The sequence below is a fragment of the Muscardinus avellanarius genome (genome assembly GCF_963383645.1).
Source record: "Muscardinus avellanarius genome assembly, chromosome: 3".
In the NCBI taxonomy this organism is placed as follows: Eukaryota; Metazoa; Chordata; class Mammalia; order Rodentia; family Gliridae; genus Muscardinus; species Muscardinus avellanarius.
In genome coordinates, this window is record NC_137788.1 from 48,491,623 (window position 1) to 48,635,801 (window position 144,179).

General features: G+C 38.0%; 2 protein-coding genes across 2 annotated transcripts in view; one reads left to right on the forward strand and one right to left on the reverse strand.

The window, feature by feature from the left end:
* Window positions 1–24,381: 24,381 nt before the first annotated feature.
* PRKAA2 (protein kinase AMP-activated catalytic subunit alpha 2) lies at window positions 24,382–74,629 on the forward strand (the record flags this gene model as incomplete). Its single annotated transcript, XM_080692603.1, has 9 exons — window positions 24,382–24,475; window positions 44,000–44,141; window positions 60,277–60,370; window positions 61,088–61,232; window positions 62,675–62,762; window positions 64,678–64,902; window positions 70,524–71,028; window positions 73,788–73,914; window positions 74,391–74,629. The coding sequence occupies 9 exons, from the start codon at window positions 24,382–24,384 to the stop codon at window positions 74,627–74,629; spliced, it is 1,659 nt and encodes a 552-aa protein (XP_080548729.1).
* A 17,083-nt stretch (window positions 74,630–91,712) lies between these two features.
* FYB2 (FYN binding protein 2) overlaps window positions 91,713–144,179 on the reverse strand; it is a gene marked incomplete at both ends in the record, with an annotated part of 98,148 nt that continues 45,681 nt past the window's right edge. The window contains 16 exons of the mRNA XM_080691427.1: window positions 91,713–91,750; window positions 91,856–92,012; window positions 96,101–96,194; window positions 103,291–103,377; window positions 109,470–109,530; window positions 111,315–111,343; window positions 113,022–113,120; window positions 114,966–115,029; window positions 116,596–116,639; window positions 116,730–116,844; window positions 117,779–117,877; window positions 118,915–119,074; window positions 120,407–120,503; window positions 122,658–122,689; window positions 124,841–124,875; window positions 133,083–133,183. Of these exons, the coding sequence (XP_080547553.1) occupies window positions 91,713–91,750; window positions 91,856–92,012; window positions 96,101–96,194; window positions 103,291–103,377; window positions 109,470–109,530; window positions 111,315–111,343; window positions 113,022–113,120; window positions 114,966–115,029; window positions 116,596–116,639; window positions 116,730–116,844; window positions 117,779–117,877; window positions 118,915–119,074; window positions 120,407–120,503; window positions 122,658–122,689; window positions 124,841–124,875; window positions 133,083–133,183 (1,312 nt within the window). The remainder of the gene's footprint in view (window positions 91,751–91,855; window positions 92,013–96,100; window positions 96,195–103,290; window positions 103,378–109,469; window positions 109,531–111,314; window positions 111,344–113,021; window positions 113,121–114,965; window positions 115,030–116,595; window positions 116,640–116,729; window positions 116,845–117,778; window positions 117,878–118,914; window positions 119,075–120,406; window positions 120,504–122,657; window positions 122,690–124,840; window positions 124,876–133,082; window positions 133,184–144,179) is intronic.

The window sequence follows — 144,179 nt, forward strand, 5'->3', positions numbered from 1 at the left end:
AAATAAATAAATAAATAAAATAGGGCTGAGGGTATAGCTCGAAGGTACAGTGTCCCTGGGTTCAATCCCCAGTACCACAAAAAATAAAAAATAAAATTATAGCTAAACTTACTTTGCTCAATTGTGTATTTTTTTTAATAATTTAAACTTCACACTGAATTAATGAAGCATTTTAAAATAAAATTCATTAAAATTGCATTTTTGTAAGTCATCCGGAAATAACACAGAGATATCGTCTCTATGATTTCTTTTGCTTCCCCAAACCACAGCTGTCCAATTCTGTAGCTGGCTTTAAATAAACTAAATAGAAAATATTATTTTCATATAGCTACACAAAAAGAAAACAGAATTTTTTCATAAAATTTTATTTAATTTATTTATATATTTTGGTGGTGGTACTGGGGATTCAGCCCAGCAGTGCTCTGAGCCCTTTTTAAATTTTATTCATTTTCCAGGATTACAGGTGTGCACCACCACATCTAGCTAAGGAAATTCTTTTTAAGGTAGAATTCAGGAAAAGAATGACTTGTTTGTTGACACTATTAGTTCTGTGTTCTGGGACCAGAAAGTCCCATGAAATACTGTACAGTGCTGGAAAGACTTTGGAACAGGATTCATTCTGCAAACATTGCTAGGTACCTTCTATGTATCACAAAATGTATGTTAATTCTCCAGGCTAGCTGATCCTGCTCTGTGCTCAGTCCTCTTTGCTAACACGCCTACACCTTGCAAGGTTCTGTCTCTCCTGGCTGACTAGTGGTGATCTAGGGCATTGCAGCCAGCTCATGCTAGACAGAATTTCTACATGCCAGCTACTTCTCAGGCCAGATTTTTAGGTTCAGTCTCTGTCCTGTGCATTGGCTTCATGTATTCTCCTCATACTCTTCCTTTCGTCCTTCTCTCCTTACTTTTATTTCTTCTTCTTTCTTTCTTTCTTTCTTTCTTTCTTTCTTTCTTTCTTTCTTTGTTTTTCTTTCTTTCTTTTGTATTAATGGGGGATGAGACCCAGGGGTGGTCTGTTTCAAGCTATACCCCCGGCCCTATTTTATTCTTTTGTTTTGAAATGGGGTCTCACTAAAATTAAAAATAATTTAATTTAAAAAATTTAAAAAATTTAAATTTTATTCATTTTGAAACAGGGTTTCACATAGTTGCCCAAGCTGAACTTGAACTTCTGATCTTCCTGCGTCTGCCTCCTGAGTCTCTGGGAGCAAAGGGATATGCCACCATGCCTGACTTGTTCATAAGTTTTGTATGTGTATATCATTATGCTACAGGAAACTTAACTGTTTATAATAAAATATTTGAGGACCCAGATAGATATGATTTTTTTAGTCAAATATTTTTGTTCATGTGGTCTTGGCTTTTCTTCTTACAGGTTAAAATGTGATAGAAGTATAGAGACTAAATGAATTATTCAAAAACAGTGGAGTAAAGCCAGTATATCTCATGAAACATCAGATTTGTGATGAATATCTAAGATATTTTAATGTAGGATCTTAGTAATCATGGCAGAAATAGTAAAGTTATTGAAAATAATTAATATTTGGAAATTTGAAGTTCTTTGCCTAATGCTGAGAAATATTTGCAGTACAAGAAGATTAAGTTGTTTTTGTCTGAAAATTGACTTTATTAAAAGGATCCCACCAGATACACATTCAGCTAAGACTCCTGACAAAAAGTTATAAAATTGAGCTTCCAACAGCAGAGTGAGAACATATAACTTTTTGTAGGATTTATTTTTAGTTTATTATTTGAAAAAACGTTCCTAACAGATGGGAAAAAGGTAAGGCGCTATTCATAAAACTTTTGGCTTACTTCCACAAAAATGTTCTACTTATTGAGCAGGAAATAAGGTGTAAAATATGCTCTTTTTTTTGGTACTGGGGATTGAACTCAGAGACATTCTACCTCCGAGCTACACCCCCCCAGCCCTATTTTCATTTCTATTTTGAAATAGTGTCTTAATAGGCTGATGATAGTCTCACTACTTGGTGAGACTGTCCTCAAACTCATTCCTGTCTCAGTCTCCTAAGAACTAGGATTACAGGCATGCACCACCATGCCTGCTTTCTGCTTTTAACCAAGTAGGAATTCATTTCTCCAATTCATAAAGGCCATTCATTCCTTCTACTACCAGTCCAAACAGCTTCTCATGTAATACCTCTCCACAGACTGCACTCTTTAATGCAAACCCAAGAATAAATGCCATGGCATTGGTGTTAGCTTTTCATTGCCGTGACCAAAGTACCTGACACAAACAACTTGAAGGAGTAAAGACTTATTTTGTGCCATGGTTTGGGATGTTTGGGTTCATGGTCATAGGTCCATTGACTTGGGGCTGAAGTGAGGGACAGAACACCAGAGTGGAGGGGAGGAAAGCTGCCCAGCTCATGCAACCTAGGAGGAGAGAGGGAGGGATAGAGGAAGAGCAAGGGCCAGAACTAGAAAGGGGGGCAGGGACAAGGAATCCTTCCAGGGCATGCCCCAGTGACCTACTTCCTTCAACTCAGCCCCACTGCCTAGTGTCCACTGCCTCTTGATAGCACATTCGAATTAGTAATTCATCGCATGGATTAATGTACCGATGAGGTCAGAGCCCTCATGATCCAGTTCCCACCTCTGATCATTGCTGCATTGGGGACCCAGCCTTCAACACAGAAATCTCTGGGAGACATTCCCGATCCAAACCATTACAGTACCCTCTTTCATGAAGAAGAAAAGGCGCAATCGATTTTCAGTGTTGATAAATATTAAGCAGGTTGAGAGTTACCTTGGTGTGAAAAGAAACTTGCCAGAGTGGCCTGTTCCCACTCTTTTTTTTTTTTTTTTTTTCGGTACTGGGGATGGAACCCAGGGACATTCTACTTCTGAGCTACACCCCCAGAGCCTATATTTTAGCTTTTGTTTGTTTGTTTGTTTGTTTGAACAGGGTCTCACTGAGTTGCGAAGGGCCTCACTAGTAGCTGAGGCTGTCCACACACAAACTGTGATCCTCCAGTTTCTGCCTCCCAAATCCTAGGATTACAAGCATGCTCCACCATACTTGGCCCCTCACTCTATTTGGCACGTTTGACAACCTGTCCCAGGGGAAAGCCTAGTGTTTGCGAAGGTGAATTCAAATTTTGCAGAATGAATTTAGACTGATGGAGACAAGCAAGAGGTTGTTGAATTCTTTAAACTTTGGAGAGAGCAGGAGCAGAAAGTGAGTGAGTAACAAGGAAGCAGAACAGACAACTGGTAAATTAACAAATGAAGGGAAGGACAAATAGCCCAAGTTAGCAACAGGGTCCATGCCACCAGTGCAGACCACACTGCCGGCAGTAGGTCAGAGTGGAGCCCAGCTAGTCCTGAAGGAACATAGTCCAGGGCTGGGGCTTAGAAACAAGTCCTTTATTAAAGAAAAGTTTGATTAATTCTATCTCAAACATCTTTCCTGTCTTTCAGGTTGTTGTCATGAAGCAATTACCACATGATTTAGCTTTTGCCTGCTGGCTTCATGAAGAGGACTAAAGCCGGGCATGATGGCGCAGGCTTGTAATCCCCACGCTTGGGAGGGGAGACAGGAGGATCACGCTGGTTTGAATCCAGCCGCGCTGGCTTAAAAGACCCTGTTTCTAAATAAAAATATAAAATAGATCTGGCAGTGTAGCCCGGAGGTAGAAGTGTTTCCAGGAACCCCAGTACCACCAAAATAAATAAATAAATTAATTAATTAATAGCAGAAATACTACATGGTCACACTCTTTTTGTGTCTGCATTTGCAAAGGAATTTATGTCATATTTTTAAATAAAAGTTGAAAGCAAAAAATCAAATTACTTCTTTCCTCTCTAATTAAAGAGGATCTGGTAAAAAGAATATATAGTGAGGTGCCATTTTAATCTACAAATTAGAAAATAAGAAACATGTTTTTAAATTGTTTCGTGAGTACACATCTCCTTTAAAAGTTAAAAGTGTTGGGGCCACATCAAGAATTGATTCTTTAATATCTAGCAATGCTAGGCATTATAAAATCTCAAGGTTTGAATTCCATTCTGAAAAAAATAGCACTTAACTTACTAAAAACTATTTTCTATAATAATTCAAATATAGTAAACCAAGTATTAGTTAACAGAACAAAGCTGTACTAAAAATATGTTTCGTAAAAGTGAATTAGAACTAATGGAAAAGAGCCCATCAAAATCTATTTTTCATTGTTCCCCCCCAAAATTTGACAAAGCTTTAAAAGGCATTAAGCATGAATTTATATGAGAGGAAGATACTTATTGATAATTTTTTGTATTCACTATAGAAAAACAATTAAAGCCCCATTTTTAGAGTATAATTGAAAGTTTCATGTGTGTATGTGTGTGTGTGTGTGTGTGTGTGTGTGTGTGTATGTGTATGTGTGGTACTGGGAATGGAATCTAGGGGAATTCTATCTCTGAGCTACACCCCCAGCCCTATTTTTTATTCTTTTTTTTTTTTTTTTTTTTTTTTTTTTTTTTCAATTTATTTTTATTGGTGCAATGTATTCATACATCATAGTGGTAGAAAGAAAATACTTTTGTATACATACATGCACATCTCGCCCAGTTAGCCCCTACCACGATCCCCACCCCATTCCCTCCCCATCCCTCCTTCCCGCGCTTGGCTTACTGGTTGACATCTAGTATTATAGCAATTTATACAATATTAACATTGATAATCTCACATAACAGTTTCATTTGTCTGGTACCAAACTTTTGATGACTTAAAGATAACATTTCAATATTTCTTTTTGCTTTCTTTCTTACCAGAGAGTATTTTTTTCTTTTTTTTTTTTTAGGTGAAACTATCATACATTAATTTATTTATTTTTCAGAAAAAATCTATCCTGATATGGAATATGGACTCTAGATACCCAAAACAGTCTCAAAGGAGAACAAAGCTAGAAGATGTATATTTTCTGATTTCAAACCATATAAAGCTACAATAATTGAAACAGTGTAGTACTGTTCTAAAGGCAGATATATAAACCATTGGAGCTAAATAAAAGCCTAGAGATAAATTCTTCCATACATTGTCAAGTTATTTTTGACAAGGTTTCCATGAACTTTTGGTGGAGGAAATACTAGTCTTTTAACTAAATATTGTTGAAAAATAATAATAAATGAAAAAGAATAAAATTGGACCCTTACCTAACACATATACAAATATTAACTCAAAATAGATAAAAGACCTAAATATAAATCTTAATACTATAAGCTTTTAGAAGAAAATCTGGGTCATAAAACCTTACAACATTGAAATTGGAAGGCTATTTTTTATTCTTTATTTTGAAACAGAGTCTCACTGAGTTACAAAGGGCATTACTAGGTAGTAGCTGAGGCTGGCCTTGAACTGTGATCCTCCTGTCTCAGCCTCCCAAATGCTGAGATTACAGGCGTCCACCATCATCCCCATCCACAATCATCCCCGGCTTGAAGAAAGTTTTGACCTCTGTTTTTCCTGGATAAATTTATGGTGCGATAAGTTTCTCATGATATATAATACTGTTCTAACATTTTCCTAATCTATGTCTGTAGCCAAGCATACCTGAAATTCTACACAACTTTTTAAGTAATCTGTGTAAATTATCAAGTGGATTAAATAATTTAAAAAGTATAATAGAGAAGGAATGTAGTGAGGATGCCATCTTACTTTTAGATTTCTGGCAAGGGCATCAAAGTGTCAAATTCTCATGAGGCCCTCCTCCCAATGTGCTGTATTTTCCTTTCTTTTCCCCTCATAGTAGAAGAACCTTTCTGAGGCACTAGGATAATGACAGAAAAAGAAAAAAATAGAGTGGGGGAAATAAAATCTACCTCCAATCTTAGGGAAAGTAGAAGACATTCCTTGAGAAGGCAAGACTTATTCTAGCTGGCAAAGAAGTCAAGCATGGTGGCACAGAACTGTAATCTCAGCTACTCAGTAGGCTGAGGCAGGAGGATCACAGTTTTGGGGCCAGCTTCAGTAACTTAGTGAGACCCTGTCTCAAGAAAAAATTTTGATGAAAGGGGCTGGGGTGTAGCTCAGTGGTAGAGTGCTTGCCTAACATTTAAAAAAAAAAAAAAAAAAAAAAAGGAGAGAAAGAGACTGGAGCTACTCAAACATGGGCGGCAAGGCCACCACTGCTTCTGACTGCTCATGGATGACGTCTCTTCTATGTTGCTCGACTCATTGCCTTAGAATTCCTTTCCAGTTGCACATTAGAAAGGGCTGGAAATAAGGCCGGGCGTGGTGGCGCACGCTTGTAATCCCCGCGCTTGGGAGGCGGAGACAGGAGGATCACGCAGGTTCAAAGCCAGCCGCGCGCGCTGGTTTAAGAGACCCTGTTTCCAAATTAAAAAAAAAAAAAAAATGTAAAAATAGGTCTGGGAGTGTAGCCCGGAGGTAGAAGGGCTTCCAGGAACCCCTGTACCACCAAAAAAAAAAAAAAGGGGGGGCTGGAAAATAAAGGAACAAAATCACCTTTTTGATCATTGGAGTTGTCACGAAGAGGAGAAAAACACAACAAAAATCCCTTCTCCTAGATTTTGAGGCTTATGATGACAGCAGAGGGCACCAGATGGACAAGTGGTCCTGAGAAACAGTAGGTAACAGAAATGAGTGTGGGTCACTTGGGTCTGTAGAACGTAGAGAGGACGGAGCTTCAAAGCCTGGGGAAAGCTGGGCGTGGTGATGCACGCTTACAAGCCCCTGTTTCCAAATAAAAATATAAAATAGGTCTGGGAGTGTAGCCTGGAGGTAGAAGGGTTCCATCCCCAGTACCACCAAAAATAAATAAATAAATAAAAAAAGCCTGGGGGGAAATTTTGTTCCTGTAATATCTCTTATGTTTTCAGAGCTAACAGAAACTGAGGAAAGAAGTATTAATTGTTTTAAAGTGAAGATATTATTTTATTTAGAATTTAGTTTACAAAAGAATACTGTGTTCCTCTAGCCCATATAAATAACTTATTTCTTAATGTAAGCAGCGACAGATTAAATGAGTGGACTAATTTTGTATAAAAGGCATAGTCTGACTTTCCTCTGAACTTGACAGGGAAGATAACATTTCTTTATTTATTCACTGAATATTTATTTATTTATTTATTTATTTATTTATTTATTTATTGTGGCACTGGGTATTGAACCCAGAGGCATTCTAACTTTGAGCTACATCCCCAGCCCGATTTTATTTCCTATTTGGAAACTCACTATGTTTTTGTTTTTGTTTTTTGGTAGTACTGGGAGTGGAACCCAGAGGCTTTCTACCTCCGGGCTATACTCCCAGACCTTTTTTTAAATATATTTTATTTGGAAACAGGGTCTCACTTAAGTTGCTGAAAGCCTCACTAAGTAGCTGAGGCTGGCTTTGAACCCGGGTGATCCTCCTTTCTCAGCCTCCCAAACGTGGGGATTACAAGCGTGCGCCACCACGCCCAGCTTCACTAGGTTAAGAGTCTCATTACTTGCTGAGGCTATCCTCAAATCTGTGATCATTCTGTCTTATCTGCTCAAGTACTGGGATTATAGGCATGTGCCACAATGCTCAGCATCAAATATTCAAAGGATAACTAGAAGATAGTCATTTTCAGTAGGGCCAGAGGTTCTTATAAATAGTTATAAATTGTGTAAATGCAACAGCTTCATTAAAATACAATAGCTTATGCCGGGCGTGGTGGCGCACGATTGTAATCCCAGAGCTTGGGAGGCAGAGACAGGAGGATCACGCAGGTTCAAAGCCAGCCCCGCTGGCTTAAGCGACCCTGTTTCCAAATAAAATATCAAATAGGCCTGGGAGTGTAGCCTGGAGGTAGAACCCCAGTACCACCAAAAAAATAAATAAATAAAAAATACAATAGCTTGTTAGTTATTTATTTTTTGTTGTAGTGGGGATTAAACCCAGAGGCATTCTACATTAAAGCTATACTCCCAACCCTTTTTATTATATTTTAATTAATTAATTTATTTATTTATTCTGCAGTACTGGGTATTGAACCAAGGGGCCTTTTACCTCTGCACTATACCCCCAGCCCTCTTTTTTATTCTTTATTTTGAAACAGTGTCTCACAAGGGCCAGGCGTGGTGGCTCACGCTTATAATCCCCACGCTTGGGAGGCTGAGACGGGAGGATCGCACAGGTTTGAAGCCAGCCTCAGCTACTTAGTGAGGCTCTCAGCAACTTGGTGAGACCCTGTTTCCAAATAAAATATAAAATAGGTCTGGGAGTATAGCCCGGAGGTAGAAAGCCTCTGGGTTCCACCCCCAGTACCACCAAAAAAAAAAAAAAAAAAAAAAAGAAAGAAAGAAAGAAAGAAACAGTGTCTCACTAAGTTGCAGAGGGCCCCAGTAAGTAGCTGAAGTTATCCATGAACCCCTTTTTATTTTTTATTTTGAAACAGGGTCTTACTAGTTTGCTTAGAGTTTTGTAATTTTTCCAGTCTGTTCTTAAACCCGTGATTCTCCTGTCTTAGCTTCCCAAGTACTGGAATACAGATATATGCTACCGTGCCCAGTTCCTAATTATTTATTTTAATGAAATAAAGTGGGAAAGGGTGGAATTATGCTAAGTATAAGGAAACATAATGAAGTATAAATGTTTTCTTATTCTTAGGCTTTTAAAATCACTCTAAATCAAGAACTGTCCTCTACAAAGAAATAATGACACAAAAGAGATACATCTACAGGTTGACAGAATGCCAGTGTGCAAGATTAATTCAGGCGAGGAATGACGAGGCAGCTCTCTGTGAAGGTGGAAAAAGATGAACATGATAACATGGTGCATGACTTTAAAAGGTAAGGTCACTCTTTAATTATTAAACAATACATTCTTAAAACATTTATCGAGTACCTAGGTGCTGGAGACACAAAGATTGAACAGGATAAAATCCATGACCTTGAATATTTCAGACAGAAGAAGCAGACCAAAAATAGAAGAAAAAGCAATGCTGTAGTCAAGTACACATTTGCAGCCCCAATACAGCACTAGAACAGAGGTGATATAGAACCCCAGAAGAGTATAAGGAAGATAAGGAAGTCTCTAGTGCTGCCTGGAGAGGACGCGCCAGTTAAGATAAAGCTATGCCTAACCTGAGATTTCATTCCTTTGCTCCTCGTTCTTTTGACTTGCATGTATTAAGTGCCCACTCTGTTCACAGTGATCAAGAGTCAAACGGTGGCCCAGACATGTAATGGGTAAATATAGTGATGGATTTAATTAAATATAAGATAGAAAGCATTTCTAAAGACGAGGTGGTCAAATGCATGTGGGAGGTTGAGGAAAGGCGTCATGGAGGAGGGGAGGTTTGAAAGACTCGGAGGTTATTTCTTAGGTAGAGTATGATCTGGAGTAGCAGGGACTAAGAATTTAAGACAATGTCAGCAGTGTGTAGGCATCAGGGACACATTACAGCTTGATGTGTATACAGAACTGAAAGATGCTTGACATGGCTAGAGACTTGAGTACGAAAGATGGGCAATAAATGGTATTGGCAAGGACCAAATTATAAACCTTGAACCTATATTATAGATCTTGAACCCAGACTTAAAGACTTGATTTTTTTTTATTTATTTATTTTTTTGGTACTGGGGATGGAACCCAGGGGCATTTTACCTCCGAGATACACATCCAACCCAGCCCTATTTTTTATTCATTATTTTGAAACAAGGTCTCACTGGGCCTTGTTGCAAAGGGCCTCACTAAGTACCTGAGGCTGTTCTCGAACTGTGATCCTCCTGTCTCAGGCTCCCAAATGCTGGGTTTATAAGCATGCGCCACCATGCCCAGTTTATTCTTTATTTTTGAAACAGGGTCTCACTAAGCTGCGAAGGGCCTCACTAAGTAGCTGAGGCTGGCTGGGAAACTGATCTTCCTGTCTCAGCCTCGCAAATTCAGGAATTACAAGTATGTGCCACCAAACATGGCAAGACTTGAATTTTCCTCTGTAGATGAGTAGTTTTCAAGCTGGATTCCATTATGTTTTGGAATTCTAAGGAAGTATTTCAGGAAGTACTCAGTATATGGGAATATAATGAAAAGGGTAGAGTTTAGGAATCCATGAATACTAGGCTATCAAACTTTATTTTATTTATTTATTTATTTATTTTTGCGGGTCTGGGGATGGAACCCAGGGGCATTTGACCTCCAAGTTATACCCTCTGCCCTATTTTTTATTCTTTATTTTGAAACCAGGTCTCACTGAGTTGCAGAGGGCCTCACTAAGTAGCTGAGGCTGTTGGAGAACTGTGATCCTCCGGTCTCAGCCTCCCTAATGCTGGGATTACAAGCATGCGCCACCACGCCCGGCTTAGGCTATCATCACACTTTAAGTGTAAATCTTTGGGCAATGTAAAGACTTTGAACACTTTAAGAGAAGGAAGTGATAAGCTAATATTTGTGTTTTGGTATGATCAGTCCATCCACAACACCATATCAGAAATCTGGGAGTTATCCCAAACTACTCCACCTCTCTCTTAATTCATAAGTCACTAAATCCTATTTATTCTTTCTTCTAAACAACTCTCAAATTCATCTTTCCCCCTCCTTCCCTTCTGGGACTTCTAGTGGTTTGGGTCCTCATCATTTGACCTCTGAGCAAACACAAGAGCCTTTTTCTGCATGCTGAAACCAGTTACACCTATATCTTTGCCATATCACTTACAGCACCATATTGAAATTTGTTAGTCAAGTGTATCTTTTCCTTTTTAGTGCAAATCCCTGGAAACCAGATAGGCAAGGTCCTGAAGACCTGTTGAATTGGGATTCACTGCTAAAAGTTTTTCACTTATTCATTCTCTCTCACACCATAAGTTTTTTCTTCTCTGATGGGCCATTCCCATCCACATAAAAACTGGCTATATATTACTCCTTTCTAAAAATTCTACCCTTGACTTCATTTGCCCATTTGCTACTGGTTACTTCATAGTAAAACTAGAAAAAAAAGTTTTTGTTCCTTTTTACAGCAAAACTTGAAAGAATTAGGTAGATACTCTTACTGCTCCCTCATTTCAATTTTTTTTATAAGTTCATTCCATCCTGACACTTCATTGCTCCATTACAAAATCACTTGTTAAAGTCATCAGATCTACTAGCTAACTCTTCATCTTCATCTTGACCTCTTAGCATCATTAGATATATCTGATAATAGTGATCTGAAGTAATTAACAATAATTTCTTAAGTTCTCTTCTTTCTTAGTGGATATTCCTTTTCAGGATTCTTTTCTTTTCTTTTTTTTTTTTAACAGATTTCTAAATCTGGATATCTAAGCTCTGGGAACTGTATTGTCTATATTCATTTTCTAAATGAATTTAGGCATTGGGGATATATAGGACAGATCTCCAATCCTCACACCTCCCCCCAATGTGTGTATATGTGTGTATGATTTCAAAATTTACATTTTGAGTCTGGACCTTTACCCTGAAGTTCACAGTTTTGTGGCCATTTATGTACTTAGCACGTCCTTTTGGATTCTATTAAGCATCCTGAATTGACCATGTTTAGGACAGAATTGTGTCTCTCATTCAACTCCCACTCTCCCAACACATTTCTCAAAAAGCCTTTTAAATTTCAATCTATGGCACCCTAGTAAAAATCACCCAGTTGTATGGGCCAAAAATCAAAGTCTTCGATTCCTTTCAAACCTTTCATCCAACCATCAGCAATTCCTCTTGGTACTAACTTCAAAATCTTTGTTAGATTTTAATGTCTCTCACAATTTTCACTGCTATCCCCTACTATAAGCCTCTATCAACACTCATTTGGTCTCCTACAGTAGTTTCTAAATTGGTTCTTTTGCGGCCAGGGTTGGTGCTGCACACTTGTAATTCCAGTTCTTGGAAGGCTGAAACAGGAGGATCACAACTTTGTGCTTAACCTCAGCAATTTAGTGAGGCCCTTGCTTCAAAATAAAAAATAAGCGGGGTGTGGTGGCGCATGCTTGTAATCCCAGCTCTTGGGAGGCTGAGACAGGAGGATCACACAGGTTCAAAGCCAGCCTCAGCTACTTAGTGAGGCTCTCAGCAATTTATTGAGACCCTGTTTCCAAATAAAGTAGAAAATAGGTCTGGGAGTATAGCCTGGAGGTATAAAGCCTCTGGGTTTCACCCCCAGTACCACAATAAATAAATAAATAAATAAATAAATAAATAAATAAATACACAAACAAAATAAAAAATAAAATAGAACTGGGAGGGGAGTTTAGCTCAGAGGCAGAAAGCCCTTGGGTTTCTAGTACCAAGGTAAATAAAGAAAGAAACAAATAAATAAATGCATGTATGTTTCTTTTGTCTCACTCTTTCCCTCTTAGAATCTTTTCTATATAGCTAACCAGAGATACTGTTTAAGTTTGATCCATAACATGTCACTCTTATTTAAAAATGCTCCAAAAATTTTAATTATACATTTCTGTGTGTTTGTGGTGTTAGGGATTGAACTCTGTTCATTGTCTTGGCTTTATGTTTCCTCATAGTACTTATCACTAACATTGCATTACTTTATACATTTGTCTACTGTATATGATCTTGCTCTCCCATTCGAATGTTTCTTTCTTTAACTCTACTGAGGCATCTCGAGCCAAAGAGGCTGTCTTTGGGCATGTCTTTAAGAGCCCAGTTTTAGCAGGAATTCTGTAAGTCAGTTTGGGCAGAATTTTCCACCCTTGCTGTCTCAGCAAATTCCTTACAACTCACCCCATGTTCCAGGTAGTGTCTGATCACCATGGCCTACCTTCATCAAGTATCCTGTTAGCAAAGAACTTCCCTACCCCTTTAGTAACTTTCTAGCCATCAATGGGCCCCACCTACTTTCTTGGTTATGAATTCCTACTTCTCTTTTTTGCATTACAAGTTGAGTCCAGAGTCCTACTGCAAAATCTCTTTGCTGTAGTCTCCATACCTGTTACAATAGTACTGAATAGCCAGGTGTGATGGTGCATACCTGTAATCCCAGTACATGGGAGGATGAGACTGAAGGATCACAAGTTCAAAGTCAGCCTCAGCAACTTAGTGAGACTCCAGAAACTTAGTGAGACCCTATTTCCAAATAAAAAGTAAAATAAGGTTGGGGGAATATAGGTAGGAGGCTCCTGGGTTCCACCCCCAATACTACACACACGTACACACACATGCACACATGCGTGCACACACCAAATAGTGCTAGATAAAATCTGCCTTATTATCTTTAATATGTGTTATGAATATATACTGGAAATCTAACTAACAGCCTTGCACATGCTTGGCAAATAATTTTTGCTTAAACAAATGTTAACGTTATGAGTGATAAACAAGATGGATGGTAGTATATGCCTTGTTCTATATTATACCCCCCGGAGCCTAGCATCGTACCGTGCACAGATATCTTTGTACAAATAATCAATATTTTTAGAACAAAGGAACAATATACTCAAAGATTCTGGGAACCTTAACTGGTGGAACAGTTCTATAACACTTTATTTATTTATTTATTTATTTATTGTGGGTCTGGGGATGGAACCCAGGGGCATTCGACCTCTGGGCTACACCCCCTGCCGTATTTTTTATTCTTTATTTTGAAACCGGGTCTCACTGAGTTGCAGAGGGCCTCACCAAGTAGCTGAGACTGTCCACAAATCGCGATCCTCCGATCTCAGCCTCCCAAATGCTGTGATTACAAGTGTGCGCCACCACGCCCGGCTCTCTATAACACTTTAAAAACCATGACAATATTTTTAAAATTTAGTGTGGAAAGCATATTAATAAATAGTTTTTTTTAATCCTTTTTCTTTTTTGGAGTACTGGAAATAGAAACCCAGGGGCATTCTACCTCCGAGCTGCACCCCCAGCCCTATTTTTTAATTCTTTATTTTGAAACAGGGTCTCACTAGTTGCAAAGGGCCTCACTAAGTAGTTGAGGCTGTCCAAGAACCACATTTTCCTGTCTCAGCCTCCCAAATGCTGAGATTACAAGTGTGTACCCATGCCCAGCTTTAATGAATAGTTTTTAAAAACTATTAATACAACTGGGCATGGTGGTACATGCCTGTAATCCCAGTACTTAAGAAGCTGATACAAGTGGTGGTGCACGCTTGTAATCCCCACTCTTGGGAGGCGGAGACAGGAGGATCGTGCAGGTTTGAAGCCAGCCGCAGTGGCATAAGAGACCCTGTTTCCAAATAAAAGTATAAAATGGTCCTGGGAGTGTAGCCCAGAGGTAGGAGGGCTTCCAGGAACCCCAGTACCATCAAAAAAAAAAAAAAAAAAAAAAAAAAAAAAAAAAAAAAAAAAAAAGAAGAAGAAGAAGAAGAAGAAGAAGCTGATACAGGAGGAGTGCAACTTCAAGACCAGCCTCAGCAACTTAGTGAAATTCTCAGAAACCTGGTAAAACCCTGTTTGGAAATAAGATATAAAATAGGGCTGGGAGTGTAGCTGGGAGGTAGACTGTTTCTGGTTTCAATCTCTAGTACCAAACAACAACAACAAAACAAAAATATAAACTAGTAACTCAATTTAATTTCACAAATTAGAATTTTAGAGTTGCAGCTGGGCATGGTGGCACGTGCTTGTAACTCCAGTACTTGGGAGGCTGAAATAAAAGGATTGCAGGTTCAAGAACACACTCAACAAGTAGTAAGACTCTTATAAACCTAGCAAGACCCTGTTTCCAAATAAAAATAAAATAGGGCGGGGGGTGTAGCTTAGAGGTAGAATATCCCTGAGTTCAATCCTTCAGAGTTGCAAGTTCTCAAAGGGCAGTTAGTCTAAGCCTACATACCAATTGAAAAAAAAAATCAAATTTTCTGGCTCTTTTTTAAGGTTGTTATTCTTGGAGAGAGAATTATTTTCTTATTTATAGAGCATTCCAAACTCTTGAAATTACCTAATTTATCTTGTTTGCATCAATTAATCATGTCAAAGCTTTGTAGTTAATGTTAACAGGTTTGAACCAACAGTGGAAGCATTAACAGCCACTTGAGGTCATTAAAAGTATGTTAGAAAAGGCTTCAAGTAATATTTACACTGTTAGTTTTGTCAAGGGTTGTTTAAATTCCGAAGGACAGCCATAACAAAGATAATAATCAATTCAAGGTGACATTGGTATCTCCTTATTCAAACCTCACCAGTTTAAGAGTATTCAACATAGGCACTAAATCCCTGCCAGGGGGAAATAATTGATTTAACTGATCTAAAAATGTGTTTGAGCTTTTTTTCAGACAAGCTGTCAACACACACATGAAAGCAAGATCCTAAAAATGCCTTCAGATCCATTATGTTTATACTGCAAAGCAAACAACCTTTGTTATTCCATCTAATGCATCTGCTCATAAAGGGAGCCTGATCCAAAATGTTCTATTTTTTCTTAGTTATACTGAAAATGATAATGTTGACTCATATTGAAGCGATTTAGAAGGGTACTCAGCCACAAAATGAAAATGGATTATGTTAAGTATGACATTTGTTACTAGGGTAGTTGCTAAAAATAACATCTAATAACATATCAAATTTAGACATTAGATTTCCATCAGAGGGTTTTAGGTACTGTCATGTGTATCTACTTATCTTTGAGAGGGAATGGGAGAGGCAATATTATTCTCTTCACCTTAAAAATCAATGATAGAAGTGGGGTGTGTGTGTGTGTGTGTGTGTGTGTGTGTGTGTGTGTGCGTGGTGGCGCACACTTGTAATCTCAGCATTCCGGAGCCTGAGACCAGAGGATTGCGGTTCATGGACAGCCATGGACAGCGTCAGCTACTTAGTGAGGTCCTCCGCAACATAATGAGACCCTGTTTCAAAATAAAGAATAAAATATAGGGCAGGTGGTGTGGCTTGGAGGTTGAATGCCTCTGGGTTCCATCCCCAGACCCACCCACCCCCACATACAAAAATCAATGATAAGTTGGGTGTGGTGGTATAAGTCTGTAATTCCAGTACTTGGGAGGCTGAGACAGGGCCCTCAGCAATTTAGTGAGAGCCTGCTTCAAAATAAAATAGGACTGGGGGTGTAGTTCAGAGGTAGAATGACCCATGGATTCAATCCCCAGTATCCCACCCAAAAAAGCAATGATAATAATTATCAAAAGGTAGATAGGTGTTGTGATATTTATCTATAATCCTACAGGCTAGGAAGGCTGAGGCATGAAGATCCTAAATTCAAGGCCAGCCTCAGCAACTTAGTGAGACTCTGTCCAAAATAAAAAACAAAAAAAGGGCTGGAGTGCTCTGGGTTCAATCTCTAGTACCACAAAATGAATGAATGACACATTCAAGAGGTAAAATGTGTATAAAGAAATATAATGTTCCAAGATCAGTTTGTTAAGATACCTTGGACTGTGCTCTACAATACTTCATAGTAATTATCCTATTTTTTTTCCTTAAATAGCTACATTTTAAAATGAGAAGTATGTTTTAGGAGTGGAATGGCCTAACAACTGAAAAGTACTTTAAAATATAATCTAGTTCAACACCAGCAAGAAGTAAAACGATCAGTTTAAAGAAATGCTGCTTGCTTTTATTTTCCTTTTCTTCCAGAACTGGGAATTGAAACCCAAAACATTCCATCTCTGAGTGACACTGCCAGCCCTATTTTTTGTTATTTATTTTGAAACAGGATCTCACTAAGTTGCAGAGAGCCTCATAACTTGCTGAGGCTGGCGGCGAACCTCCCATCCTCCTGTCTCAGCCTCCCCAGTACTGGGATTACAAGCATGGCCATGCTGTAAGTGGCTACGTTGGGATGGGAACTCAGGGATTTTCACTGTAAATATCATGTCTTCTCTACTACTTCTTATGACCACAAATAATTATTAAGCTAAGTTTAATGGTTTGGTATACTCAACAGGCAAAAGAACCCAATGTTTCAACAGATAAATGGCATTTTCCAAACAAAGAGGGGGAAGGAGAAACTATTATAAATTAAAGGAATGAGAGTGATATATAAGCAAAATGTTAAGTGTTTCTTGTTTAATAGAGTAAACCAAATATAAAATTATAATCTTAAGGCAATCAAGGAAAATTGAGCATTAAGTGGATATTTTATAATGGTAAGGAATTATTGTTAATTTTATTAGATATTATAGTAGTGGTATGGTTATACTAAAAAGAAGTTCTTATTATCTTTAGAACTGTATATTGAAATGTTTTCCAGTGAAATAAACAATCTGGCTATATGAGCTAAATACTCATGGGAATAAATTAAAAAGTGCAAAGAGAGGTTGGTAAACATTGACACTCATGGAGGCTTGGGTCGCCTATATTACTCTACTTGTGTGCATGTTTAAAATTTTTCATAACATTTTTTAAAAAGTAATTTTTAAGTCGGGAGTGTTGGTTCAGGCTTGTAATCCCAGCATTTGGGAGGCTGAGACAGGGGGATCACAGTCTGTGGACAGCCTCAGCTACTTAGTGATGTCCTTTGCAACTCAGTGAGACCCTGTTTCAAAATAAAGAATAAAAAATAGGGCTGGGGGTGTAGCTCAGAGGTAGAATGCCCCTGGGTTCCATCCTCAGTACCACACACAAAAACGTAATTTTTAAAATTTTATGCCAGAGAAGACACCATTAGCATAAATGATTAATATCACTGAGTGTCTAACTTTTTATATTTTAGATTGGAGAACAGTAACAAAAACACTTTGTCATGAAACTAAATACTTCTATAGGTTCTGGCTCATGTCTATCTCCAACCTTAGTAGTTATTGCCACACTGAGATATAAAATTATACTTTGTATGCAATATGTATATATACAAAATGGGACTACACTCTTCCTTGTAATTGTGTGTGTGTGTGTGTGTGTGTGTGTGTGTGTGTCCCATTGGGAATTGAACTCAGGGGCATTCTACCTCTGAGCTACACCCCCAGAGCTATTTTATTTTATTTTACTTTGAAACAGAGTCTTGTTATGTTGATGAGTGTCTCACTGCTTGCTGAAGCTGAAACCTGCCATCCTCCTGTTTCAACCTCCCAAACACTGAGATTACAGGCCTGTACCACCATGCCTGGCGTTCTTGTATTTTTATTCATTGAGTCTCTAGATTAGTAACTCTTTTAAAATTTCAATTAAGCAAATATGTTTATTTTTATTTTTTATTTTTTGCGGTACTGGGGATGGAACACAGGGACATTCTATCTCCGAGCTACACCCCCAGCCCTATTTTCTATTCTTTATTTTGAAACAGGGTCTCACTGAGTTGCAAAGGGCCTCACTAAGTAGCTGAGGCTGTCCACAGACTGTGATCCTCCTGTCTCAGCCTCCCAAATGCTGGGATTACAAATGTGCGCCACCATACTCGGCTGCAAAATTATTTAGAATTATAAAGCAGGTTCCATCAGGCAATAGAAAAAGCAGATGGAATATGAGCATATCGCCCGGCGTGGTGGTGCAAGCTTGGAATATGAGCATATCATTTTTATATATAGGTATAAAAATGCAGATAACTACATATATGTACCTAAATATATGAGCATCAATAAATGCTACATTAGTGATAAGAATGAGATTCTTACACAGAAACATGTAATCAAAAAAGTAACCAACCACGTTAAATGAAGGAAAAATTATCTTTCCATTCTCTTTATTAAAATATTACAAAATAGCAGAGCGTGGTAGTGCACGCTTGTAATCCCTGCACTTGGGAGGCTGAGACAGAAGGATTGGCAGAGGTTAGAAGCCAGCCTCAGCTACTTAGTGAGGCTCTCAGTAACTTAGTGAGACCCTGTTTCCAAATAAAGTATAAAATAGGTCTGGGAGTATAGCCCAGAGGTAGAAAGCCCCTGGGTTCCACCCCCAGTACCACCAAAATAAATAAATAAATAAATAAATAAATAAATAAATAAAACATTACAAAATATACAGAGACAATAAATACACAACCAAAATATGTAAAAAGCAAGTATAAAGATACATAGGGTAGTTAACTTATACAAATATTGCTGTTTTCCTGGATTGGGGATATTTGTCAGTGTTTTAAAAATTTACTTAGTTTTGCTTTTTATTTCAAATAAATATTTACTTTTTAAATAATATATATATGTGTGTATATATACATATATACATATATATACACATATATACATATATATACATATATACATATACACATATACACACACATATATATATAATATATATATATAACATATATATATATTATATATATATTTCTTTCTGCAGTATTGGGGATTAAACCCAGGGGCATTCTACCTCTGAGCTCTGCCCCAAGGGCTATTTTTTATTCTTTATTTTGAAACAGAGTCTCATTAAGTTTCAGAGGGCCCCACTAAGTAGCTGTGGCTGGCCTGTGAACCTGAGATCTCAGCCTCCAAAGTAGGGATTACAAGTGTGAGCCACCATGCCCGGCTTGTATTTTATAATTTACAGAGATTTAAGACACACACTATATAATCTGTGTGTGTCACACAAACTGAATCCACTTGAATACCTACAATTTTCTATACCCAGAGAACAAAATGGAGAAAAGTACTCCCTCTTTGGTGAGACTTACCTTCTACTTGGAAGAGAAAGTATAACAAAACAAAACAGTAACGGAAAATTACTATGCTATGGAGAATTGGTTGAAGAGGGTTGGAGCAGAGATTATGGGTGAGACTGCAATTTTTTGTTTTGTTTTTTGGTGCTGGGGCTTGAAACCAGGGGTGGTCTATCTCTGACCCACATCCTGAGATCTATTTTTTTTTTTTTAAATTTTGAAATAGGGTCTCACTAAGTTGCTGAGACTGGCCATGAACCTATGATCCTCCTGTTCTAGCCTTCCCAGTACTGGAATTACAAGCATGCATCACCATGCTTGGTTTGAAACTGTAATTTTAAATAGGGTTGTTAGAGCCAGGCTTGTGCCTGTAATATTAGCAGTGGGAAGGCTGAGACAGGAGAATTGCATATTTGAGACAAGCCTCAGCAACCTAGTGAGACCTGGTTGCAAAATTAAAAAAGAATGCCAGGCATGGTGGTACATGCTTGTAATCCCAGTACTTGGGAGGCTGAGACAGGAGGACCGCAGGTTCTCAGGCCAGCCTCAGCTACTTAGTGAGACCCTCTGTAACTTAGTGAGACCCTGTTTCAAAATAAGAAAAAATAGCAGCCGGGCATGGTGGCGCACGCTTGTAATCCCAGCATTTGGGAGGCTGAGACAGGAGGATTGGGTTCGCACCAGGCTCAGCTACTTAGTGTGGTCTTTGCAACTCAATGAGACCCTGTTTAAAAATAGGGCTGGGGGTGTATCTCGGAGATAGAATGCCCCTGGGTTCCATCCCTAATACTGAAAAAAAAAAAAAAAAAAAAAAGGGCTGAAGGTGTGGCTGGGAGGTAGAAGGCCCTTGAGTTCTATCCCCAGTACCGCTAAATAAATAAACAAACAAATATAAAAAAATAAAAAAATAAAAAGATACCGGTATGTAGCTCAGAGGCAAAATGCTCCCTTTAATCCGCAGTAAATAGGGTAGTCAAGGCAGATCCCAAAGAGAAGGTGATTCTGAGCAAAGACTTGAGGGAACTGGTTGGTGCTAACACCAATGGAATCTAGTAAAGCATCTTAGTTTAGAGGTATTGCATTAATTTCCTCTTTAGGCCTCAATTTATAATATGTGAAGTGAAGCAAAATCACAAGTTCAATGGTAGGAGGTAAAGCAGTAAGTTGGACATGGTTCAGACTGAATAGTTGCCTGGAGCTCCAATCTTAGAGTCATTTGCTAAACAATATAGGGATACCCAACCATCCTTGGAAATCAATAAAATGGGGAGTATTGCATTACCAATATTATTATTATTATTATTATTATTATTATTATTATTATTATTTTGGTGAAACTGAGGGTGGAACCCAGGGGCTTTTTACCTCCGGGCTATACTCCCAGGCCTATTTTATACTTTATTTGGAAACAGGGTCTCACTAAGTTGCTCAGAGCCTCACTAAATAGCTGAGGCTGGCTTCAAACCTGTAGGATCCTCCTGTCTCAGCCTCCCAAAGGCTGGGATTACAAACCAATATTATTGATGAGACCCCCCAGAGGCATGTTTCTTAAGGAGATCAGGTCTTTTTTTCTTTTTTTTTTTTTTTTCTTTTTCCTGTGGTACTGGGGTCAGGTCTTTTTAGTTGTTGAGCTCTCTGTTGAGTAGGAGGAGGTCAATATAGACTCTCACATGCAGTGTTCAGGGTAACAGAAGACTGAGGACCCAGAGTTGTCCTTTCCAGCCTTCTCACCAAAATAGTGTTTGATCTTTCTTCTAAGTAAAAGTTGAGAAACAACAATAAAATCAATTAGAAGGGTATACTATTGGCCTGCTCTAGAAATAAAAAAATGTGAGCATAGGATATAATTGTAAACATTTTCTACTTTCTTAGAGCATACGCTCTTTTGTACAGGCAGGAGGTTCAGTAGAAAAAAAAAAGGAAAAATTAAAACTGTAAACATGTCTGGCTCTGCCACTTAGCTTTTTAGCCTTGGGCATTCAGAAAGGCCGGTGGAAACTAAGTTTTATCATCTATAAAATGGGGCTAATAACATGTTTCTTTTATGACAATTAACTGAGGTAATTATGCTTAAATGAACTTCTTAATCAACAAAGTATCAGACATACGTTTAGCATAAAAATGAAGCTATAATGTAGTCCATAGCAATGTAGAAATCGTAGCTATAAAATATATAATAATTCATAATTACCAACAGTAAAGACATGCAATGTTTTAAAATCTCAATTTATAGTTTGTCTTCATGTGATTTTAATGCTTTTATTAGAAAGCATTCTAATTTTAAACAAAGACTTTTTTTTTTCTTTTTGCAGTACTGGACATGGAACCCAGAGGCATTCTACCTCTGAGCTATACACCCCCAGCCCTATTTTTATTCTTTATTGTGAAACAGGGTCTCACTGAGTTGCAAAGGGCCTCACAAAGTAGTAGCTGAGGTGTCTTTGAACTGCCATCCTCCTGTCTCAGGCTCCCAAATGCTGGATTACAAGCATGGGCAACCACGCCTGGCGAAACAAAGACTTTTCAACTACTGGTACGTTACAACAAGACAGATACCTGTTTGTATCTCGAAATCAGAGTATCTGTTTTCTTATTCACTTGAATACTAAAACAACGGCCCTCAACCAAGTAAACGCTCAGCATTAAAAATAACTGGCTATTTTCTTTAAATTGCCAACTAGGTAGAGTGATTCTCAAATGATACTTTGTTAGTGAGAAAAAAGATCTAAAGAATGAACAAAAAAATAGCCTCTGTTCAACAGCTGTGGTGCCTATAATTAATAAGGTGTGATCATGCCTCATTGAATTGTCTTGGGGTATACACAAGAATGAATGTATGCTTGTCATTTGTTTATCTAATACTCAGAAAATAGTTTTCTTTGCATTCCATTCTTTCTGATAAATACATTTTTTTTTTCCATATCAACAGTGTGATGAGAGACTTCAAGGTTGAGGAATGTGACCTTGAAACTCTACTGGCATGCATAGTGTTATAAATGTTTGACTAATCCTTAATAATTAATACACCAAGCAGCAAAAAATTAATCCCAAACATCACACCATCTTTTATTATTAAAAAAGCATTTACTTACTTTTACTTTTTCACTAACAAAAATGGTATGTATTTATCAAGTACAACGTGTTGTTTTGAAATGTATATACATTGGGAATGGATAGAACTAATTAACATGTACATTAGCTTACATTTCTTTTTTTTTTATTTTTGTAGTTCCAAGCAGATACTTTTTAGGCATTGAAAGATACAGCACTAAAGAATGAGGGAACATTAAAGAAAGAAGTTAGGAAGGGAGAGAGGCAAAAAGAGATTATTTCATGACCAAATTATTTGTCCTTAATACTCTCAATGCCTAGGTATAATGTTTCTAATTTCCTCTTATTTTTCACTTCTTTTTTATTACATTTATCCTCTCTTCAACTTCTGCCTTTACATTTGCACTTGCGGCCTTACGATTCCTGTGTCCCTTGTTCATTTTACTGAGTACTAGATAAACAAATGACAAGCATACATTCATTGTTGTGTATACATACCCCAAGACAATTCAATGAGGCATGGTCACATAGGCACCACAGCTGTTGAACAGAGGCTATTTTTTTGTTCATTCTTTAGATCTTCTTTCTCACTAACAAAGTATCATTTGAGAATCACTCTACCTAGTTGGCAATTTTAAGAAAATAGCCACCACATTAAACTTCCCTTTCCATTTCTCACATCGTTTTGCTATTGAGTCGCTCTATCATATACTATTTCTGTACTATAAACTGATATATACATGTGCCAAAATACACTCGGGTGCTGCAACTGTGATTTATCAAGCAACTTTGGTTAAATTTGAGAGCTTTGGTGGAGCGTGGTGGCGCATGCCTAATTCCTGTACTTGGGAGGCTGAGACAGGAGGAGGATACCAGGTATGAGGACAGCCTCAGCAAATAGTGAGCTCTCCTCACCCTAGGGAGATCCTGTTTCAAAATGGAAATAAAATAGGGTTGGGGGTATAGTTTGGAGGTAGAATGCCTCTGGGTTAAATTTCTGGTACCACTGCCACCAAAATGAATGAATGAATGAATGAATGAATGAATGAATAAAAAATTGAGACCTCTAGAGAAGAGGGTCTCTTCCATCTACAGGACAACATAACTGAGACCTCATTAATAAGCAGAGGACAATCGAAACTTAGAGAGCCCTGGGTTCCCTCTGTGTCATGACCTATATTAAAAACACCAGGCCAAGCCGGGAGAAACTTCCGCAGCTGTCGTTAGGTTACGGCTCTTCCCACACCGCCATCCTCCACTTTCCCCGTGCCACATTTAGTTTTACTTTATTTACTTATTTGCTTCTTTTTTAGTGAAATTGGGGATTATTCATTTATTTGCTTATTATTTTTTGTGGTACCGAGGATGGACGTTCTACCCCCTATCTACATTCCCAGCCTTTAAAAAAAATATATTTTTTGTTTTGAAGCAGGGTCTCACTGTGTTGCTCAGGATGTCCTCGAACCTGCCATCCTCCTGTCAGCCTCCCAGGTACTGGGTTGATAGGGATGCGCCTCTTCGCCCGCTTGCATCTAGGTCCCCACATCGAAGCTCATTTCTATTCTCCAGATTCCCAGGTGGGCCCAACTTCGGCCGAACGTCCCTTCCGAGGGCTTCTCCCCAAGGGGCCGGGGTCCAGCCTCCCTCTCCCGCGGCCGCCGTGCACCGGGCGGGACCGCGCCCTTCCTTCTCCTCTCTCGCAGCCGACGCACCCCACGTGGGGCGCCACTCGCCCCGCCCACCTCTGCCGACCGCCCCGCCCACTTGCATATATCCCCGCCCACTTCCACTGCGCCCGCCCCCGCCCCCGGCCCGCTGCACTGTGGGTAGGCGGCGCCGGCGTCCCCGCTGAGGGCCGGCGGCGAGCGGGGCCGCGCGCGGAAGATGGCTGAGAAGCAGAAGCACGACGGGCGGGTGAAGATCGGGCACTACGTGCTGGGGGACACGCTGGGCGTCGGCACCTTCGGCAAAGTGAAGAGTGAGTGCGCGCCCCGAGGCCGGAGGCGGGAGGAGGAGGGCGGCGGCGGGTGGGCGAGCCGCGGGGGGCGCCGGGGCCGGGGCCGGGGCGGCGCAGCGCGGGTCTGCCTCGGCGAGGGTCCGGCCGGCGCTCGCCCCTTCTCCCGACCTCTGCGTCCTCGGCAAAGCCAGGTCGGGCGAGGTGTGTCCCGTGCGCTCCAGCTCTGAGGTCGGAGGGAAGGAAGGGTTGCAGAGCACGGCTGGCTGCCGATGGGGAGTCGCCGGTCCGTGTCAGGTGCAGGGGCAGCGGCGTTGCGCGCGATCTCAGCCTCAGAGCGCGTGGGCAAGACGCGGTCCTCACCCCAAAGGGGAGAGTGCACGGGACCCCTAGAGGTCTGGTAACACGCTCAAGGTCACAGGGAGATTGGCAGATCGGAAGTCTAACGTGTCCTCCGAATCTGGCCTTGTAAGGAGGTCCCTTGGCATCTACAAATCATTTCATGTTCCCGGACTTGGGGTCTGTAGAGCTGGCTGTTTTGGGGTTGCCCCGGGGGCTTTCGCCCTGCTGGTTGTGTGAAATGCTGGACCGCTGCGAGATTGGGTCGGGTATTTGGAATCAGGATGTCTGAAAGTTGGCGTTTGTCAAATAATTCTAGGAAGGCTTCTGGGATGAGACAGAGACAGAGAAAGAGGGAGAGAAATGTTCCTTGGTGTTGGAGGATTGGGGTCCAAGGAACTAGGAATGATTAAGGTATGTTCTACCAAGGGCTGTTTTCTTGGAGCTGGGATCCCACTTTGGGTGTAGGAAAACACTGCCTTTGAGAATTTATACAGTGCTTCTTACTAGTTAAGTATTAAAAGTATTAAACTTCCCTGTGTTTTATTTGTTAATAAGAGTCACATGGGATTTAATTAACCTGTCTTCTCTCCAGAACTAGAGCTAACTTATTAAAAATACTTTGTTGCAAATCCAGAATTATTGAAGCATTGGCTTTCCTTTCCTTCCAGTATATGCTGGGTCAGCAGTCTAGAGATTTTCTGAGATCTCTATTTCCTTGTAAATTTCATATTTGAACCTTACCTGAATACTGTTGAATAGATGAGAGACTCATTTTTCATTTCTGTAGCAAGAATCGGCTCCTATTTTCTTCCACATACCTAAGACCCATTCATTTGACCAAAAAAACACTTCATTGAGCACTTATTACATCAGAGGCAAAGTTCTAGCCATCTGGGATACAACAGGAACAAAAGCAGATTGTGCATGAAACTTTCTAAAGGGAAGTCAAACAGTAATCAGAATACATATTAAAATTTATGTTTTGTAAGCTATTAAGGAAAGTGAATCAGGAAAGAGAGGGTGGGGCTTCTGACCTTGAAACATTTCAATAAGGTGGTCAGACAAGTGGAATTTGTTAAACAACTAAAAAGCTTGTCAATTTCTCTGAAGTCTCCGAAGGCCTGAGCCTAAATTATTTTTGAAAGATTTTAGAAATAAGACGGATAATTAGAATACATTTGGAATCAATGTAGGAAGACCCAGGGATTGGATTAGGGATTGGGTTAATGCTTGTGACAGTACTCACTTAGTGCCATTGCTGAGCACTGTTGGCTTACACAGGTACTCAGCAGGTTTTTCTTTGTCTTTTGTATATGTACACTCAAAAAGCTATATAATTTAACCCTAAGCCCTTTCAAATAGTTTTAAACGTTTTTGTTTGTCTTGCAGTTCTTCTACTATAAACTGAACTCGGCGCAGAATGCCCATCAGATCAGTTAGCTATTATAAAGGACCTCTTTGAGCTGCTTCCAGGCACTGGCTTCTTAAAATATAAACTAACAGAAGGAACTTGAATTTATGAGAAATCATTTTCCTGGAGAACCTTTGTCTAGTGGCTCACCAACTGGAGTTTTCCCAACACTGTTAGATCTGCACTGTTAGATACTGTGGTTTTCTTTCCAAGACTAGAATCAGTATAATTGTTTTTAAAATATAAGTAATAAAATTTGCTACAATCTAAGCAGCTCATCTAATTTGAGGGGCAGGTGAAACAAAAGCACATGTATTTTTAAAAACAGCATTATTGAGAAATACTTTTTATTTTATTTGTGTGTGTGTGTGTGGTACTGGGGATGGAACCTAGGGGCATTCTACCTCCAAGCAACACTTCCAGATCTATTTTACTCTTTATTTTGAAACAGGGTCTCACTAAGTTGCGGAGGGCCTCTCAAATTGCTGAGGTTGGCCATGAACCTGTGATCCTCCTGCCTTAGCCTCCCAAATACTAGCATTACAAGTGAACACCACCATGCTGGGTTATGAGCATATTTTATATCATAAAATTCACTCATTCCAAGTTTGTAATTCAATTTTTAGTAACTTTACTAAATGTTGCAGCTGTCATTATAGATAATTTTGGAATATTTTAGATGATCACATTTACAGCTAATCCCATTTAAACCTCAGGAACAGTTAATTTATTTTCTGTCTGTATAAAATTGCTTTTTCTGGGGACTTATAATTGGGGTCATTCAATGTGGATTCTTTCATTTCTAGCATTTATTTATTTATTTATTTATTTAATTTTTTTTTTGAGTGGTACTGGGTTTCCTGGAAACCCTTCTACTTCCGGGCTACACTCCCAGACCTATTTTTATACTTTTTTTTATTTGGAAACAGGGTCTCTTAAACCATTGCAGCTGGCTTTGAACCTGCGCGATCCTCCTGTCTCCGCCTCCCAAGCTTCTTTAAGAATGCTTTTGAGATTCTTATGTGACATGGCAAGTGTCATTAGTTTGTTCCTTTTAATCATTGAGTGGTAATCCACTGTTTTTTTCTATATATTTTTTTTCTAATATTCATCAGATGATAGACATTGTTTTAAGTTTGTGGCTATTATAATAATGCCATCATGAATATTCACGTGCAGGTTTTTGTGTGGACACGTGTTTTCTTATATCTTGGATAGATACCTGGGTGTAGAATTGCTGGGTCATATCGTAGTTTTATATTTAACTTTTTGAGAAACTGCCAAACTATTTCCTAAAATGGTTGTACTATTTTATAGTCCTACCACTAATGTATTGAAGTTCCATTTTCTCCACATCTTTATCAACATTTATTATTGTGTCTGATTTATTATAGCTACTCTATTGATATGATAGTTTCTCATTGAGGCTTTACTTTTGCATTCCCCAATGACTAATGTTGAATGTATTTTCACGTGCTCATTAGTAATTCATAATTAGTTTCTGGCATATCTTTGCCCACTTTTTTATGAGGTTGTGTTATGGTTTGAAGAAGGTTTATCTCCTATGAAACTCAAGCTGAAATTTGATTTCCAGTGTAACTGAACAGAGAGGTGATGGGGTCTTTAGGAGATAATTAGGTGATTATGAAGGCTTAATGCCTTCCTCAAGGGAATGGGTAAGAGTGTTTAGTTATAAAGAGAGCCCCTTTAGTTCTGTCTCTTTCTGTGCTAGTTTGTCCTTTTGTTTTTCTACCATAAGATGAAGCAGTATGAGGTCCTTACTAGAAGTCGAGCACGTGCTCGCATCATGCTTTTGGACTTCTGAGACCACTGAGCCAAACTTCTTTTCTTTATAAATATATTCAGCTGGGTGTGGTAATGCACTATATTTTTTATGGTACTAGGAATTGAATCCAGAGGCATTCTACCTCTGAGCTACACCCCCAGCCCTATTTATTATTCTTTATTTTGAAACAGGGGCCTACTGAGTTGCCAAGGGCCTCACTAAGTAGCTGAGGCTGTCTGCAAACCTCAATCCTCTTGTCTCAGCCTCCTAAATTCTGGGATTACAAGCCTGCACCATCATGCCATTTTTATTTTTTTATTTTGAAACAGGGCCTCACTAAGTAGCTGAGGTTGGCCACAAACCTGTGATCCTCCTGTCTCAGACTCCCAAGTACTGGGATTACAAGAGTGCATCACCACACCTGGCTTAAAAGGACATGCATTTTTAATTGCTAGAGATTTTGTAAAATTAGTTTTTATTAAGAAACTTATACTGAATGTGGTGACACAGGTTTGTAATCCCAGTACTTGGGAGACTGAGACAGGAGGATCACAGGTTGTGGCCAGTATCAGCAATTTAATGAGGCTAACAATTTAGCAAGACCCTGTTTCCAAATAAAAAAATAAAATAGGTCTGGGAGTATAGCCTGGAGGTAAAGGCTCCTGAGCTCCATTTCTAGTACCATTAAAAAAAAAAAAAAAGAAATTTAGCAGATTATTTAGCTTTATATAAGTATATAATTATAAACATGGAAAAGGAGGAGGACCGTTTTATGTGCTTTCTTTCAACTGTTAGGCTAACTGGAATTTAACTTCAGTCGTTAATGTATTGATATACAGACCATAGTTAGGCATGATAAGCAAAACCTGAAAAGGGCAGTTTTTACATAATAGTCCTAGTTTTTTTTTTTTTTAAGTTTTTTAGTTTAGTTTTGTTTTGCAGGTCTGGGGTTGGAACCCAGGAGCATTTGACCTCCAAGCTACACTTCTTGCCCTATTTTTTATTCTTTGTTTTGAAACAGGGTTTCACCGAGTTGGGAAGGGCCTCACTAAGTAGCTGAGGCTGTCTGCGAATCGCAGTCCTCCTGTCTCAGCCTCCCAAATGCTGGGATTATAAAGTGTGTGCCACCACGCTTGGCTAATAGTTCTAGTTTTAACTTATATTTAAAGAGTATATGGAAATCCTCTTATTTGTTGATAAGCAATTCAAGCCTTATTTTAAATGTTCTAAAATGAATTTTCTTCTTCATTGGTCTATTGCTTTGTTTTTCCAGGGGAGTGCTATGAAAACATATAGACTGACAAAGTTTGAAAGTAATGCTTTTTATCTACATATAATTTCCCCTAAATTGATCATTTAGATTTTTACTTTATGTGGATATAGTAGAATTGCTCTTTAGAACACTTATGTTGGATATGGTGATGCATGCTTGTAATCCCAATACTTGGGAGGCTGAGATGGGAGGATCACAGGTTCAAGCCTTAGCAAGTAGTGAGGTTTTCATTAATTTAGCAAGACACTATTTAAAAAAAAAATTAGGGCTGGGAGCATAACTTGGAGGTAACATACCTCTAGATCTAGTTCCCAGTGCCACACACACATAAAAATAATTTCTAAATTACTTACAATACTTAATACCATGTAAATACTATGCAAACAATTGTTATATATCATTTAGGGAACAGGATTAAGGAAAAAAGTACGTACATGTTCAGTAAAAATATGATTTTTTTTCTCCCCAAATATTTTTGGTCCAGGGTTGGTTGAATCCATGGCTACAAAGGGCAAAACTGTACCATATTAGTTATTGAATAGAAATGAGTTCAGTTATATCTCTTAATTAGGTAAATGAGTCCCATGCTATTTAATTTTTTTCTGATTTATATGTCACTTATAAGATTTTGTGCTAGACAATTTGTTTTTAATTTCTAAGTGGATTTTGTTTATTTTAGGGGCATTCTACCTCTGAGCTACACCCTCAGCCCTATTGTTTATTTTTATTTTGAAGCAGGGTCTCACTAAGTTGTGGAGGGCCTCACTAAGTAGCTGAGACTGGTGGGGAACTTGGAATCCTCCTTTCTCAGCCTCACTAATACTAGGATTACAACTCTGCTGGTTGGCTTTCAAAAGATATTTTTCAATAGAAACAGTGTTTTAAATGGTAAGTAGGTTCAGGGTGATTCCACAAAGGTAGCATGATAGTGTGTAGATATTCTTTAGAGTATAGAAAGCATCTGACTTGGAAGACCAGGTGTGGAACCTTTGCTGTGTCTTAAGCCTGCTGTATGTCCTTAACCAAACTCTTTTGATCTATGAAAAAGAATACATAGCATATATTCTCTTATATTGTACATGAGAAGAGGTATGTAGGTGAAAAGATGCTCAAAAGTACTTAGGTCCTCTTATGTGCTTAAATCCATGATTAACGGAACTGTGAGAATCTGCAGCCTAGTTCTTGAGGCCAGAAATGTAATTGATGAGGGGAAGAAGAACTTACCGTCTCCTTTCTTATTTTCCCAAGTCTTTCTGGTTTTGTGAAAAAACGTGCCAGAAATGTCTCACTTTTTACCCTCTTCTATACACCACTCCAAAGGCCACTGTGCAAGCATAATAAACACAAAGATGTAATGTACACAAACACTACATATTCCAGACCCAGTTGTAGTGATCATAGGGATCTTGAGGGAAGGAGGGTGAGAAGAGTAAGCAGCCCTGGCATGCTTTATGTCTAGGTCATATTAAGGCATAGTCTACGCACAGGAGAGCCAAAGTAAATAAGGTTAGCTTTGATTTCCCCCTGTGATAGTAGGGATTGAACCCAAGGGCGTCCTACCTCTGAGCCATACCCTAGCCCTTTTTTGTTCTTTCTTTTCTTTTTTTGTGGTGTTGGGGTTTGAACACAGGGACATTCTACTTCTGAGTTACACCCCGCCCTGTTTTATTTTTTATTTTGAAACAGGGTCTCACTAAGTTGCAGAGGGCCTCAGTAAGTTGCTGAGGCTGGTTTTGAACCTGCGATCCTCCCAAGTACTAGGATTGTAAGCATGTATCACCACACCTGGCTATTTTATTCTCTCTTTTTTGGAACAGGGTTTCACTAAGTTACTGAGAACCTCCCCAAGTTGCCTACAGTCCTTCTCTCTTGGCTTCTCAAGTAACTGGTATTAGAGACTGTACCATTATGCCTATGGTTGGCTTACTTTTTTTTTTTTTTTTTTTTTTAAGCACAGTGAATGTACTCTGAGCTAAAAATGCCTTTGTACCAAACTTTAACCTAGCTGTGGAAGTTAGAGAGGTTTTTGTAGTTTGTTCCTAATTACCTTAGTTCCATGGACTTTCTCCCTTTCTCATTCTGACAGCACTGCTTTATCTCTTCTTTTGTTTGTTCTGCTTTTCTTTTTTAAAAAAATACGGCAAAATGTTCTCTCATCTTGTAGTTCCTGCTAGTTTTTCTGAAAGCATTTGACACTCCTTTGTAATGATAGTACTACCCCATTTATTCTTCTAAGAGTCCTATGGTTTCCTTGGTGATAGAGAAAATATGTTGTAGAGAAATTAGATAATTTTTGAAGCCAACTAGATAATTTTAATTTGATTTAACAAAAAGATCTAATCTCATATCTTTTAAGTAATAAATAAATGGGTCACACAAAAGCTCCCAAATATTGAATGTTATAAAAGGAGAATAAATCTAACTAATATATTTATTAGATGCAAATATAAGAGAAAGTTTTAAAATCATTTTAATATTTTTATGTATTTGAAATGCATATGTAAAGAAATGTTTTTGTTTTGAAGTGTGGTGGACCATTTTATTTTTAGTATGGTGGTAAGCAAAGAATTTCAGTCAGTTTTTATCTCTGCTAATAATAGAATCCTTCTTCATCCTTTGAAGGGAATAGTATTCTTGCTTAAGTGGTGTTATATGTTTGACAGCATTTCCTCTGATAAATTTTCAGTTTTTTTTGGTGGTGCCTTTGTTTTTAAAGTATTAATAACTTTTTAAAAACATCTATTCTAAGATTTTTAAAACAGCCTTTTATATGATTATAGGCAACTTAGCAAGTCTTGCTATAAGAAGTCCTTTTTTGTTTGTTTTATTTGTGATACTGGGGATTGAACCCAGTGGCATTCTACCTCTGAACTAAACTCCCAGCCCCTTTTATTTTATTTATTTGGTTTTGCGGATCTGGGGATGGAACCCAGGGGCATTTGACCTCTCAGCTACACCCCCGCCCTATTTTTATTCTTTATTTTGAAACAGAGTCTCACCAAGTTGCAGAGGGCCTCACTAAGTAGCTGGGGCTGTCCGCGAACCAACCATGATTGTCTGGTCTCAGCCTCCTGAATGCTGGGATTACAAGTGTGTGCCACCACACCTAGCTTTATTTTATTTTTTTTGAAACAGTCTCTTTGGGTTACTGAGAGTCTTGTTATGCTGCTGAGGCTGTTCTTGAACCTGTGGTCCTCCTGTTATAGACATCCAAGTACTAGGATTAGAGGTGTGCATCACCATGCCTAGCTAATCTTTTACTCAATGTTAATGTACTAATTTATCAAAATATTTTGTGTTTTCAGAATTGTTTTCTTTATATTATCCCATACATTTTATATACTATTATAACTTGTTGAACAATATTCTTATTCAATATCTTTTTGTTTCTAAATTATTATTTTTATTATTTTGCAGTACTGGGGATTGAACCCAGAAGCATTCTACCTCTGAGCTACACCTCTAGTCCTATATTTTTTTTTATTTTGAAATAGGATCTCACTAATTTTCAGAGGACCTTATTAAGTTGCTGAGGCTGGCTGAGAACCTTCAGTCCTCCTGTCTCAGCCTCCTAAGTACTGAGATTGCAAGCATGCGCCACCATTCCTCACTGTGTTTTCAAAGGATAAGTGATTTATAAGGCAGTTGTATGACTGTCAGAACTAGAAATAATATTAAAATTTTGAACATACCAAACATTTTTCTTTTTTTTCCTAAGTTCTCAGGAAAACTAGAATTAGTCATTGCTTTTATTTCTTTTTTAATGTGTTTGAGTTGGTACTATATGGTATTACAGAATTTATTTCAGTTTTCTAAGGCTGAGTGTGGTGACACATGCTTGTAATCTCAGTACTTGAGGCAGAGATGGGAGGATTGCAGGTTTGTGGCTAGCCATAGCTAATTAGTGAGGCCTTCTACAACTTAGACCCTGTTTCAAAATAAAGAATAAAAGAAACCAGGAGTGGTGATGTAGCTCAGAGGGAGAATGCCCCTTGGTTTAATCTTCAATACTGAAAAAAAAAAAAAACCCAAACTTACAGCTAATAATATTGCTGTGCTTAATCATATTTGATTTTAAGCACTAATTTTTTTTTTTTTTACCAAAAGGAGCTGGGAGTATATAGCTCAGTGGTAGAGCACTTGTCTAGCATGTGTGAGGCGTTGGGTTAATTCCTCAGTATTGCCAAAAAAAAAAAAAAAAAAAGGAAACAGACTCTAGCTTCTCTTTAGTATGTCTGTTCAATTGCATACACTCTTGGAGGCTTAGAAGCTGCAGGAGGGGGCTGCTATAAGGTGTATAAGGTGTGATTTTTTTTTTTTTTCGGGTCTGGGGATGGAACCCAGGGGCATTTGACCTCCAAGCTACATCCCCTGTCCTATTTTTTATTCTTCATTTTGAAAGAGAGTCTCACTAAGTTGGGGAGGGCCTCACTAAGTAGCTGAGGCTGTCCACGAACCACGATCTTCTGGTCTCAGCCTCCCAAGTGCTGGGATTACAAGCGTGAGCCACCATGTCCGGCTAGATGTGATTCTTGTTTGAGATAAGTGTGCGCTAGACTGTTCACTCGTGTGGTCTCATGCTTTAGTGTGCCCCTGTAGCGATGGGGCTGAGAGACAACATTCTAAGTTTAAAGGACTCCTGATGAAGATGTTTGGTTGTGCTATACTAACATTCTATGATTCTAGTCCTAACCCCTTCTAAACAGCTAAGTAAAACAAGTGTTAGGTTAGACCTTTTGTGTCCTATATAAATATTATTTTGAGTCTAAGACCACTTTAGGGTTACAGAGGGGGCATTATTCAGTTCCAGAGGAGCGAGAGACAGCAAATGGGGGCAGAAACATTTGAAGATACAATATCAAAAGGTTTTTCAGACATTAAGCCACAGATTCAGAAGCCCCAAGTAGAATAAATACAAGAAAAAACATAACAGTAAAACTGCCAAACAAACATTCTTTTTGCGTGAGGCTTTCCTCGACTAGAGTAGACTTTATCTCTCCATGCAGGGTCAAAGAAGAATGTTAAGAGAAACTCTTAAAAGCAGGATCTGGGGAGACAAGGCTGGGTTGCAGTATTTACACAGGAACAAGTATTAGCCTACTTCTCTAAAACACAAAAGCAATGAAAGCACGGAGACAATTGTTTTCATAGGGCTGAAAAACAAACTGCCAGCCTTTGCCATTTATTCTTAGCAAAGTATTTCGAAATATAGCAAAATAACTGGGCGCAGTGGTGCACGCCTCCAGTCAATCCCAGTACTTAGGAAGCTGAGGCAGGAGGACCACAGGTTTGAGGCCATCCTCAGCAACTTAGCAAGATCCTTAGCGAGTTAGTGAGATGCTGTTTGAAAACAAAAAGGGCTGGAAGTATAGCTTGGAGGTCGCATGCCCCTAGCTTCAATCCCTGGTTCCTCTCCTGCAAAAACACATGTTTATGCACACACAAATTGAGAAAATGTATTGGTAGCATAACCACAGTAAAGGTCACGGTAAAGGGGATGCATCAGGGCAAAAGAAAGTGATCCCAGTTGGAAGCATGAAATGTGAAAAGAAAAGAAGAGCATTAGAAAGGATAACTATGAAGACAGCTGAGTAGATAACAACTATGAAAAGCGCCATCTTGTGAGACTTAAAGTCTATGTATGAATGAAGTGCAACAGCCACAAAACATCTCAGAAGGGAAGTAGAGTTAAAGTGTTCTAAAGTGAGCCGGGCCTAATGGTGCATGCCTGCAGTCCTAGTACTAGGGAGGCTGAGACAGGAGGATCACAGGTTCGAGGACGGCCTCAGCAAGTAATGAGACTCTCATCAACCTAGTAAGACCCTGTTACAAAAAAAAAAAAAAATAAAAAAGAATAAGGCTGGGGGTGTAGCTTGGAGGAAGAATGCCCCTGGGTTCAAAACCCAGTACCACACACCCACACACATTTTTTTTTTGTTAATATTTATTTATTTATTTATTTTGGTGGTACTGGGGGTGGAACCCAGAGGCTTTCTACCTCCTGGCTATACTCCCAGACCTTTTTTATGTTTTATTTGGAAAACAAGGTCTCACTAAGTTGCTGAGAGCCTCACTAAGTAGCTGAGGCTGGCTTCGAACCCATGTGATCCTCCTGTCTCAGCCTCCCAAGTGCAGGGATTACAAGCGTGCGCCACCATGCCCGGCTCACACATTTTTTTTTTTTTTAAAGCTCTAAAGTCCTTGCATTTCTGTGAAACATAAAAATACAAATTTATATTAGACAATAGAAAGTCAAGGATGCATGATGTAATTGGAGTAGCCAGTAAAATAAAACCTGAATGCCCTAGACATTAAAAAAAATGAGTGTTCATGTTGCTTATTTTTTTTTTTTTTGGAGAGAATTCTAAATCATTCAGCAGCTCTACTATTAAAAGAATTATTGTGGAACTTCATATTCATAAAATTTATTCAACAAAAATACCTATTATCCAGTTAGGGTGATTAATGGAAATGGGAGGGAGGATGTTTGAAGGCAAGAAAAGAAAGAAGAATGAACAAGAAGGAGATGAAGCATGTGGAATAAGACACAGAAAGAAAATAGACACTTAAGGACAGAAGTTAGCAAAGAGAGAACATGGTTTAGGAAGCACTGGAGCCAGGTGCAGTGGCACATGTAATCCCAGTACTTGGGAGACTGACACTGGAGGATGGCAAGTTCAAGGTCAGCCTGGGCAACTTAGACTCTGTCTCAAAAAAAAAGAAAAGACTAAAAATGTAAAAAAAAAAAAAAAAAGACAGAAAGGAAGAGAGGAGGAACACCCCTAAGCTCAGTCTCCAGTGGCACAATAAATAAACACAAATAAAAAGTAGCATTAAAATAAGTGTTTCTGGCAGCAGAGTTTTTGTTCATCTGGGGTGATGGCATCTATGAATTTTTATTTTCAGATCTTTTATCCCTCACCTGAATGCTAATTTCTTCTACAGCAGTTTAAAATAATCTCTTCTATATTGGTAAATTATTTTATTCCTTTGTTTTTTGTGTCTTAAATGATTATGTAAAAATGAAGTTAGTTTAGCCGGGCGTGGTGGTGCACACTTGTAATCCCAGTAATTTGGGAACTGAGACAGGCGACTCGCAGGTTTGTGGCCAGCTTCAGCTACTTACTGAGGACCTCTGCAACTTACCCTGTTTCAAAATAAAGAATAAAAAATAGGACTGGGGATGTAGCTTGGAGGTCGAATGCCCCTGGGTTTCATGCCCAGTACACCCCTTAAAATAAATAAATAAAGAAAGAAAGAAAGAAAGAAAGTTGGGTTTCCTGTGGAATCCTTGATTGACTTAGGCTGTGGCTAGTATAAATACTGGTTTAAAAATAAAGACAGCCAGGCGTGGTGGCGCACGCTTGTAATCCCTGCACTTGGGAGGCTGAGACAGGAGGATTGCACAGGTTCAAAGCCAGCCTCAGCTACTTAGTGAGGCTCTTATCAACTTAGTGAGACCCTGTTTCCAAATAAAATATAAAAAAGGTCTGGGAGTATAGCCCGGAGGTAGAAAGCCTCTGGGTTCCACCCCTAGTACCACCAAAAATAAAATAAAATAAAATAAAATAAAAATAAAGGCAAATATAACATGTTTTGTGATCTGAGAAGTTAAATGTAGAGCAAATTTTTACTAAAAAATTACATTATCGGGCCTTTCTGGATCTATTTAAAATTACCCATTTTCCTGCCTCTATCCTATCACTTTCTCTGCTTTATATTTTCATTTGCCAAATTGTATCACACGGTATATTTGTTTATTATTTATATTTGCTACCAGAATTTACATTCCACTTATTTTCACTATTTGAGGAAAAAATTTATAAAGAATGAACCAGTGAATAAGATGTATAAACTAGGAGAAAAAGGTCTTCAGGGATCTACGAGCTCTTTCAGTGAACCTCGAGTGAATGTTACACATGGAATATGGCAAATAGAGATGAACAAAACTGTCTTAGTTGCAGCTCTAGGTGAATGATTTTAGCGCATTGGGTCCATTCTAAAGCCCAGCCTTGCTTTTTAACTGACCACAGCAGTTCTCCTTACTTGGTGTTCTCATCTGTTCTCCCTCTCCTTAGCCTGGCGCTACTGGACTCCGTTCCTTCACCGTGGCCTCACTCCTCAGAACTAGTGCTGAGGATAAGAATGAGGGGCACTCGATATATGATCAGGAGAGACTGGGATTGAAAGGCAGGTAGTGTGAGTTTGGGTTTGGGCTTCAGAGGCAGAGCTGCCAGGCGCTCACTTTGCTGATTGTTCTTTAATTCCTGGTGTCCTTATGGGTGAGCTGGGCATGTGGTACTTACTTTACAGGGTTCTGGGAATTATATGAGCTATATACATAAAGAGCTTTATATGGTACTTATTTAATCAGTGGTAGGACAACCACTAAAAAACAGCTTTGCTTCCTTGTTAGAACTATCTTTTTAGAGATCTTTAAAGGACTTCAAGGGAAAGGGAATTTGAAGAAAAGCAATGAAACTCTTGCTTCACCATGGGCAAAGAAGAACAGGGCCTTGTGTTGTTTTGGCAGGCCGGTGATGGTAGGAGCCAGGACAGACCTGCTTCAGATCACTATTGACTCCCGGAGTTAAAGCTCTTAAAATGAATGAGTAAATGTTGCTGATTTCAACAAGGCCCAGCTTCGGATGGATACATACATTCCTTGTCTTGTCACAGTTTAGGAATTGATAGTGTCCTGTAAATGTCTGTAACTCTTATTGTACCCCGTACATAAATGGTTGTATGCATTCTAAGCCATCTTTATGTAAATCCTTAATGAATACTCACAAACTAAACACACCCACGAAACTTAGGAGTTCCTGGAATGCAGTACCACATTGGCTCTTGGGGGCACTTGGAATGTATAGATAGTGCTTTTCATTTGACATTTGTTGGGTTGCCTCAGATATGAGAGGGATTAGCTCATCCAATTTATGTATCCCTTAAAGTCCTAAAGTAGCAATACTACTAGAAAATGAAGCTTAAGTCATATGTTCATACATCCAAAATATTAGTATTAGTCATGTATTTTATCCAAATAGGAGATAAATACTTACTGGACATCCATTATACAACCCAGATGCCGAGGATAAAAGATGAATGATACACAGACCCTCCCCTGAAGGAGCGAATGCAGCAACAACAAAATATTTGTAGCACTTAGTGTTGGTCACCACCCGGGAGAGGAGTTGTGAAGGTACAGTGTGGGGGTCATTTAATCCAGACACTGAATTGTCAGAGTGAGTGGGGGAATAAGGGTGGAGGCTTAGGTAGTATTTACTTAGAAAAATGGTTTTTGAGAGCCGGGCGTGGTGGCGCACGCTTGTAAACCCTGCGCTTGGGAGGCGGAGGCAAGAGGATCGCGCAGGTTTGAAGCCAGCCTTGCTGGCTTAAGAGACCCTGTTTCCAAATAAAAATAAAAATAAGTAGGGGTCTGGGAGTGTAGCCTGGAGGTCAAAGGGTTTCCAGGAACCCCAGTACAACCAAAAAAAAAAAAAAAAAAAAAAGGTTCTGGAGTGAATTTTGAAGGCCAAATGAGACTGAGAAAGGGAAGCATTGGGGAGAATGAGGATATAAATGGTTCATAAATTTAACAGCATCTGTTTATTATACTGAATAAAATTTCACTAAAATTTACTAAATTTTTATAAAAAATTAGGTACATATTGGCCCCAGATATGAGGGAAAGGACACTTTTATAGGAAATTCTAAGTAGTTTTAAATATTTGAAGTATAGCATTTGAGGTGAGGAAATAGTGAAAAGCCCTATCGGAAGGTAGGCAGAAGTCTGTACGTATGTTGCGTAAATGTTACGTATTTGCCTGTATGAAGTCCTCCATCATTACATAAGTCGTTCTGATGACCTCTTCTTCATCTTCCACCTAAGCACATAGCGTAATGTGAGTATAGAATGGGCTCCGCTTCCCAGTGCCAGTGGACCCTCCATTCTGTGTGGCGTTGTGATTTGACCTGACTCCCAGAACATCTGTTCACACGGTCATAGAAAATGCTCCTCTTTATTTTGTGTTCGTTTCAGTCAGCTTGCTGTACCTGCAGCTGGAGAGTGTACAGAAAACTATCAAACTACAGGATGATCTTATAATGTAAGGCCACTTTGGCCAAAGGCAGTTAAGCAGTGGAAAGAGAACTATTTCCAAGCCTGTCATCCTCAGCAAAGGAGATTATAGACTGGCCAGGATTGATAAATGTTCCTTTTGTCAGAGCCCGGCACTTACCCATTTTCATTCCTCGCTTCATTTGTACTTGTCCCAACTTTTATTTCCTTTTTCTTAAACCTTGAGCCAGTTTCAAGGTCTGATAATAAAACTATTAGAATTTTATAACGAAGGCAGCCAGAAATTCCACACTATCTATTTTTTTGCTGCTGAACTTGGAATTCTGGGTGTCTTTCTTCCCAACCCCAAATTATTATATGTGGTATTTAAATTCTGTAATACGTTTAATATAGTAGTAGTATTTTAAACATTATGAATTAAGTCTTTTGTTGGGTAACTATGGTATAGATTGTAGTATAGGTATTAAAAACCTAGGTAGACTCATTTGGATTTAGATATTGATTTGTCTGCTACTAATCATTTTAATATCTCTAAACCCTATTTTCTTCATCTGTAAAATTTGTTTTTTTTTTAAGGTTAAAATGAAGCATCATTAAAATGCTAAGGCTATATGCACACACACAGGCATGACACCTACTCGTCCTTCCCAGATTTGTGGGAAAGTCCTTCCTTGTCATTCTCCCTCAGTGCACATGTTCCTGGAGCTTCTGCTGGAAGGCTCTGCATACTTCTGGTGAAGACCTGGGTTACAGAGTAATTCCTGTAGCTACTGGAAAGGATATGCCCAGCTTTTACAGTCTCTCTTGTGCCTTCATTTGGAGACACTCCTAAAGGATTAAGTGCACATTTTGGTAGCCTAAATTTAAGTCAGACCTTTCCGTTTATAACTTGACGATTTTTTTTTTCTTTTCAGTATTGGGGATGGAACCAAGGGACATTCGACTTCCAAGCTACACTCCCAGCCTTATTTTTTATTCTTTTTTTGAAACAGGGTTTCGAGTTGCAATGGGCCTCACTAAGTTGCTGAGACTGTCTGCAAACCACCATCCTCCTATCTCAGCCTCCCAAATGCTGGGATTACAAGCGTGTGCCATCATGCCTGGCTTATACCTTGAAGATTTTAAGAAATGTTTTACTGTATAGCAAAAATACAGTGATAGGCCAGGTGTGGTGACACATGCTTGTAATCCCTGCACTTGGGAGGCAGAGACAGGAGGATCGCGCAGATTCAAAGCCAGCTGTGCTGGCTTAAGAGACCCTCTTTCCAAATAAAAAAAGTATAAAAGTAGGTCTGGAAGTGCAGCCCGGAGGTAGGAGAGTTTCCAGAAACCCCAGTACCACCCCCCCAAAAGAAAATACAGTGATAGACTTGATTTTACTTATGTAGTCTAATAGTTTCCTGGGAGTGCAACATTATGAATTCTGTGATTGTAATGAGAAAAAAATTGAAGTGCAAAAAAAGCTAGCTTAAGATTTTTTTTTAAGTTTTTTTTCCTTTTAACAATTTTTTTATTGAACATAAATAGTATACATTTAAACTATATTTGGTGCCCTCTTCCCCCTGCCCCCGTTTTCCCTTCCCCCCTCCCACCAATGGTTGTCCAGGTTAACCATGTCTTATTCATAATTTTACACATGTTCAGGTGTAGACCCTCATTAATCAAGATCGGCCTTCCTCCTCTCCTATCTTACCATTCAGACTTAGCTAGTATTTTCCCTCCAATATCTGGAGTCCCACTGGTATCCTTTGTGTTTCCTAGTTTGGGCATATTAGAGGAAACATATGTATCTTTTTGATTCACAGGTCAGAGACTTTTTGTAGAGGTTTAAGAAATACTCCATGCAGTCCACTGGTCCAGTGGAGCATGTGAAATTAAGTAGATCCTTCTTGTGGACTGAAGCTTTCTCTTCCTCTGACATAGCTCAAAATATTATACATTCTTTTTGTAACCTTTACAGTAGGAGGACATTTTGGCAATTCTTTGCTTTGTTTGAGCCTAGCAGATAAATATGTTGTTATTGAGGCCTAAATTATAATCAGTACTTTATTTTTAATCATTTCTCTTTGTTTTGTTAAATCTAACAGTATTCTAAATTCTATGCTATATTAAAATTGAATGAGGAAATACTTAGTATGAATTAAATAGAATAATATACAGAGAAGTTCCAAACTGCTTCATAAATTATAGGTTATGTGCTGTGATAAAAATGCTAGGTTCCATCTGGGAATAATATTGGAAATTTAAAAAATTATAATCTTTGTGCAGAACAATTGTGTATTTACACCTGCATAATATAGCTAGCTGTGTAAAGTTCTGCCCCCTGTGCATTAAGAAAAATGTGTCAGGCTGGAAAACATCCAGAACATAGCAGCCAAAGTCATCAAGAGGCGGGGGTGGTTTAAAGATTTATACCCTTCAGCGTGGAATGATCCTTGGGGATATAATTAGAGAGATCTTAGACTTGGCAGGGGAATTAGGTTTGATCTAGTCCAGCCTATTACTTAGTGCAGGAATTTATCTTATGGTAATCCTGACAAATAGCTGGGCTTCCAGTTTGAATCCTGGACTGTGTAGTTAAGAGTATAGGTTCTGTAGACATCTGCCTGGGTTTAAATCCCAGCTCTACCACTTGCTGAATCACTGTGTTCTGCTTTCTTTGCTTACTGTTGCCAGCAGCTGTGTCCCTGACATGAGACAAAGTCCAAAAGACCCAACCTCTAACTCCCATCTAATATCAAGAGATCAACTGAGAATCAAATAGTGTTTTGTATCCTGGAAAAGATATATTTGGGGAATAGTAGCTACTTTAACAACAAAAAAAATGAATTTTAAATATAGGCTATAGTGGTGAAAGGGAGATGAGAGGCTTTGTAGAACAGATGACTCTAGTCAGTTGAAAGAATTTTTTTTGGTCATTCTAGAACAATAGAAATCGGTTCTATTCATTTTTCTCTGTGATAGCTCTTAACCTTATCAAACGTAAAATTATAAAAAGCATAGTTTTGGATGTGTGTTGATTTTTCTCCTAAGTTCCATGTATTAGAGAGTATTTTGTGTGTTTTGGCTGATATTTTGGAAAACCAAAATTAACCACTGATGGATGATAATGTTGTAGTGCTCTGTAATCCAAGGGATTTATGGGTTTTATATTATAGTTCCCTCAACTTGTTTGGTTGCCCAAAACTGGAAATTTGAAGTGAGTTTTAAAGTACTCTGAGTAATGTATTATTTAGTAGTGTATTATTATTATTGAGTGGATTATTTAGCTGTGAGTGACAGAAACCCTGTAGAATACGAGATGATTAACCAAGATAGGAGTATCTTGCTGTCCTGTAAAATCTGAGGAGCTGGGTCCAATGGTCAGGCCTGCTGGATCCAGAAGCATGGGCTTCTCTCTCCTGTTCCCTTCTTCCTAGCTGACTTCAGGGTTCAGATGGTGGCTTTGAAGGACCAGATTTTGTGATAGAGGAAGGGATCAAGAAGAAGCTGCCAGGGATATTTCTGCTTCCACGTCATTAGCGGGAGCATACGCCCATGACAACAGCTAGTTACAAAATGCCGAGTCGCAGTCTCTTCTCTGGGCAGTCATGTGTTCAGGTAAACTTGGGATCAACGTGAAGGATGCAGTAGATGCTGGGGACAGACAGCTGGCAGCGTGCCGGAACTCCATTGTTTACCACCTAGATCCCAAGAGCGATGTGCGTGTAATTAGGACAGCCTTAACATAGGAGGCACTCATTAAATAGTTGCTAGCCAGGTGAACGTTCCTTATTGTGCCTGATGGAATGGCTATTTATCTAGATGTTTACTTGCTCATAATAAATTACGATAAGTTTGTTCATTCTTGATGATTTTAAATATTTCTCATCTACCTTTTATATATAAGGTTTCACTAACACTCTTCAGATATGATAATTCTGAATTCCATAATATTTATCTTAGCTTTTTTCTCACTACTTTTTTTTCCCCATTGAAACTTGGAGGCCTATGAAAAAAATGTATTTTCGGGTCTGGGTGTTGTGGTGGTGCGCACTTGCAGTCCCAGTACTTGGGAGGGCTGAGACAGGAGGTTAGCAGGTTCAAAGCCAGCCTCAGCAACTCATTGAGGCTTTCAGCAACTTAGAGTGCTGTGTGCATGTGTGCCTCTGTTACCCTGAACGTCATCAAGATGTATGATTACACTGCACCAATTAAAAAAAGTAATCTTTTCCACAAATATTTAGTTGCCATCTCTTGGCAGTACTAAGAATACAAGGTTGACTAAGGTATAATTTCTGTTCTTAAGGAATACATACCAAAGTAGAAAAGAAGTTAAAAGAGAGAACTTGCAGTTAAATGATATAAATTAGTATATGTGGCCGGTCATGTTGACACACACCTGTAATTCTAGCACTTGGGAGGCCAAGACAGGAGGACAACAGGTTTGAGGCCAGCCCTAGCAATTTAGCAAGAGGCTGTTTAAAAAAAGGGGAGGGATGCTGGGGAAATGTAGCTTGGAGGTAGAATGCCTCTAGGTTCAATCCCTAGTACCAAATAAGGAAATAAAAGTGGTATATATGATGGCATATATGAGTAGAGACGTTTAGGGTATCATGGAAGAAGCTTGAGAAATTATTATGTTAATATAATGACAGCTTTTTTTTCTTTTTCTTTAGTTGGAGAACATCAGTTGACAGGCCATAAAGTGGCAGTTAAAATCTTAAATAGACAGAAGATTCGCAGTTTAGATGTTGTTGGAAAAATAAAACGAGAAATTCAAAATCTCAAACTCTTCCGTCATCCCCATATTATCAAACTGTAAGTATTTTTGTACTTGATAATATAAATGAACCGTCTTGAAATATTTAAAAAAGACTTTGTAATTACTTGAGTTAATCTTAGAGAACTATCCTTTTTTACATTTTTATTCGGTAAGTGTTGATCCTTTGCACTCTTAGTGTGGAATTAAGAATCAGTGTTTCAGAATCAGTACTGTTTTCACATGGTAAGTGCAGCCTTGGAAGGGAATCTGCCATTCACTTTACAGGGTATTCAGGCATTTGATATTTCTAGTTTGGTACATTTTGGTAATTTCTATTTCTAGTCACTTTACGCTAGCATTTTCTTTTTGGAAAAGTAAACTAGTTACTAAAGATTATCCACCATAGCCTGTTACTTATAGAACTGCAGATAACACTGTCCTTACTAATAAGTAAAGGTTTTAGGAAGGTGAAATAAATGACAAATTTAAAAAATTAGTAAATGTGAAAAGAGCTAATTAATTGAAAGATAAGTAAAACAAGTTAAGTTGATTAGACCCACGAAAATTAGATATTAAATATGCACTATTCTTTTAAATTGTTTAGAGTTATGTTTGATATTGATTGAGAAAACATAATATTCTAGAAATCAAAATTGCCTTTTCATATTTATACTAAATCTTGAATCAGTTTTGTAAAATCGGTCTTATTGAATACCTTATACTGATCTTTTTGCATAAATAGTTTTATATTATATCCAGATAAGCCTAAGGTAGGCTTATTTTATACACTAGGAGACTAATTAGTATCAGCAACTAGTCCAAGGCCATGTAGCTAGTCAGATGCAAGGTTGGTAGTTGAGTTTAGATCTGACACCGCTTGTCATGCTATCAGTTTCTGCTCCAGTACATGAGTCTCAAAACTCAAGTTGTGTAAGTCCCTCATAAAGTTTAAAATAAATCGTGGACCTCTGTTGTTGAGTTAGTTATTTTAACATACTGTTACTTAAGTATGTAGAAGTAACGATCTAGGCATATACCTCATATGGATATGGTTTTAAAATAATTATGAAACCAAAATATAGTCACAGTTTAAATACAAATAAAATAATGAAATTCAAAATGACATCACTAGTAAATTGTAACAAATAATGGTGTCTAGTAAATTGTAACAAATAATGGTGTCTTGTAAAAAAAAGCCAAGTCATTGGTTAGTAAGTTTAATAGTAGAAACATTAGGAAGAGTTCTAGTACTGTTTGTTTGTTTGTTTGTTTGTTTGTTTGTTTTGTGGTACTGGGGGTGGAACCCAGGGACTTTGTACCTCTGGGCTATACTCCCAGACCTATTTTATATTTTATTTGGAAACAGGGTCTCACTAAGTTACTGAGAGCCTCACTAAGTAACTGAGGCGGGCTTCGAACCTGCGTGATCCTCTTGTCTCAGCCTCCCAAGTGATGGGATTACAAGCGTGCGCCACCATGCCCAGATCCAATTCTGTATTTATATTTTGATTAAAAAGTATTGTTATGCCAGGCATGGTGGCGCACGCTTGTAATCCCCGCGCTTGGGAGGCGGAGACAGGAGGATTGCGCAGGTTCGAAACCAGCCGTGCTGGCATAAGAGACCCTGTTTCCAAATAAAAAAGTATAAAATAGGTCTGGGAGTGTAGCCTGGAAGTAGAAGGGTTTCCAGGAACCCCAGTACCACAAAAAAAAAAAAAAAAAAAAAGAAAAGAAAAATATTGTTTTAGAGGAAGCCTTTTTATACAAATATACTATTAAAAAGCAGTGTCAATATCCTGAGACTTTGTTGGTTCACTAAAATCAGACATTTAACTTAAATTGTACTAGTGAACATTCTTTGAATGTTAGTGTTAATGGGAAGCCACTTGATAGCCTTGTGGAGTTTTCTTTATCTGATATTGAGGCTACCAGGTAGCTGAGGTAGACAGAATAATGGCCTTTCAAAATGTCTGTGCCCTCATCCCTATAAACGGTGAATATGTTCAATGATACAGTGGAATTAAGGTTACTAATCATGTGACCTTAAAATAGGGAGATAATTCTAGGTTATTTGGGGGAGGGTATGTAAACACAAGGATTCTTAAAACGAGGGGTAGTCAGGGGAGGAGATTTGAGCACAGAAACAAGGTCAGGGTGACAAGGTGTAAGAAGGACTCTACTGACTGTTGCTATTTTTAAGATGGAGAAAGGGAGCCATGAGCCAAAGAATACAAGCAGTTTATAAAAGTTGGGAAATACAAATAAATGGATTTTGCTTCTGAAGCCTCCAGAAGATGACCCAGTCCTTAATTTTAGCCCACTAAGATGTGTTGGATTTTTAAAATACAAAATTGTAAGATTTGCTTATTTACTTAGTGGTACTGCGGCTGGAACCCATGGGCTTTCTACCTCCTGGCTATACTTTCAGACCTGTTTTATTTGGAAACAGGGTCTCACTGAGTTGCTGAGAGACTTACTAAGTAGCTGAGGCTGGCTTTGAACCTGCGTTGATCCTTCTTTCTCTGCCTCCCAAGTACTGGGATTTCAAGTGTGGGCCACTACGCCCGGCTCCTCACACTAAGATGTATGATGTAAACCATGAAGTTAAAGTATAGTAGCAGTGGAAACTAGTGCAGCATTATTCTTGAAAAAAAATTTTTTTTGAGGGTCTGGGGATGGGACCCAGGGGCATTCGATCTCTGAGCTACACCCCCAGCCCTATTTTTTATTCTTTATTTTGAAACCGTGTCTCACTGAGTTGCAGAGGGCCTCACAAAGTAGCTGAGGCTGTCTGCGAACTGTGATCCTCCGGTCTCAGCCTCCCGAATGCTTGGATTACAAGCGTGCGCCACCACGCCTGGCTTTTGAAATTCTTAAATGAGTGGCTGGTGCAGTTACTACTGGCATTTTGAACATTTCATTTAGTTTTCACTGCTGTACTTGTTAGTGAGTTATTGCAAATTGTTGCATTCAGGAATGGAGCCCATGCAGAGACATCTTTGAAACAGCATGAATATACCACTAGCTGTTGAGAGCTGGGGTTTTTGGTTTGGCATGCCATCGAGGGACCTGCAGTGATTCATTTCTTACACTACTGCTATGAAACCCTCATTGTTACAGTAAACTTGGGTGTCATGTGATCCTCTCTTAACTGTTTACTCACAAACAAAAAAATGAGACGACATGAAATTGCATACATTATTTAATTATAAAGTTGTCTTCTAGACTATATATACTAGAAGATCCCAGAATTTATATATAAAGGCTTTTAAAGATTATTATAAAGCCAGGCATGGTGGTACATATTTAAGTTCAGTTACTTAGGAGGCTGATGTAGGAGGATCTCAAGAGACCAGCCTGGGCAACCTAGTGAGACTCTGTTTCAAAACAAAAAATTAGCAGGGCTGGCAGCTCAGTGGTAAAGTGCTCCTGGGTTCAATCCCTAGTACCGGGGAGAAAATCATAAAATACCACTTACGTGCTTGGTGACTCACCACTCCTGCTCTTTGTTTCCTTCGCTTCAAAATGCATTTCCTCGTGGTGTCATTGAGGGATTCTGTGTGTTGGCACTGGTAGAATGCTTAGTATTTGGTGAGCATCAGCCTCAGAGCAAGAATTGGCAACCTATGAACTGATTCCAGTCCTTTGTCATGGTTCCAAGTGGCTTTCACTTAACTGAAACACTTCATATCTGACTTCACTCCCTGTTAGTAGTGACTTTATTTTAGTAGCTGAGTGACTTTTAAACTGAATCTCTTTTCTCTTTGCTATTGAGTGGCCACTTCCTATAAAAGCAGAAAGCTGAAACGGCCAGTTTAAAAGTTTCATATATTGGAATGAAAGCGGAGAGGGAAAGGTTCTCTCTGTATTTGCTTATGTCTTGTTCTCACCCTCTTACAATGCTGGTCCTACTAGAGCTCACTTGGGTATGTGTCCTACCTAGTTCCTGGTCTGTTCCTAAAAACACAGATCACATTTTGTCAATAAGCATTTGCCATCATCATCGTGGCTTAAAAACTTATTTTTGATGTTATATTTGTCGGTGTTTTTTTCCTCCATTTCTATTGTTATTTCAATTTTGATGTGACTGTCTCATTTTGGCTTAGAATTATTGAATCATTTGCTATCTTATTTTCCAAAGATATAGAACATATTATAGAACACTCTTAGAATTGCTCATAAAGTAACTGACAGAAGTGAATTTAGTATTTAAAGCTTTTGGCTTTCGGCCTTGAACTTAATTTATTCAGCCACATCTCCTCTTTAATTGTTGACCTGAATTTAAAATAAAAGAGTACTCATATTCTTGCTACTGAACAGGCTTATTGACATAGCCTCCGAGTAGTGATTTCAATAGGGAAAGAGACCTGATACTTAGTTTTGCTTGTTTTATGGGTCTTGACTAACTGCCAAAAACAGTTTCCTTGTTGCAAGATGAGCCTCTAGAATTAGCCAGAAAGTTTTAACACTAAATGTGAAGAATGACAAATATTTACTGAATGATTTCTATATTAACTCAAAATTTTAAAAAAGTGTGTATATATAATCAGCCAAACTTATATATATGCATATATGTGTGTGAATATGTGCATTTATATGTATATGTAATATGTATGTATATATGTATATATCATATATTATATATGTGTGTATATATAATATATATTATATATATGTGTGTATATATATTATACACACACACACACACACACACACACACACGAGTGAGTAGAATAGGGAGTTCATGCAATCAGAGAGTAGCCAGGGACCAAATCTCATAGGGCCGGAGGGCATCACTAACAGGTGTGGGCCTTGTTCTGTGTGGGGAACTTGCAGGGTTGGAGGAGTGACATACAGGCTCTAGAGTAGAATGGACAAGGAGACAGACCAGTTAGGACGCTGTTGCTGTATGTAGCCTAGCTGAGCAATTGTTGCAGCTTTAACCAAATGACACTCTAGATTTGTTCTAATAATACAATATATAGCAACTAGCCAGGTGTAGTTATTTAAATTAAAGTGAATAGTTTAGCTCTCTGGTCATATTAACCACATTTTGAGTAGTTGATTGCCACATGAACTTAGTGGCTACTGTGTTGGACAAAACAGATATGACATTTCTATCATTTTAGGAAATTCTGTTCATCAGTACTTGTCTAGATGGAGAGAAATTGATTAATTCATTACATATTTTAAAGGTAGAACTTATGATGGGTTGGAAAGGGAGAAATCCATATTTTTAGTTTGAGCATCTAGAATTTTAGGTTTTGGCTTAAACAACAAGATAGTGACAGTGGCACCATTTGGAAGGATAAGAGGAGTTAGAAGAGAAACATAATGGGGCAGTGAACATTAAGGACACTCTTTAGCCATTAGATATCCAAATAGAGATGTTATATGTTATCTTTATCTCTATAGTACCTAGCACATTAGTAAATATTCAATAACTACATTGCAACATACTTAGAGGTGACATTTGGACAAGGTCATGATAGTTTTGGAAGGATACACAAGAGCAAAGGAATGAGTAAAGAATATGGTATGCTGAGCAGGGTGCGGTGGTGCACATTGTAATCTCAGTACTTGGGAGGCTGAAAAGAGGATTGCAGGTTCTAGGCCAGTATGCAGTAATTCAGTGAGACCCTATTTCAAAATAGGAAATAAAATAGGGCTGAAGGTGTTGAATGCCCATGGGTTCAATCCCCCTAATACTACACACACTGAAAAGCATGTGGTGTACTGGGTATAGACAGTCTAGTGTGGCTGGTGCACAGGGTATGGTGCATTGAGTATATATAGGGAAATGGAGCAGAATAAAGCCAGAGAGGTGGGTTGTCAATCCATTCATTTAACAAAGACACCATTTAGGTACTGAAAATATATCAGCAGACAAAAAGACAATGGTGCTTATATTTGTGTGTGTTGGGGAGGAAGAGGGGCATGGATAGTAAATTCTGTATTAGTAAATATATGTTAAATCATGTAGAGGTGAGAGAATATGCTATGCAGATAGTTGGAGAAGGAATATTATACATAGAGGGAGCAGCTGATACAAAGCCTCTGAAGTGGAAATACCTGTAGGCCAGAAATCAAGGAAGTAGAGTGATCTAGGGGAGCTGGAGAAAGAGATGAGATGAGAAACATGCAGGACAGTCCCATGTGGGGTATCCTGGAACACTGTAAGAACTTTGACTTATTCTTGAATAAGATGGGACACCATCCAAAGAAGAGGTAAGATATGATCAGATTTGCATTGAGATTGTAGCTGAGCAAGTACTGAAGTCAGGAAGCCAGTTAGGAGTCAGTTGCAGTAATCTGGGTGGTTTGGAATACAGCATCGTGTGGAGGTGTTGAGAAGTAAGCCTATTCTATATGTACTTCATTCTCTGTGTGCACATAGCATCTTCAAGGTTGAGTCATCAGCATTTGCTGACAGATAAAATGTAGGTTGTGAGAGAAGTCAAGGATGACTCCCAAGTATCTGGCCTGACAAACTGATGGAGTGGCTAGTAACTGAAATGGGAACAATGATAGGAGAGACAGGTTTGAGGTGGGATGTTGGGGGTGGTATCAAGCGTTTGAATCAGGTTTTATAAAGTTGAGATGCTTATCAGGCCTCCATTAGAAATGTGAATAGGCTATTGGATATCTGAGACTAGAGTTCTGGGAAGAGGTAGGTAGGTAGGTTGGATGGATGATACTGAACAACTTAGACGAGATTACAAAACTCTGAGTGTAGGTCGGTAAGAAGTACTAAGCTTTAGGACACTGTGATATCAACATGTCTGGGACAGGAGGAGAAACCAGTAAAGGCAAATGAAAATGAAGTCAGTGAGGTTGGAAGAAAAACAGGAAAAGCCGGGCATGGTGGTGCACGCTTGTAACCCCAGCGTTTGGGAGGCTGAGACAGGAGGATGGCACAGGTTCAAAGCTAGCCTCAGCTACTTAGTGAGGCTCTCAGCAACTTAGTGAGACCCTGTTTCTAAATAAAATATAAATTAAGTCTGTGAGCATAACCTGGAGCTAGAAAGCCTCTGGGTTCCACCCCCAGTACCACACACACACACACACAAAAAAAAAAAAAAAAAAAAAAAAAAAAAAAAAAAGAGAAAAACAGGAGAATCTGGTATCTTGCAGGTAGAGAAAGAGATTATGAAGTGCTCCTTTTACTGCTGAAAATACCAAGTAAGATGAGAACTGAGAATTAACTATTAGATTTGGCAAGGTAGAGATTACTTTTTTTTTTTTTAAAGAACCAATTTATTGGAATGGGAAAGGCAAAACCTGATATGAAGGGGGTTTAAGAGAATGTGAGGTGAAGAAGGGAAAATAGCTGTAGACAGAACTGGAAAAAATAGGAACGGAAAAGAAAGGAATGTGGAGTCTGAAAAGGGTGGTGGAAGGAAAGGTAATGAGAAAGGAGGAGGTTCGCCTTCGAGGCCATGTGTGCAGTGGATCTTTATGGATATCATTTATGCCCCAAATGGTGACAACAGTAGTAATGGGGAAAAGATACTAGGTGGCAACAAGGGGAGTTCGTAAGGAGATTGGTTGGTGACCCTAACGCGGAGAGGGGGGCTTTTGAGGAAGGAAGCTTTGAGAAATTTTTTTAGATCGGAAGTTCATTACCAGACTGCAGGTTTAAAATTTCATTACATTAATGTGAATGAATGAATCTAGACTCCATTCAGCAATAGCTCAAGAAAGACATGTTTTTGACGGGAGATATGCAACACCATCTAGTTTTTCAATTGGAAGTAAATAAAACAAATCTGATCAAGACTTTAAATCCAAGAGTAGGTTAGAAATTGTGCCTTATACTTCTATAAAGTATGGGTCAGCAAAATTGAGGCCATGCCATCCCTGTAGGACAAAACAGCTGATTGTATCTGCAAGAGAAAAAGATGGTGGAGCAAAGTATAAATTAAGAGACATCAACTAATTGCAGTGTTTGAATTGTATTTATATCCTAATTTTAAAAAATCATGAAGACAAAAAAAATTGATGAAAAAAACCTTCTTATTGAATATTTAATGGCTTTTTGCATATGTGTGTGATATGGGGGATTCTACCTCTGAGCTACATTGTCACCCCTATTTATTTTTTATTTTTGAAACAAGATCTCATTAAGTTGTGGATGGCCTCACTAAGCTGCTGTGGCTGGCTGCAAACTTGTTATCTTCCTGTCTCAGCCTTCCAAGTCCTAGGATTACAAACGTGTGCCACCATGCCTGGCTGACATGCATATTTTCTAAATTTATGCCTGATAATGATACTGCATATATACATACATATATTTTAAAAAGGTGTTCTTTAGAGATACATAGAGATATGTTTACAGAGAAAACACAAGCCACATTCAGTGTGAATTTGTGATTAAAAATATACTTTTATAAAGTTAGTAACCAAGACATATTAATTATCCTGTATTTTAGACTATTATAGAAATGTTGATTTATTCTCTATGGCTGTACATAAGTAAGAAAAGCACTGTAAAAACCAAAAAAAAAAAAAAAACAATGGGCAAAAGACATAAACATTTCATAAGAAATGTGTATGGTGTTTCATAAGTGTTGGAGATTATATAAATCCACAAGCTTGCTAATGATTTTAGCATTGCTAAACTCTTTGGAAAAGAGTTGGCATTCTAAAATTGAACATTCACATGCAATGTGACTCAGCAATTCCACTCATCAGTATATATTACAGAGAAAATCTTGTCATGTCCAAGAATGTTCTCCACAGGAAATAATAGTGGAATTGTAGAAATAACATAAATGTTCTTTAGTGGCAGAGAATATGAATAAATAGGTTCTCAATTAACAGAAAAGTAGGTGAATGATACAATAGAATATTCTATAATGGTCAAATTGAATAACCATAGCAAACAATAATAGGATGAATTGCTAAGTTTTTTAATATATAGTGTGGTACCCTTTGTAAAGCTAAGAACGATGAAAATAAAAAACACATGAATAGGAATCATTCTTATACACATGAATGACATATATGAATAGATGGGATACACACGTACATATTTGAATCTATGTAAAACTGTATGAAAGAGAAAGCAAGGGAAGGATGAGAAGACTTAAGGATGATGGGTGGTTCCTTGGGGAGGGTACTTCTCTCTGTGGTTAGGTAGCAGGGACTGTCATGACTTTGTCTTTTTGTGTGGGTGTTAGATTTATTGGTGTTTATTAATATTAAAGTAGTAATTTAAAAACACGTTCATGGACCAATGAAGATGAGTGTCATAAGCCAAGGATAGTGATTTTTTTTAAAAACAGTGCTGGGGATTGCATGTAGGGTTCTATTACTGATCACTATGTTTTTATGTAACTGAAGTCTAGTCTATATATAGCTATGCAAATAATATTCCTAAATCTCAACAAATAAGACTACTGGAAAAAAAAATTCATGAATGAATTCTTTTGAATTTTTTAGGTTTATTTTTGGCTAACCTTAGAAGGATTTGTTTCCTGAGTTTTATATGCTGTTTTATATGAAAATAGCCTAAACATGCATATAACTTTCAGCCGAGGAATGCTTTGGTTTTGTCTGGATAAATAATTTTGTTTTGGCTGGGCATGGTGGTACGTGCCTGTATCCCAGTACTTGGAAGGCTGAGACAGGAGGACTGCAGTTGAGAGAGGCCTGTCTTAGCACCTTGTAGAAACTTAGACCCTATTTTATTTTATTTATTTTTATTTTATTTTATTTTATTTTTGGTAGTACTGGGGTTGGAACCCAGAGGCCTTCTACCTCTGGGCTATACTCCCAGACCTGTTTTATATTTTTATTTGCAAACAGGGTCTCACTAAGTTGCTGAGAGCCTCACTAAGTAGCTGAGGCTGGCTTTGAACCTGTGCGATCCTCCTGTCTCAGCCTCCCAAGCACTAGGATTACAAGCGTGCGCCACCATGCCCGGCCTTAGACCCTATTTTAAATAAAAGATTTTTAAAAAGAGCTGGCTGCCAGTCAATTGGGTGTGGAGGCATGCATTGCCTGTAATCCTCGTATTTGGGAGGTGAGACAGGAGGATCACAGGTTCAAGGATAGCTTTAGCAAGTTGGAGACTCAAATCAGCCTAGCTAGACCCTGTTTTCAAAATAAAATTGGGCTGGGGGGTGTAGCTTGAAGGTAGACTGCTTCTGTATTTAATCCCCAGCACACATAAAAAAGGGCTGCAGATATAGCTTAGATGTAGAATACCACTGAGTTCTATTCCCAATATTCCCCATGTTATTCGTAAAAATTTTCCTAAAATTCATTAGTTAATTTTTATTGTATTAAGAAAATAATGTTGATCTATACCAGAGTGATTCATGATTTAATTCCTTATAATATTTAATATTCTTATTTTAGAAATTAGGTTTAGTATACAATTCCAGAATTTGCCTTTTCCAAGTCCTTATATGAAGCTGTTTTCTTAGAACTCCACTCTTCTAAAAGTTGTTTTTCTTTGTTTCCACTGTGTTCTTGTTAATTGAAATTTTATTGGTTGAATTTTTGTTGTAATTTTGCAGTCTCAGATTATTCTGGTTTTAAATCCACCCTATTCATGCCGGGCGTGGGTGGTGGCACATGCTTGTAATCCCCGCGCGTGGGAGGCGGAGACAGGAGGATCGCACAGGTTCGAAGCCAGCCTTGCTGGCTTAAGAGACCCTTTTTCCAAAAATAAAAAAGTATAAATTAGGTCTGGGAGTGTAGCCCAGAGGTAGAAGGGCTTCCAGGAACCCCAGTACCACCAAAAAGAGGAAAAAAAAGTGCTAATTTATAATTTAAGAAATGGCTATTTTGTTATTTTACTAGGTGTATTAGAATAAGATATATAATAAACTGATATATGTGCTGTAAAGCTAATGTAAACTTAGCTTCACAGTTCTAGGTAAACTTAGCTTTACAGTTCTGTGAGTGCAGAAAGGAAGCTGACTTGAGCTAAGGAAGTAGCCTGTAGGCTGAGATCTGAAGAACCATCTATCCAGCCAAGCATGGTAGTGCACACTTGAAATTCCAGTGCTTGGGAGGCTGAGACAGGAGGGTCACAAGTTCACGCCCAGCCTCTGCTACTCATGAGGCACTCCACAACTTAGTAAGACTCTCTTTTAAAATAAAGAATACAAAGTAGGGCTTTGGGGCAAATTGGGGTTATGGCTCAGAGGTAGACTGTGCCTGGGTTCAATCCCTAGTACCCCCCCCCCCCACACACACACAATATCAATGAGCAGGTGACATAGGCTGGGGCACAGGTCAGTGGAAATAGCTTACAGAAAGGAGCTGTAGCAGAAGTTGAGCATGACTAATAAGTATAGTGACTGTAATGGTGGAATCAAAGCTGAGAAGTAACATTAGAGCCAGCAGAGACTTGATTATTCAAGGGCCTAGGAGCAGTGGGGGAACTGCTGAAGGTTTTAAATAAGAGGTTCCTGAAGATCGGGTTTGTCTGGAGAGAATTCTTGTGTAAATGTTTATTTCTGGCTAGATTATAAGTTCCTCTAGTAGAAAGACCCGTCAGTCTCAGCAAGGGCAGTACATGTAAGGTAGTAAGTAATTATGAAGCATCACCATTAAATAGCTTAGTGTCTGGCATGCTGTGGGTGCTTGGCCGTGTTCTGGTTTTCATTGCTGTAGATGGGCCTTAGGTGTAGTGTGGTGGCTACTCTAGAGTTAGAGGTTTTATCAGATAATTCAATTTAATAATGTCTATTGAAGCCCTGTGATAAATGTGCCAGTAGTGGGAATGACCTAGGAAGATTTGGGAAAGCTCTGATTATTAATATATTTCAAAAGAAAATAATTGATATATTTCAAAATAGTTGTGTCAGAATGGCGGCAGACATGGGTAAAGACTTGATTTCTGCCTAAAACAGGCAGCTATTCCAGTGTAAATTAACCTAGCTCAAAGCAATTAACCAGTCAATAGGAGAGGAGAACTAGGCCTGTCACTATCTAAAGACAGATCTTAGTTGAGGAGAACTAGACCTTTATCTAAAGACAGATCTACATGATTGGATAAGCTAGCTAAGATGGTAGGAGGGGTCGACCTTCATGGAAGGAGACAACTTGTCACACCTTATTGGGGGAGGTACCTTACAGGGTTAAGAGGAGAGACATTCACTAAGTCAGAATTACGTAAACAAGATGGAGGTAATGGATATAAAAGGCTGAGTCCACATGATTCATTTCGAATCACCCCCTCATGCCAGTTTGGCAGGGGGCTGTATTTCTATTTTCTGTATTTCCATCTTTCTAATAAACTTCTCTAAATCTTCAGCTACTGTCCAAGCTGTGCATATTTATTCTTAGCTTAGGACAAGAATCCACGGTAATTTTCTGTTTTTTGGTCATTTTTGGTTTTTGTTGTGGGTTGGGAGAAATTGTGTCCGGGACTCTAGCAGGGGTCCCCGGGAACAGTTTCCACAAACCGTATCCTCCCAATCCATAACCATAAACTCAGAAGAATCAGCAGCTAAATTTATTAGGGTTTCAATACTTGTGTTACATCTAGGATGTGTAGAACATAGAAGTGATTGGTAATTATAAATAGGTCAGATAATTGTGGTGGCAACAGGAGGTGTTCCTGTCTCATTCTCTCCAGTTTCTTTGATTGGTTTGGTGCATATTAAGATTGTGTGTGTGTGTGTGTGTGTGTGTGTGTGTGTGTGTGTGTGTGTGGTGTGTTTTATTGGGGATTGAACCCAGAGGCATTCTACTTTCAAGTCGTACGCCAGGTCCAATTATTTCTTATTTGGAAACAGGGTTTTGCTATGTTGATGAGTCTTACAACTTGCTTGAACCTGTGGTACTCAATATTTGTCCTTGAACCTGTGGTACTCCTGTCTCAGCCTTCTAAGTACAAGCATGCATCACAACACCTGGCTAAGATAGCCTTAGTCAGCTATTTCTTCTAGAGTTAAGTAGAATCGCCTTCTCAGAGTTCACTTGAAATAGTCTGACATTTATTCTACTATTATATTTATTTTACACAAAATGAGATACCCTGCCATTTGGGACATTTGGCTTTTTCCCAGAGACTAAAGATTACTTAAAAATATTTCTCTAGATAGTCTATAATAATTTTCAGTACCATAATGTTAATATTTTACTTTTTTCAAGTATGTAATTTGTACATTATGTGTCCTCTTTTAATACAGATAGTATGTAGTTATATGACCAACTTACTGGTTGAATTTTCCTTCCTGTTTAATGGAGAATAGTAACCAGGTTCACCAGCTAGTATAGTTGTAGTTTTTCTTTGTTTACATTAATAAAATGTGCCCCATCTGGGTAGACAGATTACTAAAAGGTTCCCCTACTTTTTTTTTTTTTTTTTTTTTTTTTTGGTGATACTAGGGGTGGAACCCAGGGGCTTTCTACCTCCGGGCTATACTCCCGGACCTATTTTCTACTTTATTTGGAAACAGGGTCTCACTAAGTAGCTGAGGCTGGCTTTGAACCTGTGTGATCCTCCTTTCTCAGCCTCCCAAGCGCTTGGATTACAAGCATGCACCACCACACCTGACTTGGTTCCCCTACTCCCCAACTTGTAACACACCCTCTGTCAAGTTGTACTGTCTGGAGAGTGGCATCAGCTCTTGCTTTGTGGAGAAGAGAACTGAGTGCTTTTGAGCTATGCAAAAACTACACAGCTATATTTAGAGGCTACAAGTTCTAACTCCATGCAAGTTAGCTATCACTCAATCAACTGCACTGTAGATGATCCTTTATAAACAAAACAACATTGTAAAAAATAAAACCGTATTCACATATAAATGTTAAATGCAGCCTTTGGTTAAAACATGAATATTATATTTAATTCTTGGTCAAAGTTTTAGAAACTTGGTAAAAATAATGTATAAGGGAAGAAGTTACTTTTTTTTTGGTGGTACTGGGGTTCCTGGAAACCCTTCTACCTCTGGGCTACACTCCCAGACCTATTTTATATTATTTTTATTTGGAAACAGAGTCTCTTAAGCCAGCAAGGCTGACTTCGAACCTGCGCGATCCTCCTTTCTTCTCCTCCCAAGCGTGGGATTACAAGTGTGCGCCACCATGCCCAGCTGAAGTTACTGTTTTTTAAGGGGAAAATCTGTTTTGTCAAAACTTAAGTTTATTATTATTTGTGGTACTGGGAGTTGAACCCAGGGACATTCTACCTCTGAACTAAACTCCTAGCTCTATTAATTTTGAAAAACATGTTATCCTGTGCTAGCCTCAAACCTGTTATTCTCCTTTCTCAGCTTCCCAAGTATTAGAATTACAGGTGTGCACCACTGTGCCTGGCTTTACTACTTTTTTAACGTATCCAGATTTGTACCTGGAAGTACACACATGCACATGTGCGCGCGCGCACACACACACACACACACACACATGCACATTTATATTTTATTTATTATGCAAAATTTTAAACACAAAAGTAGTGATGAGCCCATATATCTGTCATTCAGCTTCAACAGTAATTAGTGTGTTATCTGTTTCTTTTTCTCCATACCAGGTTATTTTGAAGTAAATTCCAAACATTACATTTGTAATCTATAAACTGTTCAGTATCAGCTGGGTGTGATGATGCTCACTTGTAATTCCAGTGCTTGGGAGGCTGAGACAGGAGGATCATGGTTCAAGGACAGCCTCAGCTACTTACTAAGGTCCTCTGCTACTCAGTGAAACCCTGTTTCAAAATAAAAAATAGGGACTGGGGGTGTAGCTCGGAGGTCGAATGCCCCTGGGTTCCATCCCCAGTCCTGAAAAAAAAAAAAAAAAACTGTTCAGTATCATTTTCTGGATCACATACGTATAATAATATCACATTTTGGTGGTACTGGGGGTGGAATCTCAGAGGCTTTCTACTTCCTGGCTATACTCCCAGACCTATTTTTATTTTTATTTTTATTTTTGGTGGTACTGGGGTTCCTGGAAGCCCTTCTACCTCCGGGCTACACTACCAGACTTATTTTCACATTTTTATTTGGAAACAGGGTCTCCTAAGTCAGCACGCGCAGCTGGCTTCGAACCTGTGCGATCATCCTGTCTTTGCCTCCCAAGTGCAGGGATTACAAGCATGCGCCACCATGCCTGGCTCTCCCAGACCTATTTTATATTTTATTTGGAAACAGGTCTCACTAAGTTGCTGAGAGCCTCACCAAGTAGCTGAGACTGGCTTCGAATCTGTGCGATCCTCCTGTCTGAACCTCCCAAGTGCTGTATGTTCGCCACTGTGCCCGGCTCAGACTTTGTTTGATAAATGGTTTTTTTTGGGGGGGGATGGTACTGGGGATTGAACCCAGGGTCATTCTACTTCTGAGCTTTTATTTTTTATTTTGAAACGGAGTTTCACTAAGTTTCAGATGGCTTTACTACTTGCTGAGAGGCTGGCTGAGAACCTGCAATCTCCTATTCCAGTCTCCCAAGTATTTTGCAAGTGTGTGCTACCATACCTAGCTTCATAAATGGTATTTAAAGTTGGTTGGAGTCAGTTAAAACAGATCTATATAGTATAATTGGCCATTATATTTATTGGTTTATTTTTAATAAATAGCTTCCTCTTTTTGTTTCTTAGATTTTACTTATTGAAGAAAGGGTGATTTGTCTATTTTTCTGAGTTTTGCAAATTGTATCTCTGTTTTTTTTTTTTTTTACATGTCCAAAAATTTCTTGTTTATTTTTAAATATATGATCCCTTATCTCCATTGACTGGAAACAAATTTTTGTTTAAATGGGAAAGTAATACTTAACTCTGTTGTTGAAAAATGAAGAATTTTAAGGATTATGTAAATATGAAAGCATCTGAAAGATCCAGGTGTGGTACCCCATGCTTGTAGTCCTAGTACTTGGGAGGCTGAGAGAGGAGGATCAAAGGTTTGTGATCAGCCTCAGCTACTTAGTGAGGTTGTCCACCACTTAGTGAGACCCTGTTTTAAAATAAAGAATAAGCTGGAGGTGTAGCTTGGAGGTAGCATGCCCCCCTGCGTTTCAGTCCCCAGTACTGAAGGAAAGTGAAAATCTCAGGAATTAGAATTTTGTAGCACTCTATGTTTTTAGCTTTAATTATTCTTATAACATTATATAATTTATTGTCATCTTAACATATTTTGAAATACTGGAATATAAAATTATAGCAAGAATAGATGTACTAGTTTGACTTTGGTGGAAGCAACATTTCTTATTAACTCTTTTCTTATTTATAAAAAGATACCAGGTGATCAGCACTCCAACAGACTTTTTTATGGTAATGGAATACGTGTCTGGAGGTGAATTATTTGACTACATCTGTAAACATGGTCGGGTGAGTAACATTCCAGCTAGTACAGGATGCCTCAAAGCCAAAAGAAAGAGGAAAGTATTAGGAAATAGCCAGCCACAAAGATATCTTCAGAATTTGAGCTGCCCAACTAAACATAGCAGAGTCAGACAAATAGCTGATTTTTGGGATATCTCTTTTACTCAATTGCTAAAATGACTTGAATGCTTTTCAATATGTAAAAAGTCATATTGAGCATTACGGTTATTTTTCTTAGCACTTTGACATACATTCTCTTTGACATACATTCTGTTTGTCTTACTGATGATTCCCCAAAACATTGTGCACATTTAATAATATTAATTGAAAATTAAACATTACTGCCTTGCAGCAGAGCAAAACCTGTTGAATGACATGTTGAATTTTGATAAGTTTAGGGTTTATTTTGTTTGACTGTTGAAAATTATCTGTACTTTTTTTTTTTTTTTTTTTTTTGCAGTACTGGGGATGGAACCCAGGGGGGTTTCTACTTCTGAGCCACACCCCCAGCCCTATTTTTTATTCTTTATTTTGAAACAGGGTATCATTGAGTTGCAAAGGGATAGCTGAGGCTATCTGCAAACTGCAATCCTCCCATCTCAGCCTCCAGTTATCTAATTCTAATTAGCCTGCTGGGTTATATTTAGACTGATTATGAAACTGACTTTCTTGCTAAGTAGATATCCCAGATATTTTTAATGCCATTTCTTCTGTACTTGATAGGTTGAAGAGCTGGAAGCCAGGCGGCTCTTTCAGCAGATTCTGTCTGCTGTGGATTACTGTCACAGACATATGGTGGTTCATCGAGACCTGAAACCAGAGAATGTGCTGTTGGATGCACACATGAATGCCAAGATAGCTGATTTTGGTATGTGACTCCAGGCTTGTGCAGAGAGATGTAGCTGCCTTTTAAAAGATGGTAGTAACAACTCTTAGAGAACTTAAGAAGTTTTATTTTCAACCTTGTAAATCCTGTACCATGAAAAGGGATTAGTTGAAGTCTTCACACTAACTTGTTCTATTCATTTAAAAGCAATTAAAAAATGCAGACACCTCTAGAAAATGAATTAGAGAGCTCTGCCAAGATAGAGTCATTTAATCTTCATTTTTGCCTAAGAAAATGATACCTGTTTTTGTTGGGGAAAGGAGAGGAGTTCCAAACTTTTTGGAAAATATAATAAGAATGTGGATATTTCCTTTGATGAATGTACATGAACAGAGGTGCATGAAAATTTGCATGCCGTTTTGAATAAAGCTTTATAGTCCTGAATTAATCATGGAGAGGTTTATGGATTTTAACAGTAATATCTAACAGCTTAATGAGAGAATAAGAGGTTTCTTTAGGGGGTGAACAATAAGGTAATATATAATTTTTAGACCCCAAAACTTTCTGGGGTAAATATACCTATAAAGGATGTTATAGAAAATATTTTAGAAAGATTGTAGGACATAAGATCTAAAGAGAAATTAAAAGGTGTCAAAGGTCAGCTTTGCTTATTTAAATTTTTCTGTATCATCTTTAAAATACATCATCACTATTCCTCTGTTTCTCTAAATCAGGATGTTTTTCTACTACTGTGTAGTTCACCTAGGTTTTTAGTTCAGTCGGTTATTCTTCTCTGTAAAATTAAAGCTTTCCAAATTAAAAACTTTAGGGAAATAATCTGCTTATGCATATCAGAAACTATCTGGTTTCTAATACAGATTTTTTTAGAGAGGCTTTTGAGAGCATAATATCCTCTATTCTTTCAGCTGTAGAAGTGATAAATGATATTTTAATACTTTTACTTTTGGCAAAGCTAATATAATTGAGAATAGTTTCATTTGTGAAGTGGATCAACTTTTTTTTTTTTTTTTTTTTTTTTTTTGCGGGTCTGGGGATGGAACCCAGGGGCATTCGACCTCTGAGCTACACCCCCTGCCCTATTTTTTATTCTTTATTTTGAAACCAGTTCTCACTGAGTTGCAGAGGGCCTAAGTAGCTGAGGCTGGCTATGAACTCCGATCCTCCGGTCTCAGCCTCCCAAATGCTGGGATTACAAGCGTGCGCCACCACGCCTGGCTTGGATCAACATTTTTATTTTTAGAAAGTGAACTTAATTCTCGTCATACATGTGATGTTCTTTAGCTTTTTTGTCATGGTATAAGCACTCTGAAATGTCTCTTTCCAGTCTGACAAATGTTTCCCACTGCTTTTTTTAAAAATTAAAAAATATAATTTGTGGAACATTAAACACTTGAAAGTTTTTATCGTATTTTTACCTAGACCGAAAATATCTATCAAGAGGTAAGCATTGCTTTTGTTTTCAGGATTATCTAATATGATGTCAGATGGTGAATTTCTACGAACTAGCTGTGGCTCTCCAAATTATGCTGCGCCTGAAGTCATCTCAGGCAGGTAATAATAATATATTATTCTGATAACAATTATAATATGTTTTTCCTTGGAAGATAAGATTTTTAACACAGTTTAAGCAGATTGTTCATTTATTTTTCAATTGTTGAACAGGGAATGGTTATGTTAATTTTTAAGCTTTTGTAGATATAAGTTATTTATGATATTTTTTTATTAAAATATAACTGAAACATCTTGCTGCAACATGTCTTTTATTTTAGTAAAAGGCAGTAAGAGAGTAAGAATTTGCTAAATTTACGCCAGTGTTATTTATCAGATATAACCCTTTAATAATACTTTACATATTTTATAAAGTCTGTATATTTTGACTTTTAAAGAATGAAATTTTGAGAATTTTTGTTTCTTGAAAGTGCACAAGTGGAAATTATAATTAGTCATGTAATATATTCATTGGCATATTATAGAAAGGATGCAAATTGCAGTGGTGAAGTCTTTCTAAAGTGTCTGATTTTAAAAATTAACAGAAATCTATGAGAGAAAATATTGGAAAGATGCTACTGCAAGTAGCATGTATCAGAGTGTTAGTTCATTTGGGCTTCTGTAACATAGTACTATAGACAGTGGCTTATAAACAAAAGCAGCTCATTTCTCACAGTTATAGAGGCTATAAAGTCCAAGGTGAAGACACTGGCATATTTGATGTCTAGTAGGCCTGAATCTCATAGTCTGTCTTCTCACTATAAGCTTACAGGTCAAAGGGGGTGCATCTCTCTGTGTGTTCTTTTTTCTTTTTTTCTTTTTAAGGATACTAATCTCATTTATTAGAGCTTTGCCCTCATGACCTAGTCTATTCCCAAAGTCCCTGCTCCTAATACCATCACCTTTGGCGTTAGAACTTTAACATATGAATTTTGGGAGGATATAAATCAGTCCATTGCAAGGAGTTTAGATAATATAGTAGGTCATGTGAATGAATGAAGGATAGCAGTTTTTATACAAATGTTATATTCTTACAGAGATTTGTTTTCTTACCTTACCCAGATTTCAGTTTGGTAATATACTAGTAGGGAAATTTTAATGCTGTAAAAAGGTGAGACAGTAAAAGAAAGACAAAATGGTGTTTATTATAGGTTTAGGATATCTGGAGCAAAGCTAATCTTAGTTGCTTGAGTTAGTAAGTGATTAGAATGAAAGGTAGGTTCTCTGAAGATAATGTGATACTGGGTAAATACTATTTACATAGTACTAATTAGGTACTTTAATGTTTCAGATATTATTCAAAGCATAAAAATGCTGTTACATGTACAATAAAGAACTATTATTAATAGTTAATAAGTATTAATAATAGGCTAAGGACTATTATTCTTTTTAATAATAGTTCTATGGGAAAAAGATTAGTGTATACACTATAGTAGTGGGTTTTTTTTTTAAACTTATGGTTTTCTGTTTTGATGTTTCCTTTAAAAATCACCCTAGAAAATATATTTTGAACTAGTAAGTTAAAATTAAATGAATTTGTCACAAATAAAGAAAAATACCATGTTCTCCTGGCAAACTTGCATGGTAATTGGTTAGACCAATTATTTTCTATAGGGAACAACCACTGAGTGTTGGAAGTGGCTATGAACTTCATTAAAAATCTTAAAAATCGCCAGGTGTGGTGGCGCACACTTGTAATCCCCACACTTGGGAGGCAGGGATAGGTGGATCACGCTGGTTTGAAGCCAGCCTTGCTGACTTAAGAGACCCTGTTTCCAAATAAAAAATATAAAATAGGTCTAGGAGTGTAGCCCAGAGGTAGAAGGGTTTCCAGGAACCCAAGTAGCACCACCACCACAACAACAAAAAATTGAAAGTCAATATATACTGAGTCTGTACTATATTAGAGAAGCAGGGTAAATAAAGATGAGAAAAGGTGATACTTGCCCCTCAGGTTTGTGCTATCATCTTGTTTTAGATTGTATGCGGGTCCTGAAGTTGATATCTGGAGCTGTGGTGTTATCTTGTACGCTCTTCTTTGTGGCACCCTCCCATTTGATGATGAACACGTACCTACCTTGTTTAAGAAGATCCGAGGGGGTGTGTTTTATATCCCAGAATATCTCAATCGTTCTGTTGCCACTCTCCTGATGCATATGCTGCAGGTTGACCCCTTGAAACGAGCAACTATCAAAGACATAAGGTGATTATTCTTTTTGCTTCTGTTTGTAATTATTCTGTTAGTAATAATACTGAAGTTATTTGAACACTTGTTATATAAAGCTTAGCCTTATAACACTTCATAGGAATTTTGCTGGCCCTATTACACAAATCTAATCATGGCATTTACCTATCAAACGCTTTACATCACTGGCAAACTCTTTAGTTTAAGTAGCTGACCATCCAAGACCCTGCATAAGGCTCCACTTCTGAAGTCTCATTTCCTGCTTTCACACACAGCCTCTGCACCACTGCTCAGCCACATGGCGCCGGTCCTGTTCCTCAAGCATGGCGTCAACGCGACACCTTTACCCCTTGTTTGTGTGCTCTTTGTCTCGCTGCCTTTTCTGAGTGCTAGTCTTCCATGCATCCCGCAGAGCCCCGCGTACGTGCTGCCGCCCTTGTGGAGCCGCTTGATCCTGCTGGTACTTCGGGAGCTCCCGCGTCTGCGATGTCAGCATTTTCTCCATTCAGGCCTTATTTTATTCTCCTACCATGTCTAGTTCATCTTTCTCCTCTTTTATTTTATGATTACATAAGGAGAGTGTATTTTACTCATCTTTCTATATACAGAGTTACAAAGCCTGGGAAAATAATATATACTCATATCTGAAGAAATTGCAAATGGATAAACTGGGAGAGACTTATGTATTTCACATATGGTTGATGAAATAAGACAAAAAGTTTTGCTAAGCTTTGAATCCAGTAGCCACTAGTGGATCTATTGTGCAGGATATTTTGTTACATGAGATGATTTGAAAAGTACTGTTGTGGTGCAACTGTGAATATGTCCTTTATGCAACACACACAGCAGGAGGATTCAGTGCTTTCTTTTTATTACTTATTTTAGAGGGTTTTCTTCCTGTGTAAGATTTCACCCATGTTTACAAACACATTGTTTTAATATCTTCCCAGAACCCTTCATCTTTTCTAAGTCAGAATGACTGTTTTGAAACCTGTGACCCTTCACATATTTGAAGGATGCCTGACGTAGCAGTTTATATGATTGCTGCAGGTCTCTTTTGCAAGCAAAAATAATTCCTCCTTGCATCGTGGATCATTTTCTTTCCCCAACCTTTCTTCAGTGTTCTAAGGCCTCGTGCATGAAAATGAAGAAGTGTAAAACAGTTGCCAGATTTAGTTATGGAAATCAACTTAGCAACTGTGTTCACAGTTCTACAGAATAAATAGTTTTCCTAATTGGGTTTTCCTCAGAAAGAAAATTAGACATTGCCAGTATGCTCACACTTACTTGTATAAGCATATAAATTTAGAATGGTAAAAGTACTGATTCTGTTATTTTAAAAGAGATGTTTATGTATTTAGCCTTTATAAAGAAAATTGGAAATAAGTCTCCTAAGATGTGTTAATTTGCCCATAGACAGGTGGAATAAAATGGTGCCATCTTTGCACTTAATATAATAAATTATAATTTCATCATTTAAACATTTTTGTTCATAAATTTTTTTTTTTTTTTTTTTTTTTTGCGGTACCAAGGATAGAACCTAGGGACATTCTACCTCCAAGCTATACCCCAGTCGTATTTTTTTTTTTAAGTCTTTTTAATTTTTCAAACAGGGTCTCACTGAGTTGCGAAGGGCCTCACTAAGTAGCTGAGACTGTCTGTGAACCGCAATCCTCTGGTCTCGACCTCCTGAATGCTGGGATTACAAGTGTGCACCACTACGCCTGGCCTGTTCATAATTTTAATGTTTGAGAATTCTTGAATTGATAAAATATGGTTCACTAGGCAAAAGAATTACAAATTACTGAACAATTACTATAACATCCATTTTGCTTTGCACTTGGCCTGTTTTACTATGCTTTTAATAGGTAGCTGCTGTGATACTCATTTACAAACCATGAAACTAATGCTTGGTTTATATCATGATCTAAATATGCATACTTCCCCTTATTAAAGTACAAGTTATTTTAAATTAGGGACCAAGTATTCACATCAAAATACACAGTATCTGGCATATATTAAATATTGAATTAACCTGTTTGTTGAAAATTACACAGCTAACAAAGGGTAAAGCTGAGGCTCAACTCAGAACTTGGATGAATTAAAAACATCTACTATTTCCACTATTCCAAACTGTTACATCAGTTCTGTGACATTTATCCTTTCTCTATTCCTTCATAGTACTTTATATATCTCTCATGATAATACTGTGGTCTTATTATATAAGTTGAATATCTCTTATCCAAATGCTTGGGACCAGAGTATGTTAGATTTTAGAATCTTTAGATTTTTGGAAGATTTGCATAGGCTTTACCAATTTAACATTTATCATCTAATATCAGAAATGCTTCAAAATCCAAAATTTTATTATAGTATGTTACTTTTCAAAAAGTTTCAGATTTGGGGCCTTACCATGGTATTTAATTCAGAAGCCCCCCCCCCACACACACACCTACATACCTGTATATACACATAATATATTCATATCCAAGTATGGCTTTTAAAATTCGCAGTTACCTTGCTGCAAAAAATTATGGTTATTTGATTTAATAAGTGAATTAAAAATAAAAAATTTAGATATTTCCTATTTGTTTTATTTTTCCTGTGATACTAGGGATGGAACTTAGGGACATTTTACCTCCAAGTTATACCCCCAGCCCAATTTTATTCTTTTATTTTGAAACAGGTTCTAACTAAGTAGCAAAGGGCCTCACTAAGTTGCTGAGGCTGGCTGCGAACCTACAATCTTCTATCTCAGCCTCCCAAGTACTGGGATTACAAGTGTGCACCATGACATCCTGTTTTTATTGGTTTTTAAAAAATTATTTTACTGGTATATTTTACTATAAATTCATCCTTTTAAATTGTATAATTCACTGGTTTTTAGTATATTCACAGTTACACATTTTTATCATTTTCTAATTCTAATATATGTAGTCCTGGCCTTCTTGAGGTCCAGCAATGTATGACACTTTTTCAGATATCCCTTTGGACCCAGTTCTTATTGCTGCTTCAGACAGCTGGAATGTTAGTTGCCATTGATTGTTTTTGACAAATGCTCTGACCAAAGGTTCTTTCAGTAAGTGAGCTCTGAGCCACATCAAATAAAAACAAGGCCTACAAATGGAGCTTTCCAAGGAACTGCTTGGTATGTCAAATGTTCTTAGGATAGGATTTTTTGGGAGTTCCAAACCTTTGTTCTCTGTTTGTTAAACTGTTGGTTTTCTCAGTTATATGATTGTGAAGCTCTTGTTTTTGAAGGTTCCAATAACTGGAGAAAGAGAGATACATATGGGGTTATCTCTTTTTTTCTTACTGAGTTTCAGTCATTTTCTTGAATAAAGATCCCTCATATTGTTGCAAGCCTTTGGTTAATTTCCAAAATTAAGAAAAAGTTGATTTTGACATTTTTTGTTACAACTTTCAGAAATACTTGATTTCTTTTATTCTTTCCATAACCCATTATATTTTGATTATATTGAGCTAGTTCAGTTCCTAGACTATGGCACATCTCCTACTTGTCTCTCTCAAGATCTTCACATATATTTTTTTCTTTTGTAGGAAAACCCACTTCCCAACTCTCTGCTTAGCTGAGTTCGTATTATTCTGGGGTGTGTTTGAATGTTACTCAGAGTGACTTCGCTAGTCACCTGCCTCCCGCTCTGAGTTATATGCTCTCATTTTACTTTGCCTCTCCACTCACAGTCTTCATCACAAAATTTGCAGATCTGTATATTTGCACATCTCCATATTTGTTCCTTATGAATACTTGTCTAATCTGTGTTAGGCGAGTAAATAATCTCTGTGAGGAATATTTTTTTTTTTGTCCATAGTATGTCCTCAGTAACTATTGGCAAATGAATTAATCAGTGAAATAGAAGACATTCAGTAAAAATGTATATTGATCTGACTTTAATGTAAGGGGTGCCCGGTTCTATCACAAAGCAATACTTAAAACAATCTTGAAGGTATAATATTCCTTAGATGAAAAGGGTTGTGATTGTGTGTGTGTGTGTGTGTGTGTGTGTGTGTGTGTGTGTGTGTGTGTATGGTGGTGGGGATTGAATCCAGGAGCATTTTATCTCTGAGCTACACCTCCAACACAATTTTTTATTCTTTTATTTTGAAACAGGGTACAGGGTTTCACTAAGTAGCTGAGACTGTCCATGAACCAAGATCCTCCTGTCTCAGCCTCCCACATCTGGGATTACAAGCATACACCACCATTGCCCAGTGGGGTGTGATATTCTAAGTTGGCAATAGTAACATCATATGCAAAGGTGTGAGAAAATAAGACTTAGGAAGTGGTTCTCAAGCTTTTTAATATTAGTACCTCTTTTTTTTTTTTTTTTTGGGCAGGTCTGGGGATGGAACCCAGGGGCATTCAATCTCTGAACTACGCCCCCTGCCTTTTTTTTGGGGGGGGGTACTGGGGGTGGAACCTAGAGGCTTTCTACTTCCGGGCTATACTCCCAGACCCATTTTTTATATTTTATTTGGAAACAGGGTCTCACTAAGTTGCTGAGAGCCTCACTAAGTAGCTGAGGCTGGCTTCGAACCTGTGGAATCCTCCTGTCTCAGCCTCCCAAGCCTGGTGATTACAGGCGTGCGCCATCACGCCCAGTTTTAATATTAGTACCTCTTTACACTCTTAAAAGTTGAGGACTTTAAAGTTTTTTTTTTTTTAAAACTTAGGGTATGTCTATTAGTATTTAGCATATTAGAATTAAAATATATTTAACTCATTTAAAGATAATTATATCATGGTACATCTTTTATGAAAAACATACTTTCTAGAATAAAAAAGGATTGTGAGAAAGAGTGGCATTATTTTACATTTTTGTAAATCTTAATGTCTGGCTTAATCAAGGCAGCTAAGTTCTAGCATCTACTTCTTCATTCTATCTTATAATATTTTGTGTTAGTTGAAGTGCATTAAAATCTGACCTCATTCAGGTAAGTGGTTTGAAAAGAGAGGAGTATTTGAATCACCCTTTGGATCATTCTGATATTCTCCTTTAATATTAAATAGATCTTAACAAACTAATTTATAAGATCAAATGAAAAAACAGATCAGTGAGCTTTTGTACTTTATTACATTAAATTCAAGTGGTCTGTCTTGTATTTTGGGTGTATATCACTCTGCATTGGTCAATGGAAAATCTTTTAGTATTGGTTTATGTAGGTTTTCCAGATGGTGATATATTTCTTTATACACAATTAAAAATAATTTCAGTATTACTTATACTAGCCTCATCAGAAAGTCTTTAGGTGTTAGGAAACTGTCAAACTCATAGAGGCAGATCAAGTTACTATACAAAATTCTAAATTTTTGCTTGAAAACTTGATTTTTATTATTGGCAACAAATATTACTAGTTGTTTTCCTTGAAGTAACAGGCTCACTGATTATTTTCAAGAAAATGTCAGCCTAATAATACCCAAATCTCAATAACTGTAATTACTCAAAGGAAGGGGTTAACTAACCTGCTTAGGGCCACATAGCTAGTAAGTGGCAAAGCTGGGGCTGGAGACTAGCTCTTTCTTTTTGAGGCTCTTATGTTGTATTAGCCTGTGTCTAAATTATTTGGGACTTGCCAAAGCATGTTCTTAAAATAGTAATTCTGGTGTTTTTTCCTAGAGAGCATGAATGGTTTAAACAAGATTTGCCCAATTACTTATTTCCTGAAGACCCCTCTTATGACGCTAACGTCATTGATGATGAGGCTGTCAAAGAAGTGTGTGAAAAATTTGAGTGTACAGAATCAGAAGTAATGAACAGTTTATATAGTGGTGACCCTCAAGACCAGCTTGCAGTGGCTTATCATCTTATCATTGACAATCGGAGAATAATGAACCAAGCCAGTGAGTTCTACCTCGCCTCTAGTCCTCCAACTGGTTCTTTTATGGATGATAGTGCCATGCATATTCCCCCAGGCCTGAAACCTCACCCAGAAAGGATGCCACCTCTCATAGCAGACAGCCCCAAAGCGCGATGTCCATTGGATGCACTGAACACGACTAAGCCCAAATCTTTAGCTGTGAAAAAAGCCAAGTGGCATCTTGGAATTCGAAGTCAGAGCAAACCATATGATATTATGGCTGAAGTTTACCGAGCTATGAAGCAGCTGGATTTTGAATGGAAGGTAGGAAATTATATGTTAAGGTCATTTGTAGAAGCTGTTTCCATATAAGCTTTCTGAGTAGATGAGTTGAGTATTAAGGTCAGTAAAAAAAATATATTTTAATTTAGATATGAATTTAGTATGCTTAATACTTTGGGCTGATAAACCCAATTCTTTTTAACAATTAATGTGCCTTCAAAACAAAACATAAATCTCTGTCAGTGTGAAGAGCAGTTGATACTTAAACTTGAATATTTTGAAGTAACAAAAATTAATAAACTAAAATTATTTGAGTAAATAATATACCTGTTTCAGCCTGCTTTATAGTAACAAAAAGTACTGAGTTTTCAAAGATAGAATACCCTTATTTTCTTCTTCTCTTGCTTTTTTTGGGTTTGTGGTGGAGGTGGGTGGCAGCATCAGGCTGAGTGTGATGGCACATGCCTATAACCCCAGTTTAAGAAAGCTAAGTCAAGAGGATCTCAAGATCAAGGCTAGCCTCAGCAACTTAGTGAGATCCTGTTTCAGAATAAAAATAAAGGAGGGCTGGAAGTATAGCTCCAAGAAAAACACTTCTCCAGTCAATCCTCAGTACCAAATAAATAAATAAATAAATAAATAAATAAGCAAACCATTATATTTATTTAGTCAATACCAAGTCGAGAAATTTTCTAATTTATCTGGTTCTTTTAATCCTTAGTTATGGTTTATTTTCCTTACTATCAACCAATTTTACTTTCTTCTTTGGAGGGCACTGGGGATTGAACGCAGGGGCATTCTACCTTTGAGCTATACCCAGCCCTATTATTTTGAAGCAGAGTCCTCGCTGTGTTGCAGAGGGCCTCATTAAGTACCTGAACTTAGTGGCCTTGAACCTTCAATATCCTGTCTCAGCCTCTCAAGTACTGGGATTACAAGTGTGCGCCACCACGTCTGGCTTCCTTTCTTTTAAAATTAATGCTTAGTTTCATTTTAGTTCTATTTTTTGTTTGTTTGTTTGTTTTTGGTAATACTGGGGGTGGAACCCAGAAGCTTTCTACCTCCAGGCTATACTCTGGGACCTATTATATATTTTATATTTTATTTGGAAACAGGGTGTCACTAAGTTGCTGAGAGCCTCACTAAGTACTGCGGCTGGCTTTGAACCTGTGTGATCCTCCCGTCTCAGCCTCCCAAGCGCTGGGATTACAAGCATGCGCCACCACACCTGGCATTTTAGTTCTATTTGAATGTGAGGTGAGCACTTTTTCATTTCAGATGTTCCTTTCAGTCTTGTTTTTTTTTTCCCCCCTTGATTGTGAACCTCATTGTAAGGAAGAAGAAAGCTGGGTGTGGTGGTGTATGCTTGTAATCCCAGCACTTGGGAAGCTGAGACAGGAGGATCTCGGTTCACAGCTAGCCTTAGCTACTACTTAGTGAAGCTCTGCAACTCAGTGAGACTCCGTAAAAATGCCCCTGAGTTCCATTCCCAGTACTGCAAAAAAAAAAAATAAATAAATAAATAAATAAATAAATAAATAGGAAGAAGATAAACATTCAAACTTACATTGTAAATATTCATTTGATATATTCAGATAAATTAGTCACTCATTATTTGTACATGAATAAATAGTTTTCTTAAAACTAAGAGATCTTTTATCTGAAGCAGTTTTATTTTATTTTTATTTTTTGCGGGTCTGGGGATGGAACTCAGAGGCATTTGACCTCCAAGCTATACCCCCTGCCCAATTTTTTTTTTAATTCTTTATTTTGAAACAGGGTCTCACTGAGTTGTGGAGGGCCTGACTAAGTAGCCGAGGCAGTCCGTGAACCGTGATTCTTCGGTCTCAGACTCCCAGATACTGGGATTACAAGCGTGCGCCACCACGCCCGGCTGAAGCAGTTTTATTTAGTTGCAAAAGAGATCTTTAAAATTTCTTGCTGAAAATTGTTTAAAACTAATTTGATAAATCTTTTGAAAACCTATAATATGAGCTGCAGTTTTCTTATCTTTAAAAGGCAAATAATATCTTCCTCACAGGATTATTGTGATACCTGAATTTTATCACCAAACCTATATATAAGTCGTTAACATATTAGCTCCTCTTTATTCTTTGGCTCTGTATTCATCAGTAAAAGTATTTGAGTAGAGTCTGGGTAACCAAGATTATTATTGGTGCTTTAGAGTGGATGCATATCTTGAGTCAAGGTTAGACTGTAATAATCTTCAAGTTCTCTTTCAATTGTAATTGCTGTGCACAAGTAGTACTGTTAGTAGGGATTTAAAATTTTTGTTGTTGTTGTTGTTATTTGGAAACAGGAGTTGCAAAGGGCCTCATTAAGTAGCCGAGGCTGTCTTCGAACTGCAATCCTCCTGTCTCAGCCTCCCAAATGCTGGGATTACAAATGTGCGCCACCATGCCCGGCTCTAGTAGGGATTTAAAAAAATACTAAAGTAGCCAGATATGTTGGCGAATGCTTGTATTCCACGTACTTAGAGGCTGAGACAGAAGGATTGCAGGTTTAGGCCAGTCTCAGCAACGTAGTGAGGCCCTGTTTCAAAATAAAAAGTAAAATAGTTCTGGGGAATATAGCTCAGAAGTAAAATGCCCCTGGGTTAAATCCCTAGTACCACAAAAACAGAAAAACAACCCAAAAAACGTAAAAGAACTAAACTGCTTGCCATGTAAAAAAAAATCAGCAATTCCTTTCTTACCCTACCCCATTAAGTTTTTGACATTATTTTCCATCAGAAGGGAAACATTTTGTAGTTTGTTATTTTTATTGATTTTCTTTTTTAGGTAGTGAATGCATACCATCTTCGTGTTAGAAGAAAAAATCCAGTGACTGGCAATTATGTGAAAATGAGCTTACAGCTTTACCTGGTTGACAATAGGAGCTACCTTCTGGATTTTAAAAGCATTGATGGTAAGGAAGCTGTGTAGCAATGAGCTCTGAAAAGATACAACTTGGCACTTGTTAACCAAGTGCTAAGATCATCTCAAAAGCATGGTGGGCAGGTCTTCCACACTGAGGTTAAGTAATCCAGACTTACCCAAAATGTAAGTGAAAGGATAGTGTTTTTGGTTTATGTACTAGAAAATAAGAAATTGTCAAGGGCATACTTTCTTTCATGCAATGGTGTCAGTTTCATTTCATTGTTAATGCCATCGACTCTGTCAGAAGGATTTCGGGGTTATATTGTACTTTGGAAGTGTGATTGATTAGTGAAATCTGTTATGATTGTACTTACTGCCTGCTCTGTTCCTAAAACTCTGAAATATGATATTCAGTACTAAGTTTTCCTTTCGAAGGTGTGTTAACTTTATATTCTGACTGTAGCTACTTCATAGAGAGGCTTGGGGAAGTACTCATATAAATTGCTTTTCTTTGGTGCATTTCAGATGAGGTCGTGGAGCAGAGGTCTGGTTCCTCAACACCCCAGCGTTCCTGCTCTGCTGCTGGCCTGCATAGACCACGGTCTAGTTTTGATTCTACGACTGCAGAGAGCCATTCACTTTCAGGCTCTCTTACTGGCTCTTTAACAGGAAGCACCTTGTCTTCGGTTCCCCCTCGCCTGGGCAGTCACACCATGGATTTTTTTGAAATGTGTGCCAGTCTGATCACTACTTTAGCCCGTTGATGATCTGTCTCTGGTTTTTATCTTTCTGTTACTTCACTGTGAAAATCAGATATATTCTTTAAATTATTATTTTTCTTCTGGATTTTACAAACTTAATTGAGAGTCACAAATATTTCCAGGGGACATTGAAATTACTGAAAACAAAGAAGTCTGACATTTAATTTACTTTTACAACTCTAATTCTATTGTGCCTATGACAGAATCACATAGGCAGTGTTTTTACTGGGTGGATGTTGATGAGGATTGTCAGTCTACAGTTGTGCTTTCACTATAGCTGATGAACACACTTCATTTATCTAAGCGTGGTTTGTAGCAGCACCTTGCTACACTATTTAGTATAGGTAAATTTAGTTTACTTAAGTTTCACAGGCTTTAATCTGTGTTTATGCTCCGTTTTCTTGCACAAAAACGTAAAGTATAAAACAGCATTAGTAAGTTATTATATAAATGTCAAAATTTTAAAAGCCGTTCCCACAAATTTTAGAAACTAAGTTCTTTTAACATATTTTGCAAATAATTCTTCATATTCACCAGGACTATGAACCTGTGATAGATACCCACAGTTTCCAGGTTCCTTAAGAATAGCTATAACCATTGTAGAGTTTATCTTGAGATTTCCCTGAATAATAAGGTTTATTATAAGAGCCTTCAGGGTTTGACTTACATCTGGATTTGGAACAGTTTCTGTCTTTTCCATAAGCTTGTATAATTTTAAAACAGTCTTCAAAATTTATCTTTCTTAAAATTATTATTTTTTTACATTTCACCAAGAATGATAAAATAGTAGGTAAATGGAACAAACAACGTAACAATCTCCTAAAAGAAGAACTCTTATCTTGGACCTTTTATTTTGTGCATATGGGGATGGGATGAGGGTGAGGGAGAATTAGATTAGGTACCTGTCCAGCTTATGCTAATTCTTCACTTGAACTTTTAAGTATATTATTGATGCCACCTCCTTCTCCCCGTTTTATAGTAACCATCGTCTTTGTTCATTTTTTGATTACCAGTGGTTGACTCATTTAGCTTTTGAATCTTTTTTTATTTCCTTTCTTGGTTGATAGACATTCAGTTCAAAAACACTGTTCTAGCCCTAAAGGTTTTTGTACACTTCCAAAGCTAAAAGGGTGATGACCTTCACTGTTGAACCTGATGGGGCAAGGAAGCCTTAAACAGATACTCTCTTCTAAATAAATATATGTTGTTTACATATATCACATATATGTATTCACACACCAGTGCTTTTAATTGAAAACCAAACACTTTTTTGTTTTGCTTTTTTAAAAAAAAAGTTTTTTAAGATTAAAGAAAATAGAAACTACATCTAGCAGGTTAGATAATAGCTCAATGATTATTTTGTTTTAGCAGAAATATTTAAAATTTAAATTATGTGTAATTTATCTAATTTGTATTTATTCTTTTATTATATTTATGTTGTAATGTACAATCCCATTCACCTGACTCACTCTAGAAAATATTAAGCTCTTGAAAACAAAAATGACATGCTCTGACAAGTATCTCTTTGCCAAAAATAATGTGTTTTTTACCAAGCACTGAGTGAGAATGTTAGATGCAAGTTTCTCCTGTGTTTATGGAAGATAAGGAAGTCTATCTTTGATATTTTGAGTTATGAGTTTGCATTGTATTACTTCATATTGTTTTGTAGATCTTTTTGAAAATGTTGTTCAGTAACTTTAAGTCCAACTTCTTTTTTTTTTTTTTTTGTGATACTGGGAAATTGAACCCAAGGGCATTCTACCTCCAAGCTATATTCCCAGCCCTATTTTTATTAGTTTGAAGGGTCTTGCTAGGTTGCTGAGAGTCTCAGTGTGTTGCTGAAACTTTACTAGAACCTGTGATCCTCCTGTCTCAACTTCTCAAGTACTGGGATTACAGGCGTGCAGCACCATGCCCAGAAAGTCCAGCATCTTAATATCAAAATAAAAAGAATCATCCTTGACCAGTTTGGAAAATAGGATGGAGTTACAGAATGAGATAATTTAATGCTTAACCTTTGAAAGATTGCCATCTTGTGGCACCAAAGGGTAATTTTTAGAAGTTATTTTTATGGAGCTAGGTAGCCCTGTGTAATTCTGATATGCATTATCAAAATGGCAAAATTGTGGCTTCTTCTATTGTGTACATCCTTCTTTTGGGAGAAACAAAGCTGCTTCATAATATTTGCCTAATGATGAAGGGAATAACCTTAGAAATAAAGAATTAATTGGATTCTTTATCCTCTGACAAAATCTACAATTTTGCAAGCAGAGAAACAGGAAGGAATTCAGTGGCATTTTAGCTTCATTAGTCCAGGAAATCAGACGTTAGAAATTTGTTCATATTAAAATTACTTCATATGAATGATTATCATGGCTTTTTTTTGTTGCTGTTCTTGTACTGGTGATGGAACCCAGGGGCATTCTACCTCTGAGAGATACCCCTATTCCTATTTCTTTTTTATTTTTAAATGTGGTCTCACTAATTGCAGAGGACCTCACTATGTTGCTGAGGTTAGTCTCAAACCTGTGATCCTCCTATCTCAGCCTCCCAAGTACTAGGGATATAAGTGTACACTACAATGCCCAGCAATCATCATGTTTTTGAGAGTTAGAAATTATATAGAAAGATTTTGTGTGTGTGTGTGTGTGGGGGGGGTTTGGGGATGGAACCCAGGGACATTTGACCTCCAAGCTACACCCCCTACCCTATTTTTTATTCTTTATTTTGAAACAGGGTTTCACTAAGTTGCAGAGGGCCTCATTAAGTAGCTGAGGCTATCCGCGAACCGCGATCCTCCTGTCTCAGCCTCCCGAATGCTGGGATTACAAGTGTGCACCACCACGCCCAGTTTAGAAAGTTTTTTTATTATTAACAATATCTTGCTTAACATCCACAGTAGGTACCTGTTGAATTTTAGAGTTTTTTTTTTTCTTATAAGTTTTTAAAAAGATATGTGAATCTAGTTGGTATACTAATAGTAGTTGGTTTGCATAGAGATTTCAGGAAATTCAGTCTAGTGTAATAGGGGCTAGAACATTGTCATGGGCTTTATGTTGCTCATGGATACCAGTAAGGAAAAAAATCTATTGCTTATCTCATATTCCCACATTGCACTCTTAAAAACTTGTTAACTGTGGATATGGTAGGCAGATCTAGGCTAAGAGCAATTTCCTCCAGTTAAGATCCTGGAGAGAGCTTCTGTGTGTGGCTATAGATAGGCCTTATCTGTGTCATGGAAATGGACTCTGTGTGTCTCTAGAATAGCACTTCTCAAAGAAAAGGAGATTCCATGGAGTAAATGTGGAAAATATTGCATGCTAATCTTCTTTGGTGACATGATTATGAGTGTTAAAGATTTTGACATGTCTTTTCATGTACCAAAAAACCATATAGCTTTGCTTAATTCTGCTTTGCTCAAATTAATTTATTATTTAAAAAAAAAAAAACATGTCCCGTAAGAGAAAGAAGCTTTGGAAAACACTTTTTAAGGAAAATTACCCCAAGTTGCCATAATTCGGGTAGTTAAGAATGACATAAGATAGCACTTCTCTTCCCCTTGATAGTTGTTGGATAGAACCTGGTTCAAAATTCAGAATCATTTCAACTTACAGGCATGCTCATCTCTAGGGAATGCTGGACTAAGGATTTTTTAACTTGTTGCGTACCACATTGGTTTTCTTTATCAGGTTATGGCATGTGGGTGCAATATTTTTTTTTATTAATAGATTTAAGATTATAAAAAAAGACTTAAGAGACTACTGACTTATGGCTTTGGGTAACCAGTCAATAGCATTGATTCAACATGTATGGTCAGGGGAAATTTTCTAAATACTTCTGTTAGGATGCCATATTTAAAACTGATTTCTGTTGTCTTTCAATGTAAGATCAGAAACTGTCTCAAATTGAGTATGCCAGGAGGGAGGCATTTACATATTGGGGTTTTGCTTTGATCAAAAGAGAGATACTTTGAGTACTTTTGATTTAAGTGGTACTTTTGTAACCACTGGGTAGAGGTTCCCAAACTTACTTGGTTTATTATCTCCTTTGCATTAAATAAATTACTCAGCACCCCACAAAATCTATCTCCTTTAAGCCAATAAACAGAAAGATGTAGTAACAGATTAACATTGTTTTGTATCTATATTTTGTTTCAGCACCCCAGGGGGATGTGGTATTGTTCATTTTGGGAACTTTTGTCCAGTGTTTGCATTTCTTTGATACTAGCCATCTATATAGAGAATTTGGGAGCTTAAATTAATCAAAATAATATTTTTATGCCAAGGAGTTAGCTTTATACAGCATATATAATTCTCAGTTTTCTACAAATAGGTTTTCAAGGATGGTTAAATAATTCGGGAATTGCTTTCCCTTACTCCCTAGCCAGTTTGTACTCAGGGAATACAAATTGATCTTTAGGATTAATTGAGACATAATTTAGAAAATAATCATGAAGCCATTATAGATTTTTATTAGCCGTATCTATCTCTGATTTTTTTATAGCATTTATTTATGTGCATTACACTAAATTAATGTAGGCATTACACCTATTTATGAGATATAGAAACCTGGAAGATGCCTACCACAGACACTACATCTTGGTGTATTCTTTAACAAAGCCCACTAACAGCTATGAAATCTCAGTATCTAAATGCTAGATATGTTCAGTTTTGTCTTTTTTTATTTTTAAAGACATAAACCTTTTCAATTTGGTATTTGTTTTCTTGGTCCTCCTATCATTCTGTAGCTTTTTAAAATAGGAAATGTGGCTTACTGTAATAGCAGTGCCCAGAAACTGTTAAAAATTCTGGATGAGGGATATGGGCAGGCAATCTCTTGGTAAGCTACATCCTGCTTAGGGCCTCGGCATGGATTAGTTTAGTACAGGAATTGTAAGGTACCTTGAGCTCTAAAGTTCTGCCTTTTCTACCTTTTGCTATGGTTTGTGTTAGTGTTCACTTTTTATATAGTTTTTATGCTTGTTTGGATGTTCTGTTTTGGTTTGGTGAGGCATTTTGATGGTGTATATTTGAATATTTTTCTAAATACAACCGCCCTTTAGCATGCAAATGGCAAAAGTCATCCAGAAAACCAAACATATTAAAACATGTTCACTTGGCATAAATCAAAAGATTACTAATTGAAGTAATTAGTACATTTTTATAGTGATTTCTAGATTGAGGGACCCTTCCATATCTGTGAATGTGCTTTTGTAGTAACATTGGGAAGAAACCAGAAAAAAGTATATTACCATTTCCAGATGAAAAAGCAAGACGTCTTTAGAAAGCTCTTTGTCAAGTTTAAGGCCAGGAAAATATCCAGTAGTGACCAGTTGTTCTTGTATAGTCAGGGGAAATTTTCTAAATACTTTTGTTAGGATGCCGTATTTAAAACTGATTTCTGTTGTCTTTCAATGTAAGATCAGAAACTGTCTCAAATTGAGTATGCAAGGAGGGTATGCATAGACCACTTTTCCTCTGAGGTAGAGCAGTCTGAATTATTGAAACATGAGAAATCAAGTAATTGAAATAAATGTAGGTGTATTGCTTTCAAGTCAGAGTGACATAAAGTAGACCAAATATTTTTTAGTTTAATTATACAAGCCAGTTGATTATTGCAACTAAATGTAATTACATCAAGTATTTATTGGAATATTGATTGTAAAAGTACAAGTACTTTTAAATTATTGAAGGTGCTTAAAATACTGAAGTAACTTTAGGAATTCTTTGATAATTTTACTTACATGATTCTTAAAGCACAATTCATTTTAAAAAAGAAAAAATAGCCTCAGTCCTTGTTTAAGTTATCATAGTTTTTAAATGTTATCTGAATTGGGCTTACCCGAATTTCATAAACAAATTCATAATTTTTCATTTTATATGTATATTCACTATAACACTATTTTCATTGAGTATATTTTGGTTTATGAACTACCTAATATTGGATTGATAAAATCTCCAAAACCTTTTGGAACTTTGGAAGGTAACTTACATTTGAAGAGCTTTAAAATGTGTGTAAACCTTACTTAAAGAAGTCATTGGCATCCCTACTAGCCGTTCCCACATATATTTATAATTCATTTGATGCCACTTAATAGTAATGGCATGAAGAACAGGATCCACAGTCTAGACTGGATTAAGTTTTAATTAAACTTCTTCAGGCATAACCTGATAAGAATCAAGCCGGTCTAGAAGTTATCAGACAGTGGTCATGCATTAATTTTGCAAACCAATGTGAATGTTTACTACCAACCTTGCATAGTGATGCCAGTCTGCAGCCTCAACTGTGTATGTGACTTTTGGTGATTGTAGCTTATATATAAAGCAGTTTAGATTTTAAGGAAGTAGCTCATGAATATTTGGATAATCAGGGTAGGTAAATTTCAATTATGTTTAAAGTGCAATTAAGGAAATCCTAGACTGTGAGCACTCTTTTCAGTAAAAAGAGTTAACCATAGAATATTCTAGCATGAAAAAAAATTATAATGTGAAGTTTTGACAAGATTTATATAGCCCCTTCCCCTTTTAATTCAAGGCTTACTAAAGGAGAAACAGATATTCTAGGCAAGGAGAATTACATGGGCTTTTCTACTAATCTAAACATGCATTTTTTAGTTAAAAGGCCCTTTCAAGTATGTTTTATTACCAAAACAGACTACTTTTTAAAATACATTTTCCTAAAGTGGAAAAGAGCAATGGATCCCCTATTTAAAAAATACTAAATTGTGCCTTCTCTGTTAAATTATCCAATCAGTAGTAGTAAAGTTGTTTAAACTATATTTTCTTTGTTTCTAGTCCCTTTTGCTTTTCTTTAGAACTGCCCTCCACACATCACCCTTGTCTATTTCCGCCTGTTAGTTTTCAAGTCTGTTGGCCAAACCTTACAATGTCGCCATCAAAAGTTGGTCACTACATGTATACTCTGTTTCTTTTTTTATATTGGTTCACTTTTTAAAGTCACCTTGGTAAATATTTGGCTGCCTTCTCATGCTTTTAAACAAATGCAATGAATAGTTATTTATATTTTAAAAGTTTATAAAGGAAAGAATGCAGAGCTAAGGACAAAATATAATTGGAATCTGCTTCTTTTGGTTGCTGTGGAAGCGCAAGTCACATAACGTCATTTACTTTTCTCTTGTATAAAATGTGGATAATAACCTACCTCACAAATGTGTGTGAGAAACTGAAGGACCTTGTTTAAATAAAGGGTTTATATTTCCCATATTTAATGTAATTCCCTTTTTTATAGATCTCTGTGATACTGACGAGTATCTTGATTTTTGGTTAAGTTTTTTGTGGTAAGAACATAGTGTTAAGAATGTTTAAGACCACAGTTTCACAAATTATGGTGTTCTTATTTTGGGAAATTTAAAGCTTCTTAAATACATCAAATTCAGATACCAAACTTGTCTTTTGTTTCAACAAATAATATTGGTCAGAACTTACTCAAATGTTGGCTGAAGCTGCCTTAATGTACCAAAATACAGCTTTCTGTCAAGACTGTTCACAAACAACTATGGTTCTACACTGTTTTGAGTGTTTATTTAAATTGGTTGTTACAGAATTTTGAACTCGAAGAATAGTATGTTGATACTGTTAGGAAGACTGGTTATATTCTTTATCATGTATACTTAAATACTATACAGTGAATTGAGTGCAACAAATAAAACTGAAAGTTGACATCTTTTTGGGTATGTCTGTGACAATCATAAGATATGTAAAACTGGATCGTAATTACTCAATTTTCTTTCAAGAACATCATTCATTCTTAGTCCATTTTTTAAAAGGACAAATCTGTAGGCTAATAAATTAACCCATAGTAGCACAGGGATTGCATCTCTACTTAAAATTTATTTTCACCTATTGAAATTGGGAGCACTTTTTAAAAATTGGTTTCATGGGGAATAACAGACTTCACAGTGCTTTGGTGTTTCAGTAACAGTAGATTCAAATTTCAGTTTTGTTTGTTAGGTATTTTTTCGAGTGTTAAATGGTCAGTGGGAGGGATCTGTCTTCCAGTAATCATGTGAAAAATGTGTTCTTGAATTACACAACATTTCATAGTTAAGGTTCTCTCTGTGGAACTCATAGGCAACAAACACAAAGGAGAAAAGCAGCCTATCTGATTGCTTATAAGCTTTTTTCACAAAATCGAATTAAAACCTCTGGCTAATTTGAAACCTGTGTTTGTTTTCTGTTCAGTAATTCAGTGAATATTGTACATGTCAACTAGTAGTAACTGAGAAAGCTGATTTAGATGAAGGTTATGACTCGTTGGAGATCTCACACAATCTTCATTTTTGTCTTTGTTGTACGCTATAGTTTTTATCTTTAGCCACTGTAAGAATTTACTAATGTCCTCACAAGTTCAGAAGTCCAGTGGGCTTGGCTTTTCTCAAATGACTTAACACAAGTTCAACCACTTAAACACCACAAGTTTATTTTCTTACATTTAGAGGTCTAGTGGGCATAGCTGGTTTTTCTGCTTCAAGATACACAAGGCTAAACACCACAGCATTGACAGAGCAGCGCTCTGGGGGAGAATCTCCTTCCAGGTCACTTAGGTTGTGGGAAGAATTTTAATTCCATGGTGCTATAGGACTGAGGCCCTGCTTCATTTCTGCTGTTGGCTAAGTGTCCTTCAGGGCTTCTAGAGGTCACTGGCATTCTTGGCCCATGGCTTTCTGCATCCTAAAGCCAGCAACTGGGAGCTTAAGCTTGGGAACTCTCCTTCCTCTTGCACCACATCGCTGACTGGCTGGCTGACTTCTGCCTTCCACTTTTTGTTTTAAGGGCCATGTGATAAAGTTTGGTCCACCTGGAAAAGGTAGGATATCTTCCTTTTTGTGTGTGTGGTACTGGGGTTCCTGAAAGCCCTTCTACCTCCGGGCTACACTCCCAGACCTATTTTTTTTATATATTTTTATGGAAACAGAGTCTCTTAAGCCAGTGCGGCTGGCTTCAAACCTGCGCGATCCTCCTGTCTCCGCCCCCAAGCGTGGGGATTACAAGTGTGTGCCACCACACCCAGCGATATCTTCCTATTTTTAAGGTTAACTGGTTACCAAGTTTGCATCCATATATAAAACTCCTTTTGCAAGTCATATTTCATTCACAGGCATAACACAAGGAGTAAAGATCAGAGGTAAAAATTCTCAGTGTAATAGAATTCAGAGGGAAAGACCTAGAAGACTTCAAGGTAACAATAGAATTTTACACTGACAGCTGTAGAGAATGCAAAGTGAACAGTGTAGATGTGACCCCAAATATGTTACCGTCTTTTGAAAAATGTACTCACAAAGTAAAAAGAATAGTGCAAATATATCAAAAGACAAGTGAAGCCAGGCGTGGTGACGCACGCTTGTAATCCCAACATTCAGGAGGCTGAGACCAGAAGATTGTGGTTCACAAACAGCCTCAGCTACTTAGGCCCTCTGCAACTTACTGAGACCCTGTTTCAAAATTAATAATAAGAAATAGGGCAGGGGGTACAGCTCGGAGGTCAAATGCCCCTGGGTTCCATCCCTAGACCTGCAAAAAAGAATTATTATTTTGCTTTTCCTAAACTTTAAAAAAAATTTAGTGAAAAATATCTTTCCTTGATTTTCTAAATTACATGGGTAATGGGTGATTATTGTAGGAAATTTGAAAAGTACAGGAAGTACATTTATGGCTGAAAAATATCATCCATAGCCCTATTAAACAGGCAGTGGCATCTTAGAGGTTTATTGTTTTATATTCATTTTTCTCTATTTTCTTCCCTCTAGCATATACTTTTTGAGAGCTCTGAAGAACTTTTAAACTAGGAGAAGGCCTGGTCAAGAAGAGTGTTGTGTCGTCTTGGAACACCAAGTATCTCACAGTGGTGCTCAGAAGGGAAAGGGGACGTTTTGCTGGTGCATGTTAACGTTGCTAGAGGCGCAGCCTGTATATTATAGTTAGGATCTTTGATGTCTTGGGCCCCAGTTCATGGTGCTCTATTGGGAGTAGTAGAACTTTTAGTGGGTGGAGCTTAGAGGAAGGAATTTAGTTCATTGGGGGCATGCCCTTGAAGGGGTGCTAGGAGCCCCGCTCCCCGATTTCTTTCCTTCCATCTTTTCCTCTTCACTTGCTGGCTGCCATGACTCTTAGCTTGTGCCCCGCCACGATGAACTCTCTCGCCATAGGACCTAGCGCAGTGGGCCCGGCAGCCATAGATCTTAAAACTTCTAGAAACATAAGCTAACACTTTCTTTCTTGTAAGCTGATTAATTCTTAGGTATTTTGTCACAATGATGGGAAGCTGCCTGATATTCTGTGTAAAATAAGGTTTTTGAGTGGGCCAGTGTTAGCTTCTGTGAGGGTCAAGAATTGTGTGCTTTTTACTGGGTGGTATTTATATTTTTATACAAAATTGAAAGTAAAATAAACTCAGTTTTTATGTTTAAACTTTATGCTAGATTAGTTTCTAGGAGACAAGCAATATCTATCAGCTTGGGTTATCATTGAAGTCTTTATTACAGTGTTTACATTTAAAAACTTTGTAGATTAATAATATGAGGAACTTAATTGAATGATTTAGAGAATAAAGGAAATGTGGCCCTTATTAGTAAATTAGTAACATAACCAAATTAAATATCACTTGTAATCCAAGTACTTGGAAGGTCGAGACAGGATTGCAGGTTGGTAGCTAGCCTCAGCTACTTAGTGAGGCTCTCCGCAACTTAGTAAGACCCTCTTTCAAAATAAAGAATTAAAAAATAGGACTGGGAGTGTAGCTCGGAGGTAGAATGCCCCTGGGTTCAGTTCCCAGTACCAATAAAATAAAATAAAATAAAAAAATAACCACATCAAGTATGGATAGAAGCATTTGTTTTTTTCTGAAAAATAAGCTTAGAACAAGAGGTTTCCATGATAAAAACATTGAATAAGATTTAAAAACTGAGATAGACTTCCGGGAAGATGGCGACCGAGAAAAGCGGGGCTTAAGAGTCCCGCTAACAACCAATCTCCATTACCACAAAAAGAGCGCCTTTCATAGCCAGAAAACACCATCACCAGAAAAACAAAAAAACCACCAGGCTCCAGAGAGAAAGCGGACTGAGAACAGAGCTCAGGGCCACGGAGGAGACACACACGCCCGAGGACGCGGCAGCAGCGCCATACTGCCGGCGGCAGCGGCGAACTCAGCGGATGGCTACAGCAAGCCGAGGTGAGCCGATGCGGAACAGCCAGGCGGGATCTTTCGGCGCAGACAGCATTTAAAGCTCCCAGTGGCTGAGCTCAGCACACGCTGCAGGGATTCAGAGTGGAAATCAAAACCAGAGAAGAAAAAATACGCCAGCCTCATGGCCGAGGGCGTGGCAGAGGCGCCATATTGCCACCGGCGGCGGCAGCAGCAGTGAATTAACCGAGTCCAGTACAGCTACATCTACGTACTCAAGAACAGTGAGTCAAATTGCGGGCCACAGAGGAGAAATCCCAGTATTGTGCCTCCTGGGACTTGACCCAGTGAGGGAGTGGTGGTGGCAGAGATATCACACCATAGGAGAGCGTGCAACCTGGCACCCCCCATAGTTTAAAGCAGCCTCTATCGACTCCCTGGGTCGGAGACTCTGTGATACAACCCAGTAAAGGAGTAGTAGGGTCTGAGATAATACAGACTCGAGATCCAGAGCACCTTAAGTGAAGCCATAGTGACCCAAGGGAAGAACCCAGAGAAGGCACAAACCTCCGAAATCATGGGAAAGAGGAATAACACTGAAGTAATGAATGTGCACAACCCCACAACATCAGAACCTGATAAAACAGAAAATCAGAGATTTCTAGAAGATCAAATCAGGAAAATAACTGTAGAAATAATAGAGGTGCTTCGAAAAGAACTCAGAGAGAGCCAAAAAGAGATAAAGGATGCAATTAATGAAGTAAAGGCCTCAATTCAAAGCACAAACAACCGATTAGACCACATGGAGAACAGAATCTCGCTCTTAGAAGATGAGCAATCCAAAAATGAATGCATAGTTTCTAATCTAGAAAAAGATATCCAACAGCAGGAATCTGACATTGAAGAAATATGGGCCCATCTTAAGAGAGCTAACCTAAGAATAATTGGAATAGAGGAGGGAAAAGAAAGTGATACCAAAGGGATCAACAATCTCTTCAAGGAAGTAATAGCAGAAAATTTTCCAAATATAGAGCAAGAGGTTGATACACAGATCCAGGAAACTTATAGAACTCCCTTTAGACAGGATCCGAGAAGAGGATCCCCACGCCATATAATTGTCAAAATGACCAATGTGGAAGCCAAGCAGAGAATCTTAAAGGCAACAAAAACAAAGGGCCAAGTGACATTCAGAGGCAAACCAATTAGAATCACTCCAGACTTCCCAAACCAAGTCATGAGAGCCAGAAGGGCTTGGAGTAACATATTCCAAACTCTGAAAGAAAACAACTTCCAGCCAAAAATTTCCTATCCAGCAAAACTTTCTATCAAATTAGATGGAGAAATAAGAAGCTTCCATGACAAACAGAAACTGAAGGAATTTATGTCTTCAAAACCAGCGCTAGAGAAAATACTCAAAGAGATTAACTACAAAGAAGAAATAGGTAACACTCACCAGAACCAGAGAAACAAGAGTTTCCATCCAACAGACAAGTAAGATTGGTTATCTGTGGAGATTCATTATTTATGTTAGTCTTTTACCTATCTCTAAATTGTATTGTTTGCCTTTATTGTTGTTAATTTTTAGGATTTCTAGTTGGAATATTAATATACCTTCAGATATAGCATTTGGAAATATTTTATCCAATTCTATTAGTAACTTTTAACCCTGTTTACATTGTCTTTGTATATACAATATTTTCTTTTATTTTTTTAGGGAGTTTGTATATTCTTCTGTTGCCTGTGCCATTGAAATCATATCCAAGAAATCACTGCCAATTTCAATGTTGTGAGGTTTTATGACCCAGATTCTCTCCTAAAAGTTTATAGTCTTAAGATTTATATTTAGGTCTTTTATCTAGTTTGAGTTAATACTTGTATGTGGGATTAGGTAAGGGTCCAATTTTATTCTTTTCCATGTAATTATTATTTTTCAACAATATTTAGTTAAAAGATTATTATTTCCACCACCAAATCTTCGTGGAAACCTTGTCAAAAATAACTTGACAATATAGGGAAGAAGTTAGCTCTAGGCTTGTATTTAACTCCAATGGTCTATATATGTGCCTTTAGAACAGTACCACACTGTTTCAATTATTGTAGCTTTATATGGTTTGAAATCAGAAAATATACATCTTCTAGCTTTGTTTTTGCTTCGAGATTGTTTTGGGTATTTAGAGTCCATATTCCATATCAGGATAGATTTTTTCCTGAAAAATAAATATATGATAGTTTCACCTAAAAAAAAGAAAAAAATATTCTCTGGTAAGAAAGGAAGCAAAAAGAAATATTGAAATGTTATCTTTAAGACATCAAAAGCTTGGTATCAGACAAATGAAACTGTTATGTGAGATTATCATTTTTAATTTTGGATAAATTGCTATAATACTAGATGTCAACCACTAAGCCAAGCATGGGAGGGAGGGATGGGGAGAGAATGGGGTGGGGATCGGGTGGGGGCTGACTGGGCGATGTGTGCATGTATGTCTACAAAAGTTTGTATCCCACTATGATGTATGAATACAGTGCACCAATAAAATAAAATTAAAAAAAAAAAAAAAAAAAAAAAAAACTGAACTTTTTTTTTTTTTTTGTGTGTGTGTGTGTGTGTGTGTGTGTGTGTGTGTGTATTTGTGTGCAGGGGATGAAATCCAGGGGCATTCTACCTCCAAACTACACTCCCAGTCCTATTTTTTATTCTTTATTTTCAAAAAGTCTCACTGAGTTGCAAAGGCCTCACTAAGTAGCTGAGGCTGTTTGTTAACCATGATCCTCCTGTCTCAGCCTCCCAAATGCTGGGATTACAAGCATGCACTTATAAATTTTCTATATCTAAGTAAAGCAATTTATCACATCCCAGATTTTCTTTTAAATTTTAAAAGTGTTTTTTTATTTTTAGCATCTTTCAACTTCAGAAAAAGCCAGGCACAAGAATATATGGAATTGTATATTAATGGTCGTAAGACACTTCTATTAGTATTATTATATTACAGCATGACAAAAGTCAAAGTAGATGAGGGTTTCCAGCTTCATTTACTAATGAAGGAATTGAGACCCAAGGAGCTGAATCACTGAATTAGAAGAGACCCTATAGTGAGGGGAAGGTGCATGAGTTACGCCTATCCCTCAGAGTCCCCCTGCCACTCCAAGTTGAAATACTTTATTTGTGATGAAGTGGCAAGGGTGAGAAATGGTTTATGCTTCTCTTACAGCAGGATTATTGCGTGAAAGGTTTCTGTTCCTCATAGCCATGTATTCTCATTCTTGTTTTTTGCCCACAGGTTGTACTTACCCTCCTACAGTGCTGACTTGCCCTAGAAACAGGTTTCACCTTAGGAAATAGAAGAGGGCTATAGTTGCTGCAGGACAGCAGATTTAATCAGGGTTCCAAGTAGTTTTGTCTCTAGTACAAGCATAAATAGATTCCCAATATTTACTACTAGCCTTAATCTCACTTCTCTCTCCCCACCAAAAAAAGTCTCAGAGCCATTTTCTTTTTTTTTCTTTTTTTTTTTTTTTGGTGGTACTGGGGTTCCTGGATGCCCTTCTTCCTCCGGGCTACACTCCCAGACCTATTTTATATTTTTGAAACAGGGTCTCTTACGCCAGCACGGCTGTCAGAGCCATTTTCTAATTCTGCTTCTCACTCATCTCTGTTTTGGATCAGTTACCAAAATATGGTGTTTCCCTTACCTCTATTGTTGCTGTCATCAATTAAAGTCTGATGAACTTTAGAATATTGCAGAAACAGTTAGCTTCTCTGCAATCTATTATCCATATTTCTGTGATTGTTTCCCACCTCTCTAAACACTGGCATTTCCTTCCTGGTTAACCCTTGAATGTTTTCCCACTATCTGGAGGAAAAGTGAGCTCTATCACAGTTTAGCTTAAACGCCCTGTTTTCCACCAGACATACTTCACCCCATTTGCCTCAGATTTCTTCTTAGTCAATACAGAGCATGTGTTTTCCATCTCGACATTTATTTCAAGACCAAGCTTCAGGGTCACCTCTTCCATAACACCTTTCTTAATCCCCCAGCCTTTCCATTCACAACCTGTTTATTTTATTTTTGGTGGTACTGGGGGCGGAACCTAGGGGCTTTCTATCTCCGGGCTATACTCCCAGACCTATTTTAAATTTTATTTGGGAACAGGGTTTCACTAAGTTGCTGAGAGCCTCACTAACTAAGTAGCTGAGGCTGGCTTTGAACCTGTGTGATCCTCCTGTCTCAGCCTTCCAAGCACAGGGATTACAAGCATGCACCACTGTGTCTGGCTCAAAATGTGTTTATTTTAATTAAGCTATTTTCTTTATTTTTTTGAGCCTATGAATACCTTTGATTCCTTTCTTTTAGAATTAACTTGGCCTTTATCAGCAAGTGCCATTTGGAACATACAAAAGAAGATAAAAGAACATAGGAGTTTATAAAATAGCCTCAAAGTATGAAGGATGAGGTCATGGAAACAAATTTCATTATATTCTTGAAGGCCAGAATTGCACTTCTTTTTTTTTTTTTTTTTTGGTGGTACTTGGGTTCCTGGAAGCCCTTCTACCTACGGGCTACACTCCCAGACCTATTTTATATTTTTATTTGGAAATAGGGTCTCTAAACCAGCTGGCTTTGAACCCGCGCGATCCTCCTGTCTCTGCCTCCCAAGCGTGGGGATTACAAGCGTGCGCCACCACGCCCGGCCAGAATTGCACTTCTTAAATAAGTGGGCAAAATATCTCCATTTTTTTTTAGTGCAGATAAAACCACTTAAAGTGTAGAGCAGTTGAATGCATATATAGAATTTATTTCTCACCATGCAGTACACATCATTTAAAAATGTTTACATCTTTTTAATTTCTATTTACTTTCATGTAAATGAAAAGACATATAAGTTACATAAATGTCATTTGAATAGTTTTCAGGCATAGACAATTTTATTTTGGGGCAACAGGATATTTTAAAGTAATACAATATTTTTCAAAAATTTGTTAAATATATTTAGGCAGTTCTTAAAATGATATTGGTCAAATTTAGGAATAAATTATTTTAACAAGCTATTCTCAAAAAAAAAAAACTAATGCCAAACATCATGAATCAAATTGTTTTTGTGATAAAGCAAAAGGATATTTATACTTTGTTTTTGAAGACTGAGCCAATTATTTTTTAAGTTGAGTATTTAGATCATGCTTACATAGTCATTTTTTTGCCTGGTAACAGAATTAAAGATACTTTTTTTAACATTTTACCTTGAAGTTGGTTGTATTAACTATTTAGAATTGAATTATACCAATTTAAATGTACAATATCTAGAAATTTAAACCTGCATACCGGAGTAGGTTCCATAGGGCATGATTTCCAAGTCTGGAAACATCTCCGTAAACAAGGGCTCAAACACTAACACGTAAGAACCAGCCATGAAACAGACATTCAACGATAGGCTCTTAGGAGTAAAACCAACATGTAAATATATTCTTTTTTTTATTTTCCAAGTTGCCAGCAAAAGTTTCCACAGATTTTATCATATTTTAACTTGTAAACCAAAACTGCTGTAAGGCAGGATTAAGATCCTAGGATTCCTTCTCACTGGTGCAGCCCTTCCCATCTGATCTTGATCTTCCTAATGTGACCAACCTTGATGTCTGGGGAAAAGAGAAAAGGACACATTTTGAGTGAGGCTAATGGAATAGCTTTCTGGGACATTTCTTTTCAGCTTAATATTTTCATGCTTCTTTAAAATGTTTATAAATATGCTCTGCACAGCAATTTGATAAGATACTTAGGAGACAATAATAAAGTCTCTACTAATGTGATTTTTTAGGATGTATAACGTACTTTATATCTAATTTTCCTAACTTTTCCTGAATTTCAGTAAACTCGAGAGTCTTTCCTTTAGACTAATGAGTATAGTATCATATTAGTTAGCGCTCATGATTGGAAGTAGAAAACTAAACCACTTACTTGAAATTTAGATGTTCAATGAGCACATATCCATCTGTAGAAACAAAATTATGGTTACTAATCAGAAGTTCTTAGAGAAAATGCTGTAAGGGTATTTCTTTTTTAATAGTGATTGAAGTTTTAAAAGCAATGAGCTTACATTTGCCTTTAGAGTTGCGACATATCACTAAATTTTGTTCAGTGGTATCAATGACTTCCAGTTCTTCTCCAGGGGTTATTGGCAAGTCAAATGTGCCATTTCTTGAATTTTTGGAACATGCCACTGCTTTGTTGATTATTATAATCTCTTTTTCATACTGAAATGAAAAAGTACTAATTAGATCATGCTTACATAGTCATTCTTTTGCATGATAACAGAATTAATAGATGTGATAAAATTATGTCAAAATAAACTAACAGTACTAGATATTGATTTAATAGCCCCTAAGGGAACAGAAAACAATAGGGTGATGGAAAGTCATTTAAGAAAAAAAATAGTAAGATGCTACAATCTTACATTTCTTTGGTATATGTTAAAATGTTTTTACATCTATTATCTAATTATACTGGAGTTAATCTAGTACAGTTAATCTCTGTGGATGAGAAACACCAAATATGAGTATAAATTATCATAGATGGTATGTTAACTGTTAAAGTAATCAAGTTACTCCCCAATTCAGGAAAGGAGCAGCTTTTTTTTTAAAACCGTCTTTGTGTAGTGGTTACTGTTTATAATATTCTTATTCCTTTTTACCTTTCCAGGTAAGCTTATAGGAAGTGATGGGCCATCTGCTTTGAAGTGGTGGGAATTAGGTATATGGGGCAATTTCCTCTCTCGGTTTGTGGCCCAAAACAGGCATTTGTAGGAAAAAAACTGATGAGAAATTGAATTTCTAACCTCACAGAATTTTTCTGTAAGATACACTAGCTCGCCTAAACATGTACATCACCTTCTAACGTACTGAAATCTATTGACCAGAAAAAACAATTCCAAAATATGTGGCTTAAATGATAGAATTCTACTTTGCCAAATTAGAATGATCAAGTATCTTCTTTTTCCCAGGATAATTTCTATACCTAATGTCTCCATATACAAATAGTTATTAATATGATTAAGAGTGCTTCCTTCCATTCTCAAAAGTATTATGAATTTAGATAATAAATTACAGGATGACTCTAGGCTGGGCACATGCCTGTAATCCCAGTACCCGGGAGACTGAGACAGGAGGATCACAGGTTCAAGACTAGCTTCCTTAAGTTAGCGAGACTCTTAGCAACCTAGTGAGACTTCTTTTCAAAGAAAATAATAATAATAAAAGGGCTATGGGTTAGTTTGGCTATAGAACGCCCTTGGATTCGATCTCCAGTCTCCCCCACCCAACGTAAAAAACTGAATCTACACAAAGAAGTATAATCCAAAAGATAGGTTTTTCTTTTGCCTAACAGTAATAGCTCTGTGTGTGTGTGCGCGCACATAGACGTGCGTTTTACTGGAGATTGAACCCAGGGGCATTCTACCTCTGAATTACACCCTCAGCCCCCCCACACACGCACATATACACATATATAGCCCATGTATATATGTACATACATGCATATATATGTGTGTATGTATATTAGCCCCATATAAATATATAAATATATATTTAATAGCTGTTAAAATGTTTTTAAAAATATTTTTATTGGTGCATTATAGTCCTACATCTTAACAGAGTACAAGATGGTAGAGGCATACATGCACACATCACTTATTTAGCCCTTCCCCAATTCCCACCACATTTCCTCCCTCTCCATTCTCATGTTTGGCTTAGTGATTGACATGTTTGTGAATGTACATCATGTACATAAGGGAATTGCCCTCTTCCCCCCTCCCATCACCCCCAGTTAGGCCTTCTTATTTGCTCATCTATGGTTTTTCCTTCATATAGAGTTCCTCCTATGAACCTCTTTTTCCCTAGTTTCTGCATATTAGGGAGAGCATCCAATTTTTTACTTTTTGTGACTAATTTTATTTAACATAACATTTTTTTCAGTTCCATCCATTTCCCTGTAAATGACATAATTTTGTTCTTTATGTCAGCTCTATATTTTACTCATTATTTTGAAACAGAGTCTCACTAAGTTTTTGGGGGGACCTCACTAAATAGCTGAGGCTAGCTTCGAACCTGCAATCCTCCTGTCTCAGCCTTCCAAGTACTGGGACTACAAGTATGCATCACCGCACTCTGTGTAAGTAATACCTTCTTAATAGCTGATCTTATTCCATCCAGGCCAGTAGTTCACAGTGACCACTTAAAATGTAAATCTGACTAGCTCACCTTTTCTATAAAGTTCTAAACAGGCTCTACTGCTTTTAGGATATGATTCACATTTTCTAGTTTGACAGCTGGGTCCTTTGCATATGGCCATGCTCCCTCTCTTTACCTCTGTTCCCCTATTGACGCCTCATGATGCTATTTGATAACCCTTAAATATACCATGTGCTTTTCATATTCCATGCCTTTGCTCATACTATATTCCCCTTTCCTGTCTCTTATCTGTTTCACATACTTTTATGACTACTCTGTATATGTATTTCATGTTTTGTTGGCTGTACTATGTGTATATTCCTATTACAGCATTTAATAAACATACTATTTTATAAAATGAAAAAAGAAAGCAGTCTTATTCATCTTTGTACACCCAGTGACTGGTACCAATGAAGCACCAATACTTTGTAATTGGAGCTGGAAAAAATTATTAAAATAGCATAGTTTTTAAAATGGTAACTATGGAAACCTACCACAAAAAATCAGAATAGAATTGTATGCATATGCCAGAAAAGGAATCTCTCTCCAATATGAGATAATACCAAATATTAGGAAAAAATGCATTAGATTAAATATAGGGGTCTTTTCAACAAGTAATTGCTACACTATTGTTTTTTACCTAACCAAATGACACTACAGTTTACAGTAGAAAATTTCAGATCACAATTTTTATACAAACCCTAATCAGATTGGGTCTAAACAGGAGTTATCAAGGATCATGAGAGGTATATATTACTATTTCAGTTCAGAAACATCTTTGGATGTTTATAAAGTGTTGGCTAATCTTCCTTCCACTCTGCACATGAATTTGAAAATAAATATGATAAGCCTGTCCTCCAGGAACTCGTAGTTAAATATGATGGACTTGTAATTGTAGTAAGTTAGGGGTGGTTGGTGCTACACAGATAAATAGAGTAAATTCTTTAATCAGGAGGTTTGGACAAGTCTTCCTGGAAAGAGAGGTGCCTCAAATGAGTCTTGATAAATGCACAAGTCAGATGGAGAAGGTGGCAAGGGTATACGAGATAGCTGGAGCAGACCAAGGTAATGCCTAGAGGAATGAAATAGCAAGACACGGAGCTCACAGCTCAGTTCTAGGGTCAGGACCATGAGCAATGTGTTGCCAAAGCAGAAAGTGTGAGGACAGTGGTAGGAAGGTAAAGCCAGGAGACAAGTAAGGGCCCTGACAGCAAGACCTGTTAAGTCTAGGGGGAACCATTTGGTAATGGAAACCGTTTTTCTTTTTTTGTGGTACTGGGGTTTGAACCCAGAGGCATTCTACCTTCGAGCTTCGATTTTCTTATCTGGAAATAGGGTCTCACTAGGTTGATAGAGTCTCACTACTTGCTGAGGCTATCCTCGAGCCTGCAATTCTCTTGCCTCAGCCTCCCAAGTACTGGGATTACAGGCCTGTGGCACCATGCCCAGCTCAGCAGGGAACTTTTGAAAAGGTTTTAGGTAGAGGAGTGACTTAGGTTTTATGTGCAGGGTGCTCACTTTGTCTCAGTCAACTGTCTAGCACAGCATTTTTAACTAAATTCTCACTTTGACAGTATGTGAAAGAGAAAGGCTTATTTGACTTTTAGAGCAGTGGAAATATGTTCTGTGGACTCTTAATGACAGAGTAAGATGTCGGGCTGCTCACACACTCATCACCACTTGTTTGGTCATTCATTCACTGAGCACTGCACGCCCGGTGTTATGTCAGGAATCAGGAGCAGACTTGATAAGATAGGGTCTTTCAGAGAGACTCAGAGTTTTCAGGATAGGCAAAGACCATAATGCAGCTGGTCCCTATTACAGCAGTACATGATACAGAATCAGGGAAGACACAGGTAGTGGATGTAGCAAGTGCACTGAGGAGTGGCTTTACCTGGAGAGGCTACGGAAGAGGGGGTGACATTTGAACACTGCCATAAAGAACAATTTAGGAGAGTTTTGAGGTGGAGGGGATAACGTACAAAGGCATGTCAATTCTGAAATGCATCAAGGGGAAAAAAATCCAAGTATTGGTATAGCAAACTTCTAGGATCTTTAAGAATGGAATGTCGTAGCTATTAATTATTGCTAGTTCTTACCTTTAGAGGAGAACATACCTGAAATCTTTCTCTAAAAAGTTTTTCTTCTCTTCCCATTCTGTTCTTTTCTAAGTTTTGCATCTTGGTTCTGAAGAAATTTATAGGAGAAAAACTGGCAAGAAACAAGTACGGTTAAATGTACTATAATAAAAATCTTAAGTTTCCAAGTCTACAAAGTTTGTTTGTTTGTTTGTTTGTTTGTTTGTTTATACATACATACATACATACTGGGGATTGAACCCAGGGGCATTCTACCTCTGAGCTATATCCTCAGCCCCCCCTTTTATTTATTATTTTTTTGAAACAAGATCTCACTAAGTTGCAGAGGGCTTAAGTAGCTGAGGCTGGCTGTGAACCTGCAATCCTCCTGTCTCAACCTCCCAGGTACTAGGATTCCAAGCATGTATCACCACTGCCGGCAAAGTAATTGTTTTTCTCCATGGTACTGGGGATTGAACCCAGGGCATTCTACCTCTGAGTTAAATCCCCAGCCCTATTTTTTATTTTGAAACAGGGTCTAGCTAGGTTGATGAGCATCTCACTACTGGCTGAGGCTGTTCTTGAACCTATGATCCTCTTGTCTCAGCCTCCCAAGTACTAGGATTACAGGCATGCACCACCATGCCTGGATTCTACAAATAATTTTATTTCAAGATAAATTTAAGTATAACTTTGTGTGTATATAATTTTATATAAATGCATATTTGATTGTTATATATATTTATACACATACACACATATCCCTCCACTAGAGCAGACGCTCAAAACAGCTGAAAAAGTTAAGTAATACCAATTACTTATTTCCACCATTTAAAAGAAAATTATATAATTTGAAGGAGGAGTGTTGGGGATTAAACCTAGGCCCTACTGTATTTACTGAGCTCTACCCCTAGCCCCAAAATAATTTTTTTTGGTGGTATTGGGAATCAAACCCAGGACCTTACAGGTATTGAGCAAAATAAGGGTTAAAATGGAAACGTTCTTTTAGATTAAGTTTTAAACTTGCACTCTTACCACTGAGTGACATCCTCCACCCTAGAAAGCATTCTTGATCATAAACTGATAGAGGGTGGTTAATGAGCATAAGTGTGCAGTTTTACATTGTTTGATAGTATATTATTTACAGTTAAGGAAGAATAAAGACATAGTTGAAATAATGCTACATATGTACACAAAAAATGTTACCAATTCCAATCTCAAACTTGTGGGGAAGGAAGTGAGGTACTCCAAGAGTTCTGTGCATGTATTTCTTTTACTCTATACCCCAATATGATGGATAATTACATTGCAACAAATAAAAATACAAAAATCTCCCCCACTAAATGTATTTCAAATTAGCTAGTAGAGAGGGTTTCAAATGTTCCCAACAAAAAGAAATAAGTGTTTGAGGCAGTGGATGTGCCACTTACCCTGATCCATGATTATGCATTTTATACATGTATTGAAATGACACACATCCCCCCAAATATATGTAATTATTGTGTCAATTAAAAATTTAAAATTAGGAGACTTCCGGGAAGATGGCGACCAAGAAAAGCGGGGCTTAAGAGCCCCGCTAACAACCAATCTCCATTACCACAAAATCAGCGCCTTTCATAGCCAGAAAACACCATTACCAGAGAAACAAAAAAATCACCAGGCTCCAGAGAGAAAGTGGACTGAGAATAGAGCTCAGAGCCACAGAGGAGATATACCGGCCTCACGCCCGAGGACGCGGCAGAAGTGCTTTACTGCCGGCGGCAGCGGCAAATTCACCGGACGGCTACAGCGAGCCGAGGTAAGCCGCTGCGGAACAGCCGGGCGGGATTATTCGGCACAGGGAGCATCTAAAGCTCCCAGTGGCTGAGCTCAGCACATGCTGCAGGGACTCAGAGTGGAACCCAAAACCAAAAAAAAATAGGCCAGCCTCACGGCCGAGGGCGTAGCAGCGGCGCCATATTGCCACCGGCGGCAGCAGCAGCAAATTCACGGAGGCCAGTACAGCTACATCTGCGTACTCAAGAACAGTGAGTCAAATTGAGGGCCCCAGAGGAGAAATCCCAGTACTGTACTCCCTGGGACTTGACCCAGTGGGGGAGTGGTGGGGGCAGAGATATCACACCATAGGAGAATGTGCAACCTGGCACCCCCCATAGTTTAAAGCAGCCTCTATCGACTCCCTGGGTCGGAGACTCTGTGATACAACCCAGTAAAGGAGTAGTGGGGTCAGAGATACTACAGACTCGAGATCCAGAGCACCTTAAATGAAGTCATAGTGACCCAAGGGAAGAACCCAGAGAAGTTACAAACTTCCGAAATCATGGGAAAGAGGAATAACACTGGAGCAATGAATGCCCACAACCCCACAACATCAGAACCCGATAAAACAGAAAATCAGAGATTTCTAGAAGATCAAATCAGGAAAATAACTGTAGAAATAATAGAGGTGCTTCGAAAAGAATTCAGAGAGAGCCAAAAAGAGATAAAGGATGCAATTAATGAAGTAAAGGCCTCAATTCAAAGCATAAACAACCGATTAGACCACATGGAGAACAGAATCTCGCTCTTAGAAGATGATCATTCCAAAAATGAACACATAGTTTCTAATCTAGAAAAAAATGTTCCACAGCAGGAATCTGATATTGAAGAAATATGGGCCCATTTTAAGAGAGCTAACCTAAGAATAATTGGAATAGAGGAGGGAAAAGAAGGTGAGACCAAAGGGATCAACAATCTCTTCAAGGAAGTAATAAGAGAAAATTTTCCAAACATAGAGCAAGAGGTGGATACACAGATCCAGGAAACTTATAGAACTCCCTTTAGACAGGATCGGAGAAGAGGATCCCCACGCCACATAATTGTCAAAATGACCAATGTGCAAGCCAAGCAGAGAATCTTAAAGGCAACAAAAACAAAGGGCCAAGTGACATTCAGAGGCAAACCAATTAGAATCACTCCAGACTTCCCAAACCAAGTTATGAGAGCCAGAAGGGCTTGGAGTAACATATTCCAAACTCTGAAAGAAAACAACTTCCAGCCAAAAATTTCCTACCCAGCAAAACTTTCTATCAAATTAGATGGAGAAATAAGAAGCTTCCATGACAAACAGAAACTGAAGAAATTTATGTCTTCAAAACCAGTGCTAGAGAAAATACTCAAAGAGATTAACTACAAAGAAGAAATAGGTAACACACACCAGAACCAGAGAAACAAGATTTTCCATCCAACAGACAACTAAGATTAGTTATCTGTGGAGATTCATTACTTATGTTAGTCTTTTACCAATCTCTAAATTGTATTGTTTGCTTTTATTGTTGTTAATTTTTAGGATTTCTAGTTGGAATATTACATATATCTTCAGATATAGCATTTAGAAATATTTTATCCCATTCAATCAGTAACTTTTAACTGTTTACATTGTCTTTGGATATACAATATTTTTTTAAATTTCTTAGGGAGTTTGTATACTCTTCTGTTGACTGTGCCATTGAAATCATATCCAAGAAATCACTGCCAATTTCAATGTTGTGAGGTTTTATGACCCAGATTTTCTTCTAAAAGTTTATAGTCTTAAGATTTATATTTAGGTCTTTTATCTATTTTGAGTTAATATTTGTATATGGGATTAGGTAAGTGTCCAATTTTATTCTTTTTCATGTAATTATTATTTTTCAACAATATTGAGTTAAAAGATTATTATTTCCCCCAACAAATGTTTGTGGAAACCTTGTCAAAAATAACTTGACAATATATGGAAGAATTTAGCTCTAGGCTTTTATTGAACGCCAATGGTTTATATATCTGCCTTTTAAACAGTACTACACTGTTTCAATTATTGTAGCTTTATATGGTTTGAAAACAGAAAATATATATCTTCTAGCTTTCTTCCTCTTCGAGATTGTTTTGGGTATCTAGAGTCCATATTCCATATTAGGATAGATTTTTTTCTGAAAAATAAATATATAAATATATGATAGTTTCACCTAAAAAAAAAAGAAAAAAATATTCTCTGGTAAGAAAGAAAGCAAAACAAAATATTGAAATGTTATCTTTAAGTTATCAAAAGCTTGGTATCAGACAAATGAAACTGTTATGTGAGATTATCATCTTTAATTTTGGATAAATTGCTATAATACTAGATGTCAACCACTAAGCCAAGCATGGGAAGGAGGAATGGGGAGGGAATGGGGTGGGGATCGGGTGAGGGCTGACTGGGCGATGTGTGCATGTATGTCTACAAAAGTTTGTATCCCACTATGATGTATGAATACAGTGCACCAATAAAAAATTTAAAAAAAATTAAAATTAGATTGATTAAACAATTTAAGGTAAACAAGAAACTTCTCTGAATTAGATGTGCAGCATAATTAACTTTGGGAAATTTATAAGCCGTCCCACCCATCTTCAGATTATTTAAGGAAACTAGGAATAGTGAGTAATGGGTTTACACCTCATGACTCCAACTTTTCAAACATTATTGGGGAATTACAAGTCTGTAAGTTTTGATCAAAGAGCTGTCCTATTTGCTGAATGATTGGGGAGATGGATAGAATTAAGAAAATAAGGTAAATGCCATAAAACATGCATTTAACGGGTAACAGTTGATAAACAAATATACAAGCTGGTTATATACAAATTCCTCCCTGACCCTCACGTGGAGTTTGGTTTTGCTTCTTAGCAGTTTTATATACTGGCAAAATGAAATAAAAGGTCAACTAACTCCTATCGATCTTATTCTGAAGTGACTCTTATATCCACACCTTGCAAAATTACAGTTACAGCCATGTTTCAGACCATTAACACTTCTTGCCTCAAACAACCATCTTGCCCTTTTAAAAACTTGTCTGCATACCTGCTTTTAGGCTTATTTTTCTGTAATTTAATTGTTCATGACAGTCTCTTGCTTAAAACCTTTCAGTGTCTCTGATGTTTTCAAGAAAAGTTCAAATCTGTTAGCTTGGTGCAGAGGCCAGCCCACCTTTCCAGCTGTGTCAGCTGCTTTTTTCTCTATTCATATGTCTACTTGGGTCATGTTGAAAAGTAGGCTATCCTTTTCAAGCTTGTATGCTTGGAAACTCTTTCCAACCTCTCTTAAAACTTGCCATTAGCTTTGATTAGTAAGGGCATACTAAAAAGATTGAACTAATATAGAAAGTATTTCTTATGCATTGGTAGAATAAATTATGGTAGAAACCATTTTTTTTATTTGTTTATTTGGGGAGCTGGTAATGAGGATTGAGCCCAGTGGCATTCTACCACTGAGCTATGTCCCCAGACTTATTTTTATTTGGAAACAGGGTCTCCCTAGGTTGATAAGAATCTCACTACTTGCTGAGACTGTCCTCTAACTTGTCATCTTCCTGTCTCAGCCTCTCAAGTACTGGGATTACAAATGTGTACTCACTTAAAAGGATCAAAGAACACATAGAAATTGACATCCATCTATAGGAATAATGAAAACCTCACTCACATTTTGAAATTTACTCAGTTGAGAGCAAAAATAAACTATGAATAAACTACTATATCAATTTTAAGAAATAAAAAAGCACTAAAATTATTTCTTTAAAAGACTTATTTGAAGGCGGGCATGGTGGTGCACGCTTATAATCCCAGCACTTGGGAGGTGGAGACGGGAGGATTGCACAGGTTTGAAGCCAGCTGTGCTGGCTTAAGAGACCCTGTTTCCAAATAAAAAATATAAAAATAGGTCTGGAAGTGTAGCCTGGAGGTAGAAGGGCTTCCAGGAACCCCAGTACCACACACACACACACAAAAAAAAAAAAAAAAAAAAATTAAAGACTTATTTGTAGTCATCACCATTACTAAAAAAGCTTTGTTGGTGGAGGGGTTCAAAGTTTTAATGGTATTTTAATGGTATTTTCCCTCTTAGAATTCTATTTTGCGATGCAAGGCAAACATGTAAAAGTATGAAGTTTAAGGTAAAAGGTTAATTTTTCAGTCTCTTTTCAACTTGGGAGAATCAGTGACCCTAAGTCTAAACCCAAAGAAAATAAAGGAAGGGCTACCCTTTGACACCCTCTGAATTTACATTTGGTACAGACCAATGTCTGACTTTTAGGGGTGTCCCCAAAAGACTTTGCAGACAGGTTTCCCAGGGCAAACGACTACCTGGTGTTCACTGCTCACTGACTGTTTACTAAGACTTTCCCCAAGATGGTTGTGAAAGAAAGTACCTCAGATCCTACCCCTGTCCCAACAACAGAAACCTGGGTGTAGCACAGAGCACTAAGTAAATGTAAGTCAGCAGCACAGTCACTCGCCAGGCACATGCCCTCCCCCGCAGCCACCCAGGAGGCTGGATCACCCAAAGGAAGGCTGCAACCTTGAGATGGCAAAACATTATTTTTAAATAATTCAATGTTAATTGTAGTTACAACTAGGATTATACTGCATTTTTGGGAAATGAGTCTTAACTATATGATACTTAGTTTTTCTTAAAGTTTCATGTAAATTCTAATGGATGTTTTATGTTCTTTAGTATCTTTTAGCTACAAAGTTCTTATAGCTGAAAAAGACTGAAAGGTTTTATTTATATTTTTGGTGATATGGTACTGGGGATTGAACCCAGGGGCATTCTACCTCCAAGGTACACCCAGCCCTTTTTTGCTTGCTTGCTTGTTTTATTTATTTATTTATTTATTTATTTATTTATTTATTGTATTGAAGATTGTACTCAGGGGCATATTAACTCTGAGCTAAATCCCCAGCACAATTTTATTCTTTATATTGAAACAGGGTCTCACTAAGCTGCGGAGGACCCCAGTAAGTAGCTGAGGCTGGTTGCGAACCCAGATCCTCCTGTCTCAGCCTCCCAAGTAGTGGAATTACAAGCATGCGCCACTGTGCCCAGCTGTTTGTTTGTTTTAAAATGATCTTGTTAGCTTGCTGCAAGTCTCCTAAGAACTGGGATTATAGGTATATCCCACCACAACCAGATAAGGTTTCCATTCTCTGATAAAGAGAATGGCTAATGTAAAATTTTTCCCATCCACCAGAAGTAGAGAGGAGAATGAGGATAAGCATGTATGGTGCTTAGCATTTTCCTGTCTTTGTCTCTTAATACTTTCAACTGCACTGTGATGTTAATGTTATTCTAATTTTGTAGATGAACCTGAGATCAGTTACAGTAACTTACCTGAGGTCCCATAGCTATAAGTAGTATGAGTTGCAGCAGAGCAGCTGCAACAAAAATGTCTCCATATTCCTACCTGTCTGATCCTTCAGCACCTTTTCTCTCTCTTTTTCCTCTTGATATCAAAAACTTGGGTGTCCAAGCTTTCATTTTATCTTCATCTCTAAAGAAATATATATTTTGAGTAAGTAAATTAAGACTAAATGGTCCCAAGTTTATGGAATAATCAATACTTTCTAGGCAACTGTTTTACAAAAATTAAAAAAGTCTTCTTGAAATACATTCTGATAATTTCTGACAAGGCAAAGCAGTAAATATTTCAGGCTTTGCAGTCCATGTCATCTCTATGGAAACTATTCAGATCTACTCTTGTAGCTTCACAAAACACAAGTTGCAGGCCACATGTGGCCCACAGACAAGTCTGCTGACCTGAACTATAGTGATCCATATTTGAAACCAGAATCAAGACATTAACTTGCTTGTAATCAAACTTAATCTCCTTTCTGACCTTTAGTTTCTTTGCTTTCTAAAATGGGAATAATAATACTAAATTTTGTCTTGAGAGAAGTGTAAGCCACCTCATAGCTAGCATTAGAGGTCTTGGGCCACAGAAGGTGCAGGGAAAAGGGAAATTTGTTAAAAGTAATCATTCATGAAGTTTAAACAAAATGGTGATCAGAAAGCTAGAAAACCTATCACTGTCAAAGAAATAATGGTATTAAATGTAGATGTGTTGAAGTATAAACTCTGTGGTCTTTCACTGTACCTGTTCCTTCAAAGCAATTTCTTCCCTAAGCAACTATGATGTCCATCATTAATATAAGCATAAAAAGGAGCTATCAACCATCTGCATGTCTGTGGTGTTGGCACAGCTGCACACTTCAGTAACTTTGCTGGGAAAATTATGCAAAGACACTGTGTTTGAGGAATCTTTGAGATTCTCCTAGACAACATTCCCTTCAAATAATGGCCACAAGTGCTCAAACGGGATGTTAAAGACTCAGCACTTTCCAGCAGTGAAGATGCAACTTAGGGAAAGCTTTTGGGAAGCCTTCTAGGTCTTGTCTAGCAATTTCTGATCCCTCTCTTTTCTGAACTTCTGCTACCTTTTGAGCCCATAAGAAGGAGCTCAGCCATGACTTCTGTTACATGAACACTTTTTGTCTCTTCTTTAAGCTCTCAGAAGGTGGAATCCAGACATATATTATAAAGGTATCCAGCACAAGCTCAGCACAATGCTAGGCACAACAAGCATTTAGTAGTTTAGTATGAACTTGTGATGAAGGGAAGGGAAATGTCTACTTCGAAGTTTGTTTTCTTTACTAATTAAAAGCAGTATATTTGAAAAATTGAATATTTGAAAAATTGGGAGCAAAAGTAGAAAGGAAGAAGAAATAGAAAAGAGACAAAATAAGCATAATTTTAAAGAAATATAATTTTTCTCCTAAACATTCTTCTACCTTTTTTTTTTTTTTTTCCGGTACTGGGGATTGGACCCAGGGGCATTCTACCTCTGAGCTTCATGCCCAGGCCCATTCTCTTATTCTTTATTTTGAAACAGGGTCTCACTAAGTTGCGAAAGGCCTAAGTAGCTAAGGTTGGCAGCAAAACTGTGATCTTCCTGTTTCAGCCTCCCAAGCACTGGGACTACAAGCATGTGGTAACACACCTGGTTCATTTTTCTACTTTTAAAAACTGAATTGAGCCGGGCATGGTGGCTCACGCTTGTAATCACTGCACTTGAGAGGCAGAGACAGGAGGATCATGCAGGTTCGAAGCCAGCCTCGCTGGCTTAAGAGATCCTGTTTCCAAATAAAAAATATAAAACAATGGGAGTGTAGCCCGGAGGTAGAAGGGTTCCATCCCCAGTACTACCAAAAAAAAAAAAAAAAAAAAAAATTGAAGCCAGGCGTTGTAGCACATGCTTGTAATACCAGTACTTAAGAGGCTGAGACAGGAGGATCACAAGTTCACTGCCAACTTCAGTTACTTAGGCCCTCCACAACTTAGTGAAACCCTGTTTCAAAATAAAGAATACATAAAATGGGGCTGGGGTGTAGCTTTGTAGCTTGGAGGTAGAATACCTCTGGGTTCAGTCCTCAGTACCACGCACGCACACACACACGAAACCAAGTTGAGATCAAACTATACATAATAATTTTGCATTCCTTTTTTAAAATGTCATGATATATTTCTCCACATCATTGGAAACCATTCGCTATATATTTAGCATATATTTAAATTTAAACTTTTGGAAGAAGAGATGGGAGACTATCATGTGATCTGTTAGTAGAAAAACATTTCTTTAAATGCTATAAAAAGCAACAACCATAAAGGTAAGGTGACAAATTCGAACGCACTAAAATAAGAAATATTATTCATGGAAGACTAGACAGAGTTGAAAAGGCAAGTCAGTAAGTGGGAGAAGATGCTTGAGGCAACTGGCATAAAACTTAGAAAGGGGCTGTGTCCAGGAAGAGTTACAAAAACAGCAAACTTCTGCAAGTCAACAGGAAAAGGACCCATAGAAAAGCAAGGAAAGGACATGAACAGACTTTCACTAAGGAAAAGACATAACATAAGCATATTAAAGCCTTGTTAATGTTGAACTTGTTAGTGATGAGGCGAGTGCAAATCATTACCACAAGGTCATACTACTTTACATGCACTAAGTTGGCAAAAATTAAGAATTCTGAGTGTTAGGATGTGAATCCATCTTTATATGCTGGGTAGATGTTATAAACTGGTACTACCATTTGGAAAACAAGTTTGTATTTTCTTACGAATTTTCATTTCTTTATTCTTCTACAGGTACTTCCTAGGAAAATTTATGCATGTATTTGTAGGAGACATGAATAAAAATATCTGGAGGACTGTTGATTATGAGTGTCCCAAATTAAGAATTTGCTTAATACTTACCAACAAGAGAATGGATAATTAATTGTGGCATGTGCATACAGTGGAATATTATACAATGGTAAAAATGGCTACATTACCTTGGCTAAGCTGTATGGACTTGAGTGGAAAAAATATTTTACATTTTTAAACCATTTTTACAAAGTTCAAATCCCTAATGAAACAGTATTTTTTGTCATCTATGTTTAGTAAAACTATTTTTGTTTGGGATAAGGAAATGAAAGATAAAAGTTAAGAAAGTTGTTTTCTTAAGGGGAAAACAATGAAATGGGTCAGAGGATGTATGTATAGTAAAAAGACAGAGGTCTTTATGTTCTAGTTCTTAAGTTGAGTGATAAGATCAGGGCAATTTGTTTTGCCATGCTTTATAGCTTGCATATGTTTCATGTATTTTTTTAATTTAAAAATACAATTTAAAAAAATATTTTATTTTTTAATGACATTCTAAGGTTTTCCTCTACCGTGTGACAAGAGACATCTCTTTCTTGAAACACCTTCTTTCTTGACTATACCCGTTATGGTCTAAGAAACTTCCTAGCCAAATGCTTTTTAGTCCCAAAGCTGTCCACACCACCACCCTGTCCTCCCTTTCACACCTCTCCTCTTGTTCCCAGGCTCCATCTATCAAAATGTGACCTATCCTTCCTACATCTGCTTGGCCCAGAGATAATTCTGGTCCTCCAACAGACAATAATAACTACCTATTCTGGGCTTCCAGATTATTTTGCTTGTTTTTATAGCAAGGCCTTCTTTGCTAATTAGTTTAATGAATTATGTTTGGATGTCAGGCCACATGATACAGATCTGAAGACCAGAGCTAGTCCCATGTCAGGGAGTTGCAACTGTAGAGGAAAAGACAGTCAAGATACGTACCATGTTTGCTTTAGTGATTGACTTTGATATGTTTGTGAATGTACATCATGTACATTAGGGAATTTCCCTCTTCCATAAGAAGAAGGGAGGGCGGGGAGGGAATAGGGTAGGAACTGGGTAAGGGCTAAATATGTGATGTGTGCATGTATGCCTCTACCATCGTATACTCCATTAAGATGTATGGTTACAATGCACCTATAAAATAATTAAAATAAATAAAACTTTGACATACACACACAAAGGATAAACACCATTACAACTAATTGAAAAATGTTCTGATGAAAAAGGTGGTTAATTTCTGGGCATGGTGGCACATACTTATAACCCCCACACTTGGGAGGTGGAGACAGGAGTATCGCGCAGGTTCGAAGCCAGCCTCAGCTGGCTTAAGAGACCCTGTTTCCAAATAAAAATATAAAAATAGGTCTGGGAGTGTATCCCAGAGGTAGAAGGCCCCTGGGTTCCATCCCCAGTACTACCAAAAAAAAAAAAAAAAAAAAAAAAAAGGAGTGACTCACCTAAATAGATAAGGTCAGAGAGGGATTCCTGCAAAATGTAAAGTATGGACTGAGTTTTAAATAATGAAGGATAAAGTAGCTACCAGGCCAAAAGTATAACAAAGTATGTCCAACATAAAACCATTCTTTTGTTCTTACATTCTTACCTCTTTTGGAGAGGTGGTATGTACTCTAAATTGGTGTCATCCCTCTTCTAACACACACCCTGCCTTGCTTGTAAAATGCCCTGTTTCAAAGCAGTCAACTTCTAATGCATATTATAAAAACAGATCTCTCTAATTATAGAGATCTGTTTTTTTCTTTCAATTTATCTATCTATCTAATCAGACAGGAATAGAAATTATTATCTCTTGTAAATTGCTTTATATCCAACATCTGGCACAGTACCTGACATGTAGTACATGCTCAATATATATTTATTGAATGAATTAATGAAGGCAGAAGAAATGTGAGGGTTTGGAAATGCTGACAGCTTTTGAGTTCAAGGAACTCCCAGTAGTATAGTATGGATGGCACATTGGGATGGTGAGTGACTGGGAAGTGATGAGGCTGGGTTCCTGGGGGATAGATCATCAATGCATTCTGTTTTCCTAAGCAGTGTAGGCTTCACTGTGAGGGTGATGGATAACCACTAAACAGTTTTGAACTGGTGAGTGGTGAGTGTTGTGATCACATTTGCACCTTAGAAAATGGCTACTCAGGGATGTGGTGCAATAATTCTGTTGAGAAGCAGTAAGGGCTTGAATATTCCTGTGCAGTGGGCAAGGTTTGAAACTTACTGGAACAGAGTGAGGGAAGGCTGGGCACAGGAAGAGGAAGAGTCAAGGGTGATGCTTAGGGTTGTGGCTCAGGTATCTGTGTTTACAGAAACAACCACTCACAATGAAGTTAGAAGAAAAGGACGAGGGGAAAGATTGACATCTTGTGTTATGAAGAACATTCTGAGCTTTGTATAGCATTGTCCTGCAGGCTTATTGAAGATCAGGAGAGAAATCTGACCTCAAAATGTACATGTTGATAGAGTTGTCATACTGGTTATAATTGAAGCTCTGTATGGATGAGAACATTTCAGAAGAACATAGGAAGAATGGACTTATTATAGGGAGTCTGGGGGAACACATACTATTTAAGACATGATTGGCAGAACAAAAACTATTCTCTCTCTCTCTCTCCCTCCCACTCCCTCCCTCCTCTCTCTTTCTTACACACACACACACACACACACACACACACACACACACACACACACACACTTATGAGAAGCAGGCAAAAAGAAGAAAGAATGATCGCATGGAAACCTAAAGTTATAATTTTCTTTACCTTTGGAAGATGGCATAATCAAAAAGTTAAGAGTATAGAGAAATCAAGTAAGATAAGGACTTAAAACTATCCACTAGATTTAAGAAATGAATTATTAGTGACCTTACCAAAAATAAGTTCACTGGTATGATAGGAGCAGAAGTCTAATTGCAGTGAGCAAGGAAAGATAAATTGAAGATGAGCAGAGGTGACCTTTATTTTCAGCCATTTGGTGGAGAGAAAAGGACAGATAAACAAGTAGTTAGAGAAGGCACTGGGTCTAAAGATGGCTTCTTTTTCTTTTTTTCTTATATATTTAACTCTTGAAAACATGTTCTGTCAAATAGTCCTTGCTTTCCTACATGTTGCCTCCTACTAAGAGGTTTTTAAGTAAATGCTTTGAAATGAATTTAAGGCCTCCAGATTCAAAGATACGAAACAATCAAATCCCAAGGCTCCAATGCTTTTTGGATCACCACTACTGTTGCTTATCTATGTATTTCATTGTCTTCCCTTCTTTGTACAGGGGATATTCACTTTCCATCTGGTCCCCAAAGGTCTGGAATGATGGTTCTCTGACCAAATTTAACAAAGCATCAGGAAAGGGTCAAATGTCAACAGGGATGACCAGTGTGATTAATTGACTTACTTTGGCTCTTTTTCAGTCCTTTCCACGTCATCATAGATCATAACTTCCTGAGACCTAAGTTCTAGGGTCAAGATAGGATCAAAATAGTCCATCATTAGAAATGTCTTATACAACCTCTGGTTTTGCAAGTTATACACAACTACCTAATTATCCGGGTGTAGCTTCAAGCCTGTTTTATAAAAATCTGAATGTAGAGTTAGGCTGTACAAAAAGATTCTTTCGAGAAGAAACTCAACTGCAGGATTAAAAATATAAAGAGATGCCCCACTGTCTAAAACACACATACTTACATCAATTTGATTTCATGCAGTATCCATAAACACATGAGCTGCTGATAATTTTTAGGCCAGATTCCCATTATTCTGGGACTAGAAGGATTTATAAGGTTTGTACATCTAAACTATTTAGAAGGCTTTTAATTCCCAGAAGAGAAATTTTAGAATTTAGTAGAATGTTAATGTTGATTTTTTTTTCTTTCTTTGAATGTTTTATTTCAAACCTAGTAATTGTTCCATTGTAATACTCGTGTAGTACCTGGAATCTGACTTAGTGCATAATCAAAATCAGACATTTAAGTTTATAATATATTCCTTTGAACTCTCCATAGAATTTGGTGATTTTCTGGTGATTCAGCATTTGAACAAGTTTGAGACTTTGGGGCATAATTATGCACACTTCATACTCAATTATTAATAATTATTAATTGACTTGATAATTCTCTTCAATAACTTAATTTGGATGAGGATACATTTTGAATATCTCATATTTGTAAAGTTTGGGAATAGTAGTTTCAGATATCAGAGCTTTGGGGTTTTGGAACATTTGCGTATACATAATGATATATCTTGGGAATGGGAGCCAAATCTACACTCAAAATTTGTTTATGTTTTATATACAACTCACCCACACATAACCTAAAGGTAATTAGAATGACAATATTTTTAGCATGCTTTTGTTTTAACTACACCGGGCACATGCAATCAACATGAAATTTTCTACTTGTAACATTGTGTCAGCCCTCAAAAAGCTTGGATTTAGGAGCATTGGGAATTTTGGATTTTTGGATTAGGGATGCCGAGCCCAAGTCTAACTGTGAAACAATTGGAAGAGGGATACATTCACATTCTAAGTTGACTTTGTTTTTAAAGACAAAGGAGATACTGGGGGACCTGCACCTTTACAGGCCTAGATGATCTTAGTTTGGCAAATTAATATTTGTGATATATAATGTACACCTGATTGTTACATCAGCGAAATCAAAGTGGAACCATGACTGGAGAACATAAAACTTATTTCAACAGGACACTTGGCTCTGTGACTGCCACTCAGTGTTCCAACACATGTGTCAGGTATTTTGCTTGTTTATACAGTGTTCTAATGGCAGAGCAAACATTATTCCAAGGACTCGCTCTTGATTCAGTTAGCATGTAGCCTGCAACATGATCATTTTCAATTTATTCTGTCTTAATATATTGATCTATCAAATCTATCAAGAGGTATGTGGTATAATGTAAACTACATGATTTTCATAGACTTGGGTACAAATCCAAGATTACTAAAGTATGGGTGTGGGTTTTAGAGCCTCCCTGAAAAGGGACAATAATATCAATCTCTCTGGGATTTTAAGAGGAAAGCATCTCTCTTGGTATACGGTAGTACCCAAGAAATATTTCTCATCTCTCCCAAACCTAGAAATATTGTTTTATGTATACCTTCTTTTGATCTTGATGGTTCAATTATTTTTTTCAATGTGGGAATGCGGGAAAGACTATCACTTCTCTTTCCCTGTCCTCTAATATAGCAATACTAAGTACTTTTGGTCAGCAACAAGTCAACGTCACTTACCTAAATCAGGCAGCGAAATGGAAAATGCACTGTTGATTGACAAAAGACACAAAAAGGTCAAGAAAAAAAGCCATGTTCAGAAAGATGATTTCAAATAACATATTTATCACTATGTGTCCCAATCTAGATGATGCTTCTAGGCAAGGGTGTGAAGCAAACCTCCTGCAGCCTTGTTCTGGTGGTCCCTGCCCCCTCCAGAACTATTCAGAATGGATGCATTTATCCCCTGACTCTCTATGCCCTGTTCCCTAACTAGACAAGCTTGGGTTGTCCCATAATCCAGAACTTCTCCATCTACAGAATCCTATTTCTGTCTGCCAATCTTCCAAGAGGCTAGTCAGATTGATTCGATGTGTATAAGAAATGGTGAGAAAGAACAACGTACAGGTGAGTTAGTGGGGACTGAAGACATTGCACCTTGCCTGCATTTTTTTTAGGCAAAAGGGGGACTTGTGGGGAAAATTCCAGGCCAGGTAGAAATGTAAGGTGGTGAATTCCTAAGTGGGAAAGGACATGTGGTCCAGCTAGATGGTTTGATGTTCTTCAAATCTCACTGTTAAGGATATCACATGAAAAGAATTATAGTGTGGTGCCAAGGGGTGGGGATGGGGGGGGAACTATACATTTAACCCTTTGATTTAAATTCAGTCCTATAGGTATTTTTGGAGCCAACCATGGGCTAGACCCTTGTATACAAGTATATGAAATGACTGGACACCATCTCTGTCCTGAAATAGTGCAGTTTTTAATAAATGGATAGCTGTTTTGCCATAGTCAGGACTACAATATATAAAACCTGTGTTCTGTTTGTTTGATCTCTTGGTCTATATCCAACAAGCAATTAGACTTAAAATCAAACAACTTTGAAGTTTTATAACTGAAAAGAACTTCAAAGTAGAAAAGCTTCATTTCATCTGAATCTAAGTAATGATCTTATCTAATTATTTTACCTTTCCCTGCCCTATGAAATATAGATCTGTATTTGTCAATCTATATATCTATGTTTATATCTTAGAGAGATGTCTCCAGAAACAACACACCTCCTTCCATTGTATGAGAAGGAAACTGCAATTCTGTGCCTGCAAACAGAAATTATGTGCCCATGGTTGCAGAATGCACAAATGGCAGAACTGAAACTAGAATCCAGGTCCCCGGTCTCTTTCATGCCAATGAATTTGGAACCTCCACAAAGATTGAGAGCCTAGATTATCCTAAGCATCTTTTCCAGGTTCAAGACTCTGAGATACACAAAGTACTCATTGATAGCCTATCTTCCCCTCTGCACATTACTGCTCTTAAGGGAGACAAATGAAATATGGAAGTGTAGGCAAAAACACTGGCGCTTATAGGGCCAAGAAAGCATCAAAGGACATAATTAATAACATAATTCTTAGCAATAATGATATGAATTGATGCCATAGATAATGTCAAAAGCTTCTATTCTGAACTTTGCTTAGTCAAGGCTTAGTCAAGGCTTGGTCAAGGCTTTCTCTCTACCTTGTTTACAACCCTTTTCATTCATTTTTTCAAAGGGGACTTGCCACTTTCTCTAGTTTCTATGGGCAATCTTCACTCAGGGCCTTCGGTTTTAGTTTCTGATCTCTCCTATACCATTTCTTAGGCTTGGATGGAGAACATCAACCTGTGTCTACCAGACCATCACCGTTAATCCCCTCCTGGAAAGAGATTTAAAAAGCAACTTGTTACCTTACATTTTCTTTTGACTTGGTTTTCTTCATTTTAAATCTATCCTTTTCTTTTTTGAAGAATCTCTGCAGTCTTTTAAGTGCTTCTTTTCCATCTAAACTGAGAGGAATCAGATGATATATAATAAGGCATTTGAGAGAGTACTAGAAATGGGAAGATGTGTATTAAAAAGGACCAGAACATTTCCAAAATACTTCACTCAAAGAAGTACCAGGAAATGCTGTATCAACCGCTATACTTGTCTTTGTTTAGATTCCAATGTGAAATAGCACACTGATCAGCCATCATGGTGTAATTAATTAACTGCAGTACAACTGGGTGTGGTGGCGCACGCCTGTAATCCCAGCATTCAGAAGGCTGAGACTGGAGGATCGCGGTTCACGGACAGCCTCAGCTACTTAGTGAAGCCCTCCACAATTTAGTGAGACCCTGTTTCAAAATAAAGAATAAAAAATAGGGCAGGAGGTGTAGTTCGGAGGTCAAATGACTCTGGGTTCCATCTCCAGACACCTCCCCCCAAAAAACCAAACAAACCCCAAAGACAAAAAAAAAGCAAAAAGCAAAACAACAACAACAACAAAAACGGCAGTACAAACTTTTGTTTGCCCCAAATAGTGTCTATTTCTTTAGAGTTTGTGGAGCAAGATAAAGAGGAGATAATTTAGGGTATTTCAGGCATGGTGGCACATGCCAGAAATCCCCATAATTTGGGAGGCTAAGACAAGAGAATCACAAGTTCAAAGCCAGCTTCAGTAACTTAGCAAGACCCTGTTTCAAAATGAAAAATGAAATAGGGCTGAGGGTATGGTTTGGAGCTAGAGTGCCCCTGGGTTAAATCCCAAGTAACACACACACACACACACACACACACACACACACACACACACAAAATTAGGGTAGCATAAGTTACAAATTATGGTAGAAATACATTACAGGAATTCCTGGCTCCTGAAATTCAGGTTAATGACTTTTAATGTACTGAATACTGCAACAATGGCAATACATTGACTACCTAGTTCATGGCTAAAGTTCTCCCAAATATCCTTTTGGGTTTCTTGAGAGACGTGAAAATAGAAGGGTGCGATATGCTCGTCATCCTACCCTTGAGCCTTGCTCAGGCCCTCTTTCCTCCAACCTTTAAATTTCTCTCTTTTAATCATTGCTGTTTTTCCAGTTTGGCTTTTATAACTAAACTAGATGAATAATGTCTAGTAGACCATATATTCTTTGATAACAATGAATTTCTAGATAATAAATTAAGCCCAAATCCCGGAGATTGCCATATTAACTTGCAAGGACAGAGGTAAGTTTTACTCAATTAATTTTTTTCCTGGAAAAGCATCTACAGAATTGAAGTTTCATTGATATCGCTTGAACTTCATGATAAGGAGTAAGAGCAGTATAATAATGGGAAGGGATCAGGGGAAGAGGAAGAGGAAAAGGAGGCTTCAGTAAGAAAAGAGACAAAATAATATTTGGTCTTCCATAAATGAAGGTATTGGTAACAACCTTACTAGCATGTATGCAGAGGGAGGAGAGGGATACTAGGCTGGGGTTAGGAGGAGCCCACATCAAGAGATGCTGTATACTTATATGAATGTATCACCTTGAGTCTCACTGTGATGTATAATATTAAACCAATAAAATTCTTAAAAATAAATAGGAAGATGAAAGGGGAAAAAAAAAACAAATTCTCTACTCTGGGAAGTAAATGTTTCCTCTAAAGAAAGACCAGTACATTTAAATTTATGGTATATCATTTTACATAATAACAAATATCCTACTGATACCAATGTAATGTTACAATTGCTTATCATCACCTTCTATGCAAATCTTTACTTCAATGAAAGATGATGGTTAGGAACAGGAGGTCATATCTTAAAATCTGAGTTACTGGCCAAACAAAATACTATTAATCTACAAAGCCAAGGAAAAGAAACTCACTCTATTTTGGGGTAGTTGCTTTTTGTTTTGTAGATATCCTCATACATTTCTCCATTACTTTCTTCTGAAATAATAATAAAAACATTTTTATTCATTAAAATAGCAGTGGTTTTGATTAATATTCAACAGTCATTGGCACTTATTAGGTGAAGGGGCTTTGATTGTTTTTATAGTTAGGTTTTTTATGGAAACTTCTGCATATTTTTATAAGCATACAGTAAAATACTTCAATTTTCATAAAGGTATATATGAATGAAAATTAAGACTTGCTTCTCCCCCTGAATCCAGATCAGACCTGATTTAGTTAAAGAAAGTTTAACAAGAAGTTTCTTCCTCTCATCCTCCATCCTTCCCACAGTTAATCCATAACAACTGCGGTCTTAAGCATGAGACACTGTGCTGAATGCTGGGGAGACAATGGGATCCAGACACATCTTCAGCAATCTCTCGCCTCATGGCATGTCCTCAGTCTCCCCCAGCACATGGGCTTACTATACTCACACATGTTGATTCTGCCCCGGCAGCAGAATAATGGAAAGAAGATTCAAAACTTGACACTAATGCACAATGAGGTAAAGAATCACTTAACCTCTCTGTTCCTCATTTCCTTTCTAAAATGAGGCTCTTCAACTTAATGTGCTCTAAGGTTATTTCTACTTCTAAAATTCTGGGATTCTAAGAGAAACCTAACTAGAGTAATATTTGACATTCTCTCTCCTTTTTATCTTTGTGTGTGTGTGTGTGTGTGTGTGTGTGTGTGTGTGTGTGTGTGTGGTACTGGGGTCCCAGAGGCTTTTCTACCTTCGGGCTATACTCCCAGCCCTCTTCTATATTTTTACTTGGAAACAGGGTCTCACTAAGTTGCTGAGAGCCTCACTAAGTGGCTGAGGCTGGCTTCGAATATGTGATCCTCCTGTCTCAGCCTCCCCAGTACAGGGATTACAAGCGTGTGCCACCATGCCTGGCTCTCCTTTTTATCTTTTAAAAGTACTTTTAATTGACAAAATTACATATGCTTGTGGGGGTTTTCTTTTTTTGGGGGGGGTCTGGGCCCATTTTTTAAAATTCTTTTTTTTTTTTTTTTGGTGGTACTGAGGTTCCTGGAAACCCTTCTACCTCCGGGCTACACTCCCAGACCCATCTTTAGATTTTTATTTGGAAACAGGGTCTCTTAAGCCAGCACGGCTGGCTTCGAACCTGCACGATCCTCCTGTGTCTGCCTCCCAAGCGCGGGGATTACAAGCGTGCGCCACCACGCCTGGCAATATGCTTGTGGTTTATAACATGTTTTGATAATGTATACATTATAGAATGACCAAACCAAGCTAATTAACACACGTTTCCTCCTATACTTACTTTTTAGGGCAAGAACTTAAAAATCTACTCTCTGCAATTTCCAAATATACTTGTTATCAAATATAGTCACAATAGTATGACTGTTGTACAGTAGATCTTCTGAACCTATTCCCCCTAAATTTTGTATCCTTTGGCCAATACCTCCCCATTATTTTTTCATTGATGTATTCATTCACTAAATATATAAAAATATTTCACATGCACCTGACATTATGCTAGGGTTAAGAGACATGTAGTTCCTACTGGCAGTTTAAAAATGTCTTCCTGTACTTACCACTATCTGAGGTAAAAGAGCTAGAGAAGAGATCCGATCTTAGTCTGTGAAGAAAAGGGTACAGAGACTATTAGTCTGTTGCACCTTTTAAGTCTCGTGACATGCATCCTGTCTACCGGCTGGAGGGTACTTACTCGTCTGTTTTCGGGGACGCCACATCATCATATGTCTCCTCTGAGAAGCAGCTTGACTTGCAGTCTCCTGGATCTGGGGTGTCTTTGGCCACCTCTAAAGCCTCCACATACCCACCTATAAGAAAAACAGAGACTCCCTCAAAGAACATCCCAGCCACTCTGGGATGCATTCGCTTCTATCATTGGCAATGTAGGCAAGAGCAGGAGAGAAGAGATTCAATGTGCTAAAATTGGAGTTTAATCTCAGTGTTCATGGTCCTCAGACAATCCAGTTCATCTTGCAGAGCGTCAGTTGTGACCCTCTGAGGTTGAAATTAATAGCAGTTACTCTTATTTGTGTCAAGGATTAAATGCATATTTATGATGAGTGCTGCTTCCCTAGTAAACCAGTAACTCCTTTCTCTTTGATAGTTCTTTCTCTTATCTGTGATCTCAAATGTTGATAGCCCTGGGGCTTTTCTCTAGATGACTTTATCCAGTCCTGTGACAGCTTTTACTTAAAGCAAAATTTCTCAGACAAGTCAGTAGAGCACATGTCAACATGTATTATTTGTTAATGAAGAAATTAGCCAGAAGATAGTGTGCCAGTATATAGGGATGGTTTGCACAAGTTGCTATCCTGATAAATATAGGCTGGTTTATTACTTAGAACTATAAAGTTAACACAACTATAAAACTGCCACTTCTCTATAAGTTGGCATAGGTTAATGTTCAGGGTATGGGTGATCCAGAACCATTTTCAGACATGAACTATTAAAGAATTCTTTGAGATGGTTTAGGACCTATGTGCTAAATTACTTCTTGCTTGAGGATAAAATCTTTATTGGTTCATTTAATTAATAGAAGTCTTTGCTCATAGCTTATGTAGTGTGTGGGTCAGGCAAGGCCAATTAGGCAGATTTCAAGAGACCTTGAGTTCACCTACGATCACAAGAAAGGTCGTTATTCCCAGTATGATTCAAAGACATTCTGAAATGTCAGGGGCTTGCCATCTTTGTCTGGCCTGGAGTGGGCATCTCTTTCTTAATTTACCCAGTATCTTCTCCTACCTGCCCCCAAGAGCTGTCTTGTTTTCCATGGAGAATCCTGACAGTCGATTATATTGATAAAACTGACTCTACCCTCAACTTCAGGGAACGTGGCATAGACTGGGCCAATGGGAACATGTCCTTATTTTTAATGGTCAGTTCAGGGATGGCATGTGGACCAGTCAAACCTAGTAAGACTCAGATCAAAGGCCATATAATTGTTGGGAAAAAAAAGTTCCTTGGACTTATAAGATCATAACAGTCTTGGGTTTATAAGGTGGAAGCCTACCATAGCTGGGTGCCCTCTTGCCTCCACAAGGCTGAGATCTGTCTGAAAGTGGAGTCACCACTGAAGGGAGCAAAGACAGGAGAAGAAAAGGTGCTAATGAATCCTGTCCCTGGATCCAGCCACACCTAGACTTTCTACTAGGTGAACCTCCTTTAATTCTTTTGGTTTAGCCGGGCGTGGTGGCGCATGCTTGTAACCCCAGCGCTTGGGAGGCTGAGACAGGAGGATCGCACAGGTTCGAAGCCAGCCTCAGCTACTGAGTGAGGTTTTTTAGCAACTTAGTGAGACCCTGTTTCCAAATAAAGTATAAAATAGGTCTGGGAGTATAGTCCAGAGGTAGAAAAGCCCCTGGGTTCCACTCCCAGTACCACACACAAAAAAATTATTTTGGTTTAACAGAGTATGATTTAATCCCTGTTGTTTGCATTCAATAGTCTCAACTAGCATGAAGGTAAAATGCAACCTGAGTAAAGTCACTGAATGACTCCTTTTGTCAGTGGCAAAAGCCTACAAAGGCAACAGGGGCTAGAAGACATAAGAAGAAAAGAAGAAACATTTTCTGAATACCTATCATATGGCATACTGTGCGATCTGGTCCTTCTAGGACCCCTGTGAAGGCCATATTATGATCCCCTTTTATAACTGAAGAAGCTGAGCTGCAGAGCAGGAATACACCACTAACCACATAGCTGTTAAGTATTAAAGTATAGATTGGAACTTAAGTCCTCTGCTTCTAAATCCAGTGTTCTTTCCTCTCCTGCTGATAACTCACTAGGGCAAGTTACTTGATATAGAATAGATGTTTAACAAGCATTTTGTAAAATATATTGCAAAACATGTGAAAAGGTCAGAAAGAATCATAGCTTACCCTGGCCTCTGGAGTGACTGGCCAGCTTCACGTCCTCAGGGCAAACCTTCATCTGGCGGATGTTAAACCTGGTTCCCTGCTCCCCAGCTGGCATGCTCCTTCGATCTCTGTGGACTTGGCTCATCTGGATTTTTTCAGGTGTCCTTTCATAGAAACCTACCTACACATATACAACAGGGAAAATACCTCAGGGCTCTGAATTATCCAATCAGTTCTTTGCTCACACGTGCTATTTGTTTCTTATGAATAACAATTATTTATTATTCATCATTTGATGCTGACATACTAGAACCTAGGTCTTATGAGCACACATACCGTGTCCTTTGTTTAGCTCTGAATGAATGAATACCTAATACAGAGACTGGCCTATATAAGGAACAGAAACAAGTCTTTATATATGTCATCTCTTTAGTTGTCTTGACTCCTCATGAGAAAAATATTAGTCCTCCTGATAAGAGTTCAGAGAGGTTAAATAACTGGTCTTTGTTCCCAGAGTTAAAATATACCAGGCAGGGCTTGACCCCAGAACCATGTGCTCTGGGCCACTAGGGGAGGCTGAGCATTCCTTCCCCACTCCTTCTTTTTTCTTGACATTGTTCTTTTCCACCCATCACTCTTCTTTCTGTACTTTCTAGCATTTATCAAAACACTACTGAAGCTGAGATGTGCGATGCTCTAGAAGTAGAGAGATGCAGGGGACAAAATGTCCTACAACTGGTCGTGGAGACAATATCATGGAGTAGGGTTTGTGTCATGAGTTTATTTACACAAGTATTGCTCACAACCACAAGGACAGGACAGGGAAGCTGGTTTTCTTGGCTGGGAGATGGGTTTGGAGAAAAATTAATAAAGCAGAATTTATTAAACCATATTTTAAAAATGTAGGTAGGTTGATAGAAGGGATAAAAGAAGGGCTGACAGATGAATCAGCATGAGCAAAAGCATGGGGTTATTTGGAAAAGTCTTAGGGTCTTCATAAGGGAAGCGGAAGCTGCTTCTGAGAGAAGAGCTGAAGGAAAGGGGGTGAAATACAACTCTGCCATGTTGTATTTCAGCAAAAAGGGCCTCACCAGATGCCAGAACCTCATTCTTGGGCTTTTCAGTCTTTAGAACCACGAGCCATATAAACTTATATTCCCGACAAGTTACTCAGCCTCAGGTATTTTATTATAGCAACAAAAAGTAGACTAAGAGAGATGGCTGTTGAGTATAAAGTGCCTTTATAGTTTGCTCCCTGGGTGCTTTGATGGACCCACCCTAGTCCCAACCATGTTCTCTTAGGCCTCCTTCCTGGCTAGTAAGTAGAGAGCTGAGGGCTAGTGCTAAGTGCTTGCACACATCTACTTCCTTAATAGAATGGCCAATGACTCATTGTGTTCTCTGACTGTCTCCCTGGAGAGCGGTTGTCTTAGCCTCCAAAGCATCCCTTTGCATGGATCCTGCCTCTAGACTGAACAGTGCCATTCAGCCAGGAGCCTCACAACACCGATACCTTGAAAGGATGGCTTGAATGTGGATCCGCTTCTGTTTTCTGAGATTCCAGTTCACATGGTTCTTTTTCTTTCATTTTTTTATCTTCATGATTAGGGCTGAAATGTCAAGAGTTATCAAGGAAAAGGTGAAGATTAGAGTCCCTAGAAATGAATGAGAAGAAGAACTTAAACAGAATGAATTTTTAAAGATGAGGGAGCAGGATGAAATTGCTTCCCTAAGTTTCTGCCAGATCCAATCAATGTCAGGGTATTGGCTCCTGCTTAAAATCTTGTAACTACCTATTGCATACAGGATAAAATCTAAATTTCATTGTGATCTTTATCTAACCTTTTCTTGTAACCCCATTTCTCTTTGGTCCTTCTCTCCACTTTTGATGAGTCTAATGTGGATTCTCATAATTTCTCAAGCACACTACCCTAATATGAGCAAGTCTCTTTTTCTTTTATTTTTTTCTTATATATATTTTTATTGCTGTATAATAGTCATACATCTTTTTTTTTTTTTGCGGGTCTGGGGATGGAACCCAGAAGCATTCGACCTCTGAGCTACACATCCTGCCCTATTTTTTATTCATTATTTTGAATACCAGGTCTCACTGAGTTGTGGAGGGCCTCACTAAGTAGCTGAGGCTGTCTGCGAACCATGATCCTCTGGTCTCAGCCTCTCGAAAGCTGGGATTACAAGCATGTGCCACCATGCCCAGCTTAGGCATACATCTTAATAGAGTACAAGATGGTAGAGGCATACATGCACATATCACTCATTTAGCCCTTCCCCAATTCACACACCATTCCCTCCCCTCCCTCCTTTTCATGTTTGGCTTAGTGCTTTATTTTTATATGTTTATGAATGTACATCATGTACATTAGAAAAAATTTCCTCTCCCTGCTCCCAACACCCTCAGTTAAGCTTCCTTGTTTACTTATCTATGGTTTCTCCTCCTTTGACTAGAGTTCCTCCTATGACTTTTTCCCCCTAGCTTCCGCATATTAGGGAAAGCATCCGATTTCTTATTTTTTGTGACTGACTAATCTCACTTAGCATAATGTTCTCCAATTCCATCTATTTCCTTGTAAGTGATGTAATTATGTTTTCTTTATGGCTGAGTAAAATTCCATTGTGTACATATCCCATAGTTTTGTAATCCATTTACCTGTTGATGGACATCTTGGCTGGTTCCATAGTTTGGCGACAGTGAATTGTATGGCTATGAACATAGATATGCATATATTAGCTTGGTATTTTGATTCCATCCTTTTGGGTAAATACCCAGAAGTGGTATTGCTGGATCATATGGTAGGTTTGTTTCCATTCTGCTAAGGATTATCCAGACTGTTTTCCAAAGTTGGTTGCACTAATTTGCAATCCCACCAACAATGTATTAGAGTTCCTACTTCACACCCTCACCAGCATTTGTTGTTTGTGTTTTTAATGATTGCAATTTTAGTTGGAGTTAGGTGAAATCTCTGGGTAGTTTTGATTTGCATCTCTCTGATTGCTAGTGATGTTGAACATTTTTTCATACATTTATTGGCCGCTTGAATTATTTCTTCTTGTGTGAAGTGTCTAGTTACTTCACTTGTCCATTTTTGATTGGATTATTTGTTTTCATAGTGCTGAATTTCTTGAGTTCTCTGTATATTCTCGATATTAGTCATCTATTGGAGGAATAGTTGGCAAAATTTTTCTCCCATTCTGTTGGCTCTTTGTTGAGGTTGTTGATGGCTTCCTTTGCTGAACAGAAAACTCTTCAGTTTAATGCAATCCTACATATTGATCTGCCTTTTAGTTTCTTGTGCCTTTTGGATCTTATCGAGAAAGTTTTTGTTTCAGACATGTCTTCTACAATTTATATTGCTGGAAAATACAAGGCCCTTCTTGATTTGTGTAAACCATCTTACCTCAGAATTCTTCCCTGATTCTTCCAAGCAGCTGTACAGTCTCTTCTTCCCTAACACTTTTTCCTCTGTGTTATATTATCCCGTGCTTGTCTATAAATCTGTCTAGAGCTCCTCCTCTTTGCCTTGTCAACTAGGGTTTGCTGGGTGGTGCAGCATGGGCTAGAATGAGAGAGAGGAGGACAGAGCGGGATCACCAGGTACCTGCTCTATCCAGACACTTCGCAAGGTGCTGGGGAAGCTACCAAACCAGGCCCTCGACACTGAGAGGGCTAATAGAGAGAGAATAGTTCAGTCATGAGAGGGTCAGTGGCTAGACTAATGTTTTTCATTTTTGAAGATGAAACTTACCTAAGTTCCTGATGGAGAAAACTCTTCCAAGGCTGAAAATAAAGAGAAAAATAGTCATTTTCATAAACCCTCCCAAACTAGGCCCTGTTGTTCTTCAACAGATCATTAAGAGACTAGACCAAAAGGTGAGGGGTGGGGTCTCTGTACAGAGAAAAGGCAGACAATGAGCACCAAGTGCATTGGAAGAAAGTTCCATGAACTGCTGCCTGAGGGACTCAAGATCAATCAGCAAAGAAAGCGAGCACACCTGGAGTTATGGTGCACGCCTGAGGGGATGCACGATTTGACTTAGAAAAATAAATTGTTCTCTGCCCACCTTTCTGGGAATGCATCTATAAAGAACTTCTGAGCCGTGTGAGGAAATAGGCTCTTGTGGTATTTGTGTAATATGTCAGTGGGCAAAACCGGTATCGGAAAGTGTGCAAGTCGTGCTGTGCAAGTCAGCCTGACTGACTGACCAGGTGCCTGCTGATTCCAGCTCTGCTCTCTCATGATCCAGATTTGGTGCTGTAAAAATTATGTCTCAGTGGCCACATATAGTCTCTTACTTATTCAGTAATCATATAGTTGATGCCATTAATTATTTGGAATCTAACCAAGAGTCCTGACGAAGAATACAAGCATCCAAAATGCTGCCACAAAAATCCAGGCGCAGTAGCTTCTAGACTCTGCTGAGGAAAGTCTCACAGGTCTCCATGCAGGGACTACTGACCCTTATTTTACATTAACTCTGGCGTGTTAGATACAGCCGTGGTAGAATGACTGGTCAGATGGTCCTTGCTGTATACCTCTGCCTCATTGTTTTCAGGTAATTTAACCTCTTTGAGCCTTCATGTTCTCATGGGTAATGCGCAAGCAGTGATACCAGCTCACGAGTAACTGTGCGGATTAAGTGCTTCCATATATGCACCAGTGCCTGGCACACAAAGGGACTTGGTACATATCTGAGCAGGTAAAAGACACACAATGTGGACAGCAAATAGAAATGATGATTGTTAGAAAAAAAAAGCAGGTACAGAAAGCAGAGTTGTGGTGGTTTAGCATAAATGCAACTAGCTCTTTTATGAGGGCCCAGGAGCATCTCCCAAGGGCAAGAATTTTGTCCATTCAGCCCTACGTCAAAAGTACTTCAAGTCACCGAGAGAGGAGGAAGTCAGATTCCACTCACCAAGTTGAAAAATACAGAGACAAACTGAAAACTTATCTGAGGTTGAAAGATGTAAAAACCAAAGATACACTCATGATATTTTATTTGAAAGAGATGAAACTTGATCATTTGGAGAGTTCACTTGTGCAGAACGGGTTATTATTTGATGATGTTTCCAGGTAGGTGAAGCATTTTAATAGATAGGTTCTACTCTCATTCCTAAGAATTTTTCAGCTATCAAGTGTATCCACAAATGAAAAATCCTTAGCAGAAAGTACAAGAAAACCAAAGCAGAGAGATAAAATGTCTAGATTAGATATACCCAGTCAGAAAAAGAGTAGAACATTAATTGATCTCATGAAAATACTAGTTAAGTTCCCACTGTGTGTTGGGTACTGTACTACATGCTTACATATTTTGATGTAGTCTCTCACATATTCGGTGAAATTATATATATACAAACCAATATATGTTCTATTTACTGAGCATCTTTTATAACAGATATGGTAACAAGAGAATTCCCCATGGAGAATTCTCCATTTTACAGAGAACACAGGAGAGGCTCAAACAGGTGAAATGCTTGATTATTTGTGTTTACCTTCTGCTTATCCTCAGAAGGATCCCAGATGTGGGTGCTTTATTATTCCCATCTTATGAGTGAAGAAATGTAGATTTGAGATCACATAACCAGAAGCTGTGATTGAGGTGTTAATCAAAATGGGCAATAAACAAATTGCAGTATCACTTCCAAGTAGCACCTAGAATCAGACCCAGCAGGAGCCCAGAAAGTGATCTCCCAGGCTCTGCTTGATTTAATCAAAGTACAAGATAATACAGATTTGTTGTGCCAAGGAAGTCTTCCCTCTGAAAGGGACAATTACTGAAGACCAGTTGGCACTGGCCACCATAGATAAGGGGTCAGGAACAGAGTCACACCATCTCCTCCTATCCTGGACAGATTTTCTGACTTTAACATCCCCAGAGACTTGTTTGTACTCTTAGTGATAACAGTAGCAAGGGGGAGAAGAAACAATACCTTTTGGAGTTCTTCCATTCCAACTTCATAAGTTGCTGAATAAACATAAAGATATTTTAAATCAGTTTACCCACCCTTCATACAGTATTCAAGTTCAAAGCAATTACGCAAGGTGACAGAGTTCAGTGTTCCCAACCTTCAGAGCATCGATCTGTGTGAGGCTCTGTCTACATGGTTTGGGGAATTCTCGGGTCAGTGATCGTGGTTTTATTTTCTTTGGGGATTTCCAGAATGGAATTTATAGCTGATAAAAGCATATAAAACTATTTTAAGTTTCCTGGTTTAATAAATAGCTGCGTATTCCAAACCTAAGAAAAAAAATCACCGAAATTTGGTGATAACACTTAGAAGGCAAACTTGAAAGGGAAGAAAACAGGGCTAACAAAAGCCTAAATCCCACCTCGACAAAATGAACTCAGTATCGGGCTTTAAAGTGTTACGTTTCCTTAAACAAAGCTTGAGAAGGAGCTCACCAACTAAGGCTCAAATATCCTTTGATTTTTATGATAGTTCTGAGGGTTCTATTTAATGACATGATGACTACTTTAATTATTAACAAATACAAGTAGGGGCAAGAATTTGGGTCTACATTCCAGTTCTGCCACTTCCTACCTGGTGATTTGAGACAAATTTCTTCCTTTCTTTAAGCCATCTCTCCTTGTTCATCTGAGAAACTTGACCAATTTATACTTACCTCAGATAGTTTGTGGGGGAAACTAAAGGCTATCATATGAGAAATATCATAGATTTAGAAAAATACTACATGTGGTATAAAAAGTGTTTTTTTTTTATAAAATTTCTCATTTGTTTTTTTGTTTTGCTTATAAGTTATCTATAAAAGTTCTCGTCTTACTGTTAATGAATATGTATGTGGAACAAGTAGGATTCCCCCCCTCTGGCTTTCTTTCTTGCTGCTAGGGCCCAAAGGCTTTATTTAGAAAACTGACCAAACAACATGTTGCATTTATAAGCTTTAAACTATTGTAAACATATAATACATTGATAAAATAAGTGAAACCCTAGGTTTTCCTTAGGGACCATCATAACATAATTGATAACACACAGTTCTAAAATTCTGCATGGATGATTAATCATATGTTTGTCAATTTAAGCAAACACTTTCATTTTCACTGATTTTTTAAAAATAAAAATATTTGTCGGGAATGGTGGTGCACGCTTGTAATCCCTGCGCTTAGGAGGTGGAGACAGGAGGATCGCGCAGGTTTGAACCCAGCCGCGCTGGCTTAAGAGACCCTGTTTCCAAATAAAAATATAAAATAGGTCTGGGAGGGTAGCCCAGAGGTAGAAGGGCTCCCAGGAGCCCCAATACCACCAAAAAATAAAAATAAAAAAATATTTTATTCCACTATTTCTTGCTTTAAAATTTTAGACTATTAGCTGGGTGTGGCAGTGCACACTTGTAATTCCAGCATTTGGGAGGCTGAGACTGGAGGATTGCAGTTCACGGATAGCTTCAGCTACTTAGTGAGGCCCTCTGCAACTCAGTGAGACCTGGTTTCAAAATAAAGAATTAAAAATAAGGCAGGGGGTGTAGCTCAGAGGTCAAATGTCCCTGGGTTCCATCCCCAGACCCACAAAAAAAATTTTAGACTATTAATGCTTTTTAAAAATCTGCTTATGATGCAGCTTGTTCTGTATCTATTCCTAGTATGCATTTGTTTTTCAATTTAAAAGGATAATAATCTCCTCCTCCCTCTCCCAATTTGTTTACCTGCCTCTGCTTTTCAAAGAACAAATTATGATCTCATTTGCTTCCATTAGCTACCTGGGGAGCAGATAATATTATATATTATGCCTTAGAAATTACAAAACCAAGGCTCAGAAACAACTTACTTGTCATGGCTAGTAAAAAAATAAAAAAAAGATAATGCACATTCAGTTAAAAACACACTCATAATGTTAATATTTTAACAAAATAAAGGTTCTACAATGGTAAGATTTCCAATCTAAACCTGCTCCAAGGCTGGAACAATGTACAAACACCACATCCCAAAGGGTCAGTAAGGTGCTGGGAATTTTAAAAAGAAGATGTGGCCTACAGCCTTGAAGTCCTCGCTCATGTCTATACAGATCCTTACCTTTCCATTGAATAACTTTGTCATGGCCAAGAAAGGACAGATATTGCAAGATGGTTCTCAGCAACTGTCCAACTGCTGGTATCACAACGCCGTTATGTCTTAAAGACATTCTACTCTTCCATGTACTGACTTCCTATGCAAACTTGGAAAAGAACCTTTACCTCTGTTATACTAGGACATGCCTATCGCTTATTTTATAAAATAATAATAAAAAGCAGCTAAGCTACATATAGAAATCAGGCACGCTGGTGTTTAATTAAATGCATTATTTCATTTAATTCTTGTGATAATAACTATTAATATTCCCACAGTACTGATGGGGAAGCAGACACCCAGGAAGTAAAGGAATTTGCCCAAGTTCGCTCAAGTGGGAAATGGCTTCCAAATTTTCTTCTAATCATGGATTCATTTGTTGAAATGGAATAGTACTCAAGTGCATAAAAAGAACTTCACTGGGGCCCAGGAAGCACAGACAGAAAAGCACTGATCCAGGTGACCTCTGAGGACAATTCTGCAGCACTTCCAGAATGGTTTGAAACCTGTACACCCAAGGTTGAGTTCTGTAAGGATGGGCAAGACCTTGCAAAAGTTCCAAGCTGAGGGATGGTCTTTTCTGTTTCTTGTCATTGTTCATGAGACAGAATCCCCCAAGGGTGAGAGCAAAAGCCAAACGCCACATTTTCTTCTTCCTTTCTTCTCTCTCCCTCTTAAGGAAATGGCTTTTAGATTCCTCATCTTTGGTACACAAAATCAGGAAGAAAATCCACTTTAACTTTTGGATAAAGTGTTAGTATTAGGTCAAGCTGTGTGTGTGTGTGTGTGTGTGTGTGTGTGTGTGTGTGTGTGTGCGCGCGTTTTAGTCCATGGCTGGCCAATTGCTCTAACACCATTTGTTAAAAGGTCATCCATTCAGCCAGGCATGGTGGCACACACTTGTAATCCCAGCCTTCAGGAGACTGAGACCGGAGGATCTCGGTTCATGGACAGCCTCAGCTACTTAGTGAGGCTTCGCAACTTAGTGAGACTCTGTTTCAAAAATAAAAAGAGTAGCCTGGAGTGGTGGTCCACGCTTGTAATCCCAGCATTTGGGAGGCTGAGACCAGAGGATTGCGGTTTGCGGACAGCCTCGGCTACTTAGTGAGGCCTTTCACAACTTAGTGAGACCCTGTTTCAAAATAAAGAATAAAAAAAAATAGGGCAGGGGGTGTAGCTCAGAGGTCAAATGCTGCTGGGTTCCATCCCCAGACCTGCAAAAATAAACAAACAAATAAAATAAAAAAGACTAAAAAATAGGGCTGAGTGTGTAGCTCGGGGGTACAATCAATGCCCCGGGAGGTTCCATACCCGGTACTGAAAGAAAAAAAAAAAAAAAGCCATCATTCTTTTGTTGAACTGCTTATGCATTTTTGTAAAGCAAACAGTTTGGCATATCCGCATCGGTCTTTTTCTGGGTTTTCAGTTCTCACTGTTTCTGTGTCTCTCTCTGCCAGCACTACACAGTATGGATTACTGTAGCTGTAAGTCTTGAAATGAGGTAGACTGGCATATCCTACTCTTCCTTTTCCCATATATATATATATATATATTAGCTATTTTAGTTCCTTTGCTTTCCCATATGCATTTTAGAATAGCCTTGTCTATATCCACAAAACACCTTGCTGGGATTTTTATTGCAATTGCCTTAAGCCCTTATATCACTTGGGGGAGAATTGAGATTTTTACTGTCAATTTTACTGTATTGAGTCTTCTAATCCATAAACGCAGTATGTTTCTCCACTCATTTATATTTTCTTTGATTTATTTAATCCGAATTTTATGGTTTTCAGCATTTAAGTCTTATTCATGCTGTGTTAGATTTAAGCCTAAGTACTTATCTTTTTTTTTGAACGATTTTAGAAGGTATTGTATTTTTCAACTTTAGTGTCTGTGTGTTCATTGCTAGCATATAAAAATTGTATCCTATAACCTTTCTGAACTCATTTATTAGTTCTAGTAGGACTTTTTTTTTGGTAGGGGGGTTGTAAATTCCTTAGGAATTTTTACCTAGACAATCATGCCACTGTGCATAAAGGCAGTTTTATTTCTTCCCTTTGATCTGTATGTTTTTTATCTCCTCATTTACCTTATTTTACTGCCTAGAACTCTCAGTACTGTTGAATATTAGTGGTAAGATAGGGCATTCTTGCCTTGTTCCTAATTTGGGGGATAAAACATTAAGCATTCACCATTATATTTAACTGTAGGCTTCTTGTCTCTTATTGAAGTGAGGAAATTCTTAATTTTCAACAATTTACATCTCATGAGTAAGGTTAAGTTTTGTCAATGACTTTTCTGCACAGATTATGTGATTTTTCTCTTTTAGCCTATCAATATGGTAGATTCCACTAATTGTTTTTTGAATACGGAAACAGCTTTGCCCCTCTGGAATAAACCACATTTGATCATGGTTTGTAATTTCTCTTACATCTTGCTAAATTTTATTTGCTAATATTTTATTAAGGCTTCTTATGACTATGCTCATGAAGAATATTGATATGATAGTTTCACCTAAAAAAATAGAAAAAAATATTCTCTGGTAAGAAAGAAAGTAAAAAGAAATATTGAAATGTTATCTTTAAGTCATCAAAAGCTTGGTATCAGACAAATGAAACTGTTATGTGAGATTATCATCTTTAATTTTGGATAAATTGCTATAATACTAGATGTCAACCACTAAGCCAAGCATGGGAAGGAGGGATGGGGAGGGAATGGGGTGGGGATCGGGTGAGGGCTGACTGGGCGATGTGTGCATGTATGTCTACAAAAGTTTGTATCCCACTATGATGTATGAATACAGTGCACCAATAAAAAATAAAATTAAATTAAAAAAATATTGATAGGAAGTTTTCTCTTTTTATACTGTTTTTGTCTGGCTCTTTACTGGCTTGAAACTCCTGTTTATATATTTTTCTTGTTTTCTCTTGCTGCTTTCAGAATCCTCTCTTAGTCTGTGATTTTTGACAGCCTGATTAAAATATTTCTTATTGTAGTATTATTTGGATTTAATCTGACTGGAGATCTTTTACCTTCCTGTATCTAGATACTTTTACTTTTCCCCAACTTTGGAAAGAAGAAAACCTAGGCACTCACCACCTTATCTTTTCTCCTTGGGTCCTGATGTTTTTCACTGGTCTACCTTTCAGAGTCTTCCGGTCTTCTTATGTTTATTATGTATGTCTATAATATCCAGGGGTTTTAGCTGTTCTTAGTAAGAGAAATAAAGTACATGGGTCCCCTCTTCTCAAAACCAGAGTTCCACTCGATTTCAAATGTATTATTTTATCAAACACTCAGAGAAACTCTACAAAAGAGCTATTATACCCAACTGAGGTGCAGGTGTCATTCAACCAGTGAGTGGTATAAAGAGTATGGAACACTAGTAAATCAGGTAGTAAGGGGAAGACCTTAATGTCTCTCACGACCTCGGCTCTTCTATCACCAGCACACGAACCCCGACTCTTGCTAGGGCTGGACCCCGGCGAGGTAGATGGCTGGTTACAAGGGAGTCCTTTCCTGGAGGGTGTCTCAGTCTTGGCTCTTTAGAACAAGCTAGGGAAGAGGGTGAGCTCACATCACAGACCACCTTTGAGCCCTGGCCATAGTTCCCCAGTGTCTTCATCCCTATTCCTGTCTTTCACAAAGATACCCTTCCGGCAGGGGAAGCTCTAGATACCTTCACCCACCTCCCAGTTCTATGCTGTGCTACTTCTCATTGGGTCAGTGGCTTATTTACTGAGTTCTTTGTATTTTCAGTCATAAACATGCTAGCACTGTCTATGAAGCATGCCAAAAGGTGCTTCAATAAAAGACTGAAGGAAGGCCTGGTTTAGTGACTCCTTCTTTGAGTATCTAAAATGGTGCCCCCTCGCAGGCTCATCTTTAGAATCTGTGGCCTGGAAAGAAGAAAGGTAGCCCTCTAGCTTTCCATATTCAACCCTCTTCTTCACTCTGTTCCATGAGGAACCCCCCACATGTCTTCAAGCCCTATCTGCATCCCCCTACACACAAATTTTCCCAGATCCTAGTCTTTCTTTCCTAAGGAAGACCAATGTAGGAAGAAGACCCAAGCAAGATCCTTGGGAGCCGTTTGCAGAGGGTGGTTCTGGGGCCAGGGAGTCTCATGCGGTTCAGAGAGAGAAGGCACAAGTTCTCATTGGGGCTCCTCCTTGGCCCTGAGAAACTTTATCCTTGTAGAAAGGCATGCAGTGGGACTATAGCCCAAACGGGGCCCAAAGCCTTTCTTTTAGTGTGGTTTACTGACTAACAATATCAGCATTACCAGGAAGCCTGTTAGAAATGCTGAATCTCAGGCCACACCCAGATGTTCTGAACCAGAGTCTATATTTCGACAAGGTCTCTGGAATATTTATATGAACATGACAATTAAAAAGCTCTAAAGTGAGAGTCCTGATGGGCGTGGTGGCACACGCTTGTAATCCCAGCATTCGGGAGGCTAGGACCTGAGGATCGTGGTTTGCGGCTAGCCTCAGCTACTTAGTAAGGCCCTCTGCAACTCAGTGAGACCCTGTTTCAAAATAAAGAATAAAAAATTGGGGGCAGGGGGTGTAGCTCGGAGGTCAAATGCCTCTGGGTTCCATCCCCAGTACTGCAAAACAAACAAACAAACAAACAAATAAAGTGAGAGTCCTGATACCCTGACATAGAGCAACACTGCTTTCTGGGGGTGACAAGGGGCAGGAGTGGCTCTCTGTCTAGCTAGTGTTTTCACAAACTATATGGGAAAATCTACACTCTACCCAGTTGAAGAGAAGGAAATTTAGGGAATTTTCCAGTGGTTTCAAAACCTTTTATTTCTGGGTAAGAAAAGGGAATTTTTTTTTTTTTTTTTTTTTTTTTGTGGTACTAGGGATGGAACCCAGGGGCCTTCTACTCCGGGCTATACTCCCAGACCTATTTTATATTTTATTTGGAAACAGGGTCTCTTAAACCAGCTGAGGCTGGCTTCGAACCTCCGTGATCCTCCTGTCTCAGCCTCCCAAGCGCAGGGATTACAAGCGTGCACCACCACGCCCAGCTAGGAAAGGGAAATGCTAGTAGGTCCTCATTCTTACTTCATGAACTTCCCAGGAAAACAACGTCCTTTCTTAGAACCTCGATCCTATTATGTGGAGCCAGATGATCTTCCTTTAACCCTCCTTTCAGGGAAATTAGACTACCCTGAATGAGAAGTAGGTTAAAATTGTGGAAAGAGCTGGGATTTTGAGGCAGCTGGGCCGGTTTCACATACAACTTATTACTTGTATGCTCGTATGTACCGCACCCTCTCCAATCCTCAGTTTCCTGTCTCTAACAATGGGGTGATAATACCACTCTGTTATTAAGGATGTACATAGAACCTAAGACAGAAGTGTCGTTTATAGTACAAGCTCAATAAATACTAGTGTTTATTCCAGCACTAATATTCCAGCACTAATCTTTATGGATTTTGATGGAGAATTGGATGATACTAAAAGCAGAACAAAGATACTGAACTTTGCAGAAATGTTAAGAGTTTCTATCTTTTTGTCTTTGTGCCTAAATTTTTCTTTTTTTTAATAAAAAGGTCTCAGCCTAGTTGTCAGTATCAGAGGCAGTAAGACTCAGTTTGGAACCAGTGATCAGATCTATTAAATAAATTTTCTTTTCCTATTCAGACTGAACACATGGGCTTAATTCTCATAGTCTGTTATCTCTCTCTCCACACACTGAGTAAGCAGGGTACTCCCAGAAAGATACCACAAGAAGAAGGATGAAGGAGAAAAAAATGAATTTCCATATCTTGATTTTTTTTCTCCCACATAGCTACAAAAGGTAAAAGTAAGTCGATTAGTGAGGAGAAAGGAAAGAAAAGGGAAAAAAAGAGAAAAGAAAATAAAAGCAGTAGAGAGAAGGCAGGAATAAGAGTCAGAAATAGCTTTGATGCCCAACTGGACTTATTTATATTTTTAAGAGACTAGACATGGAAACAAATAAAAAGAAATGAGATGGTAGAGCAGAAGGGCTGTGAATTTTTAAGCTTACAGTTAGCTAGAGGGAAAAATACCATTTTTGACACATTTTTATTCTACACAGGGTTACAATATTAATTGGCTTAGCTGACTTACAATCAGCAATTTCTCTTGCACTGCACAGGTTAATGGAGTTGCCAGAGTGTCTCGGATATGAAATCGTTGCCTCATAATTATGTGGTTCTTCAAATTCAGCACTGAGAACCAAAGAAAGAAAGAAAAAAAGGGTTATTTAAAATATTTTTAAACACATTTTTAAAACTTATTGTATTTTTTTTCCTCACTAAAGAAGTAATGTAACTATGTCTGGCCAACATGGTGACCTAAGTAGATATGGAAGGCATACCACTCCTTGAAATGCATAGGAATTCTAGATGAAATAAAACAGTGCAAAACATTACTAAAAGATCACAGAGCTCACATAGGAATCAATAAAATGAAATCCCCAGGTGCTAGCAATAGTGAGGAAGCCTCAATAAAAATGCAAGTCCAAGTGCTGTGTGCATATATGTCCCTATGACTGTAAACTACATTATGATGTGAGACTATACTGCACCAATCAAAGCATAAAAAAAGATGCAAGTGAGTATTGTAGTCAAGGGAAATTGGGACCAGATAAAGAGAGGACTTGTTGTCTGAGCAGCCAGGGGTTTAATGTCTGAGTTAGAAAGGCAGTTTGAATCACAGGCTTCCTCTGAATAAACAGCTGTACTTAAACTATCAACATAAAGTCCAGAATCAAAATGCTGCCCCATTTGTGAAACAAGTTCAATAAAAACTCTGTCCACTCTCTGACGAAATGAGTAAGAAAGTTGTTTTCTGTCTGTGGCCTTAAGGGCTGAGTCAGCCATGAAAAATCAGCAGAAAAAGGGCTAGGGTATAGATCAGAGTTAGAATCCCCCCTGGGTTCAATCCCCAGTAACACAACACACACACACACACACACACACACACACACACACACACACAGTAAAACAATTTTTTTTTCATTTTGAAACAGGGTCTCACTAAACTTTTGAGTGCCTAACTAAGTTGCTGAGGAGAGCTGTGAGCCTGTGATCCTTCTGTCTCTGCCTCCCAAGTATTGGGATTATATTTCTTTAGCCAGGCCACCATGCCTAGCTAGAGTAAGTATATTTTAAATGTTCAAAGAAGTTAAGTGAATAATAAAAGGTATTAGATAAAAACAAGAGACTGTCAAAAAAAGAACCTGTGGATTTAGGGACAGGAAAAAGGGGTTTTAGAATTCACATATTATAATTTTTGAAATAAAATAAATTAACATAGAGGTTGAAAAGAAGACCAGATATAGCAAAAGAGGGCACTGGTAAATTAGATCTGAGGAAATTCCCCAGAATGTAGCACAGAAAGATTAAAAGATAGAAAATTTTAAGAGAGAAGAGGTAAGATAAAATAAGAAGTTTCAGCATAAGTCTACCAGGGATCCTGAAAAGAAAGAATAAGGATGAAAAGGTATCAGTATTCAAATAATAACAGCCAAGACTTCAAAGATTGGAAAGGGACATGAATCATTCTATTCAAGCACCTTCAATTATGAGAAATAACACTAAATCCTCACATACAGTTTGTAATAAATTACCGCCAGTCAAATAAAAATGTAAAAGCCACATGTGAGAAAAAAGACAATCTGTATACTAAAGACAGAAGTCAGACTGGGAATGGACTTTTCATTAGTATGGTAGTTGTTAGAGATTGTGGATATGCCTTCAAACACAGGAAAGAAAGCAGTCAGGATGAAACTCTATTCTAGCTAAATTATCATTCAAGGATAAGGGAGAACTAAGGTGTTTTTAGCATGCAAGTGCATGCATTTACTACTCAAAGACCCTTGCTGAAATACAACAAAATGACATATTTCAGTCAAAAGAAATGGGAGTAGTAATGAAATGGGATGTAAGGAACAAGAGTAAGCAAAGAAATTAATAAAGCTATTAGAAAATCTGAATAAATATTGTCTGTTGAAAAATGACTAATTTGGAAAGATGAAATTAATATATCAAATAATAATATAAAAGGTAGTGGAGGAGGGCTAGAAAATTGTTCTCAGGTCTTTGTATTATTTTGGAGCAGGATGGGGTTTTTGAGTAACATTAGATTTAGTTGTAGATATCAAAATTTAACATATAGCCATGCATAGTGGCACATGCCTATAGTGCAGTACTTAGGAGGCTGAGACAGGAGGATTACTGGTATAAGGCCAGCCTTAGTCACTTAGAGAAACTCTGTTTCAAAATAAAAATAAAGTAGGGCTAGAGGTGCAGCTCAGTGGTAGAGTGCCCCTGGGTTCAATACCAGTACTACACACACACACACACACACACACACACACACACACACACACACACTTGCAATGAAAAAATAGAAATTATTATTATTATTATTATTATTATTATTATTATTATATTGTGTGCGTGTTTGTGTGTTGTGTGTTGCTGGAGATTGAACCCAGAGGTATGCTAACCAGAGATAGCTACATCCCAGCCCTGTTTAATTTTAAATTTTGAAGCAGAGTCTCACTTAGTTGCTGAGAGCCTTGCTAAGTTGCTGAGGCTGTCTTTGAACCTGCGATCCTCCAGTCTCAGCCACCCAAGCATTGAGATTGTAGGAGGGTAAAACCATACCCAGCTAAGTAGAATATTTAAAATAAGTTGAATATTAACAGAATAGAATATATAATGGGAAAACATGTGCCACCATGCATGTCCAACCAAAATGTTGAAAACATAAAAAGACTTAAATATCCTTTAGTAAAGGAATTCGGAAACAAATTGTGACACGTTAATTTGATAAAATATAACAGAGCAATTATAATGAATAAATTTACTTAAACACATTAACACAGAATATGAAAATAGCTTTGCTTAAAAAAAAGTGAGAGAAAGATAAAGTCAAATGCCATCTGTACAAATATATTAAATACTTATGACTTAGCTGCGTTTGCAATGAGTTTGCAAGTCACATATAAGAATACATTAGGATATGCTTGTAATTTGTGGTTGGAGTTGGCACCGGGAAAGAAAGAAGGGAAATGGAACTAGGGTGTAATAAAGGGAATTTCTACTGCATTCATAACAAATGGAAAACACCAGCTATATCACACCAAGTGTACTCAAATACCTGGGGAGAAACAGTCATCAGAATTCTACCATCTTCACAGAATGACATTAAAGTTTGCTAATCTTCTGTTTTTTTCCCCCCTACTTATACTCACATAGTTCTCACAGAAAATGAAAAGTTTGGAGTTCAACCCTTTCTTTTGTTTCCTCCACTTGACATTACATCATAAGCACACTCTGTCTCATTATTTCCCTGTCCTTTGACCATTTGGTCAAAACCATATTTTATTGTTTTCTGTTCTTTTTGCATATTCTTTGTAATATTTTTAAAGACACAAGGAGAGTTCACTTTGCTGAAAGAGAAAAATGAACTCTAATGCTTCAGTAACTTCTCCCTTCATTTTTTTTGTTCTTTTCTCTCTGCATGAAGTAATTGAGAGAAACTTTCTTAAATTATAGGCTATGCCATATTTCTCATGCTCTAATGGCCTAACAACCTCATCGGGTCTATGGTAAATTAACTTTATTAATAAGAAACAATTTGTGGAGAAATTGAAAGAAGATGTCCAATCAATTTCTTGTACTACTTTTGTCAGAAATGAATAAATATCTGGCTTCAGATGATTATAAAGAAAGAATTTCATCTAAATGTTTCTTCTTAAAGAAAGGCATCTTTCAGATCAATTGTCTTTAGGGAGAACAGTCCCAGGATTAATGTTTGAAGGGAAAGAGGATATTGTAGATGTATTTAAACCTCCTCCTTTGCTGCCTGAGAATGTCTTTTATCTCTTTTTTTCCAGTGCATTAAAGCTAGCTCAGAGATCCACCTTGATTTTATACAGTGTGGATCAATATAAAGAACTTGAATTGTAAGGAAGAAATAACTCTATGATTTAAATGTATCTATGCTTCAATTTCTTTGTTTCCGCATTTATGAAAAATATCTGCCTCTAGGACTATAGACCTTACTGGGTAGCAGCCAGAGTATCAGCCAGACCCATACTGTGCATTCAGACAGGTCTGAGTTTGAAATCTAGTTCCCTTTCATTTTCTAGTTATAAAGTACTCAATAAATATCTTGATCTTCCGTTTCCCACTAGGATCTACCGTAAAGGTATATTGCAGGTATTGGATGAAATATTTGCTCTTTGTATACATGCATTCTACAAAGGTGCTAGTAATATTATTACATTGGAGGTGTGTGTGTGTGCATGTGTGTGCGTGCATGCGTGCGTGTGTGTGTGCGTGTGTGCGTGCGTGCGTGTGTGTGTAGTTCTACGGATTGAACCAGGAGCACTCTATCTCTGAGCTATACCCCCAGACCTTTTTGTTTTTTGAAATACAGTCTTGCTAAATTACTGTGCACTGGCTTCCAACCTGTGACCCTTCTGTCTCAGCCTCTCAAGTACCGGGATTACAGGCATGAGTAACTGGACTCAACTAAATTACTGTATTTTCAAAATACAGTTTTGATGTTTGCATTTTGTGTTTTGATGTTTGCATTTTGTGAAGTTCTTTTGTTACTGACACAGCATCAAATCTCTACCTTTTCATACTTCCTTATAGAAAACCTCTACTAATTTAAATATTGCCTTATGTAGCTTTAGTGCTTCTTCATATTTTCAATGCTATCTTTGTTAAAGAAGCAACAGTAGGTAACTGCAATGTGAGTGTTTAAGATAACTTAAAAAACTATAAATTTCTTGATTGTGTCCAGACCTTTGGAATCCTCTCCAAAAAAATGTTGATTGGTGGGATTGGTGTGGCTAAAGTATGGTTAAGTGACCTCCTCTTGCGGTTGGTTCCCCTTGCCATGTCTACCTCTGGGCCACAGCCCTGAGATAACGCTGCAGTTACTGTTCTTTGGAGAATAATCTGTTAGCCTCTCTATTAGGCTGGACTCTGGAGAACTGCCTCAGACAGCTCATCTAAAGATCTGTTCACTTGCTCAAACAGATAAATGATCCATCACACTAATAGTGACTATTTTTTGAGAATTTGCTGTGTGTTCGACACTGTCCTTAGCGCACTCTGTGCATCTCTTGGTGGCTGTGTGGACCTGAGCACTGATTCAGGTTCTTAGGACATTAATTTCCTCACAGAGTCATTGTGAGAGCTGAGTGTGAAAATATCTGAATTACCACATGGAAAATGTCCAAAAGGCAAACTTACTTTGTCTTTTGCACCAAAGTGAAGGAGGGAGAATCAAAATTTCACTGCAAGAAAGTTCTAAAAGATTCAAAGAAGAGCTTGAATTAAGTAGAAATATTGAAACTTGAATAGCAGTATCTGCTATGCCCTATTATGTTTATTTCACTAAAGGGGTGGACTAGGTTGAAAATTCCCTTTCTTCCACTTGTGATGCAATGGGCCAGGCATTTTGGAGATAGGAGGAACAGGGACAGCTTAGCTAGCAGTTGCTTTTTGTGACATGCCACATGTCCTGGTGACAAAGGGATATGAACCATCAGATTTTTTTTCTCAATTACCCCAAGTCCCAAACAAGACAAATTCCTACTTCCAATGAATATTCCTTGCAAGACTGTTTTTTCTAACTGACGTTCACTTAAGAAATAATTTTCTTGAATTAAGCAACTGGCGGTGAGAGCTTTAAAGTGACATCCAGCCGGGCGTGGTGGCGCACGCTTGTAATCCCCGCGCTTGGGAGGCGGAGACAGGAGGATCGCACAGGTTCAAAGCCAGCCGTGCTGGCGTAAGAGACCCTGTTTCAAAAATATAAAATAGGTCTGGGAGTGTAGCCCGGAGGAAGAAGGGCTTCCAGGAACCCCAGTACCACCAAAAAAAAAAAAAAAAAAAAAGTGACATCCATGCTCCCCCTAGAAAGGATCTCAAGATGGGCTCGGTATCAAGTTCACAAAAATGTGTGATAAGTTTTAGGGGAAGATTTTCTTCTCACAATCTAGTAGAACATTATTTTTTACATATTAGATGATGATAAGGGTAAACAATCAACACAGCAGTAGAACAGAATGGTTCTACATGAGCTTCAGAAATATAGATTGGGAGTTAAATCTCAGCTCTACCTGTGACATTAGACAGGTAGTTTGGTCCAAATGTTTTTATCTTCTAATCTTTTTATGGGGCTGAGATATAAAATACGCTGTGTTTAGTACAGTGCTTGCATGAAGCCTTCACTACTTCCATGATTACTACTGCTACGTCTACTTCTCCCGGTCCACGTTCTGTCCCTGGTACTTCTACTTCTACCACCACCACCTCTACCGCCAGCTCTCCTATCCTACCAGTTTTGAGGAGTACACACACACACATCACACACACACACACACACACACACACACACACACACATATGTGTGTGTGTGTGTGTATGCAGCTTTATGTATATCTTATATATGCATTTACAAATACACACATAGGTATTTATACATACACACATGTAACTTAGCACAACCTGATTCGCTCTCTCTCTCTTTTTCAGAGTAGTTGGGACTAAATCCAGGGCTTTGTGCATGCTAGCCAAGCACTCTACCACTGAGCCATACTTAGCAAAACTTGTATTAATTCAACTGTATTATTTCAACTTAACACAAACTGTACTAATTCTACTGTGTTAATTCTGTATTAATACTACCTTATTAATTCTACTATGACTTTTATAGTAACAAACAACAAATACAATATCTTCAACACCCCTTAGCTACAGGCAATAAGGATTTCTTTTCTTTTATTTATGTATTGGTAACAGTTCTTCCCACAAAGGACCACAAAACTATGATGACCAAGTTAATGTTATTAAAGTATTTGATAGCCTCACAAAGTATGCCATCTCCTCTCCTAAATTTCAGGATTTGTGCAGTGAACTCTGAAGCTATGTTGTCAAGACATTTATCTCATTCACAAGGGGGGCATATAAATAAATAGTTAATAATTATTGAGCACTTATGGCAGACACTATTATAATTATAGTTATCAATTTATTAGGCCCTATGAAGCAAATGTTATCACTTTCCCCATATACACATGAAGAAACAGGCATAATTGAATTGCATGGAGTAGTACATACATAGCAGAATTAGGGAGCAAGTGTTTGACTCTAGATTTGGGTCCTAATCAGTGTCCTGTACACTGTATCACACAGAGGATACTTCAGTTGAAGTCAAACCTGGCATGAGTAGCTTGCACTATGAAGGAAGTCATTCAATAAGAATGTTACTAAGGTCGACAGCAAAGAGGTTCCAGAGGACTGACCAAGCTACTACACAAAGCCATAATTAGTGAACAGTATATTTGCTATAGATATAAGAGAAGCCCTGAGATTTTGTATTCAATTAAGTCTGCCCTTCCTTCCTTCCTTCCTTCCTTCCTTCCTCCCTCCCTCCCTCCCTCCCTCCCTCCCTTCCTTCCTTCCTTCCTTCCTTCCTTCCTTCCTTCCTTCCTTCCTTCCTTCCCATTCTTTGGGATGTGGTCTCACAATGTTACCCAGGCTGGCTTCAAACCCCAGGCCTCAAGAGATCTTCTGCCCCAGCCTCCTGACTTGCTAGAACTATGAGCATGTACCACCACACCCAACTCTTACTCACTTTTAAAATAAATTATATTGATGTGGGGTTTTTATATGTTATTTAATTTAATCCACTCAGCAGCTCTATGAGGCATTTTACAAATGAAGAGATTGAGGTTTGAAAATAGTAACTCGTACACAGTAGCATTGCTGTTGAGTGGCAGAGGTTGCCTGGAAACCAAATCTGATTTCTTGTGCCTTGTTCTTTTCCTTTGTACTATAAGTTAGTCTAGAAGCACAGGGAGGACTGAAAATGAACATAAGAGGGCACTGGATGATGATGGAGGTGAAGGAGCCAATGGATGGGTTTTGTATAATACAAACTCTTTGAGGTGACTCCAACAGTTCCACAGATCAATTCTTCTATATATTACTCATTTGTATGGAGAATAGATGATGGGTAGATAATATTTTTTCTTTACCATCTATAAACAAAAACATTATTTAACCTGTCATCTGGGATTAAGATCGAGCCAGTAGACCCATTAGTGAATTTGGGAAGGACTTTCTGAAAACACTTTGATTCTTTAAGTGATGTCAAAGCAGAGTCTTCACACACCAGTGGCAACATAAACAGCATGAAACAAAAATACCACAAGTCCTCATTTTAATCATTCACATTTTAAAAATTTGTATTTTAAATTCCAGAATATCTGCTTTGAGGTGAATGCCACTTAAGAGAAAAGGTAAAGCTTGTCTTCAAACCCTTTCATACTTTCTCTCTACCCTCGCCACCCTCTCCCACACAGATGATTTTGCAGACAGAAAGGAGACCCACAGGAAGACAGTCAAGAACAACTGCTTGGTGCCAAGAGTGGTGGCCCATGCCTGTAATCCCAGTATGTGGGAGGTGATACAGGAGGATTGTAGGTGAATCCAGCCTCAGCAATTTCGTGAGGCTTTCAGCAACTTAGTGAAACCCTGTTTCCAAATAAAAAATAAAATGGGGCTAAGTAGTTCAAAGGTAGATTGCCCCTGGGTTCAACCCCAGCACCACCAAAATAAAGAAAAGACAAGAAAAAGGAAAGAAAGAAAAAGAAAGAAAGAAAAAAGGAAGGAAGAAGAGAGAATGAATGAATACCTGCTTGGAGATTATCCAGGGAATGGGCCTCATCTATTAAAACTTGTTCTCTTTTGTCGTGGGAATTGAATCTGTGTGAATCCTCAGTAAAGCAGCCCACGGTGGTTGAGAGGCAGAGCTCTGGAGCCAGGCTGAATAGGTCTAAACCTGAAACCCTGATCCAGTTGCTTTGTCCCAGATCCCTCGACCTGAGTCTACGAGGTCAGAGGGCCCACTAACCACTTATTCACAGGGTGGTTGTGGCTGGGAGTTTTTAAACAAGGGCATGGACACATAGCAAAGGTACGAGGCTTTGTCTATGGAAAGTGCTCAATAAATGAGCTACGGGAGCATTTTTTTAAAAGGAAGAATTCTGAAAAGATGAAAGAAGAGAAAAACTGAGTAAATCTGCTGCTCCTGCCACCAGTGTCCTTGTGAAAGGCCTGCCAAATTGTGACCAGTTGTGTCCCCTGAAGTCCAATTAAAAAGGGATAAGAAGAAGTCATTGAAGTGGCTTAACTGAAGTTACCCAAATGTTCTGGTTCTAAAACTCCATAGGGTACAAGCTTCAAAAAAAAAAAATCTTCTCATTTCTTCCCCAGAGTGATTGAATAGAGTTCAACAGATCAGGCTGAGATTTCCAGACCCTCTATCACCTAGATAGCACTGCAAGGAGCCTCATTTGATGTTGGCCATTGAGATCAGGTCTGTATCATCTTAATTACTTGCAACACAGGTAATTAAGAAATGAATTCAGGAAATAGTACTGTAAACAATTTGACAACTGGCCTTAAGACATTCTCTGTCCTACGAGCACAAAGGCACATTGGTGGTGGTGGTGGTGGTGGTGGTGGTGGTAGTTGTTCTGAAATAGGAAACAATCCCAGACAGCTTTAGGAAGAATCATTCTTGTCTTGTCCTGAGCACTGATTATGCATCAAGCACCTTACCAGTGTTAACATGGAGGATGAGGGTAACACCAAAGAATCTAGAGTTAGATTCCTCCCTTCCCACACATCTCACTGGCAATTGCTGGCTCTCCTCTAGCATAGATCTTGAATCTATTCATAGCTTTTAACTCATTTTACCCTATCTATGTCAAGTTACTTAACCCCTCAGTGATTCAGTTTCTTCATCTGTGAAATGGGATAACAGTCACTTCTTAGAAGCATCATAAAGGGTATCATTTCTGTGAAATACTTAGCATAGATGCTGTGAGTATTACTTTTCTTTTTTTAAAGTGCTGCAATGGTTTCCTCCTGATTCCACTTGTTTCCCTTCCACATTTACTCTATTTATAGCATTAGAGTGATCTTTACAAAATAAATGTCAGCTCCATGTCACTCTTTGGCTTAAAGCTCTCTAAGGGCTTCCCAATGCATTTAGAGCAAACTCTGTCCCATGACTCCCAAGATTCCCCACCATCATCCCCTCATGGCTGGGCTTTAGTTGTGAGCCCTCCCTTCCGTTGAGAGTGGTTCTCCTTCCAGACTTTGCACCCTCTATCCCGTCACCTGGCATGTTCTTCTCCTGGACCTTCCTGTGACTGGACTGGGTTCTTATCATTCAGGTCTTGAGCCAAATGTCACCACCTCAGAGCTTTCTTGATTATTCTAAACTTCCTTTGTTACTCCCAATCTCAAGTCATTAGGTTGATACTCTCAACATTTCTATAGCCTTTTTCAATATTTAAGTAAGTACTGTAAATGCATTTATTGGACCAGAGTGCTTTTGATACTTTGGTATAAAAATCTCTATAGCACTTACTGTTATTCAAATGAGTCCTCCAAATGCATTTGTTTGGCCACAGTTACAGCTTTTACTATTTTCATCATGTGACTTAAAAGCATTAGGTGAGGCACCTATCCCCCCTTCTACAAGATCAGCCATTCCCTGTCCTGTTGTGCACTCCTGGACAGTTACGGGACAGACCTGCCCAGCCCTAGAGAAATTTTGTGTTTCCACTCTACATGAGATAGACTTATCAAAAAGAAAAAAGAAAAAGTATGTTCCAAAGTACTAGGCAGGAAAGAGGTCATCCATTTGACTCAAAATAGGCTGCCAATGGTTTTTAAAAGCAGTCTTCAAAATTAAGACATAATTCAGGCATGATATAAGCCTATAATCCCAGGACTTTAGAGGCCAAGACAGGAGGAGCACAGGTTCAAAGCCAACCTCTGCAATTTAGCAAGGCTCTGTTTCCAAATTAAAAAAAAAAAAAAAAAAAAGGACTGGGAGTGTAGCTCAGAGGTAGAATGACCGTGGGTTCAATTTCCAGCAAACACGTACACACACACACCCCACAAAATTTTAAAATTTGAAGGGAGAAAATGGTAGATTCCTAAGAATGCACATGCAGATACTCATTTAAATACTGTGAATCTGTATCTTCTCTACTCCTGAAATAAACAGCCTCTCTCTTCCCTCCGTTTCTCAGTCAGAGATTCCCTGAGTCAGGACTATCTTCTGCCGCTTTCTAATGGGAGATAGGCCATATTTATAGCTAATGAATAA